At 45.0% G+C, this 144,179-nt stretch overlaps 1 protein-coding gene and 1 long non-coding RNA gene across 3 annotated transcripts; both read left to right on the top strand.

Annotated features, from left to right (window-relative positions):
* Positions 1–39,891: 39,891 nt before the first annotated feature.
* Positions 39,892–93,859, top strand: LOC120995338 (sacsin-like). 2 transcript variants are annotated; one of them, XM_040424479.1, is made up of 9 exons: positions 39,892–39,972; positions 51,862–51,900; positions 56,646–56,728; positions 60,385–60,496; positions 61,166–61,312; positions 63,601–65,008; positions 67,696–67,784; positions 81,044–90,843; positions 93,755–93,859. In XM_040424479.1, the coding sequence occupies exons 2-9, from the start codon at positions 51,897–51,899 to the stop codon at positions 93,842–93,844; spliced, it is 11,733 nt and encodes a 3,910-aa protein (XP_040280413.1). In that variant the 5' UTR covers positions 39,892–39,972; positions 51,862–51,896; the 3' UTR covers positions 93,845–93,859. The 2 variants fall into 2 exon arrangements, with proteins under 2 accessions (XP_040280413.1, XP_040280403.1); XM_040424469.1 differs by lacking the exon at positions 93,755–93,859 and having other exon boundaries at positions 81,044–92,084.
* Positions 93,860–116,724: 22,865 nt separating this feature from the next.
* Positions 116,725–141,977, top strand: LOC120995354. Its single transcript, XR_005777576.1, has 3 exons — positions 116,725–116,926; positions 127,767–127,773; positions 141,967–141,977. It is a non-coding gene; the product is annotated as an uncharacterized LOC120995354 (long non-coding RNA).
* The last annotated feature ends 2,202 nt before the right edge of the window (positions 141,978–144,179 follow it).

The raw sequence follows: 144,179 nt of genomic DNA, 5'->3' as shown, positions 1-144,179 counted from the left end.
CACAAGTACTTTTTGTGGGATAACCCTTTAAACCACAGCAAAATGCCCCAAAATAGGTATCATATTTTAATAAGAAAAAAAATAAAAATGGAGCATTTGCTGTTCTCCTCCCTTGAAGTCAAAGGCTCAGACCGGTGGGGTGTATTGAATAAGAGAGGAGGGGCTTTGAACGCGTACTATAGACGGCATCTGAATGTACAGGGGTCTGCGGCTCAGTCTGATAAACCTCTGCCTCCATGAGCTACAGGACATCACACGGCTCTCCTGTTTAGGTAAGTAGTATGACCACCTACGAGAGATAGATAGATAGATATAACATAGATAAATATGAGACAGACAGATATGCAATAGATATATATGAGATAGAGAGATAAATAATAGATAGATAGACAGATACTATAGATAGACGGATCGATAGATAGCTGTAGATACATGGATAGATAGATAGCTGTAGATACATGGATAGATAGATACCTGTAGATACATGGATAGATAGATAGCTGTAGATACATGGATAGATAGATACCTGTAGATACATGGATAGATAGATAGCTGTAGATACATGGATAGATAGATAGCTGTAGATACATGGATAGATAGATAGCTGTAGATACATGGATAGATAGATACCTGTAGATACATGGATAGATAGATACCTGTAGATACATGGATAGATAGATACCTGTAGATACATGGATAGATACCTGTAGATACATGGATAGATAGATAGCTGTAGATACATGGATAGATAGATACTTGTAGATACATGGATAGATAGATACCTGTAGATACATGGATAGATAGATACCTGTAGATACATGGATAGATACCTGTAGATACATGGATAGATAGATAGCTGTAGATACATGGATAGATAGATACTTGTAGATACATGGATAGATAGATACCTGTAGATACATGGATAGATAGATACTTGTAGATACATGGATGGATAGATACCTGTAGATACATGGATAGATAGATACTTGTAGATACATGGATGGATAGATACCTGTAGATACATGGATAGATAGATACTTGTAGATACATGGATGGATAGATAGATAGATAGATAGATACCTGTAGATACATGGATGGATAGATAGATAGATAGATAGATAGATAGCTGTGAGTTATATATGACATGTATAGATAAGAGAGAGCTGGCTAGACAGATATCCAAAGAATAATACAGCAGCACATAAAATACACAAAATAAACTCTAATCCAGGGTCACTTTTAGGCAATATTTTAATAATAATGTGGTAGCTCTCCAGAAAGTTCAGTGAAATATTCAGTGATTATTTAGACAATGTTCTGTGCAATGTTTCAGGCTCACCATGGGACTTTTTTTTTTTCATTTTCTATATCTATCTATCTAATGCATATGTATCACATATCTATATCTAATGTATGGTATATCTATCTATACTTACTATTAGACAAAGTAGAAGCTCTTAGCGCATATTATTGATCAAAATTATGTCGGGCCCATCTACCATCGACAAGGTGGCTTCTAACAGATGGGACCTACTCTAACACATGGTTGTATCCTACAAGATTCTAGGTCAAAGCAGCATCCAGCTACTGTGATATTCCTGCACCAGGCAGGTGGGCGGGAGTGCTAGGCTCTACTTTGTCTAATAGGAAGTATAGCCGTCATGCATTTCACTTTTTATATTGTTTACGTTTACTTGTGTCTTAGTGCATATAGTGGTGTGCTGCTACTTCTAGTTCTACACATATAATTGCCATGGTAGCTTGCACCTGCTATCCACCTGGAGGTGCTGGTTCATTCTTTGATTATATCTATCTATCTATCTATTATCTATCCATCTATCTATCTATCTCTTTGTCTATTATCTATCTATCTTATGTGCCATCTTTCAGTCACACCATGTAACTTTTTGAAACTCCCATGATGAGACTGAAACATTACATTGAAAATGATTAAATAAACAGTGAAGTCTTTATTGCATCTTCTGGAGCTCTGCAACATTTTCCAAAAGATAGATAGATAGATAATAGATAGATAATAGATAGATAGATAGATAATAGATAGATAATAGATAGATAATAGATAGATAATAGATAGATAATAGATAGATAGATAGATAAATAGATAATAGATAGATAGATAGATAATAGATAGATAGATAGATTAATAGATAGATAATAGATAGATAATAGATAGATAATAGATAGATAATAGATAGATAATAGATAGATAGATAAATAGATAATAGATAGATAATAGATAGATAGATAGATAGATAGATTAATAGATAGATAGATAATAGATAGATAATAGATAGATAATAGATAGATAGATAAATAGATAATAGATAGATAGATAGATAATAGATAGATAGATAGATTAATAGATAGATAATAGATAGATAATAGATAGATAATAGATAGATAATAGATAGATAATAGATAGATAGATAAATAGATAATAGATAGATAATAGATAGATAGATAGATTAATAGATAGATAGATAGATAGATAATAGATAGATAGATAGATTAATAGATAGATAGATAGATAGATATGAGATATTGTGTCCTGAGATCTCTATCCTATCATGTCTATATAAGCCACCTAGTGGTTGAGTTGTAAACTACAACCTCTCAGGGGTTTTGCTAATATATACAGTATATAATAGATAGATATTTTCTTATGATGGTCATTTACAATGAATGTATAACTATTTTATAGGTTTGGGATATAAAGCTGATACGACAATTATTAGTTTGAACAGGATACACTTACAAACACTTGTTCTCACTGACATCGACTACAAACTAATTGGGGCAGAATTATTTGTATGACTGAATTCTAAGGTGTTACTGCTTAAAGTCGCAGCCTAGTTCGGCACTTTAAGGGTTGTCTGATCTCGAGGATAATAAAGTGAGATGAGACTAAGCCCCGCATAGCAGTGCATGACTATGGAAACAGCATAGCCTGTTGTGCTAATATGCACGGCTTTGGGAGCTACTGAAACAGTGGCGTGCCAGTCCGCTCCGCTGGTTGCCGGCCATCTGGTGGTAATGGCTTAGCGCCAATTCACAGAACAGTAGTGGTTTGCGGGTCCACAAAACATGGATACCGGCCATGTGCGTTCTGCAATTTGCGAACCGCACATGGCCGCAACTATAATAAAAAATGCCTATTCTTGTCAGCGATTGTGGACAAGAATAGGACATGCTCTATCTTTTTTTTCGGGGCCTCGGAACAGAACCACGGATGCAGACAGCACACAGTACACAGTCTGCATCTTTTGTGGCCCCATTGAAATGAATGGGTCCGCACCCGTTCCGCAAAATTGTGGAACGGATGCGGACTCATTCATACGGCCGTCTGAATGAGCCCTTAGGGTCCATTCACACGTTCGCATGAATGGGTCCGGATCCGTTACACAACGTTGCGGAACGGATGTGGACCCATTCACTTTCAATGGGGCCAGAAAAGATGCGGACAGCACACAGTGTGCAGTCCGCATCTGCATTTCTGGTCCACGGCCCCAAACTTTCGGTCCGCGGCTCCGCAAAAAAATAGAGCATGTCCTATACTTGTCTGCAGCTGCAGACAAGAATAGAAATCCTCTATATAGTGCCGGCCATGTGTGGTGTCAGTGTTTTGCGGTCCGCCATTTGCGGATCGCAAAACAGTACGGACGTCTGTAGGGACCCTTGGTCCCCTCTTGCCTCAGTAATGGCGGACGTGGCCCTACAGTGCCTTGGGTAGCGTGAACTTCAAATATGGCCATGCTAGTCATCACTCATATCCTGCATAGCCACAGGTGCCTGAAGTACCATCTGAGCGGGTGCTTCTAATTCTAAATCGCCCTATCTCCTGGCTGGGTAGCAAGGTGTAACTAAATCCTAAGCCAGATATGAGTAGAGCACCCACCTTGAGAAGGGTGACCCCTGAGGCCTAGCAGGAACCTAACCTTGCCCTGACTAGATCATAGGGTTACGGCACCAATGCATTTCACTAGACCCCCAGGTTATCTCACCAGGAGGCATTCCGCATTTCTGGCAACATAAAGTATTGGCAGTGGTGGAGAACGCCGCTGCAAACAAGGCTTTATAAAAAGGGAACTCCACCTGTGGCTAGTGCCTCCCCCGTCCAACGAATACAAGGATGATCTTCATTGTGATCCGCATCTGGACAAGCTGCATTTTGGCATTTTTGTGGATCGGATGCGGACACCTAAATTTAGATGGATCCATATATCCGTTTTACGGCAATGGAAAAATAAATAAATAAATAAAAGAATAGAACGTTCTATTCTCATCGGTTTTGCAGACAAGAATAGGCATTTGAGCGGGAACTGCGGAAGGGGAAATGCGGGATGCACATGTCCAGTATCCGTGTTTTACGGATCAGTGATTTGCGGACCACTTGCGTGCTTGAGGCCTAATACGGAGATCCTTGCGCATCTCCTACAGCTTTGCTTCTTCCAAATAAAAATTCTAGAACCAGATAAGAAGAACTCCACGCGGAATATACTCAAGTTAAATAAGGTGTCAGGGCTAATAAAGCGATGCGCTAGTCTCGGCCAGTTAAATAGTGGCATCCAGGTTGCTTGTGTGAGAGTCATGTCTTATTGATATATAGGCTATAACAGCTGTCATGTACTCTGGATCATATATGAGACTGACGACAGATCCCTTATATAGAGTGGTGAGTCCTCAGTGCTTAAAAGGCTATCTACACGTATGGAGCAATTTTTTTATTTTTATTATAGCATTGTACTCATTTCGAGTTAAAAATCATTTTTCCAATTTTCCTTTATTTAAAAAAATATTGAACCCCTGTCTCTGTGCAGCCTAGAGTTTCTCTAGTAGCAGGCTCTGAAGTTTCACTCCACTCCTTACCTCTGACCTCTTATAAACACTCATCATAGCTCAGTTCTTATCTTAGTGATAGAAATGTGGCTTAAATAAGTGTTTCTGACCATTTAGTAGTTTATAAATAAGGGTTATTAGATGAATCGGCACAAAGTGAAAGTGATTGTACCAGTCACACAGCTAGACAAACAGTTAAAGGGGTTATCTGGGTTCAGAGCTGAACCCGGACATACCTCCATTTTCACCGAGGCAGCCCCCCTGACTTGAGCATCGGTGCAGTTCATGCTCCGATGCTCTCCTTTGCCCTGCGCTAAATCGCGCAGGGCAAAGGCATTTTTTGAAGATCCGGTGATGTACCGGGCTCTCCATGGGGCTGCCAGGAAGCCTGGTGACATCACTGGCCCTGATGGGCGGGATTTAGCGCTGCCCTAGCCAGTAAAACGGAGCCGGTGACGTCACCGAACACACTGCCGGGCGGAAGGAAGGATCTAGCGCAGGGCAAGGTAGCACATAGGAGCATGAGATGCTCCAATGCCAGCCTCAGGGGGGCTGCCTGGGTGAAAATAAGGGTATGTCCGGGTTCAGCTCTGAACCCGGACAACCCCTTTAACAGAACGGCCCAATATTTTTAATAAATATCAATTGAAAATAAATATTTTTAGCCCAAAGTGAATAAAATGCAATCAGAAAAAAATTGCCCTGATGGTGTGGATAGCCTGTAAAGTAACTGTGAACAGTAGTGTGTATTTGCAGTGCAGGTTCAACACGTAATCAGTAGATCATCTTTGCAGTGCGTGTGCAGTAAGCCGGATTGGGACTGATGCATACTGGTGCAATATTAATGGTTTTTAGTTCATGACGCCAATTGCAATGTGCGCAGGTTATAGTCTCAGGGCCCTTTAAGATGTAATAACTCACGTACCAGGTGAGGAATGCCAGAGGGGGATAATGTCTCTGTGTAATGTCAACGGTGTCTCCTACCTGGGTACGGCTGGACTCCTGCATCCTGGCTCACTTGCAATAAAATGAGTGTTGTTAATAGGAGCAACTGAGGAACTTGGGTAATAGTAAATGAGATCCAGACTGGTGATATAATCTAACTTGTCTTTACTGAATGGCAGCATAAATCCATATGAGTACAGCAATAGTCTTTAGGTCCCAGCAGGTATTGGCAATGTATGGCAGGGATTAATGCCTCTTCTGCTCCTATACTATGTGCCCGGAGAATCTGGCAGGTATTTATATTCTGCTCTGTCTGTCGTCTGCTTGGTGTGGGCCTAACTAGCTGAGGAGGAATTTGGCTTCTCCTGGTCTCTGGATATGTACTCACAGCTTGGCTCACAGGGAATGGTTTGTCCTGGAGATGGGTGCTTTTCTTGTCAACCAGCTGAGGCTGAAGGGCTCAGACTGGGAAGGTTCTCTGGTCTCAACCGAGACAAGGTCCTGGTTTGGGATCCCTATTTCTGGGAGCTCCTACTTGCACAGCCTTCCCCAAGAGGGGGGCTGGTGCACACTGGATCTAACTGGGTTCTTCCCTCCCTATGAGGCAGGATGTGGGAACATTCCACACCTCCTCAAACAGGGGGGAAGCTAGATTGGAATGAACTATTCCAAACTAGCAATACTAAACTGGCTAAGATCCTGTTACATACTGCTGCCACCTGCTGGTTGTCATGACCGGCGTGCCGATCACATACGTGACGCAAGGGGAGGGAAAAGGGAAGGCCCTGTCCAAGGGAGAGGGAAAGGTGGTGACCCCTAACTCACCTTGAGGCTGGCACCTGACTGCCCTGACGTCCCTAGACGGGTTCCTCACCCGTGCGGCGATCACGTGCCTAAACCCTGGCTTTCCCTAAGATGAGCCCTACGTAGTGAATAGGGCGGTGGGAACACTAGTCCGCACCACTAACACTAAAGGAAAACACCAAGGAGAGGACAGACAATACAGACAAAACATATAATCCCAGGTGGGCGACAACAGCAGACCACCAAGGCCCACAGGGATCCGGAGGGTAACGTTCTGGAACAACAACCAGGGAACACAGCTACACAGCTCCAGTGGGTCAGTATAGAAGTCCAGGCAGGAAGCTCTATATCTGGCAACCAGAGAAGTGGGGGAGGGGAATATAAGGAGGTTGGGAGTGCTGGACAAAAACAGCTGAGGAGAAGGAGCTACGGATCCCTGAGTGAGCCAAAAAGGGTTGCAAGGCAAACCCAGAAAGCTACCATTAAGAAACAGCACTATCTTTATACATAGAGCCACCCGCTGCAACTTTCTGACCCCGGGTATAACGGAGTCAGGCGTGGCTCTTGACACCCTCGTGACACTGGTGTACATGGAAAATTACAGCAATAATATGAAACAGGCATAGAAAATACATATAATGGAAAATGCAATGTTAGACTACACAAGATGACAATACATATGCACCTGACATGTTGTAGCAGGGAGAAAGAGTTTAGTGACATACTCCAGGATGTTACACGTGTACATGGATATTTGCAATAGTTATTATACTAAGGTTAATAATCTATTTACTCAGTAGCTCAGCCGTAGCTTGTCAGACGTGTGAGGACAGGCATATGATTTCAGGTGCTCCACTCATATCTGGCTTAGGATTTAGTTACACCTTGCTACCCAGCCAGGAGATAGGGTGATTTAGAATTAGAAGCACCCGCTCAGATGGTACTTTAGGCCCCTGTGGCGATGCAGGTTATGAGTGATGACCAGGAATCACAGGAACCTATGCAATATGAAAAATTTGCAAAAATGCAACCAGTGACGCCCTGAAGCATACCATATAGCAGTACAATCACTCCAATAACCCTTACTCCTGATGCCTGGCAACTATTTTATTCTCCTCCAACTTGTCTGTAATCACCTCTTTAACTCGTTCCGGACATAGGGCGTACCGGTACGCCCTGATTTCCCGATCCTTAAGGACACAGCACGTACCAGTACGTCCTGTGTATTTCCGATCCCTCCACTCGGCGGGCGTTGATCGGAACCCGGTGCTTGCTCAAATCATTGAGCAGGCACCTGGGGACAATGCGCCGGGGGGTCCTGTGACCCCCCGTGTATGCGATCGCAGCAAACCACAGGTCAATTCAGACCTGTGGTTTGCTGCGTTTCCGGGTTATTCGGGTCTCTGGGGACCCGATAACCCAGAACAGGATGGTGATCGGTGGTGTGATAATACACCACCAATCACCATCCTTAGATCCTGAGAGGTGATGGTGACATCACCTCTCAGGATCGCTCTCATTATTCGGTGGGCGGGCTGGCGGACATTTCAAATCATCGCAGCGCTCCTCTCCTCCTCCTTTTCAGTCCGGAGCCCGAGGAGAGAGGAGCGCTGCATTCATCATCAGAGCCAGCACCCCCCATCTGTTCAGAGCCCAGGATCCAGCCAGCACCCCATCTGTGCCCCATCTGTGCCCCAGCACCACCAGGTATTTAGGGAAAGGCTAGGGACAAGTTAGATTAGGCAGGGATATTTAGGGAAAGTTAGTTGAAGAAAAAAAAAAAATGTTTTGGTTGCATCACCCTAAATTGGGTGTCTGGGGTCATTTCTATTATGTAAGCCTCACAAGATTTACTTCTAAACTTCTAAGCCTTGTAACATCCCCAAAAAATAAAATATCATTCCCAAAACGATCCAAACATGAAGTAGACATATGGGGAATGTAAAGTAATAACTATTTTTGTAGGTAGTACTATGTATTATAGAAGTAGAGAAATTGAAACTTGGAAATTTACAATTTTTTCCAAATGTTTTGTAAATTTGGTATTTTTTATAAATAAAAATTAATTTTATTTTCTTCATCTTACCAGTGTCATGAAGTAAAATATGTGACGAAAAAACAATCTCAGAATGGTCTGGATAAGTAAAAGCGTTTTAAAGTTATCACCACTTAAAGTGACACTGGTCAGATTTGCAAAAAATGGCCTGGTCCTTAAAGAGGACCTTTCATCAGTATAATTTTAATAAACTAATAACCCTACCTAATAGTGCGGCTTCCACTGATGTTCCCCCCTTTTTTTTTTTTTTAAATCGACCACCGAATGTTGAAATAATAGCCCCGTTTGTTCTGTCACTCAAGCGCTTTTTTGTATGGGCCTTGGCTGAGAGCGCAGCCAATCAGAGCGCTCCTCTCTCAGCCAGGCAGAAGGAGCTAAAGTTCTCGCGAGAACTTTAGCTTCATAACATCCTGTTGCAGCGATGTCTAGGGGATGATTATGATACTTACCCTGCCGCTCGTACCGCTGCTTCCACACTCGTCGCGTCCCTCGGCCGGTCTATCTGATCTTTCGCTGATCTTTCTATCTGATCTGCCTGGCTGAGAGAGGAGCGCTCTGATTGGCTGCGCTCTCAGCCAAGGCCCATAGCAAAGAAAGAAGTTTAGCAACGCCCCATACAAAAAAGCGCTTGAGTGACAGGCGCTGCACCAGAACAAACGGGGCTATTATTTCAACATTCGGTGGTCGATTTAAAAAAAAAAAAAAAGGGGGAACATCAGTGGAAGCCGCACTATTAGGTAGGGTTATTAGTTTATTAAAATTATACTGATGAAAGGTCCTCTTTAAGGTGAAATAAGGCTGTGTCCTTAAGGAATTAAAGCCCATCTGTCAGCAGATTTGTACCTATGACACCGGCTGACCTGTTACATGTGCACTTGGCAGCTGAAGACATCTGTGTTGGTCCCATGTTCATATGTGTCCGCATTGCTGAGAGAAATTATGTTTTATAAAATGCAAATGAGCCTCTAGGACAGTGGTTCTCAACCTTTCTAAAGCCGTGACCCCTTAATACAGTTCCTCATGTTGTGGTGACCCCCAACCATTACATTTTTTTCCTTGCTACGTCATAACTAATTTTGCTACTGTTATGAATTGTAATGTAAATATCTGATATGCAGGATGTATTTTTATTGCTACAAATTGAACATAATTAAAGCAGAGTAATTAATCACAAAGACAAAATGTTATATATTGTCAAATATTTATTTCTAATTACAAATAAATGAAATTTTGTATTGAAGCATGGCGTATAAATCAGTGGTACTTCAAGTCCCCCCCCAAAAATAAATAAATCAGAAGTGCTCAGGGTCCCCCAAATAAATAAATCAGCGGTGCTTCAGGTCTCCCCCAAATAAATAAATCAGAAGTGCTCGGGGTCCCCCAAATAAATAAATCAGCGGTGCTTCAGGTCCCCCCCAAATAAATAAATCAATGGTGCTCAGGGTCCCCCAAATAAATAAATCAGCGGGGCTTCAGGTCTCCCCCAAATAAATAAATCAGCGGTGCTCAGGGTACCCCCAAATAAATAAATAAATCAGTGGTGCATCAGGTTTCCCCCAAATAAATAAATCAATGGTGCTCAGGGTCCCGCAAATAAATAAATCAGCGGTGCTCAGGGTCCCCCAAATAAATAAATCAGCAGGGCTTCAGGTCTCCCCCAAATAAATAAATCAGCGGTGCTCAGGGTACCCCCAAATAAATAAATAAATCAGTGGTGCATCAGGTTTCCCCCAAATAAATAAATCAATGGTGCTCAGGGTCCCGCAAATAAATAAATCAGCGGTGCTCAGGGTCCCCCAAATAAATAAATCAGCGGTGCTTCAGGTCCCCCCCCAAATAAATAAATCAATGGTGCTCACGGTCCCCCAAATAAATAAATCAGAAGTGCTCAGGGTCCCCCAAATAAATAAATCAGGGGTGCTTCATGTCCCCCCAAATAAATTAAGCCTTGCTCAGCCAAATAATTAAAATAAAATTAGCCAGGCTCAATTAAATCATTGGTGGCAGTGGTGCTCAGCGGCGCTGTCATTAACGAAAAAACTCGGACCTCAGCAGACAGGCGGCCCGACTTACCCGTCCAGACTTCAGGCTCCTACAAGCACAGGCAGTGATAGGAGATCACTTCCTGTGCGCGAGGATAAGGGGCCGCTGTCATTGTGCGGGCGACCCACAATAGGAAGCCTCAGGCGACCCCCCGGAAAGGGTCGATCGACCCCCAAAGGGGTCGCGACCCCTAGGTTGAGAACCGCTGCTCTAGGAGCAGCGGGGGCGTTACCATTACACCTAGAGGCTCTGCTCTCTCTGCATCTGTGGTGCCTTCTAAATTTTGATTGACTGGACCAGGGAGGCATGATCAGATATACACTGCCTGGTCCTGTCAATGAAAGTGGAGAGGACACGGCAGCCTTTATCATGAATAGCTCCACGCTGCATACTGTATATTGAAATAAAACTGGGGACAACAAAACAAGAGAAGGACTTGGGTATTCTTGTTACAAGTAAGCTAAGCAGCAGTACTCAATGTCAGGCAGTTTCTGCAAAAGCTAATAAGATGTTAGGGTAAATCTGCGACGCACGGCAACGGCCAGGGGTCCCTTAAAGTAAATGTTTTTCGTGACGCCAGTTGCAGTGAAGCAACAAGGGCACAGGGCCCCTTTTTAGTGATGTAGTAGATGGTACCCAGGTGTAGGAATGCCATAGTGGTGTAGGGTGGCCTAAACGTCCCTTAATGTTAGTGGACGTGTCACGGTGCTCCTACTTGGATACTCTGGACCCTAGGTGTTGACTCCGAAGCAATGAAAAGGGGGGTTGTTGATGAAGGGGATGGAGAAATAAATTGAGTCCAGACATTGTGATAAAGTTGGAAAACAGCTTTACTCTGCATAAACGTCTCTCCAAACAGTTTACAGACTTTATCTTGGTTCCCAGCAGGCGTTAGCATTAACGCTGGCAGGCAAACTCAACTTTTCTACATCTGTTGCTCTCTGGCTCTGCTGACAAGCTTTCTGTAGAACTTTGCCTCTTATTTTATGCTGCAACTTCTCTCTGTAGTCTGACTGTCACGGCGGACGTGCACAGTTAAACAGATAACACACCAACCAGGCTCTGGACGAGAGATGGGGGAAGGGTCACCTCCTAATTAATCCCTGACCTCTTTCCCTACAATGCTCAGCCCACAGATCAAATCTTGATGGTAGATTTGCTGTGTCCACCAGCCTATGCTAACAGAACCCTGAACTCCCTGAGATGGTGAAGTGGGGAGAAAGGAGCTGCCAGCTCGCACAGAACCTGGATGGGATAGATGACATAAACAACCAAAGACACTTATCTGCTGAGAGCAGGAACAAACAGCCAACCTTCCTTTCTAGCTTCCAAGACCACAATGAAGAGTATAATCCGCTCAGAGCACCTTAGCTGGAGACTATTTAAACTAATGACTCCACCCAGTGCACCTGATGCGAGGCGGATCCAGCACAGCATCAAAACAAATACTAGACTTGTGCTGCAATCCTGGCTGACCTCCGCACATCGTCAGAGTGGGGCATGACAGTACCCCCCCTTCTACGGGTGACCTCCGGACACCCTGGACCAACCTTATCCGGATGGGACCTATGAAAGGCCCTCACCAGACGGCTGGCGTTGACATCTGACGCCGAAACCCACATCCTCTCCTCAGGACCGTATCCCCTCCAGTGAACCAGGTACTGGAGGGAACCCCGCAGAACTCTTGAGTCGAGAATCCTGGAGATCTCGAACTCCAAGTTTCCCTCGACCAGAACAGGAGGAGGAGGCAATGGCGATGGTACCACCGGTTTAACATATTTTTTTAGTAAAGACTTGTGGAAGACATCGTGGATCCTCCAAGTCTGCGGCAGATCAAAGCAGAAATCTTATATGGACCAACAAATCTTGGACCCAGTTTCCAAGATGGCATTCTCAACTTGATATTCCTAGTGGACAACCACACCAAATCACCCACACACAGGTCCGGACCAGTCACACGTCTCCTGTCAGCCATTCGTTTATACCTCTCACCCATCCTCTCCAAATTCCCTTGAATCCCCCGCCAGATAGAGGATAAGGCAGAAGAGAATCTCTCCTCCTCTGGCATCTCGGAGGAACCAGACCCAGAAAAGGTACCAAACTGAGGATGGAAACCGTATGCGCCAAAAAATGGCGACTTACCCGTGGACTCCTGCCTACGGTTATTCAATGCAAATTCTGCTAAGGGCAAGAATGAGGACCAGTCCTCCTGATTCTCAGCCACAAAGCACCTCAAGTAGGTCTCCAGGTTTTGATTAGTACGCTCCGTCTGACCATTCGACTGTGGATGAAAAGCCGACGAGAAAGAAAGTTAAATGCCAAGTCGAGAGCAGAACGCCCTCCAAAACCTGGAGACAAACTGCGTGCCCCTATCAGAGACAATATCCGAAGGAATACCGTGCAATTTAACGATATTATCCACAAAAATCTGCGCAAGAGTCTTAGCGTTAGGCAGACTTGTTAGTGGTATAAAGTGAGCCATTTTACTGAAACGATCGACTACCACCAAAATCACTGTTCTCCCGGAGGAACTCGGTAGGTCCGTAATAAAGTCCATGGACAAATGTGTCCAAGGACGACATGGAATAGACAATGGAAGAAGTGAACCAGGCGGTCGAGTATGAGCAACCTTAGACCGAGCGCAGGTTTCACAAGCTGCCACGTAATTCTCAATACTCTTACGCAAACCTGGCCACCAGAACCTCCGGGACACCAGATCACAGGTGGACTTACCACCAGGATGTCCAGCGAGAACAGTATCATGATGTTCCTTGAACACCTTGTATCGTAGGCCCTCAGGAACAAACAACCTCCCTGGGGGACACGAACCAGGAGCCCCCTCCTGAGCTCCCAACACCTCCATCTCCAATTCAGGGTACAGAGCGGAGACCACCACTCCATCCGCCAAAATCGGCGCTGGATCTTCTGAATCACCTCCCCCAGGGAAGCTGCGAGACAAGGCATCTGCCTTGACATTCTTGACCCCTGGGCGAAAGGTAACCACGAAATTGAACCTGGTAAAAAACAATGACCATCTGGCCTGTCTAGGGTTCAGACGCTTGGCAGATTGCAGGTAAGCCAAATTCTTATGGTCTGTATACACAGTAACGGGGTGAGAAGCCCCCTCTAACCAGTGACGCCATTCTTCAAAGGCCAACTTGATTGCCAACAACTCCCTATCTCCAACATCATAATTCCTCTCAGCGACCGAGAGCTTCCTGGAGAAGAAGGCACACGGGACCCACTTGCCAGGAGAAGGACCCTGCGAAAGCACCGCCCCAACGCCCACCTCTGATGCATCAACCTCGACCACGAATGGCTGAGAAACATCCGGCTGCACCAGAATGGGAGCAGACGCAAAACGCTCCTTAATAGCCGAAAAGGCCTGCAATGCCTCATCCGACCAGACAGAGACATCAGCGCCCTTCTTGGTCATATCAGTAAGAGGTTTGACTAGCGTGGAATAATTCAAAATAAATTTTCTATAATAATTCGTAAACCCCAAAAATCGCATCAAAGCTTTCTGATTCTCCGGTCGGTCCCACTCCAGAACCGCCCGGACCTTTTCGGGGTCCATACGAAAACCACAATCAGAAAGCATGTATCCCAAAAATGGAAGCTCTTGCACCGCAAACAAACATTTCTCCAATTTGGCGTATAACTTATTCTCCCGCAGGATCGTCAAAACCTGTCTCACATGATCCTGATGGGTCTTCAGATCAGGAGAATAAATTAAAATGTCATCAAGGTAGACTACTACGAACCTCCCCACCAAATGATGAAAAATATCATTGACGAATCGCTGAAATACCGCTGGCGCATTCGTCAACCCAAAAGGCATTACCAGGTTCTCAAAATGACCCTCGTGCGTATTGAAGGCCGTTTTCCACTCATCCCCCTCCTTGATCCTGATCAGATTGTATGCTCCTCTCAAATCCAACTTGGAGAACACCTTGGCTCCAACAATCTGATCAAAAAGATCAGAGATCAAAGGCAGGGGATATGGATCCCGGACTGTAATACGATTCAGCTCCCGGAAATCCAAACACGGTCTCAGTGATCCATCTTTCTTCTTCACGAAGAACAAACCTACAGCCACTGGAGACTTAGATGGTCTAATATGACCCTTTGCCAAACTCTCGGCGACATACCTTCGCATGACCTCTCTCTCGGGTTGAGAGAGGTTGTAGAGCCGAGACTTAGGCAACTTAGCCCCCGGAATGAGATTCACAGGACAATCATAGTCACGATGAGGGGGCAATTCCTGAGCCCCACCCTCCGCAAACACGTCCGAAAAATCTGAGAGATACTGAGGCAAGGCCGTAACGGACACTTCAGAAATAGATGTGACAAGACAATTATCCGAACAAAACTTGCTCCAACCAATGATTTGTCTCGCCTGCCAGTCTATAGTTGGGTTATGTTTAGACAACCATGGCAACCCCAAAACTATTGGAGCTGGCAAATCCTTCATGACGAAACAGGAAATAATCTCAGTATGTGAATCACCCACCCTTAAATGAATATCATGAACAATGTGAGTAAGGCTCCCTTGAGAAAGAGGGGAAGAATCAATGGCAAAAACACGAATCTCGTTCTCTAACGTGCAAATACTTAGTCCCAAACTCTGAAGAAACAGAAAGTCAATTAAATTTACCCCAGCACCACAATCAAGAAAAACATCAACAAACACATTTCGAGACTCTAGCGCCACCATAGCTGAAAGGAGAAAACGGGAACTGCAGGGAACTTGCACACCAGTCTGCTCCACCACACCATTCATACCACCAAGTGTGAGGGAGGTTTTTTTTTCTTTTTCTTTTTTCTTTATCACTCTCCCCTGTGGTTCAACATACGGACAAGAAAAAACAAAATGACCCCTCTTTCCACAAAAGAAACATAAATTGTGCGCTTTACGAAAGTCTCTACTATCCGAATGGAAAGATATCTGACCTAACTGCATGGGTTCCTCTCCTAGGCCAGAATAACAAGCAATATCTCCCTGGGCAGCTGGTGGAACAAAACTACACGCGGGAGGAATCCCCTGCACAGAGGGACCCTTACCCCTCTCTCTGATACGTCTATCCAAACGTATCGCCAAAGACATTGCATTTTCCAAAGTATCTGGGTATTCATGAAAAGCCAGAGCATCCTTCAACCTTTCAGATAACCCCTGACAAAACTGGTCATAACGTAACGTGGGGTCGTTCCACCCCGACTCAGTAGCCCACCTCCTAAACTCTGTGCAGTAAACCTCAGCAGTATGTTTACCCTGTAGTAAGTTACGTAATTTTGACTCTGCCATTGAAACTCGATCTGGGTCATCGTAAATCAATCCCAGGGCTTTAAAAAATTCCTCCAGCGACCGGAGAGCCAGAGAACCGGGCGGCAGGGAAAAAGCCCAGGATTGCGCGTCCCCTTTCAGCAAAGACATGACGATACCCACCCTCTGATCCTCATTACCTGATGAAAATGGGCACAAACGAAAGTACAATTTACATGATTCCTTGAAACGGAAAAAATCATCAGTTCCCCCTGCAAATTTCTCCGGAAGAGCGAATTTAGGCTCCCCAACAATTTGACCTGTACCTGAAGCCAACACCCTCTGACACTGTGTGACCGTACTACGTAGATCCGCAACCTCCAGGGACAAACCCTGCATGCGGTCAACCAGTGCTTCAATTGACGCCATCCCATAAACACTGAGAAATGGCGGTCACAGTATGGCGGATTATAATGTCACGGCGGACGTGCACAGTTAAACAGATAACACACCAACCAGGCTCTGGACGAGAGACGGGGGAAGGGTCACCTCCTAATTAATCCCTGACCTCTTTCCCTACAATGCTCTGCCAACAGATCAAATCTTGATGGTAGATTTGCTGTGTCCACCAGCCTATGCTAACAGAACCCTGAACTCCCTGAGATGGTGAAGTGGGGAGAAAGGAGCTGCCAGCTCGCACAGAACCTGGATGGGATAGATGACATAAACAACCAAAGACACTTATCTGCTGAGAGCAGGAACAAACAGCCAACCTTCCTTTCTAGCTTCCAAGACCACAATGAAGAGTATAATCCGCTCAGAGCACCTTAGCTGGAGACTATTTAAACTAATGACTCCACCCAGTGCACCTGATGCGAGGCGGATCCAGCACAGCATCAAAACAAATACTAGACTTGTGCTGCAATCCTGGCTGACCTCCGCACATCGTCAGAGTGGGGCATGACACTGACTCTAGATCAGTACCAGGGATCTTTTCCTCCTGGCTTCAGAGGCTCCAAGCTGTGGCCTCAATATTCAGCAGAGCTGAAGGTGCTCTAGCTGGCGTAGGCAGGATACGTCCAGCAGGGACGTGGACCTGCTTCCTTCCCCTAGCAGGGGGTACTTTCCACTGACCTCTAACTAGAACCCTCCCCTCCTTAGAGGGAGAATTAGAATAGAAAGAACGTTCCATCCTCTGCAAATGTAGCTCTGCCATGCTTGCTGCCACCTTCTGGTGAACCAGGTACATTACATGAACATTAACAGTTCCATAGGAATAGCAATGCACATTGTAGTGGACTGAAATAAATGCATAAGATGACACTGTGTTAGCCCATAGGATACAGTAGCGGGGTGCGGAGTGGTAATGGCACTCTGGGTCATTACAAATCCACCACATAATCCTCCTTGTATCCAACAACACAAACTGTTGCGCTCTGCTGTGGTTTCTGCCATGGGATTCATTCGGACTTGCTCTAGGTTTAGCTCCATTGAATAGAGCTAAACTGCGAGCAGGCTCCCGAGGCAGCGATGCGAGGGGTCCGCAGGTTACCACCCCAAGAATGGACACGTACATTCTTGCTGCAGTCTTCAAAAAGCTGCGCAGCAAAAACCCTTGTCCGCATAAACTGCGGCATGGCCTCCCATTGAAAACAATGGGAGGTGGTTTCAGAGCAGATTCAGCCTGGTTTTCAACAACCAATCCGGGCTGAAACCGGCCCTGAAAAATACTCCGCCTCAACATACCCTAATATTACCCCTATAAATCCAGGATATTAATACAGGATTTGTTTTTGGACTCCACACTGTAAAACGGATACAGGAGAGCTAGAAAGGGTTCAGAGACGGAGGACCAGGTTATTACATGGAATGGAAAGTCTCCCTTATAATTAGAAGCTAGAGCAATAAGACTTATTCAGCCTCGAAAAAAGGGCACCGTAGAGGTGATCTCACTTACATGTACAAATACATGCGTGAATATCCCTTAGGTCTATGTTCCTTAAATTTATCTGGGCGGGCTCCTCTCCTAGGATAGGGATGAGATTTTTGGTGAGATCTAGATTAAGGGGGGGCGTGGGGGCCCCGGATTTACCAAATTACCATAAAGCGTCCATCCTCTCATATATACTGGATTGGTTTCACAATGGACATTCTAAGAGGTGGGTCCAGTTTGAGAAGCATGAGGTTGGGTTCTCAACCCATAGCCTGCTCTGGATCTCTAGATCTAAAAGGCCCCCTCGCCTCCCCCTCTTGACCTCGGGTGTTCTGAAGATTTGGGACACTATCGCAATACCACTGGGTCTCACACAATCACCGAGCCCCCTAATCCCCCTTTTTAATAATCCTGATTTCCCTATGGGTTTGAAGAGTAAGTCATTTTTGGGGTTGGAACTTGCAAGTAATCCTACTCTACTCTCAGTTATGGAGAAGGGATCTATACGGCCGCTGTCCTCCTTTACGGAGAGCATGTCGCCAGGGGCGTGGTTGCAGCACAATAGCATTAAGAACTACTTATCCTCTTTAGGGCCCAAGTCAGCTCTGGCTAGGGATCTCACCTCGTTTGAATCACTGTGCACTCAAACATCCCCTCCTACACATTTAGTGTCTCTGACCTACGGGCTACTCCAGGGGAGAGATGACACCATCTCCTCCTTACCCTTTGTAAGGGTGTGGGAGAGAGAATTGGGGAAGACTTTCTCTGCTGACCAGTGGGAGAAGGCATTTGAGCTTTCTTACAAGTCTTCTATCAGTTGCGGTCTCCAGGAGAAGAATTTTAAAGTGTTATCTAGATGGTATAGGACCCCGGCCGTGCTGCACTCTTTCTTTCCCACATGCCCCAACACTTGTTGGAGGTGTGGTAGTGAAGAGGGTAATATGTCCCACATTTGGTGGTTTTGCAATAGGATTACACCTTTCTGGGAGGCCATTAATGACCTCTATGATCTGGTTTGTGGTAGCTCTACTAGGTGGACGCCAGAGGGTGCCTTACTCTCCATGTTTCCCGGCTCTACTTCCACCCTGAGAAAAGGCCTGTTACGATTTTTTGTTCAGGCAGCCCGCCTGGTTATACCTAGATTCTGGAAATCCACCTCTCCCCCTCTCCTTAGGGACTGGCTTATTACCTTTGAGAAAATTTATAGAATGGAGGAACTTTGGGCGGAGGACTCAGGCAATTCCGCCAAATTCCTAAAGATCTGGACTCCCTGGATTTTGTTTAAGGGATCTAACGAATTTACCAACTGGCTGAATAGGGATGAGGCCAGTCCCTGAGGAGATGTTGGCCCCCTCTCTAGTCTCCATTACCCTATTCCCTTTTTCAGGCTACCATTCACACCTGAAATGGGTATAGGTTTACCGACTGGTTCGCTTCAATTGTATTTTATTATTCTGACTTTTGTTTCTCTACATCTATGGTCAGGATCTATCTCCCCCTTCCCCCCCCCCATGTTCTTTTGTGTATGTCCTGTCTATGTCATTTGTCTGTCTGCGATTGTATGCTACAGAGCGTTTACTTTACAGCGTCCGTCAACCAGACTGTGTTGCGCCACTTGACTGTAAAGAATGACCACTGGTTTGTACCCTTATATGCTCCCTGAAGTTCTCTGTATCTTTAAACATTGGAGTGTATATTTCTATTTGTTCACAGCTTCGACTTGTCATCGAGCTGTTAATGTTTCTTGATGTAATGTTCTTTCATAACTCTTTTGAATAAAAGAAATTGAACAACAAATACATGCGTGAATAATACAAAGAACTGGTGCAGTCTCCTGAAATCTAATGTTAGTTATTCCCGAAGTCGCGTGAAACTTCTTTGAATAACTTCGGTAATTTATTTTCAAAGCGGAAAACTGCTTTAAAACTTGAAATCGAACTCTGCTTCGATTCCGACCAGTATCTCTGGTTGTAGCAGTTAGAGAGTATTCCAAATTCCAAATTTATTAGGAGTCATGTGCCTTTTAATCAATTAGAGAGAGATACCCCCATGTTAGTAAACATGGGCCGTCGCCTGAAATGTCAATTGTAAAGCTGACGGTTGGAATTACCGTAAATGAAGAATACATCTGATTGAGTTATTTTCCATCTTTTCAGCTCCCTTCTCAAGCTGCCAGTCACGATGCACCACAGGACGGCACAACTCGCATTCAACCTTTACCCACGTCCAGAACTCGGGTACTACGAATGTGGTCGCGATCTCTTCACGTTTGTAACCGTGGCATCCAGCCATATTATGCGTACCCTACAAAAACCAAAAAAGAGCCGACCAACTAAAAGGAAAGTAAATCACCGACGTTTCTTGCAAAACCAAATCTACAGGTAAATATTATTAAATATTAAAGGAGATGACCGACCCTCATGATAGGTTATTAATATCAGATTAGCGGGGGTCCAACACCAGTGATCCCTTCCTATTAACTGTTTGAGTAAGCTACGGCCTCCTTGCAGGTTACCATGTACAGCGCCATCCATTGGATAGTGGTTGTGCTTGGTATTGCAGCTCAGCCTCATTCACTTAAATGCTTTAAAAATAATAAAATACATGGCGCTCCATAGTGTACACCATCCCAACAGTTGAATTGGCATTAGATAGGAATACACAGGGTCTAGACCGCTGTCCTCAAAGGTAATATACAGTCAGGTCCATAAATATTGGGACATCGACAGAATTCTAACATTTTTGGCTCTATACACCCCCACAATGGATTTGAAATTAAACGAACAAGATGTGCTTTAACTGCAGACTGTCAGCTTTAATTTGAGGGTATTTACATCCAAATCAGGTGAACGGTGTAGGAATTACAACAGTTTGCATATGTGCCTCCCACTTGTTAAGGGACCAAAAGTAATGGTACAATTGGCTTCTCAGCTGTTCCATGGCCAGGTGTGTGTTATTCCTTCATTATCCCAATTACAATGAGCAGATAAAAGGTCCAGAGTTCATTTCAAGTGTGCTATTTGCATTTGGAAACTGTTGCTGTCAACTCTCAAGATAAGATCCAAAGAGCTGTCACCATCAGTGAAGCAAGCCATCATTAGGATAAAAAAAAAAAAAAAAACCCATCAGAGAGATAGAAAAAACATTAGGCGTGGCCAGAACAACTGTTTGGAACATTCTTAAAAAGAAGGAACGCACCGGTGAGCTCAGCAACACCAAAAGACCCGGAAGACCACGTAAAACAACTGTGGTGGATGACCGAATAATTCTTTCCCTGGTGAAGAAAACACCCTTCACAACAGTTGGCCAGATCAAGAACACTCTCCAGGAGGTAGGTGTATGTGTGTCAAAGTCAACAATCAAGAGAAGACTTCACCAGAGTGAATACAGAGGGTTCACCACAAGATGTGAACCATTGCTGAGCCCCAAAAACAGGAAGGCCAGATTAGAGTTTGCCAAACGACATCTAAAAAAGCCTTCACAGTTCTGGAACAACATCCTATGGAGAGATGAGACCAAGATCAACTTGTACCAGAGTGATGGGAAGAGAAGAGTATAGAGAAGGAAAGGAACTGCTCGTGATCCTAAGCATACCACCTCATCAGTGAAGCATGGTGGTGGTAGTGTCATGGCGTGGGCATGTATGGCTGCCAATGGAACTGGTTCTCTTGTATTTATTGATGTGACTGCTGACAAAAGCAGCAGGATGAATTCTGAAGTGTTTCGGGCAATATTATCTGCTCATATTCAGCCAAATGCTTCAGAACTCATTGGACGGCGCTTCACAGTGCAGATGGACAATGACCCAAAGCATACTGCAAAAGCAACCAAAGAGTTTTTTAAGGGAAAGAAGTGGAATGTTATGCAATGGCCAAGTCAATCCCCTGACCTGAATCCGATTGAGCATGAATTTCACTTGCTGAAGACAAAACTGAAGGGAAAATGCCCCAAGAACAAGCAGGAACTGAAGACAGTTGCAGTAGAGGCCTGGCAGAGCATCACCAGGGATGAAACCCAGCGTCTGGTGATGTCTATGCGTTCCAGACTTCAGGCTGTAATTGACTGCAAAGGATTTGCAACCAAGTATTAAAAAGTGAAAGTTTGATTTATGATTATTATTCTGTCCCATTACTTTTGGTCCCTTAACAAGTGGGAGGCACATATGCAAACTGTTGTAATTCCTACACCGTTCACCTGATTTGGATGTAAATACCCTCAAATTAAAGCTGACAGCCTGCAGTTAAAGCACATCTTGTTAGAATTGTGTCGATGTCCCAATATTTATGGACCTGACTGTAAAATTATTAAAATATTAAAACCTTAAAATATACATGTATGATGCATTTCGGGGACAGTCAGCCCCCTTAATGAGATACCCGATGAGGTATCTGATGAAGGGTGTGGACCGACTCCGAAACACATCATACATGAATATTTTAACAAAATATTAAATTTGAGGACAGCGCTCTGGACCCGGCCTTCATTTCTCCCTTTAAACCCCATTCACTTCAATGGATCTGAGCTGTGTGTAGGCCACGTGACCAATAACTGTGACGTCACTGGCCTAGGAAGAGGCCACGGTGCTCACCGAAGCCCTGCAGCCTCTACAAACAGCTGTTCGGTGGAGGTTCCAGCATTTAGACCCCCCACTGATCGGATATTGATGACCTACCCTGAAGATAGGCCATCGATATCAAAATTTTGGACAATGCTTTTCATTTATAGTCTAGCACTAAGGGTGCGTTCACACATGACAGATTTGTTGCATTTGTATGCAACTGATAAATGAGAACCTTCGCAGACATAAGGTATTTGCATTGAGTTCGATGGGAGCTGTATAAATCTATTTAAAGCAAGCTTCCCCTAGTGGGGTTATCCCATGAATAATGTAAAAAAAAAAAAAAGAATCAGACATCATCTAGTACATGACAATCTATATCTAACAAAGCTAGAACCAGCCCTGTACCTCACATGGATGCAAAGTTTTCCCTATTCATTGCTCAGCTAGTTTTATTTATGGTTGGCAGTTGAGAAGGAGTCACCTTTCTGCTGCAGCTCTCTCCATATCATGGCTCCGGTGGTGTGTCCTTCCTTCTGCAGCTCTCTCCATATCACAGCTCCGGTGGTGTGTCCTTCCTTCTGCAGCTCTCTCCATATCACGGCTCCGGTGGTGTGTCCTTCCTTCTGCAGCTCTCTCCATATCACGGCTCCGGTGGTGTGTCCTTCCTTCTGCAGCTCTCTCCATATCATGGCTCCGGTGGTGTGTCCTTTCTTCTGCAGCTCTCTCCATATCACAGCTCTGGTGGTGTGTCCTTTCTTCTGCAGCTCTCTCCATATCACAGCTCCGGTGGTGTGTCCTTTCTTCTGCAGCTCTCTCCATATCAAGGCTCCGGTGGTGTGTCCTTCTTTCTGCAGCTCTCTCCATATTACGGCTCCGGTGGTGTGTCCTTCCTTCTGCAGCTCTCTCCAGATCACGGCTCCGGTGGTGTGTCCTTTCTTCTGCAGCTCTCTCCATATCACGGCTCCGGTGGTGTGTCCTTTCTTCTGCAGCTCTCTCCATATCACGGCTCCGGTGGTGTGTCCTTTCTTCTGCAGCTCTATCCCCATCACGCCTCAGGGGGCACGTCCTTCTTTTCCTGTCACAACTTCTAACAAAATATATAGCTCATGGCAGTTGAAGAATGGAACTGAGCATGTGAGTCCTCACTCAGCGAGGTGGACAGAGAAATAGGGGATAGAACAAACAGCAGGTGGCGCTATGCAAATACATTTTATCAAATAACTTAGCAGCTTTACTAGATCTTTAATTACAAGCAATTACAAAAGTATTCAGATCCAGATGCTGGTTTAATAAACTACCTATTATTTTATTTCTCGACAGAAAATACTCCGTTATAGAAGCAGCCACACAACAACTCGCCACTACAATTTTCTCACAGGAAGCCGTGGCAGAGAAACAAAATCCAGCTAATAAACCTCTTAATTATTCAGCCGTTAAGAACAGGAGTATACCACTGAAAGATATTCGGAAAGAAAAAATCACTCCCTTACAAAACGTCATTAACTTATCATCCAACCTCCCCATACTCCCAGATGGACATCTTGATAGCACCACCTTCCTTGGAGTGGCAGAAGCTTATCTTGTTCCAGATACCATTTCTAAACTCGGAATAAGCCTGGATACATTGGCTTGCGTCTCCGATGAGGTCGGCACTGTTGAAAGTCTATTTGATAACATCATAACAGAGGATGACATTTTCTCATCAACTTATGGGTTACTTCACCCCACAACCCACCATTTACATAAGAATCCAAGGACAGAGCACGACCAAGAAGCAACCCTACAGGCTGGACTCGTATTTTGTGACACTGGTAGACCCAGTTGGCTCCTTGAGAGTTTTGACAAATCTAGTTATCAATTACCTTCCCTCCAGATGACAACCGATTCAGCGGAGAACACAGGTAGTGCCTACTTCTCGAGTAATCCACAAAGTGATCCAGAGATCTTGCTACATGATGTCCTCACACCAGATGACGGGTACAATGCAAAAAGTTCTCCAAAAATGTCATCACCTGAAAAAGGCTACAATGAGATGCAAACTGATTATGAATGTGATCCAGATATTGACTCGGACGACGTAGGCTGCTCATTTGTTCATCTGACCAAAGGAATACCAGATACTCTACCTGATGTGTGTATAGGCAAGGAACTGGAGCTGCAGCCAGTCCACACCAAGGAAAATCTAGATTACGGTGTATTTTGGGCATCTGCCAAGGAACCCAATACCATAAACATCTACCGGACACTTTGTTTAAACACTGAGGACAATGACAATTTTTTGTGCAGCTCTTGGTGAAAAAAATCCACGGTAGTGTGTAAGGATCTACAAAAATGATAATGTTGTCCTATGCGCTATATGCTACTAAGGGCTTACGCACACAATGTTCTTGTGCATGAGCCCTAAAGAAGATCTGCCACCACCCTTGATGTGTTTTTAAACGCATTTAATGAATACATAGGCTTCTCTATAAAATATGTATGTCTGCCCTTTGTCTGGTTTGCCTTCCTATCCGTCTTTTCTAAATGAATAGGAAAACGCATATGTCTGCACTACTCCATCCAGCAAATAAAAAATACAAAAAAAAAAAATCACATGCAGCGCATTCCATTGCAATCCAACAAAAAATCAACTTAAAGATAGAGAAAGATTGCAGATAGCACACTGACCCATATGGAGTCACGCATGCGTCATTGTTTTTTGTGGATCCCTGCGGCCATTCCGCAAATTATAGAAAGGTCAAACAAGAGTAGCCCGTTCTATTAAGTGGAGTGAGAAAATTCAGAAGGCACACGGAAGATATCCAGATTTTGCAGATCCAAACTTAAAGGGGTTGTCTCATCTGAGACAATGGGGGCATATCGCTAGGATATGCCCCCATTGTCTGATAGGTTCGGGTCCCATTGCTGGGACCCGCACCTAAATTGAGAACAGGAGCGGAAAAGTTAGTGGATGCAGGACTCCGATCCGGCCACCATCAAGCGCTCTCCCCATAGAAGTGAATGAGAGCGCACTGCGCATGATCGACCACCACTCCTATTCACTTCTATGGGCCCAACGGAAATAGCAGAGCGCTGGCCCCATAGAAATGAATGGAGGGCGGCTGCTCATGCACAGTGCACCCACCACTTTTGGGGCTGCGTTTGGGAGATAGGAGCGAGTCCCAGTGGATCAGACAACGGGGGCATATCCTAGCGCTATGCCCCTATTGTCTCAGATGAGACAACCCCTTTAACAAAGTTGATAGTATGCGCCGCTTGCGAATTTCCAGCATGTGCCAGATCTGTGAGAAAACGGAGACTTGTGATTGAAGGCAAATAAGCCACATTTGTCCACTTTTGGGAACATTTACCGGTAAACAGCCATATTCAGGAACTTTTTGTTTTTCATAAGAATGATCTGAAAATATTGCTGTGTCAGCGCATTAGAAGGGTCTTCAATTGCCAAGAAATGGAATAGCAATTACGGCCGTGACATGAATATACACAGCACAATGTGTATATAGAAATGACTGTATTCTTTTATTACGTACTTTTATATTGTTCAGAGACTTCATGAATCCACCAAACCGGTCCAGCACATCTAATAGTGGTAAAACAAACAACATGTACAGTACAGACCAAAAGTTTGGACACACCTTCTAATTCAAAGAGTTTTCTTTATTTTCATGACTATGCAAATTGTAGATTCCCACTGAAGACATCAAAACTATGAATTAACACATGTGGAATTATATACATAACAAACAAGTGTGAAACAACTGAAAATATGTCATATTCTAGGTTCTTCAAAGTAGCCACCTTTTGCTTTGATTACTGCTTTGCACGCTCTTGGCATTCTCTTGATGAGCTTCAAGAGGTAGTCACCTGAAATGGTTTTCACTTCACAGGTGTGCCCTGTCAGGTTTAATAAGTGGGATTTCTTGCCTTATAAATGGGGTTGGGACCATCAGTTGCGTTGTGGAGAAGTCAGCTGATAGTCCTACTGAATAGACTGTTAGAATTTGTATTATGGCAAGAAAAAAGCAGCTAAGTAAAGAAAAACGAGTGGCCATCATTACTTTAACAAATGAAGGTCCTACTGAATAGACTGTTAGAATTTGTATTATGGCAAGAAAAAAGCAGCTAAGTAAAGAAAAACGAGTGGCCATCATTACTTTAACAAATGAAGGTAAGTCAGTCCGAAAAATTGGGAAAACTTTGAAAGTGTCCCCAAGTGCAGTCACAAAAACCATCAAGCACTACAAAGAAACTGGCTCACATGCGGACCGCCCCAGGAAAGGAAGACCAAGAGTCACCTCTGCTGCGGAGGATAAGTTCATTCGAGTCACCGGCCTCAGAAATCGCAGGTTAACAGCAGCTCAGATTAGAGACCAGGTCAATGCCACACAGAGTTCTAGCAGCAGACACATCTCTAGAACAACTGTTAAGAGGAGACTGTGTGAATCAGGTCTTCATGGTAGAATATCTGCTAGGAAACCACTGCTAAGGACAGGCAACAAGCAGAAGAGACTTGTTTGGGCTAAAGAACACAAGGAATGGACATTAGACCAGTGGAAATCTGTGCTTTGGTCTGATGAGTCCAAATTTGAGATCTTTGGTTCCAAACACCGTGTCTTTGTGCGACACAGAAAAGGTGAACGGATGGACTCTACATGCCTGGTTCCCACCGTGAAGCATGGAGGAGGAGGTGTGATGGTGTGGGGGTGCTTTGCTGGTGACACTGTTGGGGATTTATTCAAAATTGAAGGCATACTGAACCAGCATGGCTACCACAGCATCTTGCAGCGGCATGCTATTCCATCCGGTTTGCGTTTAGTTGGACCATCATTTATTTTTTAACAGGACAATGACCCCAAACACACCTCCAGGCTGTGTAAGGGCTATTTGACCATGAAGGAGAGTGATGGGGTGCTGCGCCAGATGACCTGGCCTCCACAGTCACCGGACCTGAACCCAATCGAGATGGTTTGGGGTGAGCTGGACCGCAGAGTGAAGGCAAAAGGGCCAACAAGTGCTAAGCATTTCTGGGAACTCCTTCAAGACTGTTGGAAGACCATTTCAGGTGACTACCTCTTGAAGCTCATCAAGAGAATGCCAAGAGTGTGCAAAGCAGTAATCAAAGCAAAAGGCGGCTACTTTGAAGAACCTAGAATATGACATATTTTCAGTTGTTTCACACTTGTTTGTTATGTATATAATTCCACATGTGTTAATTCATAGGTTTTGATGCCTTCAGTGTGAATCTACAATTTCATAGTCATGAAAATAAACAAAACTCTTTGAATGAGAAGGTGTGTCCAAACTTTTGGTCTGTACTGTATATATATATATATATATATATATATATATATAAAATGTGATATAATAGCACCCCCTAGTGGTGACTGGGTGTAATCCAGCTACCAGCCTGTTGTAGGGAATTTGCAGCTATTAGGGTACTTTCACACTTGCGGCAGAGGATTCCGGCAGGCAATTTCCCTGTAGGGTCTATAGCCAATCCGCCCCTGCATGTATGAGTACTTGAGTAATAACACCATGATAAATGATGAATTCTATAGCAGTTCTCCCCTTGGCAGCCTCCTTCTCTAACTGTCTGTTTCTGCAGACCTTGGCTCCAGAAGGGATGCGCAATGGCTGCTATGATGTCCGCTCTGGAGCTCACAGTCCTGCTAATAGACTAGCAAAGGGTCTTCATTAGTGTTGTTCGGGCACCAAAGTGCTTGGGTGCTCTGGTGCTCGAGTAGAACACTTTGGGATGCTCGGGTGCTCTGTAGAGCACCCGAGCGCAATGGAAGTCAATGGGAGAAACCGAGATTTAAACCAGGCACCCCCTGCTCTGAAGAGGGGAGGGTGCCGGGTCCCACTGAGGTCTATGCAGAAGATCACTGTACAGTGAGGGAATCCCCCAGTGTCAGTCCGGGCAGGGGCTTACATAGAAATCATGGGGCCCCATAGCAAAACTCATAATTGACCCCCCCCCCCATAAAACATACATGCAGATGTTGTCATTAGTAGTATGTGTGTATGTAAATATATATATATAATTATATACACACACATGATAATTATGGATGAGCGGACTTGTGTTTTCAAGTTCGGCGTACAAGGTCAGGTTATCTAAGAATTCTGTTATGGATTCCGCTACCACGGACCATAACTTAGCGGAATCCATAACGGAATTCTTAGATAACCCGAACCTTGTACGCCGAACTTCAAAACACAAGTCCGCTGAACACTAATAAGAATACATAGACATATACTTCAAATTCTGAGGGCAATCCAGTCCCTGCCTCTCATTGCCCTATTAGAAATAGTAATAAGGTAATGAGGGGCAGGGACTGAACCCCCCCCCCCCCCTCCCTTCAGAAGCATATGTCTATGGGAGGTTTGAAGTCTATGGGGAGCTACTGTGAGGTGAATAAGCTGTGAACAGGTCTGTGTGTATATATATATATATATACACTCACCTAAAGAATTATTAGGAACACCTGTTCTATTTCTCATTAATGCGATTATCTAGTCAACCAATCACATGGCAGTTGCTTCAATGCATTTAGGGGGGTGGTCCTGGTCAAGACAATCTCCTGAACTCCAAACTGAATGTCAGAATGGGAAAGAAAGGCGATTTAAGCCATTTTGAGCGTGGCATGGTTGTTGGTGCCAGACGGGCCGGTCTGAGTATTTCACAATCTGCTCAGTTACTGGGATTTTCACGCACAACCATTTCTAGGGTTTACAAAGAATGGTGTGAAAAGGGAAAAACATCCAGTATGCGGCAGTCCTGTGGGCAAAAATGCCTTGTGGATGCTAGAGGTCAGAGGAGAATGGCCGACTGATTCAAGCTGATAGAAGAGCAACGTTGACTGAAATAACCACTCGTTACAACCGAGGTATGCAGCAAAGCATTTGTGAAGCCACAACACGCACAACCTTGAGGCGGATGGGCTACAACAGCAGAAGACCCCACCGGGTACCACTCATCTCCACTACAAATAGGAAAAAGAGGCTACAATTTGCACGAGCTCACCAAAATTGGACTGTTGAAGACTGGAAAAATGTTGCCTGGTCTGATGAGTCTCGATTTCTGTTGAGACATTCAAATGGTAGAGTCCGAATTTGGCGTAAACAGAATGAGAACATGTATCCATCCTCTGATGGCTACTTCCAGCAGGATAATGCACCATGTCACAAAGCTCGAATCATTTCACATTGGTTTCTTGAACATGACAATGAGTTCACTGTACTAAAATGGCCCCACAGTCACCAGATCTCAACCCAATAGAGTATCTTTGGGATGTGGTGGAACGGGTGCTTCGTGCCCTGGATGTGCATCCCTCAAATCTCCATCAACTGCAAGATGCTATCCTATCAATATGGGCCAACATTTCTAAAGAATGCTATCAGCACCTTGTTGAATCAATGCCACGTAGAATTAAGGCAGTTCTAAAGGCAAAAGGGGGTCCAACACGTATTAGTATGGTGTTCCTAATAATTCTTTAGGTGAGTGTATATATACACAGTACATACTGTATACTGTATATACATACATACACCAGCACAACCACTAACTCCCTTCTACACCTACATAACACACATAGCTTTAACCAGCCGTCAGCACCCTAGTGTGTCCCCCTCGCCCTCTGAGTATGAGCAATTAGATAACGGTCATATAGAGTGTGCAGTCTGCTGATTGTGTTGCTGTGGGATATGGGAATCCCAACAGCTCATGGAGTTTGTATTACCTTGCAGGCCAGGGCTCTCCAGGTCGGAGGTCAGGAAGTTAGAGCCGTGAAGCGCTGCTAACCTTGCCGGGCCCTCTCTCTCTCTCACACACAGTTGCTCTGCTGCTGTATCGATACTAGGCAGTGGAAGCAGCAGATGAAAGGATTTGGTGGCTGGCTGCAGGGACAAGGAGGAAGGGAGATGTACTTCGATTGGAAAGGGGGCCAATCAGCCTGCCCAGGCCCTTCAAACTCCCGAGCCCCATAGAAACTGCATGGTCTGCCGCTATGGGCGGTACGCCAGTGATTCCAGGGCCTAGGAGTACCTGCTCTGACTCCATATATAGCTATGTCCATAAATGGAGTCAGTGCTTGGGGACACCCAGTGTATGTAAATTTAATTTAGCCTCTATTTCTGAAACGTTTCTGGCAGGATTTGAACTCACAACCTTCTACATTAGAGGCAAGGACCTTAACCACTCAGCCATAAAGCAGAATGATAAACCTCATAGTAGTTTGTCATGTAGTAAGTATTCCTATACAGCAGAAGTATCATTTCACATTTCACAACAGGTTAACGTGTAGCTGTATAGCATAGTGGTTAAGGTTCTTGGCTCTAATGTAGAAGGTTGTGAGTTCAAATCCCAGCAGAAACATTTCAGAAATAGAGATTAAATTAATATATATATATTTTTTGTAATTGTAAAAAATGTATGGCACAAAATAAATGTGTAATTACTAAAATATATATATATATATATATATATATATATATATATAAAATCATACTTCTGATATATATGAATGCATAATATGTGGGAAACTACTACTGATGTTTTTAGCCATAATATGTTTACATACATTATATATTCTAAATATATAATAATATATGTAAATATATTATGGCTAAAAACATATATATGTTTGTTTAAATTAAATTTTGCCTCAATTCCTCACAACCTTCTACATTAGAGCCAAGAATCTTAACCACTAGGCTATACAGCTACATGTAAACCTGCAGTTAAATATGAAATGACACTTCTGCTGTATATGAATACTTACTACATGACAAACTACTACCTAAAGAATTATTAGGAACACCTGTTCTATTTCTCATTAATGCGATTATCTAGTCAACCAATCACATGGCAGTTGCTTCAATGCATTTAGGGGGGTGGTCCTGGTCAAGACAATCTCCTGAACTCCAAACTGAATGTCAGAATGGGAAAGAAAGGTGATTTAAGCAATTTTGAGCGTGGCATGGTTGTTGGTGCCAGACGAGCCGGTCTGAGTATTTCACAATCTGCTCAGTTACTGGGATTTTCACGCACAACCATTTCTGGGGTTTACAAAGAATGGTGTGAAAAGGGAAAAACATCCAGTATGCGGCAGTCCTGTGGGCAAAAATGCCTTGTGGATGCTAGAGGTCAGAGGAGAATGGCCGACTGATTCAAGCTGATAGAAGAGCAACGTTGACTGAAATAACCACTCGTTACAACCGAGGTATGCAGCAAAGCATTTGTGAAGCCACAACACGCACAACCTTGAGGCGGATAGGCTACAACAGCAGAAGACCCCACCGGGTACCACTCATCTCCACTACAAATAGGAAAAAGAAGCTACAATTTGCACGAGCTCACCAAAATTGGACTGTTGAAGACTGGAAAAATGTTGCCTGGTCTGATGAGTCTCGATTTCTGTTGAGACATTCAAATGGTAGAGTCCGAATTTGGCGTAAACAGAATGAGAACATGTATCCATCCTCTGATGGCTACTTCCAGCAGGATAATGCACCATGTCACAGAGCTCGAATCATTTCAAATTGGTTTCTTGAACATGACAATGAGTTCACTGTACTAAAATGGCCCCCACAGTCACCAGATCTCAACCCAATAGAGCATCTTTGGGATGTGGTGGAACGGGAGCTTCGTGCCCTGGATGTGCATCCCTCAAATCTCCATCAACTGCAAGATGCTATCCTATCAATATAGGCCAACATTTCTAAAGAATGCTATCAGCACCTTGTTGAATCAATGCCAAGTAGAATTAAGGCAGTTCTGAAGGCAAATGGGGGTCCAACACCGTATTAGTATGGTGTTCCTAATAATTCTTTAGGTGAGTGTATATGAGTATTGCACTCACTGGTAATCCGGTTTCCTGGAAGTCTCCATGACAGCACATCCTGAGACTGACTTCCTCTGATAGGACAGGAAAAAACACAGAGAGGTTTAAAATCCCACCCCTACCCCTCGTCACCAGTGTATTTTAACGGATGCCAGGATAAAGGGTAGAACATGAAAAATAAAAAAAAGAATAGAATCAAATATGGTGGGAAATATGTGCTGTCATGGAGACTTCCAGGAAACCGGATTACCGGTGAGTGTAGTACTCATTTCCCCCATGTCCTCATTGGCAAATACGTCAAGCCTATAATGTTTAGTGAAGGCTTGTGCCCTCTTCCAAGTGGCCACTCTGCATATTTGTTCTAAGGAGGCAGAGGCCCTTTCAGCCCAGGAGGTAGACACGTCTCTCACTGAATGGGCTCTATGAGAAAAAGGAGGTTCTCTACCAGTCGCCTTATAGGCTTCGGCAGGGCCGTCTTTAATATTGATTAGACCCTGGGCAAGAATTTACTTGGGCCCCCTGGATCCCGCCTTCCCACACCCTAAAAAAATCTTATACTCACCTGTGTCCTTTCACTGGTGCTCACTAGCTGCTGGTACGGCGAGGGATGGTGCAACGCAGACGCGCACACCTCACCGCGTCCTGGCACAGGTGGGCGTGATGACATCATCACGCCTGCATGCGCTGGGATTTCACTACCAAATAGACCTCAGGCCTGTAGCCTATGACAAGTCTTGTCGCCATCTGCAAATTTTAAGGCGCATTGGCGACCATTTTGGTCGCCATCTGGAGCGCTGTATTGCATCAATGACATGAACACTCTCCACATATAATGTTATATTACATCAGTGACATCACTGCTCTCCACATATAAGTGATATTTTACATCAGTGACATCACCGCTCTCCCTGTGCGAGCTAACCTTGTGGTAGTGTTACCTGCAGTCCTATGTAAAAACACAGATAACACTAGTCCTGATAATGTGGTAGTGTTAACTGCAGTCCTATGTAAAACACAGATAACACTAGTCCTGATAATGTGGTAGTGTTACCTATGTCCTTAGTGTGCCTCCCTGTGTCTCTCTCACGGACTCCATGCTGGCGAAGCTGCCTCCTCCTCCATCTTCTTCTTCTTGCCCCGCACAGAACGTTCTGAAGCAGCTGCATCAAGACATAGGAACACTGTGGGCATGGTGATATACACAGGGAGAGACACCCACACAAAGGGACGGACAGTCACACACACACAGGGACGGACAGTCACACACACACAGGGACGGACAGACGCACCCACAGGGACGGACAGACGCGCACACACACAGGGACGGACAGACGCACACACACAGGGATGACAGTCGCACACACACAGGGACAGACAGTCGCACACACACAGGGACAGACAGTCGCACACACACAGGGACGGACAGTCGCACACACACAGGGACGGACAGTCGCACACACACAGGGACGGACAGTCGCACACACACAGGGACGGACAGTCGCACACACACAGGGACGGACAGTCGCACACACACAGGGACGGACAGTCGCACACACACAGGGACGGACAGTCGCACACACACAGGGACGGACAGTCGCACACACACACAGGGACGGACAGTCGCACAGACACAGGGACGGACAGTCGCACACACACACACACAGGGACGGACAGTCACACACACACAGCGACGGACAGTCACACACACACAGGGGACACACACACATACATACAATAAATATGATCACTACACGGCTCCTGCCTGTCTGCTTTGGTAAAGCAGGGCATAGCTGGGCTATGCCAGGCTTTAGCAGAGTGGGCACAGGACAGTGGACACAGGGCACGATATGTATGCGAGCACAGCTGAGCGAATGCAGGGCAAAGGCCCACATACACATCGCCCCTCCTGCCTGTCATACCACCCCCCTCACCAGGCATTTTGGGGGGCATTAGGGGTTGGATGATGCGGAGTGTGCACATAGTCACCAATCATATCCCCCCCCTCCTAAAGGTAACTGATGTGCTGGGGGGAGGGGAATATGATTGGTGGCACTGGCACACTCAACATCTGCAGCAAGGAGTTAAAGTCCAACCCTTAATGGCCCCCAAAATCCCTGGGGGGGAAGGGGGTTGATGTAGTAGCAGGAAAGCACACACTGTCCCCCTGTCCTCTATGAGCCCCCCCCCATGGCATATTTCTCCCACTCCATCATGGGCCAGTGGCAGATGGGATCCATCCAGTTGTTACTACCAAATACCTGTAAGTTGCTTGGCTGGCTCAGGCTGTGTCTGTTGTGGCTGGTGGCTGGCGCTCGGGCTCGCTCCGCCTCCTTCTTCTCTCTGCCTGTGCGGCAGCTGCGTCACGCTCCAGCAGCCACTGGTCTGCTCTGTTAGGGCTCTTTCACACTTGCGTTCTTGTCTTCCGGCATAGAGTTCCGTCGTCGGGGCTCTATGCCGGAAGAATCCTGATCAGGATTATCCTAATGCATTCTGAATGGAGAGAAATCCGTTCAGGATGCATCAGGATGTCTTCAGTTCCGGAACGGAACGTTTTTTGGCCGGAGAAAATACCGCAGCATGCTGCGCTTTTTGCTCCGGCCAAAAATCCGGAACACTTGCCGCAAGGCCGGATCCGGAATTAATGCCCATTGGAAGGCATTGATCCGGATCCGGCCTTAAGCTAAACGTCGTTTTGGCGCATTGCCGGAGCCGACATTTAGCTTTTTCAGAATGGTTACCATGGCTGCCGGGACGCTAAAGTCCTGGCAGCCATGGTAAAGTGTAGCGGGGAGCGGGGGAGCAGTATACTTACAGTCCGTGTGGCTCCCCGGGCGCTCCAGAGTGACGTCAGGGCGCCCCAAGCGCATGGATCACGTGATCACATGGATCACGTCATCCATGCGCATGGGGCGCTCTGACGTCATTCTGGAGCGCCCCGGGAGCCGCACGGACGGTAAGTATACTGCTCCCCCGCTCCCCGCTCCTACTATGGCAACCAGGACTTTAATAGCGTCCTGGCTGCCAGCCATAGTAACACTGAAAGCATTTGGAAGACGGTTCCGTCTTCAAATGCTTTCAGTACACTTGCGTTTTTCCGGATCCGGCGGGCACCTCCGGCAACGGAAGTGCACGCCGGATCCCAACAACGCAAGTGTGAAAGAGGCCTTAAAGAGACAGGCAGGCCAGGCAGCAGAGCGGAGCGCAGAGCGGCCGCGGGCCCCGCCCCCTCCTCACTCAGTCTCTTTCTATAGTCCGGACCGTGACTCAGTGCTGTTAGATGGCTGGCGGGTGGCGGCGGCAACAAAATATAGTAGTAAGCACAGCCCGCCCGCACACCCCAAAGGCCGGCCCTGTGCGCAGCGCACAGCTACCATGCCCCGCCGCAATATTCGGCAGCTAAAAGGCTAAAAAGTCTTGTTGGTCACCGAGTGCTGCTGGGCCCCCCAGAAGCAACTGGGCCCGGGGCAGCTGCCCCTTTTGCCCTGCGGTGAAGACGGCCCTGGGCTTCGGTAATGGCATTCCTTATCCAACGGGATATGGAGCTCTTTGCCGCTTTCCTACCCCTATTAGGACCACAAAAAACTATACAAACAAATTTTTGTCTACTCTCTATTCACTGGTAACTAAATACTGAAGAACGGCCCTTCTCACATCCAGATTATGAAATTTTGCTTCCTGTTAATTTCTGGGGTTGGTGCAGAACAAGGGAATGACAATATCTTGGGATCTGTGGAAGGTAGATACTATCTTTGGAAGGAAATTGGGGTCCAGTTTAAATATTAGTTTATCCTCGAAGACCCTTAAAAAGGGCTCTTGGATGGACAGAGCCTGTAACTCGCATACTCTCCTAGCCGAGGATTTTGCTACCAAAAAAATTGTCTTAAAGGGTTTCTGTCACCCCATTAAACCGTTTTTTTTTTTTTTTCTTTAATTATAATCCCTATAGTGCGATCTCATGATACATAAGCAAATTAATCCTTTTGGTTCAGTAGAATTTGCTAAAAATCGATTTTTAAAATATGCTAATTACCTTGCTACCAGCAAGTAGGGCGGCTACTTGCTGGTAGCAGCCGCATCCTCCGATTGTAATAACGCCCCCTCGGCATGCTGATTGACAGGGCCAGGGAAGGGAATCGTTCTCTGCTGGCGCTGTTAGAATTAGAAATCTCGCGCCTGCGCCGTTCCTGGCTTCAATCGGCGCAGGCGCACTGAGAGGCGGCCGCTCGCTCGACCGCTCCATCCTCAATGCGCCTGCGTCGATGACGTCATCGCATACACCCGGAAGAGAAGACGCCGGCATCGCTGGAATGAGGCGGAGAGCCGCCTCTCAGTGCGCCTGCGCCGATTGAAGCCAGGTACGGCGCAGGCGCGAGATTTCAAATTCTAACAGCGCCAGCAGAGAACGATTCCCTTCCCTGGCCCTGTCAATCAGCATGCCGAGGGGGCGTTATTACGATCGGAGGATGCGGCTGCTACCAGCAAGTAGCCGCCCTACTTGCTGGTAGCAAGGTAATTAGCATATTTTAAAAATCGATTTTTAGCAAATTCTACTGAACCAAAATGATTAATTTGCTTATGTATCATGAGATCGCACTATAGGGATTATTAGTAAAGAAAAAAAAAAAAACGGTTTAATGGGGTGACAGAAACCCTTTAAGGGTAAGCCACTTGACAGTCAGTGAATCTAGAGGTTCACAAAGGGAATCTGATAAGCCTAAAAGAACTGTATTCAGGTTCCACGGTGCTACCATATTTTTAATCCTAGGCTTCAGCCTATCTGCAGCTTTTAAGAACCTAGATATCCAGGGGACTTCGGAGAGACTGGTGTTATAGAGGGCACACAGAGCAGACACCTGAACCCTTAGTGTGTTTGGATTGAGACCCATATCCAATCCATCCTGAAGAAAATCAAGAATGAGAGGGATATTGTGAGAAGACTGGTTAAATCTGTTGCCACTCCAGGAAGTGAATTTCTTCCAAACATTAAGATATGCCTTAGAGGTGTTAGATTTCCTACTAAGCATTAGGGTACTCACAAACCTCTGAGATAGACACAGCCCTAAAAGGATGGGCTGCTCAGTAACCAGGCTGAGCTTGAGTAGCCTGGGGTTCGGATGACTGATTGGACCCTGCGTTAGAAGGTCCTCCTTCGGAAAGAACAGAATTGGATCCTCCCAGCTGAGGGATCTCAAAAGACCGAACCAGCCCCTTCTGGGCCAAAATGGGACCACCAGGATTAGGGTACATTTCTCGGTCTGGAACTTCTGCAGGACCTTCTGAATCATTGGGATTGGGGGAAAAGCATAAACCAAGTCCGACGTCCAACCCTGGGTGAAGGCGTCCACTTCCACGCAGTGATCCCTTGGGTTGAGGGAAAAGTAATGAGGAACCTTGTGGTTTCTCTTTGAGGCAAACAGATCCACACCCGGATTGCCCCAGCGTTCTTGGATCACCTGAAAGGCTGTTTGACATAGAGACCATTCGCCTGGATCTAGGTTTTGTCGACTCAGGAAGTCTGCCTTCAGATTGAGGGAGCCATTGAGGTGCACTGCTGAAAGAGACCCTAAATTCCTCTCTGCCCAAGTGAAAATCTGTCTTGAGAGGTCTTGAAGGTGTCCATGCCTTGTTCCTTCCTGATGCTGGATGAATGCCACCGCTGTGGAATTGTCCGAGTGGACTAGCACATGACGATTCCTCGACTGGGCTTGTGTTACTCTGAGACCTTCCCATATTGCCTGAAGTGGGGAATAGTGACCCCTTCCTATTTCCCTGCTGGGAACATATTCTACTGCTCCTAGGCATAATAGTTCTCTTATGCCGTCAGAGAGAAAATACATTTGGGATAAAGGAAGCTGGGTTAGGGTGAATTTCTGTGGGGGAAGAGATTCTAACTCTATTGCGTGACCTTCTCTTATAATACTTGTGATATAAGGATCTGCAATTACTTGCTCCCAGGTATGAAGGAGCTGAGTCTTCCCCCAACCCAGATGGCATCATTGTTTGGAGGTGGAGGAGGAAGGTTCCCCCCTATTGGGATTAAAAAGGAAATTCCTTCCTTTCCCCCCTTTTGCATAGCTCCACCTCCCATATTTTCCCGTATCTGCCTTAGTATCTTGATGCTGTTGTCTATTCCTAAAAAAAAACTGCCTCATGCCTTTTGATCTATCTTCAGGGAACCCTTTTTTACGATCAGTTGCATTTTCCAAGATCTTATCCAGGTCGGGACCAAAGACATATTGGCCATGGAATGGAAGAGAAATTAATTTGTTCTTAGATGTCATATCCCCCGACCATAGGACTCTTCTAATCGTATTAGATAGTACACCCGTATGAGCAGATAGCCTTACGGACTCAGTGGATGCGTCTGCCAGAAAGCTAGTGGCCATTTTTAACAGGGGAAGGCTGTCCAGGATCTTGGGGTCTTTTTAATCAAGTGAAGTTCCAATTGCTCCAACCAGACTCTTAAGGTATGAGCCACACATGTCGCAGCTACTCCGGACTTTAAAAGAGCTGCCGTGGCTTCCCATGTTTTCTTAAGGAGGCTCTCCGCCTTCCTGTCCATAGGGTCCTTTAACTGCGCAGCATCTTCAAAGGGAAGAACCGTGCGTTTTGCGATTTTGGCTACAGGAGCATCAACTCTAGGGATAGACTCCCAGTCTGTACAATCTACTTCATCAAAGGCATACTGTCTCTTTGCAGCGGGGTATGAAATAACCTTTTTCAGGTTTTTCCCACTTGGCTTTGATTAAAGGGGTTGTCTGGGTTCAGATCTGAACCCGGACATAGCCATATTTTCATCCAGGTAGCCCCTTTGATGTTAGCATCGGAGCATGTCATGCAGAGCAGGGATGGCTCGGTCTTACAGGACCAGCACAGCGCCCCCTTGTAGGTATTTACCAGGGGCAGTCACCATCCCTTCCTTATGTGATTATTCTTTTTTCTCTATCACCACAGGGACCCTGTTCCGGATCCAGCGGACATCACGTCGACGTCAGCGACACCCTGGATGAGGTAGGACCAGTTGGTTCTTCCATTTATGTACCGCCGTGTACCCTATGATAGATTTTATTAGGTGGAACTGGGTGAGTGTAGTTATGCCTTGGGTGGAGTTAGAGGAGTGGATTAGGGTAAAAAAATAAATAAATTACCCCCTCTTTATGTACAGTAAGTTTGAATTGCGGTGGGGGGTTGGGGAGGCGTCAAAACCTACAGAAAATGGAAAAAAAAAGTAATATAAAATGTATAAAAGTCCACACAAAAAAATCAATTTAACAGAAAATACATTGAATTACAGAAAAAACAAAACTACACTCAGCAGGTTATTGAGTGTAAATCATGAAATGTATAAAAACTATAAAAAAAACTATGACAAAAACCAAACAAACAATGCCGTCAAGAAATGCAATAAAACACACAGAAAACTTTCATGAAAAAAGATGTGGAAAAGTTACAGATACAGAAGTGTGGAAAAAAACAGCACCCACCAAGTTTCGTTTATCACAGAGTCAACAGGAAACATCAGGAGGATGAAATGAAACTTCTGGGTTCGGACCAGAAACGAAACCTAATTCAGATTCCGTTTTGCTCTGATAAGCTGATATAAAGGCTGAGTGCAGGGGCTGCAGCAGCTCAGACGAGAGGCCGACATCAGCTGCGCAGGGTCTGGTAAGTGCTCTCCTTCAGTCATCCTTGTAGCTCAGTCCCTGCTGAGACCTCTGATATCTGCTGCGGTCTGTAGTATCAGGCTGTCTGGTTTAACCCTTTATTACGTTGTACACAGGATGGAGCAGCCGTGAGCAGCTACAAGCAGGGGTGTAACTGGAGATCTGTGGCCCCAGGGCAAACTTTGGTTTGGGAATCCAGCCCCCCTGGTGGGCCCGGTCATACTCTTTGCCACTGCTCTAGTTACACCCCTGGTCTCTGGTGATATCCCCCAGTAATGTACCTATATCGCCCACAGTAATATCCTTATACTGCCCCCAGTAATGTGCCCCACTGCCCCTAGTAGTGTCCTCCTAATGTCCCCCAGTAATGTCCTTCCAATGCCTCCAGTAATGCCGCCCACTGCCCCCAGTAATGTCCTTCCACTGCCCCCAGTAATGCCCTTCCACTGCCCCCAGGAATGCCCTTGCACTGCCCCCAGTAATGCCCTTGCACTGCCCCCAGTAATGCCCTTGCACTGCCCCCAGTAATGCCCTTGCACTGCCCCCAGTAATGCCCTTGCACTGCCCCCAGTAATGCCCTTGCACTGCCCCCAGTAATGCCCTTGCACTGCCCCCAGTAATGCCCTTGCACTGCCCCCAGTAATGCCCCCCCGCTGCCCCCAGTAATGTCCTTCCACTGCCCCCAGTAATGCCCTTGTAATGCCCCCCAGTAATGCCCCCCCTGCTGCCCCCAGTAATGTCCCTCCATTGCCCCAGTAATGTCCTTCCACTGCCCCCAGTAATGCCCCCCACTGCCCCCAGTAATGCCCCCCCGCTTCCCCCAGTAATGCCCCCCCGCTGCCCCCAGTAATGCCCCCCCGCTGCCCCCAGTAATGCCCCCCGCTGCCCCCAGTAATGCCCCCGCTTCCCCCAGTAATGCCCCCCCGCTTCCCCCAGTAATGTGCTTACACTGCCTCCAGTATTGTCCTTACACTGCCTCCAGTATTGTCCTTACACTGCCTCCAGTATTGTCCGTACACTGCCTCCAGTATTGTCCGTACACTGCCTCCAGTATTGTCCTTACACTGCCTCCAGTATTGTCCTTACACTGCCTCCAGTATTGTCCTTACACTGCCTCCAGTATTGTCCTTACACTGCCTCCAGTATTGTCCTTACACTGCTCCAGTATTGTCCTTACACTGCCCCCAGTAATGCCCCCCCGCTGCCCCCAGTAATGCCCCCCCGCTGCCCCCAGTAATGCCCCCCCGCTGCCCCCAGTAATGCCCCCTGCTGCCCCAGTAATGCCCCCCCCACTGCCCCCAGTAATGCCCCTCCACTGCCCCCAGTAATGCCCCCAGTAATGCCCCTCCACTGCCCCCAGTAATGCCCCTCCACTGCCCCCAGTAATGCCCCCCCACTGCCCCCAGTAATGCCCCCCCACTGCCCCCAGTAATGCCCCCCCACTGCCCCCAGTAATGCCCCCCCACTGCCCCCAGTAATGCCCCCCCCACTGCCCCCAGTAATGCCCCCCACTGCCCCCAGTAATGCCCCCCCCGCTGCCCCCAGTAATGTCTCACACTGCCCTAGTAATGCCCCCCCACTGCCCTCAGTAATTGCCCCCTGCCCAGTAATGCCCCCCCGCTGCCCCCAGTAATGCCCCCCCCGCTGCCCCCAGTAATGCCCCCCCGCTGCCCCCAGTAATGCCCCCCCGCTGCCCCCAGTAATGCCCCCCCGCTGCCCCCAGTAATGCCCCCCCGCTTCCCCCAGTAATGCCCCCCGCTTCCCCCAGTAATGTGCTTACACTGCCCCCAGTATTGTCCTTCCACTGCTCCAGTATTGTCCTTCCACTGCTCCAGTAATGTCTTTCCACTGCCCCCAGTAATGTCTTTCCATTGTCCCCAGTTGTCTCCCACTGCCCCCAGTAATGCCCCCCCGCTGCCCCCAGTAATGCCCCCCCGCTGCCCCCAGTAATGCCCCCCCGCTGCCCCCAGTAATGCCCCCCCGCTGCCCCCAGTAATGCCCCCCCCGCTGCCCCCAGTAATGTTTCGATTGTGGATTAGGCTACTTTCACACTGGCGTTTTGGCTTTCCGCTCCTGAGATCCGTTCAGGGCTCTCACACACGGTCCAAAACGGATCAGTTTTGCCCTAATGCATTCTGAATGGAAAAGGATCCGCTCAGAATGCATCAGTTTGCCTCCGATCCGCTCTGGAGGCGGACACCAAAACGCTGCTTGCAGTGTTTTGTTGTCCGTCTGACGAAACTGAGCCAAACGGATCCGTCCTGGCACACAATGTAAGTCAATGGGGACGGATCCGTTTTCTATGACACAATCTGGCACAATAGAAAACGGATCCGTCCTCCGTTGACTTTCAATGGTGTTCAAGACGGATCCATCTTGGCCATGTTACAGATAATACAAACGGATCCGTTCTGAACAGATGCAGACGGTTGTATTATCTGAACGGATCCGTCTGTGCAGATCCATGACGGATCCGCACCAAACGTGAGTTTTTGTGCAAATATTTGTGACTTATGCCACTTCTGGCCCTTTTGAACAGTAAGGGCTCATGCACACGAACGTTTTTTTTTTTTGTTCCGTATACAGGCCGTATTTTGATTCTGTATACGGAACCATTCATTACATTATGAGGCATGTCCTATTGTCCGTTTTGCAGACAAATTGCGGAAGGCACACGGACGGCATCCAGTTTTTGCCGATCCGCAAATTTGCGGATCGCAAAAAAAGTCACGGTCGTGTACATGAGCCCTAAGTAGGAAAGTGGGCATGGTCAGCTGGTGTGTGCCAGATATAGCAAAAGTGAGTTTTTGAACAATTTCCAAAAAGTGGCGCAATCTAACTGCAGTAGGGGTACGGCGAAAAAACCCTGGAGTAAAATATCTAGACAAAAGTGCTATTTAGAATGCGCCAAATTTATCAAGTGAGATGCAATATGGCACAAATTATGGCAATGCAGATGCATTTTTGATGCCCATTGGCGCATTTTAAGTCACGCCCCTTTCATGCTAAGCCACACCCACTTTTCTGGCACAGGCCCCTTTCAGACGATCGAGTGTCTCGCTGTGGACTCCCAGCACTGCCGGGGTCACATAGCATTATACTGACTTATGATGCTATGTAACCCTTGCAGTTCTGGAATGTACTAGATGACACTGACCTAATGCTGTCAGCGTTATCCATGGGGGGAGTATGGGGGGGCCATTTCCAGCCTCGGATAACCCCTTTAACCCATAAGGTACCAGCGCCGTACAGGTACGGGCGGGTGCAGGAGCTGTGCCCGTCTGATCAGCGGTATGGATTTTCTTTCCGGACACCATCCGTCCAAAAGGGTTAAATGAGAACTGCAATGTCAATGTATTCCTTGGATGTATCTGTTGAAGATCCATGTATTAAATAGTTAAAAACAGATGTATTAGTACGAAAATCCATATATTGTCACTGCTGTCTATTAGCGCGGAGGTGACGGTGTCCTGATCAGAGTGAGGAATGAAGTAGGGCTATTTATTCATGTTGAGGAGCACACTGAGCGTGCCTGAAGAAGGGGAACGCCCCCGAAATGTCGTGGTAGCATAGTCTTGTGCCTCGTCTGCCTCCATAATTTGGACTTTGGTATGTGTTGATTACACTTTTTGAATAATGATGAAATAAAGAACATGTCAATTTAAGGCCTCATGCACACGAACGTATTTTCATTCCGTGTCCGTTCCGTATTTTTTCACGGTCGTGTGCATAAGGCCTAATACGGCGGGCTCTTTTACTGCTTGGACTGTGTGGGAAGTATACAAGAGAACTTCCTGAGCTACACTACCGCCTATACCAGCCGTATACTGTATGTGGGTTTCTTATTTAATACCCTTAGGGCTCTTTCATACGAGCGGATGCCGTGCGGGTAATCCGCCGCGTGAAAGAGAGCCAAGCCCCGTTCCGGACAGCAGAGACACGGAGCAGTAACATGATTGACGATGCTCCGTGCCTCTCTGTGACCTTTTTACTACAACATCGCAGTGAGATAAAGCTGTCGCTGTGATTTTGGAGTAAAAAGGTCACAGAGAGGCACGGAGCATTATCAAGCTGTCCGGAACGGGGCTTGGCTCTCTCTTTCGCGCAGTGGATTCCACGCACAGCATCCGCTCGTGTGAAAGAACCCGTAGGCTAAATGCACACGATCAGGATTGCGTGCGGATTTTCGCACCGTAGGTCATGTACATTGTAGTCTATGAGAATTTGAAATTCTCAATGCACACGATGCAGATTTTTTTTTTTTCCGCGTGGATTTTGACCTGCGGTGCGGATTTTAAAATCCGCAGCATGTCGATTTATTTTATTTTTCCTGATCGGATTTTTTTCATTCACTTAGTAAAATCCAAATGCAAATCCGCACTGATTGATGCGGACTGACCGCACAGATTTGCCTGCGAACATCTGCGGATTTCAGTGCGGATTCTCCGCACATGAATCCTGACCGTGTGCAGGTACCCTTATAGTGATTGCCTCTCCAGCTGTTTGTTATAGCACCACTTAGGCCACTTTCACACTGGCGGCAGCAGGGTCGGGGAACGGTCTACTGCAGGCACGCTCAACCTGCGGCCCTCCAGCTGTTGTAAAACTACAACTCCCAAAATGCCCTGCTGTAGGCTGATAGGTGTAAGCTGTTCGGGCATGCTGGGAGTTGTAGTTTTGCAACAGCTGGAGAGCCACAGGTTGAGCATGCCTAGCCTACCGGATCCGTGCTAGCTCCGACAGCAAACATGCCGAGAGGTGGCCGGACAAAAATTACAACATGCTGCGGTTTTTGTCTGGCCGCCTCTCAGCTTTTTTGCCGTGCTGCAGCCGGATGTCTGGCCCACCCCCACTGTAGTGAATGGGGGCTAGCGTTAGCACGGATCCGGCAGGCTGTTCCCCCACTGGAATAGCCTGCCGGACCCTGCTACCGCCAGTATGAAAGTAGCCTTACTTTTTCCAGCCTTTTGTTGCCCCGGCAGTAGAAGAGCTGAAGTTAGGCCTCATTCACACATCAGTGTTCGGTCAGTGATTTCCATCAGTGATTGTGAACCAAGACCAGGATTGGAGCCTCCACAGAGATCAGGTATAAGGGAAAGATCCGCACCTGTTCTGTGTTTACACCTGGTTTTGGCTCAAAATCACTGACTGAACACTGATGCCTCGTTCACATTTCCGTGTCAGTGTCGCCTTCATCCGTCTTTACCATCCGTAATTCACTGACGTGGCTCAGCTGAAAATCAATTGCCAAAGAATCTCCTATTAGTCTTCGGTGAAAAACAGACACAACACAGACGCCATCCGTGTTGAGTCGGCGATTTTCACGGACCCATAGACTTCAATGGGCGTGCTTGGTTCGCATCACAGATCAAAGTAGTGCATGTCTCCGTGATTTCTTTACTGACCTGGGGTCAGTTAAAAAGAAACGCTGAAGTGTGAACAGACCCATTTACCCATCAGAAAGAGTAAAAAAAAAGTTAATCAGTAAGTTATGTGCACCCCAAAATGGCGCCATTAAAAACTACAACTTGTCCCGCAAAAAACAAGACCTCATTTGACTACAGCGATGGAAAAGTTATAGCTCTTGGAAGGCGACGATGAAAAAATTAAAAATAAAAATATATAAAAATTCATGAAGGTTAATACACCATTGTGAGGTACCCCAGTATTAAAAAGGGAATTGGGCCCAAACCGCTAGGGAGTCTCACTCTCTAACCGCACGCTGTCCAATCGCTCGCTCTCTAATGGTTTGATGGCTCCGTGCTCGATCGACTCCTGGAGAAACCTACTGGGGGTCATTTACTAAGACTTTTCATGCCGGTCTTAGATTTCCCCCACTTTACGACTAAATATTGTCGCACCGCAGGTAAACAAGGGACTTGCGACTATTTTTATGAGGATACCAACGAGCAATAAAACACAAAACCGGAATACGGTTATACGGATAAACCCGAATAAAAGGAAAGTGTCAAAAATGAATAGCTCCTAGATGGGACAAACCCAGACACTCAGCATATACAAAAATAATATCCAAAAATATATCTTTATTGAAATCAATAAAGATATATTTTTGGATATTATATTTGTATTACATTTTCTTATATGCCGAGTGTCTGACTATTTTTATGATTAAAATAGTTGCAAGTCCATTAACCCCTTAGTGACCAGCCTGTTTTGGGCCTTACTGACCAAGCGTTTTCCTTCCTTTTTTCATCGTCGCGTTCCAAAAGCTTTAATTTTTTTTAATTTTTCTGTCTATATAGCTTTATGAGGGCTTGTTTTTTGCAGGACAAGTTGTAGTTTTTTATGGCGCCATTTTGGGGTACACATTACTTTCTGATGAACTTTGATTAACTCTTTCTGGGAGGGAGATGGGGAAAAACAGCAATACTGCCACTGCGTTTTTACGTTATAAATTTTATGGCGTTCATTTTTCGGTATAAATAACATAATATCTTTATTCTCTGGGTTGCTACGATTACAGTGATACCAAATATATACAGTTTTTTCCCCGTTTTACTACTTTTTTGCAATAAAACCCCTTTTTTTTTTTAAGAAAAAAATGTTTTCGCATTGCTGCTTTCCAAGACCCAGAACTTTTTTCTTTCTATGGAGTTGTGTGAGGGCTTGATTTTTGTAAGACGACTTGTATTTTTCATTGGTATAATTTTGGAGTAAATGGCGCTTTTTTATAGCTTGTTATTAAGTTTTTTTTCGATGGCAACTAAGAATAAATTAGCAATTATGTTTTTTTTTTGTTTTTTTTTACGGCGTTCACCGTAGGGGATAATTTATGTGATATTTATGTAGTCCGGGTCGTTATGGACTGCATTGCACACGAATGCATTGCATTTTAATATCAGTGCTATTCGGACATAGACCAGCAGGCTGCGGCAGAAAGGCTCAGCATGCTGGAAATTACTCAAGGCTGGCCTGGGGCCTACATGAGACCCCAGCCAGCCTTCACACACATTGGCACTCCGCGATCGCATTTGCAGGGTGCCGATGGGAGACAGAGGGATTCCGCTCCCTCTGTCAGCACTTTACATGCGGCAGGCACCATGTAAAGTGTTAGGGTACTTTCCCACTAGCGTTTTTATTTTCCGGTATTGAGTTCCATCACAGGGGGTCAATACCAGAAAAAAACTGATCAGTTTTATCCTACTGCATTCTGAATGGAGAGCAATCCGTTCAGTATACATCAAGATGTCTTCAGTTCAGTCCCTCTTACGTTTTTTGGCTGGAGAAAATACCGCAGCATGCTGAAGTTTTACTCTCCGGCCCAAAATCCTGAACACTTGCCGGAATGCCGGATTCGGCATTATTTTCCATGGAAATGTATTAATGCCGGATTCGGCCCCAAGTGTTCTAGAAAAACGCATGTGCATACCTTTAAAAGTGTGAAAAGAATAAATACTGGATCCGTTTTTCCAGATGACAGCCGGAAAGACGGATCCGGTATTGCAATGCATTTGTCAGACGGATCCACATCCGGATCTGTCTGACAAAATGCATCAGTTTGCGTCCGTATTGCCGGACCCGGCAGGCAGTTCCGGCGATAGAATTGTCTGCCGGAATCCTCTGCCGCAAGTGTGAAAATACCCTAAAACAGCCCGAATCGGCACTTCTGCCAGTCCGGGCTGTTAGAGCAGGGCCGCGGCTCTCATGTGAGAGCCGGGTCCCCGCTGTAGGCTGGGCCACCGCTTTTTTGGTCACCAAGGGGTTAATAATTGATCCCCACTTACTTTTTGGTCTTGTGCAAGTTTGCCTGCATAAACTTCAATGTAAGACACGTGCGATTCGTGATATGTCCATATTTATTTTTTATCTATGTCTAATGGATTTTGCAAACCCTAAGGCCCCATTTCACATGAGCGAGTATTCCGTGCGGGTGCAATGCGTGATCCGGACTCATTCATTTCAATGGGGCTGTGTATATGTGCAAACGGAAAATACAAATGTGATAGCACTCTGCATCCAGCATTCTGCCCTGCCTCCATGCTGGATGAGGCATTGGTGTACATTTTGGCCAAAGCGTAATAAGCCACTCACCACGTCAAGGTCGCCTCTATTGAGTGGTCCCTAACACTAGTTCCTACCTGTTTATGTGCCATGATAGCCACACAAAGTCCAGGGAGCGCAGGTACAGCATGCACGCCAAGCACACTCTGCTTTTAACCCCGTCCGGTGCCATTACAGCTTTCATCGGATCCAGGGATGCAAGTACCAACATGCACACTGAGCCCACCATATAATTCTCCTGGAGCCAAATGGCTACTGGTAGGTTCTATATAAGCAGGGGTTAAAAGCAGAGTGTGCTTGGCGTGCACGCTGACCTGCATTCCCTGGACTTTGTGTGGCTGTCCTGGCCCATAAACAGGTAGGAACTAGTGTTGGGGACCACTCAATAGAGGCGACCTTGACGTGGTGAGTGGCTCATTACGCTTTGGCCAAAATGTACACCAATGCCTCATCCAGCATGGAGGCAGGGCAGAATGCTGGATGTAGAGTGCTATCACATTTGTATTTTCCGTTTGTATATGTATTTTGCCATAGTGATGTGCACCTACATATAGGTTGTGCTGACTCAATCCCCCACATTTTTTCTTTGTAGTATATATTTGAGGCGTGGCGATCTCCTTGGAGTCATGAACACCTGACCAGTCAATCTGTCCTGAAGGCTGGTTTTAAAGTCAGTATAAAACTGAGTCTGCTTATATAGAACCTACCAGTAGCCATTTGGCTCCAGGAGAAGTATATGGTGGGCTCAGCGTGCATGTTGGTACTTGCATCCCTGGATCCGATGAAAGTTGTAATGGCACCGGACGGGGTTAAAAGCAGAGTGTGCTTGGCGTGCACGCTGACCTGCATTCCCTGGACTTTGTGTGGCTGTTATGGCCCATAAACAGGTAGGAACTAGTGTTAGGGACCACTCCATAGAGGCGACCTTGACGTGGTGAGTGGCTTATTACACTTTGGCCAAAATGTACACCAATGCCTCATCCAGCATGGAGGCAGGGCAGAATGCTGGATGTAGAGTGCTATCACATTTGTATTTTCCGTTTGTATATGTATTTCGCCATAGTGATGTGCACCTACATACAGGTTGTGCTGACTCAATCCCCCACATTTTTTCTGTGTATATGTGCGTTGGTTTTCATGCATCACTTGTGCGTTGCGTGAAAATTGTAGCATGTTCTATATTCTGCGGTTTTTTTCACGCAACGCTGGCCCCATAGAAGTGAAAGGGGCTGCGCGAAAATCGCATCGCATCCGCAAGCAAGTGCAGATGCGATGCGTTTTTCACGGATGGTTGTTAAGAGATGTTGTTTGTATACATTCAGTTTTTTATCAAGTGCGTGCAAAACGCATTGCACTCGCGCGATAAAAACTGAACAACTGAATGCAATCGCAGGCGAAACTGAATGACTTTGCCTGCAAAATCGCGCATTTTTCACTGAACGCATTCGCAACGCATCCGGACCTTATCCGGACACGCTCGTCTGCAAGGGGCATAAGGGTACGGCCATACATTCAGGTTTTTTTTAATGCAATTTTTGAAGACAAAATTAGGTGTGGATCCAGTGTCGGACTGGAGTGCCAAGGGCCCACCAGTAGAAGTAACTCTAGGGGCCCACCATATAGTTTCATACAAATATTGACACTTAAGGGGGTTTTCCTTTATATAGGAAGCTGTAGTGTAATGGTGCACATGACGGCTGCAGCTAATCACTGGCCTTGGTGCTGTACACCACGGAGATCTCTGATTAGTTACAGCCGTCAGGTGCGGTACGCAGGCATTTTACCGCGGCAGCCAAAACATTATGTCCCAGCTGAAGCCCGGCGGAGAGAACAGGGTGTTGGTGCTGGATCAAATAGTGATGGTGAGTTTAAGTGTTTTTTATTTTTTTTTATTTTAACAGCATCCCTGTAGTTTGGCTTCAAAAATTTGAACTCAGTACTTAGATACCATAACAATACCAAGCTCTGTACTTAGATAAGGTAGCAGAACCGAGCTGTGTGTATAGATACAGCAACAGAGCTCTGTTACACACATACTTCTACACATGCCGGCACCCTTTCATACACACACTGTCATACATGCAGGCACCCTTTCATACACACACTGTCATACATGCCGGCACCCTTTCATACACACACTGTCATACATGCCGGCAACCTTTCATACACACACTGTCATACATGCAGGCACTCCTACATACACACACTGTCATACATGCCGGCAACCTTTCATACACACACTGTCATACATGCAGGCACTCTTACATACACACACTGTCATACATGCAGGCACTCCTACATACAGTACACTGTCATACATGCAGGCACTCTTATATACACACACTGTCATGCATGCAGGCACTCTTACATACACACACTGTCATGCATGCAGGCACTCTTACATACACACACTGTCATGCATGCAGGCACTCTTACATACACACACTGTCATGCATGCAGGCACTATTACATACACACACTGTCATGCATGCAGGCACTCCTACATACACACACTGTCATACATGCCGGCAACCTTTCATACACACACTGTCATACATGCAGGCACTCTTACATACACACACTGTCATGCATGCAGGCACTATTACATACACACACTGTCATGCATGCAGGCACTATTACATACACACACTGTCATGCATGCAGGCACTCTTACATACACACACTGTCATGCATGCAGGCACTCTTATATATACACACACTGTCATACATGCAGGCACTTTTTTAAACCAATTACAATACATGTAGATTCCTTCCTCACCTCATGGCCCCCTGTGTTGCTAGTTGTGTCCCCAGGTCCTGAGCCAGTGTCCTCCCCCTCGCAGCAGCAGGGCTCGGCTCCAGACTGATCACACAGGCAGCAGTCCTTCTAGCAGAGCTGCCTCATTGGAGGAGAGGCTGTCAGTGCTATTGACTGACATCTTTTAGTCCAATCAGCACTCCTGGTCAGAGTAAGGCTGTTTCCACATGATCTAATTTACATAAAATCTTGGCAAAATGCCTAGTTTTTTTTGCCGCCATTTTATGAAAATCAGATCATGTGGAAAAAGCCTTACTCTGACCAGGAGTGCTGATTACACAAAACTTGTCAGTTCCCATGAATCAGCGCTGGTGTGGAGCCTTTCCTTCTCATTTAGGATGAATCGCAGGCAGCATGCATCCGACTGTGTACAGGGGGCGGAGCTTATTGCAGACAGCTTCTAAGCAGGGAAGCTCACTTGCTGGTTCGGGAGCCCACCAAGGATTTCCCCGGCTCCCCGGTGGGCCAGTCCGAGCCTGTGTGGATCATAAAAGCAGAGAAAATATTAAATATTGCATTTTTGTTTACAAACTTACACTGCTAGGCGAAGGCTTCTGCCTAGCAGTGTTCCCGATGACCTTACCGGGAATACTGGTAGGTGGAAGCCTCTGCCTAACAGAGACCTGGTATGTCACCAGATCTAATGAAAAAGCCCTTGCCCTGCGCTGTATTGGAGCATGAAATGCTCCGATGCTCATGTCAGAGGGGCTGCCTGGGTGAAGAAGGGGATATGTCTGGGTTCAGAGCTGAACCCGGACAACCCCTTTAAGGACAGATACTACTTCTCCTTTAAGGGCTATTCTGGTTGTAGCAAGTTATTAACTACCCACACGACGGGATAAGTTTGTATCTTGCCGCTGTAACCCTGTACACGTTGAGGCCCCCAAAATGAATGGAACAGAAGGTAGTGCAGCACACTGCGACTCCATTCATCTCTATGGGAGTTCCAGAAATTGCTGCACGCTGTCCTCGGCTACCTGAGACGCATCACATCCACTTATGTACACACATCTTGTCTATTGCATGATGGTTTCTTTTTTTCTGTTTCAGCTTTGAAGAAAGCCTAGCAGGATCCTGCAGTGAAAATGGGTAAGCTTTTACTTGTATCATATGAGCATTATAACATTACAGTATTTTGCAGAATTCCTGTCACCACAAAATGCAATGCGATCTGCAGGCAGCATGTTATAGAGCAGGATGAGCTGAGCAGATTGATATATAGTTTGTGGGAAAAGATTCAGTAAAACTTGTAATTTATACATTTAAATCTCTCCTCTTTCTGACCTGTACAGAATTGGTGTTATCAGTGATTAATAGCATTCTCTGTGTAAGTGTGTATACAGAGATGGCTGTCAGTCACTGATAGCTGTACACAACACTTCCTCTATCAGTGATTGATAGCATTATCTGTGTAATTATGTATATATAGCTGTCAGTCACTGGTAGCTGTACACAGGGGAGGTGGTATCAGTGATTGATGGCATTCTATGTGTAAGTGTGTATACAGAGATAGCTGTCAGTCACTGATATCCGTACAGAGGGGAGGTGTTATCAGTGATTGATAGCATTCTCAGTGTAAGTGTGTATACGGAGATAGCTGTCAGTCACTGATATCTGTACACAACACTTCCTCTATCAGTGATTGATAGCATGATCTGTGTAATTATGTATAAATAGCTGTCAGTCACTGGTAGCTGTACACAGGGGAGGTGTTATCAGTGATAGCATTCTCTGTGTAAGTGTGTATACAGAGATAGCTGTCAGTCACTGATATCTGTACTGACAGCTATCTAGCTGACAGTATAACATGTTGGGTTAAATAGGAAGGCTGCATTCACATATACAGTTTTTGATGCAATTTTTTAAAATTAGAAGTAGAGCTGCCATTATTGCCTCTTGGTTCTCTTCAAAATCTGTTCTGTGATTGGTTGCTATGGGCAACAAAGACAGTTTAACGGTCTTGAGGTGAAGTCGAATCCTGTATGTCCTCCAATTGTATGCAGGGATTTACTAATTGTAGACAGAGGCCATGTTTATGATCTATGTTTAGCGTGTGGGCCGGGAAAGCTCTAGGGTTACATTGGAGATGACCTAGTAAGAGCCTGGAGAGGCACTTACCGGGCCCAGTAGAGGGTGACTGAAGACAGTCTGGTCAGTAAGGCGGAGGTCACATCTTTGTCAGAGGATCTGTTGTAAAGAGAGAGGGCCACAGCTTTATTCAAAGTATGGAGACTTTGTCCAATCAACTTATACAAATAACGACGTCTCTGGAGATCACATAGCATGCCACGCCACAGCAGACGCGGTGGGCTTGTCCTAGATGTTTCGACAGATGACCTCCTCTTCTCGTATGATCATCAGGACAAGGTCTACCACACTGTCAGCTGTGACATCTACAACGAAACAAACCATTAGCGCCAGCAACAACGAAATGTGTAACAAACCATAAGTCACTAAAAATGGTCTGGAGATTCCTCCTTGGCTGTGAGCCGTAGTGTTGAGCAACGCGAGCTTCAGATCCTAGATCCAAAGTCACTTCAGTAAAAACTTTGTTTGAATGCTGTACGGAGATTTGTCTCCTGACAGTATTTAAACGTATGGGCTCTGGTGAGGTGAAATTCGTTATCTCCGAAGCAGGGGCGTTGCTAGGGACTCAAAAGATCTGGGGCCCAAGCCCCAATAAATATGGCCCAGTTCTCTAAATCGACCCTCCTCCCGCAAACTGCATTTTGCTCTACTTGCTATACAGTGGCACATACCTGTCACATCCAGTGCCTCCCAGGTGACGTCTCCTCTGATGTAGATCTTCTGCCATCATCTTCTCCATTTGGTCCGGACAACTTCTTTCAGATGCGCCTCGTCTCTGCAGAGTGTGACACACTGACATCTTAGCTTCTTCACATTTCTATTATCATCCCCAACCTGGAGCCCCCAGTGTTATCCTGCTGCTCGCTGTGCTCCCAAATACCCCCATAAACTATCCTGAAGAAAAATTTGTGCCCCCCATAGTAATACTGCCCAGTACAGTGCCCCAACATTGATAATGCTCCCAAGAGTGCCCCCATTAGTAGAAGAGCCCTCCAGTATTAATAATACCCTCACAGAGCTCCCAGTAGAAATAAGGCCCACATAGTGCTCTTAGTAGAAATAAGACGGATCTATAAGTCCCTCCTATAGAGCCCTCAGTAGTAATAAGACTCCTAATGCCCCCTGGATTTATAATACCCCTACAGTGCCCCCAGTATTTATATTGCCCCCTACTGTTAAAGTGCTCACCCTGAAGTGCCCCCAGTATTTATAATGCCCCCCCCCCCGCAGTGACCTCTGTAGTTATATTCCTCCCTCCACCACATAATGAATAACATCACACCATCTCTCCTGCCCCCTCCAAAATACAGTCCCATGTAAATAACATCCCTCTCTATCTACAGCCCCATCCAAAATACAGTCCCATGTAAATATCACTCCCTTCCCCAGCCACCTTCAACATACAGTCCCATGTAAATAACATCACTCCCTCCCGCAGCCGCCATCAACATTCAGTCCCATGTAAATAACATCACTGCCTCCCTCAGCCCTGTCCGACATACAGTCTCATGTAAATAACATAATCCCTTCCCACAGCCGCCTTCAACATACAGTCCCATGTAAATAACATCACCCTGCTCCAGCCCCCTCCTACATTCAGTCCCATGTAAATAACAACACTCCCTCCCACAGCCGCCACCAACATACAGTCTAATATAAATAACATAATCCCTTCCCACAGCCGCCTTCAACATACAGTTCCATGTAAATAACATCACCCTGCCCCAGGCCCCTCCTACATTCAGTTCCATGTAAAGAACAACTCTCTCTCCCACAGCCGCCATCAACATACAGTCCCATGTAAATAATATCACCCCCTCCACAGCCACCTCCAACACACAGATCCATTTAAATATCGTTTTTCCCTTTAGCCCTAACATACAGTCCAAGTTAAATAACCACAAGTCCCAGCATTCCTCTGCCTCTCCCTTCACTTACCTCTCCTCATGTAGCAGACCTCACCACATCTTCTTCCCCCCAGGATATCTCCTCTTCACTGCCCTCCTCTCCTGCACTGGTCACATGATAGTGACATCATCTCAGGTACTTTTCAACCACTGCCTGTTTTACTGGTCAAATGACCTGTGATGATGTCATCACAGGTCCTTCAGCTCTTCCAGTGCATTAGAATCAATTGTATTGCCGTCCTGAGGACAGTTGTATCTAGCTGGCAGGCAGGACATTCGGCGGCCTGGGACAAAACATCAGGGGCCTAGGCTCGCGAGATTTCGGTCAATAACTTCAGCATTCGATTGTTAAACTGAAAAACTATTTTAAAACGGGTATCCGAAGCTGACTTTGGATCCAAGTTTTAAAATGGCTCTCAAGTTGAAAGATCAAACCTGAAGTTATTAATTGAAGTCCCCCGAGACTTCGGTGATAACGAATTTGCCTCATCTGAGACCATACATTTTAATGCTTTACGGAGACGGATCTCCGTACAGCATTAAAACAATGTTTTTAGCGAAACGACTTCGGATATAGGCTCGCTTCGCTCATCCCCAGTGGTGGGGGCGGAGCACTTATTGTAAGGGTCCATTCACATGTCCTCAAGTGTTTTTTGCAGGCTGCAAATTGCGGCTCTGGAAAACACGGACACCGGTCATGTGCGGAACAGCAAATGGCCGGCCCTGTGATAGAAATGCCTATTTTGGTGCGTGGCTGCTCTATCTTTTTTGCGGGGCCGCGGAATGGAACTATGGATGCAGATAACACACGGTACACTGTCCGTATCTTGAAATGAATGGGTCCGCACCTATTCCGCAAAATTGAAGAACGGATGAGGACCCATTCATACAGAGTTGTGAATGGACCCTAAATCGGTGCCACGCAGCACCGTAACCCGCTCAGAGCCAATGAGGATCCCCCTCCCAGCTCACTGACTTTAACCCCTTTGCTTCCTTAGCCCTCCAGTCAAGAGCTCCCAGGCCTAACACAGCCTCGGAGCTCACAGCACAGCCACTATACAATGTACGCTCCGGTGAGTGTGGCGGCTCTCTGAAACAACTGACTCAGACCCCCACCAATGCGATAATAATGCCCTATATTGAGGATAACCCCTTTAAATTTTCAGATTTTTTATTTTTTATTAAAATGTTGATAGGTATCCATATGATAAATCCAGCTGATTTTTGGTTTTCTGCTCCTACGACTAAATGACTGGATTTTTATTTTTTTTTCTTCAGTATTTTTAGTTTATCATATTATTTTTAGTTGTATGTCTATGGTCAGAAATTCTACAGTTCTGTAGAGGGTAGCCAGGTCGTCTTCTATCTACAGAATAAGATTATCTACCATTAAGAGTATTCTGGGCTTAACTATTAGATCACTGGATAGGGGATAACTATTAGATCGGTTGGGATCCCCCATTGATCACAAGCGATCGGGCCCCCTGAAATGAATGGAGCTACAGCACTCTGCCGCTCCTGCCCATCCATTCATCCCTATGGGAGTTCTGGAGACAGTCCAGTACAGTGCCCGGCTGTTTACACAACTCCCATAGAGATGTATGGAGCCGCAGTGCGCATGCCCAACCTGCCGTATCATTGATTTCAGGGGGGACCTGAGTGTACAGGGTCTCTGTTCTTACGATCGTGGGGGTCCCAGCGGTAGGAACCCGAAGATAAAATAGTAATTCCCCTATCCTGTAGATAGGAGATAGCTTCTCACAACTGGAATATCCCATGCTGCGTACAATGGATTGTGACCATTGGTGATAACAATTTATATAATTTTATTTTTTTCAGATTTTTTTCAAAGAGCTCCTCCGTTCCTCATCCAGCTCCAGAATATTTTGAGAAAATATCCAGATGGAGGACAAATCCTTAAAGTATGATTTTTAAATAACCCCCCCCCCCCCCTTCCTTCCCTGAGAAACTTTCCCGCAACTCCCCTCCCATGGCTAGTTAAGACCGCCTACACTTGCCACCCCCTCAGTAGTTGTGCCTTCTTAGAGCCCCCACACAGTAGTTATACCCCTTTAGTCTATCCTCAGTTGTGCTCCCCCTAATATAAGTAAAGGCCCCCAATGGTTTAAATAAAATATCAGTAATACTCACCTAGCCCCGTCCTCCAGATGAACAACGCACATCCCGCTCTCCCCAGCAGGTGGGATGCAGTGAAGTAATTGTACCTGTTGGGATGAGCGGACAAGGACAGGAAGGGGATGATCCTCAGCCGCACGCATTATGACTGCATCACATCTGCTAGGGAGAGCATGGCCGGGGAATGAGGCCCGGGCCGTGATGACAGACATGGACACACACCCAGTGCTGATTATTACTGTGTGCTTACTGGCAGTAGGGTGGCCATTTTCATAACCCCAAAAAGGACATCACAACCGGGACACTAGGTGACGATGCTACAATACACAGAATGGAAACCATCATCTATAAAACAGCTTTTCTTTATTCACCAAACTTGGCCCCTCTTTATCGCCTTTTCTTGCTGCCTCTAAGAGATTGCTAATGGACATTACAGGGAGAAGGAATGAGAGGAGAGCACTACAACTCCCAGCATGTGCAATCTGGTATTATGTGATATCAGAGGACATTACAGGAGGAAATATGAGAGGAGAGAACTACAATTCCCAGCATGTCCAGACAGTTGGGCTCCATTTACACATCCGCAAATGGGTGCGCATCCGTTCCGCAATTTTGCAGAACGGGTGCGGACCCATTTGTTCTCTATGGGGCCAGAAGAGATGCGGAGAAAGCACTATGTGCTCTTCGCGTCCGCATTTCCGGAGTGTGCCCTCGATCTTCTGGTCCGCGGCTCCGGAATAAAATAGAACATGTCCTATTCTTGTCCGCAATTGTGGACAAGAATAGGCAGTTCTATGGGGGTACCGGCCGGGTGTATTGCGGATCCGCAATACACTACGGACGTGTGAATGGAGCCACATTACAGGAGGAGGAATGAGAGGAGAGAACTACAACTCCCAGTATATCCAGGCTGTTATTATGTGATATCAGACGACATTACAGGAGGAGGAATGAGAGGAGAGAACTACAACTCCCAGTATATCCAGGCTATTATTATGTGATATTAGAGGACATTACAGAAGGAGGAATAAGAGGAGAGAACTACAACTCCCAGTATATCCAGGCTATTATGTGATATCAGAGGACATTACATGGAGGAGGTATAAGAGATGAGAACTACAACTCCCAGTATATCCAGGCTGTTATGTGATATCAGAGGACATTACATGGAGGAGGTATAAGAGATGAGAACTACAACTCCCAGTATATCCAGGCTATTATGTGATATCAGAGGACATTACATGGAGGAGGTATAAGAGATGAGAACTACAACTCCCAGTATATCCAGGCTATTATGTGATATCAGAGGACATTACATGGAGGAGGTATAAGAGATGAGAACTACAACTCCCAGCATTTCCAGGCTGTTGTGTGATATCAGAGGACATTACAGGAAGGAGGTATAAGAGATGAGAACTACAACTCCTAGTATATCCAGGCTGTTATGTGATATCAGAGGACATTGCAGGAGGAGTCGTGTCACATGATGTCATCACAGATCCTTTACCACCTCTTCTCTCCACTGCTGAGCTCCGCCCATCCTGCAGCGATCACATCATAGTGATGTCATCACAGGTTCTAATGACTGTTATCAGGCAGGGGAGGGAGACCTGGGACTAAAGGCCTCTGCGGGCCTAATGCAGTCACTCCCTGTGCTCCCAGGGTAGTTCCGCCCCACTGTCTGGTGTACATGACTCCCCTAGTCACATCGCTGTGCCTTCTGGATGGATGCCCTTAGTTAGTGTTCAAGGAGAGGTGCCTTTGCACTGCAGCAGGGCACATGCACTTTGGCAGCAGGGAAGGCATCCTCCTCCTCCTTCTCCTTGTCTTCCCTTAAGGGCTCATTCAGACGGCTTTATGTTTTTTCCTTTCCGCAAATATGCGGATCGTTTTTTTTTGCGGACAGTTCAGCACATCCGCAAAAAAAACTGACTGGATCCGCAAAAATGCAGAATGCATAGACTTCAATGGGGCCACGTCCTGATTTTCACTGATAAATATAGGACGTATTTGTTTTGCGGGCCGTGGAATGGAAGAAAAGGTGCAGACAGCACACTACGTGCTGTCGGCATCTTTTGGGGGCCCCATAGAAGTGAATGGGTCCACATCTAATCCACAAAATTGCGGAAAGCAACACACGGCTGTCTAAATGAGCCCTAATTATAATGGAGGTGGCAATCAGGTAGAAAATTGCTCTAAACATATGAGATAATATAAACCTAGCATTTTATAGTGAGGCTGGGGTCACACCGCGTTCAGGCGTTAGGTAAGTATACACTTTTGTGTTTCCGTATATACCCCAGATGTAGCTCCTGTATTCCAATGCATTTAAATCAATCAACTGTTCAATTCTATAAAAGTATACAGTGCAGGATATGGTTTTTTATACTGTTATAATAAATGATGCTTTTCAAAGCACAGAGCTCCGGCCTCTTCTAATAGTTGATCGGCAGGGGGTCCGACACCAGGATAGGTCATCAATATTTATTACTGGATAACCCCTTTGAGCTCTATGTGGTTGTCGGAGATAGTGCTTGTACTCTCTCCAGCAGCCCCATAGAGTTTTGGCATGACCCCCACCGATCAGACACTTTTCCCCTATCATTGGACAACCCCTTTTAACCCCTTCGCTACCAGTGACGTACATGTACTGTACGGCGCTGGTGCGGTCTTTAAACATGACACCCACTCGCATGTGCAGCGGGCACCATAGCTGGCGGGGTCTCTGCTGTTTCAAACAGCAGAGGCCCGCGGCTAATGTCCGTGACTGGCAATAATGCCGATTGCAGACATTACAGCCTTTAGATGCCGTGGTCAAGTATGAAAATACGGCATCTAAAGGGTGAAAACCTCAGCAGCCCGTGCGGCGATCGGGGATGGTGGTAATTAATTCTAATAGGCTGGGTCTCTCTGAAGAGACCTAGCATACTAGAGCCAGCAGGTGGCATGCCAACATAGGAAATTAGCAATCTATGGTATTAACCACTAGTCCTTCTGGTATCAACTTTCAGGGAGCAGAAGTTGGTGCCGGGGTTAAGGATCCATTCACATGTCTGTGGTGTATTGCGGATCCGCAATACACCGGGCCGCACATGGCCGGCACTAAATAGAGAAGTCCTGCGGACAAGAATAGGACATGTGCTATTTTCTTTCGGAGCTGCGGACCGGAAGTTCGGGGCCGAGTTCTGGAAATGCGGATGCGGAGAGCACATAGTGTGCTGTCCGCATCCATTCTGTCCCCATAGAGAATGAATGGGTCCGCACAATTGCGGAACAGGTGCGGACCACACTTGCAGACGCGTGAATTGAGCCTAAGTATGGGACCTTTTTCACAGCGTTTTGTAGAGAGGGTCATTGTAGATTGTATGTCTCCCTGTCAGAATTTTTCCTCTTCAGAACTTTATCCAATAAATATTCTGTAAAATATTTCATCATTTTCCAGGAGTTGATACAGAATGCTGATGACGCTAAAGCCAGTGAAATCACCTTTATTTATGACGAAAGGGAAAATGGGACGGATACTCTGTATGCGAAGGACAAGCATGTCATCCAAGGTATCTTATTACACCAGTAGGACATCTTAAATATAGGAAAGCTGATTGTATTCCTGTGTAAATATATTTACATATCAATATATATTGCTCATTGAAGTCAATGGGGGTTTATAAGATTTGTACCTATGAAACTGGCTGATCTGTTGGCAGCTGAAGACCTCTGTGTTGGTCCCATGTTCATATGTGCCTACATTGCTGAGAAAAATTATGTTTTAATATATGCTAATGAGCCTCTAGGAGCAACGGGGGCGTTACCATTACACCTAGAGGCTGTGCTCTCTCTGTAACTGCCGCACCCTCTCCACTTTGACAGGACAGGCAGTGAAAACATAATCACATCTGGCCCTTTAAATCAAAGTGCAGAAGGCGCAGCAGTTGCAGACAGAGCGGAGCCTCTAGGTGTAATGGTAACGCCCCCGTTGCTCCTAGAGGCTCATTTGCATATATAAAAACATCCTTTTTCTCAGCGATGTGGACACATATGAAGATGGGACCAACACAGATGCCTTCAGCTGCCAAGCGCACATGTAACAGGTCAGCCAGTGTCATAGGGACAAAACTGCTGACAGATGGGCTTTAAAGGCTCTCAAAATCCTATCCAGCAAAAAAAAAAGTTTCTGACTAAGGTGATGTGAAAGTATTGAAGTATTGTATCTCTTCTTGTTATAGGTCCGTCTCTTCTGGTGTACAATAATGAGATGTTCAGTGACCGCGATTGGGAAGGAATCCAGAGACCCGGAAATAGTATCAAACGCAAAGACCCCGACACCGTTGGGAGATTTGGTCTGGGCTTCAACTCTGTATATCACATGACAGGTTAGTCTGAGATCTATTCCATGTGTTTTCTGATGGATAAAAATGTTAAAGGGGTTTTCCAGGACTTAGATAGTGATGGCCTGCCTTCAGGATAGGTCATCAGTATCAGCTTGGTGAGGGTCTGACTCTCTGCACCCCCACCATCAGCTACTTCAGCAGCCTCCCGCACAGCAAACTGTACAGTGGATGGAGCTGGAAGCAGAAGGCCTTGTCTATGTAGTGGCCATGGTAGGGTACAGCAACTCAGCTCCCTTTCATCCACTGTATAGTTCTGGCTTCGGTGGATACCTGATGTTGATATCGAAGTCCCAGGAGAAGTGTACGAGTACACCCACTGCTACCTTCCTGCAAAAACTTACCATCCATACAAATCAAGCTGTACAGTCAATATGAGGACCATATAATGGCTCCATACAACCTTTGACTTGTGCTGAGCAACAATATGACCTCCACAAAGCTGTGTTGGCACATATTGTATCTACCTATGATTTTTTTTATTATGCCTATAAAAAACATGTAAAAAATTCAACCATAAAAATATAATCTCACATAGCAATATTAATCCTCTCAAAAACCTGCCTCTCCCAAAGAAATCAAGACAAGAGAATGGGGGGAAAAACACATCAATGATGTCATGTACAGTAGGGAACAGTGCCGCTGTAAGCTCCATCGGCACCACTGTTCCTATGTACTTGGACAATCCACCTTAAATGACGGTCCCCAACTTGGCGACGGACCCTAACTTAACTAGGTGCAGGAGCCTAGACAAAATAGGGTAGACAGACTGACTGACAAAAACAGAACCAGAAGATAAAATGTCAAATAACAGGCAGGGTCTATATCAGGAGGTGACATGCAAAATATAATTGGCTGTCAAAGCCAAGGTTTAATTCAAAGCCGAAATCAAGATCCAGGAGAGTAAGGGAATGAAGACCAATCACAGGCACCTGTACCCATTACCTACTGAAAGGTGATGCTGGCCCATGGGCCAACCAACCCAACTGTCAGCGGGACTGGTTTACACAGTAACAGAACGACCCCAGCTTTGCCACAACAGAGAGGCCGGGTTTGATGAACGGGAACACAGACAGGTACGTACATGACAAATACATTTTTCTTGCCCTCCATCCCTAGATAGTGACCATAGTCAAGGATTCCATAAATCAAAAACCATTTCAAAATTCCCTTTTTGCCAAAAGCCCCCTCACCCCTTCGATAAATATCATGGTTTTCCATGTTGAGTCAGTGTGATAGTTTCTTGAGATCCACAATTACATTATCAACACTTCAGCAACAAAGCCTCCCCTGATTGTAGCTGGACTAACCAGTTTAGTGGTTTGTAAATAGGATTCAATACCCGGTAAAAATAACAGGGGGACAAAAGGAACCTCTGTCTGATACACGTCTGTTACCTCCCACCAGTATCGGTGACACTTAGGGAATTTCCAAAAGAGTTGCATCAGATCAGCAAAGGTGCAAATCCACTGGGGCCACCTATGTGACTTTCCCTTGTGACTCTTAAGGCCCTATTAGACAACCCGATTTTCAGGCCAATAATCTGGTATAAGTGTTCATACGAACGCTCGTTCCTGATAATTGGTTCGTATAATCGAGCAGCCAATCACCTGAAGAAAGAGCAAATGCTCGTTCATCGGCTGGTGGGTGTCTTTTACATCAGGATGAATGATGCCCGATTATCGGCAGCACATCCCTAGACGTGCTCCTGATGATGAATACCACTAAATGAGGGAATGACAAATTTCGCCTTCATTCACTTTGCATTGGCCTGTGTAATAACGAGCTCTGATGGTGCAGTTTGTAGTATTGTAATGCATTGGAACTGACTTTTATATGACAGTTGCCTATGAGACCCACTTCTGAGGGCTGGTCCTCATATGCCTCTGTAGCTGGCGGGCCTGCCACAGCAGCCATCGGGGGGAGCCGATGGTGTAAGAGAGGGAGCACCCTCTCTTTGTAAACCCCTTAGATGCAGCGGTTAACATTTACTGCAGCATCTAAGGGATTAAACCACTGACATCTGAGTTTTCAGCGATACAGCAGAGGCCTGGATGTCAGTAACAGCCAAGACACACATCTTCTGTGCCAGCCTGATCAGCACACCATACTATTACATCAGGGGTTGGGAAGTCACTTCCTGATGTGTCGTACATGTACTGCAAGGGTCAATAAGGGGTTTTCTGGAGTATTCATACTGATGTCTGTTTTTGTTACATAGGTAATCTGAAGATTTACATATATTCTGTGGCTTTATTGTTTTTATCGTACAGATTATCCAGCCATATTTAGTGGAAAACATATTGGAATTCTGGATCCACAAGAAAATATATTCCACAGAGGAGGTCGTTTATGGAACATTGCGAAAAAAGATCAGTTTGCAGAAGATTTGAAGAACCAATTTCAGCCATTGAAGAGTGTGTTGGAGACACTTGGTCTAGACAGTTGGAAGGAAATCCTTGATTCTGGCTGTTTAAACGGAACTCTCTTTTGCTTCCCTCTTCGACTTTGTCCATCTGAGATATCTGATAACATATATACCGGGGAAAGGGTTGAAGAACTCTTTGAGTCTTTCATGAAAGATTCTCATATTGCCCTTCTTTTTCTTCGTCATATTTCAAGCATTTCTTTGAAAAAAATTGGAAAGGATGGAGTAACGAAAACTCTTCTCAGCGTTACCGTATCTTCTGAAAAGTTACTAGAAGCAGAGCCGGCTGGAATTGCCATAGAAACACATTGTAAAGTTATTTCACTAAAGTACATGGATAACACAGAGGAAGAATGTAAATGGTTGGTGACCACCAGCAACGACCAAGGGAGTTTCTTTCCAGAACTGACTGAGCTGAGCAACAAACTAAGCAACAAGCCTGTCCTTGACCTGGCATACCCCTTATCTAAGCAGAATATGGATTTATTTGGAGGGCGTCTGAATTGCATTCTCCCACTTCCAGACAAGGAAGAAAACCAAACTGGACTTCCATGCCTTATCAATGGATGTTTCGATCTCACAGATGACAGGAGAAGCTTGAAGTGGCCTGAAACTGACCAACAGCATGATGATGGTGCTAAATGGAACCAGATCTTGGTAGAACAAGTCTTGCCTTTAATTTATACCCAGGCAGTAAAAAATGGCATTTCTTTAGTCAAGACGTCAAAAATTACAGTAGATATGACATACGGAATTTGGCCAGATCCTGAAAAAACTGCACACAAATCCAGATGGCATGGTATCGTAAAAAAGATTGCCCTCTACCTCGAAAATGAGAGAGTTCTGCAAACAACGGATAGAACGCAATGGATAACTGCAAGTGAAGCTGTTTTCCTGATGATGGATGATGTGGAAATGCATGCTTGTTTAGAGGAATTGCTTCTCCTTGTAAAAGTTCCTCTAGTTAAAGTTCCTGGTCATGTTTTTAAGATTCTTCAGATGGCTAAGAAGGCCACTTCAGATCTGAATATTATATCTCCACGCTTTGTGAGGAGCCTGTTACAGAAGAAGAATGCGTGGCTTCACTTTCCAACGGAGAAGAAATTGTTGCTTCTGAAATATGTAATCAGTGATGGACAACATGACGCTCTACTGAATCTGGAACTACTGCCATTATCTGATGGATCGTTCACATGCTTCCAAAATACAGCGTTCAATGGCATTGTATACATTGACAGCAAAAAGATTCCAAGGTGAGGGAATTTGTGCACATTTGATATTAGCATCTCTATAAATGAAACATCACTTTTGATTATAATTTAAATTGTCAGCCATAGTCCAACCAGCGGACCACTACAGCTGTCACTCAGAGGGGAGGGGATGTGGAGCAGCTCAATGCAGAGAACACTTCACTGTGAAGCTCCATATCCTGGGCACTTGCTGGAGAAGCACCTGGCAGAATAAAACTTCATATTCTGACTTCTCCTAATAATAAAAAGCCCAACAAAAAGGGTCATATATAGATCTTATAGGACCCCAGAGCAAAACTTAGTATGGACTCCCCCCTGAGTCAACAATTTCCCAGTACACGTGCTTCAAACACTGTCAGGCAATGGAGAATGCAAAGCACAATGCCCCAGATCTCTTAAAAATATTTTTTTTTTATTAAAGGGGTTGTCTCATCTGAGACAATGGGGACATATCGCTAGGATATGCCCCCATTGTCTGATAGGTGGGGTTTCCACCACTGGGACCTGCACCTATATCAAGAACGCAGCTGGCCAAGGTGGTGGCTGGATGATTCCGGTCTGGCCACCATCAAGCACTCTCTCCATTGAGCAGCCACCTCTCCTATTCACTTCTATGAGCCTGATGGTAATAGTCAAGCCAGCGCTCAGCTATTTTCGGCGGCCCCATAGAAATGCAGTGCACCCTCCAACACTTTCAGGGCTCCATTTAGGAGAGAGCTGCTAATTTCAATGGGGCTGTGTACATGAGCAATGTTTTTCCCATGTTATAATGGAAAATAATAAAATATACAGAACACCGAACCCAAACCCGAACTTCAGTGAAGAAGTCCGGGTTCGGGTTTGGGTACCACATTCAGTTTTTTATCACGCGCGTGCAAAACGCATTGCACTCACGCGGAAAAAACTGAACAAGGCAACGCAATCGCAGACAAAACTGACTGAAATTGCGTGCGCACTCGCGCGGGTTTCCCACAATGCACCCGCAACGCATCTGGCCTCAATCCGGGACACCCGTGTGAAAGAGGCCTAAACCTTCTCTCCAGGCTCAAAAAAACCTGCAGATACACAACACTTAGGCCCCTTTCACACGGGCGAGTATTCCGCGCGGATGCGATGTGTGAGGTGAACTCATTGCACCCGCACTGAATACCGACCCATTCATTTCTATGGGGCTGTTCACATGAGCGGTGATTTTCACGCATCACTTGTGCGTTGCGTGAAAATCGCAGCATGCTCTATATTCTGCGTTTTTCACGCAACGCAGGCCCCATAGAAGTGAATGGGGTTGCGTGAAAATCGCAAGCATCCGCAAGCAAGTGCGGATGCGGTGCGATTTTCACGCACGGTTGCTAGGAGACGATCGGGATGGAGACCCGATCATTATTATTTTCCCTTATAACATGGTTATAAGGGAAAAAAATTGCATTCTGAATACAGAATGCATAGTAAAAAAGCGCTGGAGGGGTTAAAAAAATAATAAAAATAAATTTAACTCACCTTAGTCCACTTGATCGCGGCCCGGCATCTCTTTCTGTCTCCTTTGTTGAATATGACCTGTGGTGAGCATTAATTACAGGACCTTTGATTACGTCACTCCGGTCATCACATGGTACGTCACCATGGTAAAAGATCATGTGACGTACCATGTGATGACCGGAGTGACGTCATCAAAGGTCCTGTAATTAATGCTCACCACAGGTCCTATTCAACAAAGGAGACAGAACGAGATGCCGGGCCACGATCAAGTGGACTAAGGTGAGTTAAATTATTATTATTATTTTTTTAACCCCTCCAGTGCTATTTTACTATGCATTCTGTATTCAGAATGCTATTATTTTCCCTTATAACTATGTTATAAGGGGAAATAATACAATCTTACAGAACACCGATCCCAAGCACGAACTTCTGTGAAGAAGTTCGGGTTTGGGTACCAAACATGCTTGATTTTTCTCACGCGAGTGGAAAACGCATTACAATGTTTTGCACTCGCGCGGAAAAATCGCGGGTGTTCCCGCAACGCACCTGCACATTTTCCCGCAACGCCCGTGTGAAAGAGGCCTTAGACATTGTGACAGGCGCTGCATGCTGGGTGAGTGCAGCTTTTCTCTGTGTTACAAACGTGCATAGAGTACATTCACACACATTTTAGTAAAAATTTTCTGCACTTTTGCATTTTTTGCAACTGTGCGTTTGGTATATAAACAAAAAAAACGCCAGCTCCAGATGTTTCCTAGCTGAAAGTCTGTGAGACAAGCATGCGTTTCTTTGCTGCTGCCATTTTTTTTTACCAATCTGGTGTCATTTTTTGGCTCTGCTTCGAAATGCTGTGTTTATTGAAAAAAAGAAAGATTTTTAGGCTTTTTTTTTTTTTAAAGGATTTTTTCAGGCATTTTTCCATCTCCTTTTTAGTAAGGGAAAAACACCATCCACACACTTGTTTTGAAAAAACACCATGAAAATCACATAAATGCTATCAAAAAAAATTGAAGGTTTTTATTTTAAACTGGTAAAAAAAAAAAACACAGAGAAAATGTGTGTGTGTGAAGGAGCCATAAAACCAGCAGGAGTGTGGAGTGTAACTATGGACAAGTTTTGATGGGGGTAAAAACACATTAAAACAACAAAAGTGTCAACGTAAACCTAATAAAGTAAACTGTTACACTTAATTCATTTTACCTAATTTTTGCCAGAACCTTATTACCCGGACTCGCAGACAGATTTATTCCAGAAGACCTACCTGATGATCTACATTTGTTCTTCGTGAATACTGGAAAGTCAAGTAAGTACTTCTTATGCAGTTTAAAACCAGCCTTTTTTTTAGGTGATGGCTGACACCCCGCACCCCTGGAAATCAGTAGCTCTGTTGCTGGAAATTAGCGTTGGAGCTACACAGAACCGTCAACATTGGTTGTGGATTGAGCTCGCTGCTACTGAAGTCAATAGGAGGAGCAGCGCTGTAGTAGCGAGCTTCCTCCAATACAAGGTTGATGGTGCTATGAATAGTAGGTCCAGTGGCGATATCTGGTGACGGAGCTACACATAACAGCTGATCGTGGGGGTGCAGGGTGTCGAGCCCCCACCGATCACCTACAGTTGGCTTATCCTACGCATAGTATGTAGACAGCGCTGCTTTTTCAAGAGATTGGCCGTCCTTTTCCACCGATGTTCCTGGAAACCACACAATGTCCTTCAGAACAACGCAGGTTCCAATATCCATCCACACTGCTCAGGGTTACCTATGACTATAGCTCCCACTCCGGATCTTCTGACCTTCACACTCAAAAAAAGGAAACCAGCAAAGATCCCAATAGTGAAACAAAGACAATTTATTGCACTCACCAAATATAAAAACACAAGGGGGTCATTTATTAAGACCGGTGTTTTAGGCCATGCCTTAAAAAAAGTTGGAAAACATCTTTAAAGTTGTCCAGGGCCAAAAACGTATTTTGTTAGTTGGCAAATAGGATTTTATAAAGTTACTAATTTAGTAAAATTATGAATGCTGCACCATTCTCCAGATAACGCAGAACCTCTACTTCCACATTTGTTTCCGCACTATATTACGTTATATTAGATCATCTTTGCTGACCAACAAAATTACTTTTGTCTTTGGACAACCCCTTTAAGGCTGAATTGACAGTTTTGCAGTTTTGATTAACTTTTAGGTTGCCCGTACACGTTCAGGTTTTCTGATGCTATGTTGAAGCTAAATCCAGGTATGGATCATGAAGGAAGATATGGCATTAAGGCCAGATACTGTACCATTTCTCCTCTGTTTTAAATCCACCTCTGGTTTTATTTTCAAAAAACGGCATTAGAAGACCTGATCAAAACCTGATTGTGCTTAGGCAGCCTCAGGGGCGGAACACAAGAGGATACAAAGGAAAAGCACATGCTACGTTTCCACAGTTGGAAATTGGCGAATTGGTTTGCTGGAGGTTGCTTGCCCCTGATCTAAAGCAGTAAGTGCAGTGACCCTGGAGCAGAGGATGGCAGGAGAGGCAGTGACTATGATGGTAGTAGTAGTATTCAGTTCATGGTGGCAGTCCTCAGGCTCTCCCTGGCCCTTCAGTGATAAGAGGGCGCACCCTTTTTCCCTTAGGGCACACACTGGTATTGGGGCTCCTGCTTGTTAGTAGTTGGGGTGCTGTTGATTGTTGGCAGGGTGGGAGGCAGAGGCAGGGGCCGGTGGACGGATGGTGTCAATAACTAGGTCTTTTTAGTTGCAATAAATAGTCTCTCTTTACTGAATAATAATAGAAGTAGTAGAACATATTGCAGCAAAGGCAGCGTTCCAGAGTATATCACAGTGCAGTCTTTCCCAGTAGCTGTGTATAGGCAGCGAAACAGTTTTCCAATCTTTCCAAGATAACCAGAGGCATTCAGTCCCGTTCTTGTTAAGCCCCTGGGCTGCTGGGTGTAGTTTCAAGATACACATTGCCATTCCATCTCAAAGTGTACAGGGAGTGCAGAATTATTAGGCAAGTTGTATTTTTGAGGATTAATTTTATTATTGAACAACAACCATGTTCTCAATGAACCCAAAAAACTCATTAATATCAAAGCTGAATATTTTTGGAAGTAGTTTTTAGTTTGTTTTTAGTTTTAGCTATTTTAGGGGGATATCTGTGTGTGCAGGTGACTATTACTGTGCATAATTATTAGGCAACTTAACAAAAAACAAATATATACCCATTTCAATTATTTATTTTTACCAGTGAAACCAATATAACATCTCAACATTCACAAATATACATTTCTGACATTCAAAAACAAAACAAAAACAAATCAGTGACCAATATAGCCACCTTTCTTTGCAAGGACACTCAAAAGCCTGCCATCCATGGATTCTGTCAGTGTTTTGATCTGTTCACCATCAACATTGCGTGCAGCAGCAACCACAGCCTCCCAGACACTGTTCAGAGAGGTGTACTGTTTTCTCTCCTTGTAAATCTCACATTTGATGATGGACCACAGGTTCTCAATGGGGTTCAGATCAGGTGAACAAGGAGGCCATGTCATTAGATTTTCTTCTTTTATACCCTTTCTTGCCAGCCACGCTGTGGAGTACTAGGACGCGTGTGATGGAGCATTGTCCTGCATGAAAATCATGTTTTTCTTGAAGGATGCAGACTTCTTCCTGTACCACTGCTTGAAGAAGGTGTCTTCCAGAAACTGGCAGTAGGACTGGGAGTTGAGCTTGACTCCATCCTCAACCCGAAAAGGCCCCACAAGCTCATCTTTGATGATACCAGCCCAAACCAGTACTCCACCTCCACCTTGCTGGCGTCTGAGTCGGACTGGAGCTCTCTGCCCTTTACCAATCCAGCCACGGGCCCATCCATCTGGCCCATCAAGACTCACTCTCATTTCATCAGTCCATAAAACCTTAGAAAAATCAGTCTTGAGATATTTCTTGGCCCAGTCTTGACGTTTCAGCTTGTGTGTCTTGTTCAGTGGTGGTCGTCTTTCAGCCTTTCTTACCTTGGCCATGTCTCTGAGTATTGCACACCTTGTGCTTTTGGGCACTCCAGTGATGTTGCAGCTCTGAAATATGGCCAAACTGGTGGCAAGTGGCATCTTGGCAGCTGCACGCTTGACTTTTCTCAGTTCATGGGCAGTTATTTTGCGCCTTGGTTTTTCCACACGCTTCTTGCGACCCTGTTGACTATTTTGAATGAAACGCTTGATTGTTCGATGATCACGCTTCAGAAGCTTTGCAATTTTAAGAGTGCTGCATCCCTCTGCAAGATATCTCACTATTTTTGACTTTTCTGAGCCTGTCAAGTCCTTCTTTTGACCCATTTTGCCAAAGGAAAGGAAGTTGCCTAATAATTATGCACACCTGATATAGGGTGTTGATGTCATTAGACCACACCCCTTCTCATTACAGAGATGCACATCACCTAATATGCTTAATTGGTAGTAGGCTTTCGAGCCTATACAGCTTGGAGTAAGACAACATGCATAAAGAGGATGATGTGGTCAAAATACTCATTTGCCTAATAATTCTGCACTCCCTGTAGTGGGCCTTAAGGCAATATACCCTTCCACAGCAGTAGAGTCTCAATGCCATATACGAGCAAATACCTTGTTGTCAGAGGTACTGTGGTAGCAAAGTTGCTTCTCTTGCAGCTTTCACATCACAGATAAAGGTTCTCTGGACTAGGGCCTAGTTCTCAGGAGCTTGCACATGAAGGTCTTCACCCTTGCTATGCTCAGACTAGACTCCTCTCTAATCAGGGGGTGGGCAAAGTCAATCACCCTGTTAACCTAACCTATTCTGCCAGTATCAACCATATATTGCCCATACCTTGATATTGGGTGTATGCAGATCACTGAATCACAACCCTCAGTAGCATTAAATTAACCTCTTTAGAAATAATTAACCTTTTGCAGTAGTCCTCTGGGGTACTGCATAAGGGTATTTTTAGCTATACAGTATTAAGGTATTATAATGCAGGGGATAGAAACCCAGTATGTTACCAGTCTTAACCGCTTTGCGCACCCTGAAGTACGTGTATGGAGTGTGTTCAGGCACTGAGCCTGCTACATACACTGCAGGTGCCAACTGTGTTACACAGCTGACACTTACCTGCTGTGACCAAGATCATAAATAACTGCCGACCCTTAACTGAGGTTCGGGGGCTGCCAAAAATAGATGATCGGTGGGGATGCCAGATTTTTGTCACCCCCCCCCCCCCTTCCTACTCCGATGTGATATTGATGACCTGATCCAGAAGATAGGTCATCAATATCCACAAGCTTGGAAACCCTTTTAAGGACACAGCGTAGTTCAGTATTTAACCACAAAATGCAGTACAATCTGCAGACAGCATAATATTGAGCAGGAGGAACTGAGCAGATTTATATATAGTTTTATGGGAAAAGATTTGGTAATTTATACATTTAAAGTGTAACTGCCATTTCACTACCAAAAATGAAATTCCTAACATATGTGATGCTGAAGGGAAGATATTCATGAAGCTGCATTTTTCAGCTAATTTTACCTTTCCGATGTCTGTATTCAGCCCTTAGTAACCATATTTCTCTGTGCCTCTATTTCAGCAACTTCCTAAGATGGCGTCTACTGCTCTTTCTGTGATGATTTTTGCCCTTCCTTTAGGCCATCCTGTATTTCCCTCACTTCCCATAAGCCCTTGCTCTCCTCACATGAACTAGCAGGACCAATCAGAACGCAGATAACTTCCCACAGTACCCAGAGCAGTGTGTATCCACACATACAGCTAACCAGAGACAAGCCCTGCAATTACATTAAATCAGTAAGCATTTATTTTAACCTCTTAACCACCTCAGCCCCCAGTGCTTAAACACCCTGAAAGACCAGGCCACTTTTTACACTTCTGACCTACACTACTTTCACCGTTTATTGCTCGGTCATGCAACTTACCACCCAAATGAATTTTACCTCCTTTTCTTCTCACTAATAGAGCTTTCATTTGGTGGTATTTCATTGCTGCTGACATTTTTACTTTTTTTGTTATTAATCGAAATTTAACGATTTTTTTTGCAAAAAAATGACATTTTTCACTTTCAGTTGTAAAATTTTGCAAAAAAAACGACATCCATATAGAAATTTTGCTCTAAATTTATAGTTCTACATGTCTTTGATTAAAAAAAAATGTTTGGGTAAAAAAAAAATGGTTTGGGTAAAAGTTATAGCGTTTACAAACTATGGTACAAAAATGTGAATTTCCGCTTTTTGAAGCAGCTCTGACTTTCTGAGCACCTGTCATGTTTCCTGAGGTTCTACAATGCCCAGACAGTACAAACACCCCACAAATGACCCCATTTCTGAAAGTACACACCCTAAGGTATTCGCTGATGGGCATAGTGAGTTCATAGAACTTTTTATTTTTTGTCACAAGTTAGCGGAAAATGATGATTTTTTTTTTTTTTTTCTTACAAAGTCTCATATTCCACTAACTTGTGACAAAAAATAAAAAGTTCTATGAACTCACTATGCCCATCAGCGAATACCTTGGGGTCTCTTCTTTCCAAAATGGGGTCACTTGTGGGGTAGTTATACTGCCCTGGCATTCTAGGGGCCCAAATGTGTGGTAAGGAGTTTGAAATCAAATTCAGTAAAAAATGACCTGTGAAATCCGAAAGGTGCTCTTTGGAATATGGACCCCTTTGCCCACCTAGGCTGCAAAAAAGTGTCACACATCTGGTATCCCCGTACTCAGGAGAAGTTGAGGAATGTGTTTTGGGGTGTCTTTTTACATATACCCATGCTGGGTGAGATAAATATCTTGGTCAAATGACAACTTTGTATAAAAAAATGGGAAAAGTTGTCTTTTGCCAAGATATTTCTCTCACCCAGCATGGGTATATATAAAATGACACCCCAAAACACATTCCCCACCTTCTCCTGAGTACGGAGATACCAGATGTGTGACACTTTTTTGCAGCCTAGGTGGGCAAAGGGGCCCATATTCCAAAGAGCACCTTTCGGATTTCACTCGTCATTTTTTACAGAATTTGATTTCAAACTCCTTACCACACATTTGGGCCCCTAGAATGCCAGGGCAGTATAACTACCCCACAAGTGACCCCATTTTGGAAAGAAGACACCCCAAGGTATTCCGTGAGGGGCATGGCGAGTTCCTAGAATTTTTTATTTTTTGTCACAAGTTAGTGGAAAATGATGATTTTTTTTTTTTTTTTTTTTTCATACAAAGTCTCATATTCCACTAACTTGTGACAAAAAATAAAAACTTCCATGAACTCACTATGCCCATCAGCGAATACCTTGGGGTCTCTTCTTTCCAAAATGGGGTCACTTGTGGGGTAGTTATACTGCCCTGGCATTCTAGGGGCCCAAATGTGTGGTAAGGAGTTTGAAATCAAATTCAGTAAAAAATGACCTGTGAAATCCGAAAGGTGCTCTTTGGAATATGGGCCCCTTTGCCCACCTAGGCTGCAAAAAAGTGTCACACATCTGGTATCCCCGTACTCAGGAGAAGTTGAGGAATGTGTTTTGGGGTGTCTTTTTACATATACCCATGCTGGGTGAGATAAATATCTTGGTCAAATGACAACTTTGTATAAAAAAATGGGAAAAGTTGTATTTTGCCAAGATATTTCTCTCACCCAGCATGGGTATATATAAAATGACACCCCAAAACACATTCCCCACCTTTTCCTGAGTACGGAGATACCAGATGTGTGACACTTTTTTGCAGCCTAGGTGGGCAAAGGGGCCCATATTCCAAAGAGCACCTTTCGGATTTCACAGGTCATTTTTTACAGAATTTGATTTCAAACTCCTTACCACACATTTGGGCCCCTAGAATGCCAGGGCAGTATAACTACCCCACAAGTGACCCCATTTTGGAAAGAAGAGACCCCAAGGTATTCGCTGATGGGCATAGTGAGTTCATGGAAATTTTTTTTTTTTGTCACAAGTTAGTGGAATAGGAGACTTTGTATGAAAAAAAAAAAAAAAAAAAATCATCATTTTCCACTAACTTGTGACAAAAAATAAAAAATTCTAGGAACTTGCCATGCCCCTCACGGAATACCTTGGGGTGTCTTCTTTCCAAAATGGGGTCACTTGTGGGGTAGTTATACTGCCCTGGCATTTTCCAGGGGCCCTAATGTCTGGTAAGTAGGTAAATGACCTGTGAAATCTGAAAGGTGCTCTTTGGAATGTGGGCCCCTTTGCCCACCTAGGCTGCAAAAAAGTGTCACACATCTGGTATCTCCGTACTCAGGAGAAGGTGGGGAATGTGTTTTGGGGTGTCATTTTACATATACCCATGCTGGGTGAGAGAAATATCTTGGCAAAAGACAACTTTTCCCATTTTTTTTATACAAAGTTGGCATTTGACCAAGATATTTATCTCACCCAGCATGGGTATATGTAAAATGACACCCCAAAACACATTCCCCAACTTCTGCTGAATACGGAGATACCACATGTGTGACACTTTTTTGCAGCCTAGGTGGGCAAAGGGGCCCAAATTCCTTTTAGGAGGGCATTTTTAGACATTTGGATACCAGACTTCTTCTCACGCTTTGGGGCCCCTAAAATGCCAGGGCAGTATAAATACCCCACATGTGACCCCATTTTGGAAAGAAGACACCCCAAGGTATTCAATGAGGGGCATGGCGAGTTCATTGAAAAAAAAATTTTTTGGCACAAGTTAGCGGAAATTGATTTTTTGGATTTTGTTCTCACAAAGTCTCCCTTTCCGCTAACTTGGGACAAAAATTTCAATCTTTCATAGACTCAATATGCCCCTCAGTGAATACCTTGGGGTGTCTTCTTTCCAAAATGGTGTTATTTGTGGGGTGTTTGTACTGCCCTGGCATTTGAGGGTCTCCGCAATCATTACATGTATGCCCAGCATTAGGAGTTTCTGCTATTCTCCTTATATTGAGCATACGGGTAATGAGATTTTTTTTTTTCCGTTCAGCCTCTGGGCTAAAAGAAAAAAATGAACGGCACAGATTTCTTCATTCGCATCGATCAATGTGGATGAAAAAATCTCTGCCAAAAAAAGAAAAAGGAGGGGAAAGGCGTCTGCCAGGACATAGGAGCTCCGCCCAACATCCATACCCACTTCAGCTCGTATGCCCTGGCAAACCAGATTTCTCCATTCACATCAATCGATGTGGATGAATAAATCATTGCCGGGATTTTTTTTTTTATATAGACAAAGTGTTTGCCAAAGTATATGAACACCGCCACCTCCTCAGCTCATATGCCTCGGCAAACATATCTTTTACTGCAGAGGAGAAATCTCGTCTTGCAGCGCCGCATACACCGACTTGCGTGTAATCTGACAGCAGCGCAATGCTTCTGTCCGAATGCACATCAGTGCTGCAGCTGGTCGATCGGTTGGTCCACCTGGAAGGTAAAAAAAACAAAACAAAAAAGAAAAAACCAGGCCGCAAAGCAATAACTTTATTAACTTTAGAACAGAACATATTAACTTTTTTAAACTTTTTTAACTTTTTTACTTACCGGTAATTTTTTTTTTGTTTAGTTTTTTTTACCTTTATAGAACAAACCTCTCCTTCCCCATGGGACAATGTGCAAAGCGCAAATCGCCCAAAGATGTGGCGAAGTACGTTATGCACTTTATCCCAGGTGAAAGGAGAGGTTTGCAGCAGCTGAGAGTAAAAGGGCCCTAATAGCCCTGTGTGCCTGTCCTGTGAGATGCAATCCCTATGCTAGGTGTACCTGTGTGTGGTACTTCCGGAAACACTCTCCATAGCATAGGGCAGGGTGGTCAGCACAGTCAGGACAGAAATAGCGGGTGTCACGCCTTATTCCACTCCTGCTACAGACACGACATCTTTTTCGGGGTGACGGTTGGGTTGAGGTACCAGGAACGACACTGGGGAAATGTCGCTCGTGTAGACGGCTAACTACACTGGGGGATGGGGCCACGGAACCTCCTGGGTAAAGGAGGTTCTCGATGATCTCTTCCTGGAATTTGAGGAAAGATCGTGTTCTCCCAGCCTTACTGTAGAGAACAAAACTATTGTACAGCGCCAATTGAATTAAATATACAGACACCTTCTTATACCAGCGTCTGGTTCTGCGGGAAACTAAATACGGAGACAACATCTGGTCATTGAAGTCCACCCCTCCCATGAGCGCATTATAGTCGTGGACACAGAGGGGCTTTTCAATGACACGGGTTGCTCGCTCAATTTGGATTGTCGTGTCTGCGTGAATGGAGGAGAGCATGTAAACGTCACGCTTGTCTCTCCATTTCACCGCGAGCAGTTCTTCGTTACACAAGGCAGCCCTCTCCCCCCTTGCAAGACGGGTGGTTACAAGCCGTTGGGGGAAGCCCACGCGACTAGTTCGCGCGGTGCCACAGGCGCAAATCCGTTCTAGAAACAAATGCCTAAAGAGGGCCACACTTGTGTAAAAATTGTCCACATAAAGATGGTACCCCTTGCCGAATAAGGGTGACACCAAGTCCCAGACTGTCTTCCCACTGCTCCCCAGGTAGTCAGGGCAACCGACCGGCTCCAGGGTCTGATCTTTTCCCTCATAGACACAAAATTTGTGGGTATAGCCTGTGGCCCTTTCACAGAGCTTATACAATTTGACCCCATACCGGGCACGCTTGCTTGGGATGTACTGTTTGAAGCCAAGGCGCCCGGTAAAATGTATTAGGGACTCGTCTACGCAGATGTTTTGCTCGGGGGTATACAAATCTGCAAATTTCTGGTTGAAATGGTCTATGAGGGGCCGAATTTTGTGGAGCCGGTCAAAAGCTGGGTGGCCTCTGGGACGGGAGGTGGTGTTGTCGCTAAAATGCAGGAAACGGAGGATGGCCTCAAATCGTGCCCTGGACATAGCAGCAGAGAACATGGGCATGTGATGAATTGGGTGCGTTGACCAATATGACCGCAATTCATGCTTTTTTGTCAGGCCCATGTTGAGGAGAAGGCCCAAAAAATTTTTAATTTCGGAAACTTGGACTGGTTTCCACCGGAAAGGCTGGGCATAAAAGCTTCCCGGGTTGGCGGATATAAATTGTGTGGCATACTGGTTGGTCTCTGCCACGACTAAGTCCAAGAGCTCCGCAGTCAAGAACAGCTCAAAAAATCCCAGGGCCGAACCGATTTGAGCCGTCTCAACCCGAACTCCAGACTGGGCGGTGAAAGGGGGAACTACAGGTGCGGCTGAAGTTGGTGACTGCCAATCAGGGTTTGCCAGCACCTCAGGGACTCTAGGGGGTCTACGGGCCTGTCTGTGCGGTGGCTGCGACGGGGTAACTAGTGCACGTGCCACCGTACCAGCTTCAACTGCCCTTCTGGTGCTCGCCACGTCACCATGTTGTACGGCAGTGCTGGTACTAGGTCCAGGGAGGGCTGCGCTGCTGGTGTATGCCTCACCACGTGATCCGGCAGCGACAGCCCCACTCTGCTGCTCTTGAAGCGGATCCTGCGTAACCTGTGGTCTAGCGACACGGGGCCTGGTACGCCTGGTGCTATCAGGGACCTCCACCTCCTCGTCCGAACTTTGGGTCAGAGAGCCACTGCTTTCTACAGGTTCATATTCTGACCCGCTAGATTCGTCAGATGAGGGTTCCCACTCCTCATCCGACTGGGTCAGAATCCTGTAGGCCTCTTCAGAAGAATACCCCCTGTTTGACATTTTGGACTACTAAATTTAGGGCTATTCCCTGAGACTACCCAAGAAAAAAAGCAAACCTGTCTTACAAAGGGGAGGCTAGCGAAGTACCGGAGGCCGCTGCGGTTGATAAAAAATATCAAAACTGATTTTTTTTATCGCCGCAGTGCGTGTAAAATGAATGTGCAGTGATCAAAAAAATATATATTTTTTGTCACTGCGGTGGGGCGGGCGTGGGTGAACGCACGTGTGGGCGACCGATCAGGCCTGATCGGGCAAACACTGCGTTTTGGGTGGAGGGTGAACTAAGGTGACACTAATACAATTATAGATCTGACCGTGATCAGTTTTGATCACTTACAGATACTATAAAAGTACAAATGCTGATTAGCGATACGCTAAACAGCGAATAAAAGGGACTGCGGTGCGGTGGGGTGGGCGCTAACTGACGCTAACTACCTAACCAAGGGGCCTAAACTATCCCTAAAACCTAACAGCCAATACCAGTGGAAAAAAAAAAGTGACAGTTTACACTGATCACTTTTTTTCCTTTCACTGGTGATTGACAGGGGTGATCAAAGGGTTAATTGGGGTGCAGGGGGGTGATCAGGGGCTACAGTGAAGTGTTTGGTGTACTCACAGTGATGTCTGCTTCTCTGCTGGATCCAACCGACGAAAAGGACCAGCAGAGGAGCAGAGAAGCCATATAACAGATCATATTTACTAATATGATCTGTTATATGGCTTGTGATTGGATTTTTTAAAAATCGCCAGCCTGCCAGCCAATGATCGTTGCTGGCAGGCTGGTGACGAACTTGTTCTTTAACTTTTGCCGGCCCGCGATGCGCATGCGCGGGCCGGCTTGGAGCGAAATCTCGCGTCTCGCGAGATGACGCGGATATGCGTGACTGTGCGCAGCGCTGCCACCTCCGGAACGCGAATCTGCGTTAGGCGGTCCGGAGGTGGTTAATAGCCAGCTGTGCTTCATTCTCTTCCAGACTGACAGGGAGGGGATGGGAGCTACTTTAGCTGCTTATATCTCTGGTTTGGTACCAGCTTTGTATTGTCCGAAAGCTGACATTCCAAGCTTTCAGACAATACCAGAATGACATAAATCTGTTCAGTACAGGGTAAGATATTAATGATCGAAATCGAGATGCTGTGAATGAAGCTGAAAGTGAAAGTAAAATCAGATTTTACACAGGATTATTCCCAACTCTATTTCTAACAGTGATTTATCTGTTGCTTGGACTAGAGCTGTCATTCTGGTCATGTATGAAAGCCTGGACTGTCAGCTTTCAAACAAGACCAGTTGCATATTTCTAGCTGCTACCATTGAGAAGATATCACCATCTAAAGCAGCCCTCCCCCCTCCACTTTCTGCCTCAGCCCAGCTCCAGGCTGTCAGGGCTGATCTTCTCCTCCCAGAGCTCGTCAGTCTCTTGGTATAATACTGAGAAGACGGACTGCACATGGCAAGGCTGTGAGATGAGAGCTGCTGAATAGGAAAGTAGCATGCATTTGTGGGAGTTATTAGCAGGTAAAACTGAAAATGATCAAGTTTTAAAGCACTTATACAGCAGGGTGTACTATACCATTAGGGAATAAAAAATGAAACGGCAGTTACACTTTAAATCTGTTGTTTTCTGAACTTAAGACCACTCTGTATAGCTAACAGTGTGATATATAGAATGCTATCGATCACTGATAACACCTCCCCTGTGTACAGCTATCAGTGACTGACAGCATTCTCTGTGTAAGTGTGTATACAGAGATAGCTATCAGTCACTGATAACACCTCCCATGTGTACAGATATCAGTGACTGACAGCTATCTCTGTATACACACTTACAGACACACAGAACACTATCAGTAATGGACAGCTATCTCTGTATACACACTTACACAGACACACAGAACACTATCGGTAATGGACAGCTATCTCTGTATACACACTTACACATAGAATGATATCAGTGACTGACAGCTATCTCTGTATACACACTTACACAGAGACACACAGAACACTATCAGTGATGGACGGCTATCTCTGTATACACACTTATACAGAGAATGCTATCAATCACTGATAACCTCTCCCTGTGTAAAGCTACCAGTGATTGACAGCTATCTCTGTATAAACACTTAGCATTGTCTGAGTATTAATGACTGATAACACCCCCCCTGTGTACAGCTATCAGTGACTGACAGCTATCTCTGTATACACACTTACACAGTCAATTCTATCAGATACCATTTCGCTGTGTACAATGGAAGTCAGAAAGAGGAGAGATTTAAATGTATAAATTGCATGTTTTACTGAATTTTTTCCTACAAAGCTATATATCAATCTGCTTAGCTCCTTCTGCCCTATAACATTGCAGGGTTCACAACAAACCGAAGAAGGGAGTTTTGATCACAGTACTGAATGGGGTGTAATGATAAAGATGTAACTTTTTCTTGACCCATGACAACAATTTTTTCCCTATCCACTCCACAGGATAGAATGGGGCCTGTGTCCCCCATTTCAATGGAGCAGCAGACAGGCATGTGTGTCTGACGCTATTCAACTCTATGGGGCTGCCAGAGATGGCCAAGAGCAAGCGCTCAGCTGTCTTTGGCAGTCCCATAGAGTTGAATAGAGTGGCAACTTGTATGCGTGCCTGACACTCCATTTAAACAGGGGAATACAGGCCCCCTTTCTAGCGATTGGACCTCTACCGATTGAAGTTGGACACATCCCATGGATAGGGGATAAGTTGTTGTCATGGGGCAACCTCTTTAATACTGTCTGCCTATTCACAGATGTACTTGCCCTTTCTTGTGTAAATAGCAATACTAGGTAGAGGCTAAACATCTTTTTTATTTGTACATTTAAATGATAGCCTTTTTTTTTTACTCTTTTCCAGGAACATATAAGAATCTTGTGTGCTTGACTAAAGAAATCATATGCAAGACATTACAAGAAGCCCTTCCACAGAAATGGCATAATTGTACTGACAAAGTTCATTGGTATCCAGCAGATTCGGATAACCCACCAGTGCAATGGCTTGCTACAGTGTGGACCTTCCTCCAGCAATACGATGACATTCTAGATTTCTTTGAGTATCAGCCAATTGTTCCATTAACGCTAATCAAAGACAATTCAAGCAGCATTCTACTAGCGAGGCTGAAAAGGAAAACCATTCTTTTTCAAGAAAGTGATGGCCACAGCATTGCCGAGGGCTTAACTGTAATACTGGAGAAAGCTGGTTGCATTATAATTCGAGACAAGAATGCTTGGATGTGCCACAAAAACCTGCACCTGTTCATATTGACTCCAACACCAAGTAATATTCTACAAGTGCTTTCCAACTTGAACCTTAACCACATTTTGACAGTCTTCAGGAGTGCTCCAAACAAAGATGTAAAGATGTTTTGTGACTTCTTGTCTCAAGCTTACCGCTTCACCCCATCCGAACTGGATACTTTATTGAAGTTACCAATCTTTTGCAGCGTCAAAACTATTGCATCCTCTCATTCCATGGTGGCGGTTGGCGGGTGCTTAATTGCATTGGACTGCAGCACTGTCCCAGCTGTACCTGACACTTTGGTGTTCCCAAATAGTGTGATAAAATGTAGAGATGAATCAGACAAGAGACTTCTACAGTTGATGAACATTCGATTACTAAATGCAGTAGATGTTGCTTTGCTGATGGTGAAAGCAATTCAAAATGGCTCCTACGTTAATCATCCAGATAAACAAAAAAAAATAATGTTCTGGATATTGAGAAACGGATATGCCCTGTTCACTCAGAATGACCAACTGAAAGCCATGTGCAGAAACCTTCAATTTATACCTTGCAATGGTCATCTGCAACCACCATCAGTTCTTTATGATCCTAAAATTGACACCTTGAGAGTTTTGTTTGAGTCAGATAAATTCCCTCCAGTGAATTATCATGAAGATTCAATACTGATGTCACTACGAATGTTAGGATTGCTAGACTCCATACATAAAATTACACCAGAGGACGTTTTACAAATTGCTCAGCAATTGAGTCAAGCTGGGAAGGTTCCTGCTGTCATAAAAAAAGCTGACGCTCTTATTAAGGTTTGCAACAACACTACAGTTTTAACAAAGTTTAGCTCTCACAACTTGAAGACACTTTGTAGCCTTTGTTGGGTACCTCTTACCTCTAAAGGTGCAACCACATTAAGTGAGCCAAAAAATATGAGAAGCAATGAGTACTGTAATATAGTTGAATTTTCGATGCCTCTAACCAACCGTTTCACTGAAAAAGCAAATCAAATTCTTGGCTTAAATGATCTCCCACCTCCTGAAAAAGTTGTTGAAAATCTTAAAGCACTCAGCCTCAACTACAAGTCCATGGACCAGTACTCCTTTTATAGGAAACTACATGACATTTACAAGTATATACAAGATCATATTCATAAATTTCATAGTGATCTTCTCAAAGATGTTGTGATTTGGAATGGTAATGGTTTCTCTTCCCCACACGAGACTGTCTTATGTTACCCAGAAGGCTTGGACCTTACCTCCTGGGTGAATAAGGTGACACCTGACTTTATACCTTACAAATCTCTCTTTACTAGATGCGGAGTAAAAACTACATTACCACACAATGAAGTCATTCAAATATTGTATACATTAAAAGATCACATAGACAATGAACGTTCCGATTCTGGATCTACCAAAGACCTGAAGCTTGTAATTTCTATCTTTGACTGGATGAAGGTTAATTCTGTAGGTGGAACAGATGAGCTTCCTATACCAGTGCAGTCTGACAAGAGGTGTTTTAGCCTGAAACCACTCTCTAAAACATTGTACTATGACATGGAGAAACATTATCTATCCAATACTTCTAGTACCAGTAATTACATGGACTATTATATTGTACATGAAGAAATTTCCATGGCCACAGCTAAATACCTAAATATTCAGTTACTGAGCACCAAGGTGTTAAAGCCAGAGTTTTTTGATGCATGGGGACAATCCGAACCAGTGACTCTAAGAATAAAAAATATTCTTCGAGAATATAGTGAACATGTGGAACTCTTTAAAGAAATGATACAGAATGCAGATGACGCAAATGCAACAGCCTGCCATTTTTTAGTAGATATGAGACAAAACTCTGAAATACGGAAAACACTTATAGATCCTGGAATGGCTAGTTGTCATGGTCCAGCCCTTTGGTCATACAACAACAGTAAATTTACAGATGCAGATTTTATTAATATTGTACGCATTGGAGCAGCCACTAAAGAAACCCAGGTGCAGAAAATTGGCAAATTTGGCTTGGGGTTTAACACTGTGTACCATATCACAGATGTGCCCTCCATAATGAGTGGATCAAAAGTGCTCATATTTGACCCAAATGCAAACCACTTGCAGAAGCACATCAAGAAGACAAATCCAGGCATGAAATTGGATCTCCAGATTAATTCTGAACTGCTCCATATATTTGCTGACCAATTCAAGCCGTACTCCAATGTGTTTGGTTGTAAACTTGCACAGCCCTTTTACTTTGATGGAACTCTTATTCGTCTACCGTTCCGAACAGAAGAAGAAGCTAGAGAGACAGAGATTTGTCGTCAAACATTTGGTGAAGGGCAGATAAACTTGTTCATGACAGATTTTGAGAACTCTTCAGAAACTCTTTTAATTTTCTTAAGAAATGTCAAAGAAGTAACTTTAAGTTATCTCTCCAATGTTCAAAGCCCTGGATTTCAGACTGAAAAAATACATCTTCAAAAAGAAACTGTCCAAAACATTCATGTTTCTCAAACTGAATTCTTACAACAGGAGCAGCTAAACGCATCTGAACAGTTATGTTTGCATATGGATGCCTTGGATATTAACTGCACAAGCATAGTCAAAATTTCTGCACAGAAAAATAATAAAACTGATATAGAATTCTACATTATGCAGTCCGGCCTTGGCATAAGCAAATCCATCAAGAATTTCATGCAAAAGGAAAACTTATTTTGTCTTCCAGTTGCTGGCGTTGCCCTTCCTCTGAAGAAAAATCTTAGTACTGGAAAATGGACCTCTGATTTGCAAGGTTTTAAAGGGATGGTGTTCTGTTTCCTTCCGCTTCCAGTTTCTACAGGCCTACCTTTTCATATAAATGGAACCTTTTCTGTCATGTCAAATAGAAAAACCTTATGGGAAACGACCGTGAAAGGTGAATGGAATAATCACTTACTCTGTGATGCTGTTCTAGTTGCTCTCATAACTGCATTACTGCAACTACAAATGTTGAATCAAAATGGAGATGTAGAGGACTACGACTATCACACATTTTGGCCTGACATTGCAAAAGTGAACACGCATTTTGCAGGAATGATTAAAAGCTTTTATTGTGCAGTGGCCTTTGGATTAGAGGGCTCTTTACCTCCTCTATTTAACAGTGGACAAGAATATTGCACCATAAAACATGCATGCTTTCTAGACCTAGAAATGTTCAGGGATGAAACCACTCAACTACTTGCCAAAAAAGTATTTTCCATGCATCTAAAAAAGCCATATTTGGCAGTTGACCTCCCAGATTGGGTAAAACATGGCTTCAATGTGAGTAACGGCTCCAGGGAGATACAGAAAAACTTCTACAACTGTGAAAGATTCTACAGGCAGATAGTATTTGAAAACCTGGACAGTTTAGATATAGAAGACCGAAATGCCTTAATAGTATATGCCATTGATATGAAAAATGAAGAACTGAACGGTTTATTGTTATCAAAACCTTGCATCCCATCATTTCATGGCAACCTACAATTCATAACAAACTTGGTGCACCCGAAAGGGAAAGTGTCTGTACTGTATGACCCTGATGAGGGATGTTTTCCTGATGGGGAAGAATTCCTTAACCAAGAGAGACTAGAGTCCCTACACACTCTGGGTTTACTTAAGGACAAACTACCTCTGAAAGAACTGATGGTAAGAGCGGGTAAAATACAACACATCTGGGGATACGATCGTAATAAAGCATTAAAACAAATAGTTTGCATACTGGATCTGTTAAATGATCTACTGAAAGAACATGGTTCAATTGATAACAGAGACTTCAAAGACATCGTCTTCCTTCCTGCAGTGCCTCCACAAAGCAATGCCACTGAGCTAAAAGATCTAACTTTAATGAAGGCGAAAGACATTTATCATTACAAACACAAGGCCCTTGTCTGCATGACTTGCCCAATCCTAAGCCAAAAACATTTGGAAAACCTTAAATTGCCTCAGAATTTGATGTCTTTTCTTGGCATTGATCGTCAACCATCTTTCCAGATTGTCATATCTCAACTACAGGAGGCTTACGACGGTACGAATTTGCTGAGCAGGGATCAGTCTTTTTCCATTGCAAAAGAGTGTTACAGTTATTTAAATAGACTCCTGCAAAAGGAACCACACCATGCTGACCTGATAAAGCAACAAGCCTCGGCTTTTCCTTTTGTCTACATAGATAATGAATTTGTTCCCGTGAATGTGGTCGCAAAGGAAAATCATTTTGATGCCTCCCCTTATTTATATAAACTACCAAAGCATTATGAAAGTTATGAAAATCTTTGGGATACTGTTGAGATTAGTAGAGAATTTTCAGTTTTCCATTATTTTTCCATCTTGGAAAAGATGGCTGTTGAACACCAAGGAACCCCACTTTCACAGCGCAAACTTATTTTGGCAATAGATTTGATCAATCATAGCCTTGACAAAATACCAGATGAAAATGTAAGTAATTCGTTTGACACAAGTCAAGCTTTTGTGCCAGATATGAAGTGTATATTACGCCGTGTGGATAAAATCTTTTACAATGACACTCCCTGGCTTCCCTATGACAAGGATCTAAACTTCTGCCATGAACAAATTCCTCGAGCTGTGGTGTCAAAGTTGAGAATCCAAACAAGAATCCATCATACGCTTCAAAAATTAAAAGTTTCAAATCTTTCCAAATGGGCTTCCCAGTTTGGTGCGAAGGAAAAAATCACTACGCGTATCAAAAATATTTTGAGGGAATATTCTTTAAAAAAAGATATACTTAAAGAGTTGCTTCAGAATGCAGATGATGCTGAGGCTACTGAAGTTCATTTTGTGCTGGATTGCAGAAAGCATGAAACAAAAAGAGTGTTTGGACATGAGTGGCATCCGCTACAAGGTCCAGCTCTTTGTGTATACAACAACAAAAAGTTTGAATCAAAGGATATTGATGGAATTCAACATCTGGGTATTGGTGGCAAGGAGAAGGATTTAGACAAAACTGGAAAGTTTGGACTTGGCTTTAATTCTGTATATCACATAACGGATTGCCCTTCTTTCGTAAGTGCTGATACCTTTATGTGTGTCTTTGATCCTAACCTTCTGTTTTTGGATTGTTCTGATGATACCAGTCCAGGTGGGATGTTTACAGTTAATAATGAGTTCAAGGAGACATTTCAGGATGTGTATAAAACCTTTTTACCATCCATGTTCAATCTACAAGAAGGAACAATTTTCCGATTACCACTGAGAACAGCAAGTACTGTGTCAAAGTCAGAAATAAGTGACCAGACTTCCTCACTTCAAGACATCAGAGATATGTGTGAAGGACTTGATAAAGATGCCGACATGATTTTGTTTTTAAATCATATTAGAAAAATCACTTTCTCTGAAATGTCAATCACTGGAACTTTTAAGGAAGTATTTTCTGTTGAAACTAAAATTGATGAGACGAATGCAAAGAAAATATGTTTGTTTCAGCAAAGACTAAGCAACTATGTTAAGAATGAGGGTTCCTTATCTGAGAGCTCAATGTTCAGGATTTCCTCAACTGCTGAAATAAAACGCAGCAGCTCAAGCACTACAACTCACTGGCTTATCGTTCGTCAACTGGGAATTGAAGACCTGAATGGTTTCAATACATTAGAGGAAATTTCAGCCAATTTAAAGCAAAACCGTATACCAAATGGATCCATAGCTGCCTGCCTTAATAACTCAATAAAAGGTAGGGCTTTCTGTACTTTGCCTCTTCCTCTAGAAACTGGTCTCCCGGTACACATAAATGCTAATTTTATTGTGGATGCAGCACGTAGAAACATCTGCAAGGAGGATGGTGATAGCCCAAAGACTGCATGGAATATGTTTCTCCTCTCAAATATTATAGCACCACTGTATTGCTACCTTCTCGAGTGTCTACGTGAAGAATTAACAAAGTATAGAGGAAAATCACTACATTTTCACAGTTTTGACTCTTGTAAGATATTCTTGGATGACTTCCTATCATTTTTCCCTATTAATACTGAACATGTGCCACCGGAGTGGCAAACTGTAGTTACAAGAGTCTATTTGACTGTCTATGAACAGAAACTGCTAGTAATTCCCATTTACAAAAAATGCCATACAAAAAAGAAATTTGAGGAGATAAAAAGCGTAGTTGTCAAGTGGTCAAACATTGGAAAATCCTGCATCACTGAGGAGCCATTCTTTTTAATTCCAGAGGAAAACAAGAATATTGAACTTGTACTTCACAACCTCAACATGCAGCTTTCTTATGGAAGCCTCATGTGTAAAGCTTTTAAAGAAGCTGGTGTAGATGTCCTTGAATTAAACCCACAATCTCTGTGCCATTTCTTGAGGGAAATCACTTTACTTACTAATGGAAATTCTCTACCTGCACCTGTTGGTACTTCTGTATTCAGAAATGAGGAAAACTGTAACTCTCTATTAACATATTGCTTAAAAGAGCGTGTCTCAAAAAAAATTGATCTGCAAGGAGTTCCTCTGTTAGTTACTGTGGATGGCATGCTTCATTACTTTGATCGAGATAAACCAAAATTTTCTCCAACATTCTCAAAGCTTTTTCCTGATGCAAGCAGTAGCTTTATAAAATACTGGGATACTTGCCTTTTGGAGACCTGTGGTTTTGTGAGACGTTTAGATATAAAGAGTTCTTTCACTTTAGTGAAAAATCACCTGGGTCCAGCATATGAAATTTCTCCAAAATCAAAAGCACCGCATCTTCCACTTTCAAATGATGTAGCTGAGTGGCTAAAAGATCTATGGTCTTTCTTTAGATGTGAAGTTTTGAGGCAGAAGTCTGATCAGGAAAATAAGAAAAAGTTTGATGAAATTCTTGCTATCTTTGATCAATGGGCAATTGTACCGGTGCGGTTTAAAATGGCATCTAGTAAACAATCTAACAAAATGATTCTTCCTCTTGCTGATCTCAAAAACATCTGCTTTCCAAGCTTCAATGATATGACTGAATGCCTTTTGAAACTTGGATTTCCTGAATTAGATTTGCTTGTATTTCATGAGTCTCTTTTTTCGTATCTTAAGCCCTACATGTTGAATACAGAAAATCTTGAACTGGTACTTGAACAACTAAGTTCTAGAAGAGACCTTCAGTGGACATTAACAGATTCAGAATGTGATAAGCTTCTGTATTATATCTTAAATAAATTGCCATCTGAACAAAACAAGGGCATTCTCCTAAATAAACTCAAGTCTCTACCCTTGTTTGAAACCATTGAAGGCAAAAGACATAATTTGGCTGCATTCAAAAAGATTTACCTGCTAGAGACAACATTTGACCTTAAACCTTTTCAGCTTTCTGCCCTTCATCCTTCAACAATTTACCTTAAAAATACTCATTGGAACAAGATGGTTAGTAAACATATGAACATTCCATTGATTAACGGGCTAGAATTACTTGCTAATCATCTTCTTATGGATCTTGCATCCCTCAATGAAAATCAGTTACTGCACATTTTACGTATGGTTTTATATCTGCAATCTAGCAATGATTTCCAAAGTAGGAAGGAACAGATTATCGAATCACTTAAGTTTGTAAAGCTGATTAGAGACAAATATGGAGTGCTTCAAAATGCATCCTACTTCTATGATGATGAAGTAGATCTGTTTTCTGTGCTAGACCTTCAGGAACACTTTATCCCCAATGATTTCTGGAAAATGTTTGAAAAGGGAAATAAGAGCAGATTACATGCACTTCTACTAAGTCTTGGAATGAAATGCTCACTTACAGAAAAAGATTTTATTAAATTTGCAACTAACATTGAGAGAACTGCAAAAGGCTCTTTGGACTCTTTGGGCTCACTTCATAATAAGTCTGAAGCATTGTATAAGTATTTGCTGTCCATGCATTTAGATAAAATTAGCCATACATTTGCTGCTGAAGTCAGGAACATTGCTTTCATCACTCCTTTGAAAATTAGCAAGAATTTAAAAGCACTGCATCCATCATTCACTGATCATGTTGCTACAGTTGCACTTAATGGTTCATTACTAAAGGGAAAAGGTTATGATTCATTGATTTGGACATCTATGCCATTACTTACCAACTCAAACCTAAACGGCAAAAAGATGAATGAATTCCTTAAAGAATGTGGAGCGCTGCATGAACCACCTATTGAAAAGGTCTTTGACAACATTAAAAATATTTGCAAAGCTCCATGTGATAGCAAAGACTTGCAGGGAACCAGAAGTGAAGTTCTGAAGCAAATATATGACTTCCTTCAACAAAAAGGTGAGACGATTGACATTACTCCTTTAAAGGATGTTCAATTCATTTTGGTAAATGATGAAAAGGATATTGCGTTACCAAGACAAGTAGTCTTCAATCTTCACGAGGAAAACCATTATAGGCCATACTTATATAAGCTGCCTCCATTTCTTGCATGTTATAGCAATCTCTTTCAAAAAGTTGGTGTGGAGGCTGAGTCTTCTGTACTCCATTTTGCCAATATACTTTCTACAATTTATGCAGAGACATTGGATAAGACGGGTTTGCATGGTAATCTAAAAATAACTGTCTTAGAAGCTACAAAACAACTTTTCAGTTTGCTAAAAGATAATAAAGAGAATCCACAAATCAATTCTCTACATCTTTTAGCTGAGGATGGTAAACTCTACGAGTCCTCTAGTCTGGTCTTAAATAATTGCAGATCTCCCACTGTAGCTAAAAAATTGAATTCTTTATTTAAGTTTGTTTTCACTCCACATATGACTTTGCCATATGACTTTCATCAACAAGAGAATCTTATGAAATTTTTGCCAAAGAAGCTTCGCCCTAAAATGCTTTCTGACATAACAACCGAGTCTCTCAATTTTGATGTAGAAGACCTTTGTTCGTATGGTGATCAATGCCCAATAAAATTAAAGTTTGAAAATCTCATTTGTTCTTCTATATTTCAAAATGGTTTGGTCTGTCTTCTTCAAAATCAGAACAAAGGAAAAATTAAGGAGGAAGAGTCTACCAAGAACTGGAACCTTATCTTTGGGATGTTGAAAATAATATGTTGCTCCAAGTTGCAAACTGTATTAACATACGAAGGTAAACCCTTGGATGGTACGCAATGTAAAAAAACTGTGTTTGCAACAAAACACAAGGAAAGCGGCTGTCAAATGTATTTCCAACATAGAGACTCAATGCGGCACTATGAGATGATTCAAGTGGTACAAGTTCTTGCAAATGAAATTAACAATCTGATAGAAAATGTATTAACATATCAGTCATTACAGGTTGTTACTCAAATGCTTTCCTGCTATGATCCCGAAGAAATCACTGAAGTGCTCAAAAAGAATGAACTCTGGAATAATTTTAGAACTCATTGTACCTTTTCTTTACCAAATCCGGGTGATAAAATTTCTAGTGAATGGCATGATTGTTTAGATATGAGCATTGTGAATACATTCAAAGTTGATGAATATGTGGGTTACATGATTCCGTCGCAAGAAGATTGTTACTTATACGCTGTGATTGTAGAGGAACTGGGTACAAAGATTCTCGGAAGCTGTGAAATTGAAATGTATCTCATAAACATTGGTCAAAATAACACCATTGAGGTCAGTGGTCTTGATTTATATCAGTTCAAGAGATCTGAAAGCCAAAGCACACAGTCTCTTATTTTGCTTGAGAACCCGCAGCCTCTCAAAAAAATGCCCTCAGACCGTCAAGTTTCCATTGAACACATCAAAAAAGAGATTGATCTTTATTTGAACAAAATATGGGGATTGCCTGAAACTGAACGCAGGCAGGCCATAAGACGACTATATCTGAAATACCATCCAGACAAAAACCTTGACCAAGTGGAACTTTACACAGAAGTTTGCAAATACATTCAACTCAGACTTAAAGAAATGGAATGTGGCAAAAGACTGAGCAATCGTGCCTCATCATCTTCACCATCATCAACTAACCGTTCTCGGAATACTGGCAGTTTTTCAAACTTTTGGGCAGAGTGGGATAGTCAAGCATCCAACCATAAACATAGCCGTCAATACTTTTCCAGAAGAAACAGATGTAATTATGATTTTTGGGGATACCATAGCACACCCACACATCCAAAACCCGAAGAAGCAGACAGATGGTTGAAGCAAGCAATATGTGATCTGAAAGCTGCAGAACATGATGTTGGTCATGGCCACACTGAATGGGTGTTTTACAAAGTACACCAGGCTGTAGAAAAAGCTTTATTTGCAGCACAGTACATTAAGGTAGGAAAACTAGACAGAGATTACACTATAGTCCTTTTAGCAAAAAAGGTGTCCACTTACTGTAGCGACCTTCAAAGCATCCACAAGGAGGTGTCACAACTGAAAGCTTGTGGAGTAGATAAAGAAAGGACACAATATCCCAATTTCCATACTCCACCTGGTATTCCCAATAATTCTTTTTCCCCAAATAAAGAAGAGAAGGTGATTGCTCTGGTGAAGCATGTTATAAAAAAGATAGAGAGATACGTACTCGGATGAGAGGGCCTAGTGCACAACATTGCTCACTTAATATACCATATTTTCAGATAATTCCTTACTTTTGTATTTTTCCAGTTATGTATCTTGTTAATGCTTATAAATTATAAAAAATTTCCTACAGATTGTTCATTCCATGTAAACATCTGTTTCTGTATAAATATGGTATGTGAATATTTCTTATTGCACTAAAACATGTTATACACATATTATCGTGTGGATGAGCGTGTTTCCTCAGACAAAAAAAGTAAGAAAAGAGAAAAAAGAAATACATGAAAACTGTGAAAGTATGCTCGGATTCAGTCACCATTTTCTGCGGCAGAATCCGCAATCAAAACGCCAACAACAGCTTGCTATTATTGACTTCAATGGGAAAAACACAACCCTGTGCACACAGCGGCGTCTTTTTTCAGATTTTCAAAAAGAATCGCAACTCTATTTTCATAAAAGCAGTTTTTGCCATTGCCTGTGAGTATAAGGACATGAGTAAGGTCACATGTCACTGTATGCATATACAGTGGAATATCTCACAGCCTTCTGTCTAAGTATACACCGGGAGATTCTTCCGATGTCTACCTCTAATGTAGGCTGTAAACGAGATGAGAGCATAGCCTAAATGCTTCCTGTTTGCAATTACCACTGCCTGTAATGTAAATTGGGACAAAATATGGCAGAGAAAGGAAAAACCTGAATCACTCAGATTGTTTAGATATTGGGCGAAGAACCTCCAAATTCATTCACTTTAGGTTTACAGGTTTTAAAGGGAGTCTGTAATCAAAGTTTCACCTTTCTAACCCTTCCCATAGCTTTCTAGCAGCCTTACAGTTAATAAAAACGTTACCTTTATGAGCAATCCTGGACTTATAAAACCGTCAAAAAACATCTTAGTAGCATATGCAAATGAGGGCTCGCAAGTGCCCAGGGGCGGCGTTACCCTCGTAGGTGCCCAGCTAGCTCAGCCTTATCGTCGCTTCCCCCCGCCCATCCTTTCCCTCTGACCGCCCATCTACTTACTTCTTGTTTCGCCGAGATCCCGCGCCTGCGCACTCAGTCGGCCGGCGCATGCGCACTGCGATGCCCATTCCTTGTACGGCATCACAGTAATTAATGCGCATGCGCCGGCTAACGGCGCGAAAACACCACAAAGGAGGCGGTCCATCTGCGCATGCGCATTAATTACTGTGATGCCGTACAAAGAATGGGCAGTGAGCATGCGCCGGCCGACGGACTGAGTGCGCAGGCGCGGGATCTCGGCGAAACAAGAAGTAAGTAGATGGGCGGGCAGAGGGAAAGGATGGGCGGGGGGAAGCGACGATAAGGCTGAGCTATCTGGGCACCTACGAGGGTAATGCTGCCCCATGGCACTTGCGAGCCCTCATTTGCATATGCTACTAAGATGATTTTTGCCGGTTTTATAAGTCCAGGATTGCTCATAAAGGTAACGTTTTTATTAACTGTAAGGCTGCTAGAAAGCTATGGGAAGGATTAAAAAGGTGAAACTTTGATGACAGACTCCCTTTAAACATTACTATGGCCACACGTATCATACTGTAAATGCTGTTGATTTTCCACGGCGGAATTGCGTGCAATGACCATAGCCGGAAAATGGATGAGATTTTTTTAAAAAAAATATAAAATCTCACCCGCATTCTGCAGAGACTGCCCATAGTGATGTCCACGCTTGAGATGTGGTCTGGATTTTAAATCCGTAGCATGTCAACTTATGTTGAGGATATCTGCTATGAATTTCACCCTTTGCAAAACAGAATTTTAAATCTGCAGCAAATAATCTGGTGTGAATTTTGCTGTTGCAGATTCTGACCAGATCCTCTGCTATTGAAAATTATTTCCAATAGCAGTTGATGAATATGTGGGTTACATGATTCCGTCACAAGAAGATTGTTACTTATACGCTGTGATTGTAGAGGAACTGGGTACAAAGATTCTTGGAAGCTGTGAAATCTCATAAACATTGGTCAAAATAACATCATTGAGGTCAGTGTTCTTGATTTATATCAGTTCAAGAGATCTCAAAGCCTATTATCAGTGGAGAAAGCTAAAGGACCTGTGATGGTGTTAGCACAGGCCCTGTGCATCCAGTAAAGGAACTGCACAAAGAATGGTGTACTGTAGTTCCCAGGTTAGAGAGAAACATCTGCCTGTGATGACATTATCATCATTACAGGTCCTGTCCATCTAGTAAAGAAGCTGCACAGAGCATAGTGTAGTTCCCAGGTTCGATAAGAGCATCTGCCAAGGCCTGTGATGACATCATCATCACAGGTTCTGTACATCTAGTATAGGAACTGCACAGAGCATCATCAAAGGTCCTTCAACCCCCAACATCATGGAGAAGAACTGCAGGATAAGCTCTGCACTCACACTAGAATGGAGTGTTAAGAAGAGGTACTCCTTCTTTCTCTTCATTTGCCCCCAGTTCCCGATTTGTTGATTTATTATGCTCATATCTCACTGATATACAGTACAGACCAAAAGTTTGGACACACCTTCTCATTCAAAGAGTTCTCTTTATTTTCATGACTATGAAGGCATCAAAACTATAAATTAACACATGTGGAATTATATACATAACAAACAAGTGTGAAACAACTGAAAATATGTCATATTCTAGGTTCTTCAAAGTAGCCACCTTTCGCTTTAATTACTGCTTTGCACACTCTTGGCATTCTCTTGATGAGCTTCAAGAGGTAGTCCCCTGAAATGGTCTTCCAACAGTCTTGAAGGAGTTCCCAGAGATGCTTAGCACTTAAAGTAATGATCGCCACTCATTTTTCTTTACTTAGCTGCTTTTTTCTTGCCATAATACAAATTCTAACAGTCTATTCAGTAGGACTATCAGCTGTGTATCCACCTCACTTCTTCTAACGCCACTGATGGTCCCAACCCCATTTATAAGGCAAGAAATCCCACTTATTAAACCTGACAGGGCACACCTGTGAAGTGAAAACCATTTCAGGGGTCTACCTCTTGAAGCTCATCAAGAGAATGCCAAGAGTGTGCAAAGCAGTAATCAAAGCAAAAGGTGGCTACTTTGAAGAACCTAGAATATGACATATTTTCAGTTGTTTCACACTTGTTTGTTATGTATATAATTCCACATGTGTTAATTCATAGTTTTGATGCCTTCAGTGTGAATCTACAATTTTCATAGTCATGAAAATAAAGAAAACTGTTTGAATGAGAAGGTGTGTCCAAACTTTTGGTCTGTTCTGTATATAGTACTGCAGATGCTCACAACCACTATAACCTCATGTACTTCACACAATAATCATAATATATAACTGATCACATATATCTGTACACACTGCACTGTTATACCTTGTACTTCTCACAGCAGTACTTCTCTCTCTCTCTCTATACAGCAGTGTACTGATATATGAGGTATAATAAATTAAATGGGTACAGGTATATAGAATATACAGCAGTGTATTGATATGTGAGGTATGCTGTATAATAGCTGCAGTCGTACAGATATATAGTATATACAGCAGTGTACTGATATGTGAGGTATAATAGATGCAGTGTGTTAACATATATAGAATACTAGCTGAAGGACCCGGCTTCACACTAGTATATTTTCATCTATGTCATTTAATGTTTCTGTGTGTCATTAAAAGATATCGACAGTATCCCCCATAACAGTGACCTCTACAGCACCCCGCCCCTTAACAGTGAACTCTACAGTGCCCTGCCTACTTAAAATGGTACCTCCACAGCAGCCCACCCCTTTAACTTTGACCTTTACAGCAGCCTGCCCCTTTAACAGTGACTGCCACAGTACCCCGCTCGCTTAACAGAGACCTCCTAGTACCTAGCTGCCCCTTAACAGTAATATCCACAGTGTCCGCCCCTTTATTAGTGACCTCCACATTACTCTGTCTCAACAGTGATTTCCATATTAACCCGCCCCATTAATAGTGACCTCCACAGCAGCTGCCCCTTTATTAGTGACTGTAACGGATCTCCTGGCACCCCGACCGGGTACCTCCGTCGATGGATGCTCCTAGCGCTTCCCGAGGACTCCAAGCACTCCACTTGACACCGTAAGCACTGCAGACTCCATGAACCGCCGAAGCTTGGTTGAGGTCTCACCGTCTCCTACCCACCCTGGACCTACGACAAGGCTCCAGGCTCCAGTGGGCGAACCTCTCCTAAATCCAGAGAGCAGGAACAGCTCTTACAAGAGCTAGTAGTTATAGCCAGGGGAGTATAGCAAATCTTCAGCGTATAGCAATCCCCAGTGTTGACAGCTACCCAAACACCAGCCTCAACATGATGAAGGGTAAAACAGGAACTCTTTATTGAACACACAAGCATTGACTTATATACACATTTTCCAACAAGGGTACCACCCCCGTGGACCTGGTTGGGAACTGAGGACATGACATAGCAGCCAATCCTTTACAGTTTAAACACAAAAACTATCTTAATCCCATCACTAACACAATCAGTGGGAGTCTCAGTGCAGAGTTAACCTTTTTGTGTTGCTGAATCCACACCATGCCTTTTTAATGGGCAATAGGAAATATATGGCATATAAATTACACACATAAATCAGGGTTCATAGTTCCTTGTAACCCCAAAAGGTCTTAGGGGGTCTCCATAGTTCTCGGTCCATAGTCTGTAGGAAGGAGGCTGGCCCTCAGGCTTCTCCAGCAGCCCCAGTGACTGTTCAGTCCGTCACAGTGACCTCCACAGTACCCTGTCTCAACAGTGATTTACACAATAACCCACCCCCTTAACAATGACCTCCACAGCAGCTGCCCCTTTAACAGTGACTTCCACAGCGGCCTGCCCTTTATTTGTGACCTCCACAGTACCTGTCTCGTTAACAGTGATTTCCATAATAACCCGTCCCCTTAGCAATGACCTCCATTGAGCCCTTAAAATGTGACCTTCATAACACCCCACCCTCTTAACAGTGACCTCTACAGCACTCCTCCCCTTAACACTGACCTCTATAGCAGACCGTCCCCTTAACTGTGATCTCCACCGTTCCCTGCCCCCTTAACAGAGACCTTCACAGCGCCCACCACTTTAACAGTGACTGCCACAGTACCTTGCTCCCTTAACAATGACCTCCACAGTACCCTTCTACCTTAAAAGTGACCCCAACAGAGGCTGCCCCTTTAATAGTGACCTCCACAGTCCCCTGCCCCCTTAACAGTAACCTCCACAGCGCCTGCCCCTTTAACAGTGACCTGCACAGTGGCCGCCTATTTATTAGTAACCTCCACAGTACTCAATCTCCTTAACAGTGATTTCCACAATAACCCGCCCTCTTAACAGTTAATTCTACAGCACTCTGCCCCTTAACACTGACCTCCAAAGCGGACCCTCCCCTTAACTGTGACCTCCACAGCAGCATGCCCCCTTAACTGTGACCTCCACAGCACTCCGCTCCCTTAACAGTGTCATCCACAGCACCCTGCCCCTTTTAAAGGTGACCTACAGCAGTGAAGAAAAATGACTGGGTTGTGATGGAAACCTCGTGTAAAACTGTGTGCATGTCAAAACTGAAGGACCTGCGAGCTTCTATTGGCTGATAAGGGTCATGTGACCATGTGTATGGCAGTAGGGATATGAGTGAAAAACCTGCAGGCTTCTATTGGCTAATGCAGGTCATGTGATGGTACCATATTTGCATTTTTTTGGGAATATCTCAGGAACGGTACGTCATAGAGAACTGAGACCCAGTCTAAAACCTTCCCGGACACCTGATGTACCTATGTGCCAAATTAGGTGCAGATCGGTCCAGTCGTTTGGTTGCGCATAAAGAACAGACAGAAACAAATTTTTATATATACCGTATTTTTCGCCCCATAAGACGCACTTTTTCCTCCCCAAAAATGGGAGGAAAATGCCCCTACGTCTTATGGGGCGAATGCTGGCAGTTTTAGGCTACTTTCACACTAGCGTTCGGAGCGGATCCGTCTGATGTTTCATCAGACGGATCCGCTCCTATAATGCAGATGTTCGCATCCGTTCCGAACGGAGCCGTCTGCATTATAAACTTAGAAAATTTTCTAAGTGCGAAAGTAGCCTGAGCGGATCCGTTCAGACTTTACATTGAAAGTCAATGGGGAACGGATCCGCTTGAAGATTGAGCCATATAGTGTCATCTTCAAGCAGATCCGTCCCCATTGACTTCCATTATAAGTCTGGACGGATCCGCTCGCCTCCACACGGCCAGGCGGACACCCGAACACTGCAAGCAGCGTTCAGGTGTCCGCTCACTGAGCGGAGCGGAGGCTGAGCGCTGGCAGGCGGATGCATTCTCAGTGGATCCGCCTCCACTGAGAATGCATTAGGGCCGTGCGGATGCGTTCGGGGCCGCTCGTGAGCCCCTTCAAACGGAGCGCACGAGCGGACACCCGAACGCTAGTGTGAAAGTAGCCTTACATCGCTGGATGCGATGTACGGAGCTGGGGCCGGGGGAGGGACTGGGAGGAGGAGCTGGGGGCCGGCAATAGCAGTGGGGCGGTGCGGTCACTGTACTATAGCCACACCGCTCCGGTATTGTAATATAAAATGTATTATTGAATTAAACGTTATTAAACATGCCCCCCTCACTCCTAATTGTACCGTATATCCTAATTGCTTGTGTATAATTCCGGCAGGCCGGGCGGGCGGCAGCGTAACTCCCTGATGTCACGTGCCTGCACTGCCTCCTTTAGGAATGAAGCAGGCGGCGCAGGCAAGTGACGTCAGTGAGTGACGCGCCGGCCGCCATTATACACAAGCAATTAGGATATACGGTACAATTAGGAGTGAGGGGGGCATGTTTAATAACTTTTAATTCAATAATACATTTTATATTTGTATACTGGGGGGGCACACGGAATCTGTGAATGGCACAGTTATGGGGTGGGGGGTCTGTGGATGGCACTGTTATGGGGTGGGGGGTCTGTGGATGGCACATATATAACACTGCCATCCACAGATCCCCCCCCCCCCTGTAACAGTGCCAGCCACAGATCCCCCCCCGTAACAGTGTCTGTCATCCACAGATCCCCCATAAGTGTCTGTCATCCACAGATCCCCCCCATAAGTGTCTGTCATCCACAGATCCCCCCATAAGTGTCTGTCATCCACAGATCCCCCCATAAGTGTCTGTCATCCACAGATCCCCCCCATAAGTGTCTGTCATCCACAGATCCCCCATAAGTGTCCGTCATCCACAGATCCCCCCATAAGTGTCCGTCATCCACAGATCCCCCCATAAGTGTCCGTCATCCACAGATCCCCCCATAAGTGTCCGTCATCCACAGATCCCCCATAAGTGTCCGTCATCCACAGATCCCCCCATAACAGTGTCCGTCATCCACAGATCCACCCATAACAGTGTCCGTCATCCACAGATCCCCCCCATAAGTGTCTGTCATCCACAGATCCCCCCATAAGTGTCCGTCATCCACAGATCCCCCCATAAGTGTCTGTCATCCACAGATCCCCCCATAAGTGTCCGTCATCCACAGATCCCCCATAACAGTGTCCGTCATCCACAGATCCCCCCATAACAGTGTCCGTCATCCACAGATCCACCCATAACAGTGTCCGTCATCCACAGATCCCCCCATAACAGTGTCCGTCATCCACAGATCCCCCCCATAACAGTGTCCGTCATCCACAGATCCCCCCCATAAGTGTCTGTCATCCACAGATCCCCCCATAAGTGTCCGTCATCCACAGATCCCCCCATAAGTGTCTGTCATCCACAGATCCCCCCATAAGTGTCCGTCATCCACAGATCCCCCCATAACAGTGTCCGTCATCCACAGATCCCTCCATAACAGTGTCCGTCATCTACAGATCCCTCCATAACAGTGTCCGTCATCCACAGATCCCCCCATAACAGTGTCCGTCATCCACAGATCCCCCCCATAACAGTGTCCGTCATCCACAGATCCCCATAACAGTGTCCGTCATCCACAGATCCCCCATAACAGTGTCCGTCATCCACAGATCCCCCCATAACAGTGTCCGTCATCCACAGATCCCCCATAACAGTGTCCGTCATCCACAGATCCCCCCATAACAGTGTCCGTCATCCACAGATCCCCCCATAACAGTGTCCGTCATCCACAGATCCCCCCATAACAGTGTCCGTCATCCACAGATCCCCCCATAACAGTGTCCGTCATCCACAGATCCCCCCATAAGTGTCCGTCATCCACAGATCCCCCCATAACAGTGTCCGTCATCCACAGATCCCCCATAACAGTGTCCGTCATCCACAGATCCCCCATAACAGTGTCCGTCATCCACAGATCCCCCATAACAGTGTCCGTCATCCACAGATCCCCCCATAACAGTGTCCGTCATCCACAGATCCCTCCATAACAGTGTCCGTCATCCACAGATCCCCCCCATAACAGTGTCCGTCATCCACAGATCCCCCCATAACAGTGTCCGTCATCCACAGATCCCCCCCATAACAGCGTCCGTCATCCACAGATCCCCCCATAACAGTGTCCGTCATCCACAGATCCCCCATAACAGTGTCCGTCATCCACAGATCCCCCCCCATAACAGTGTCCTTCATCCACAGATCCCCCCCATAACAGTGTCCTTCATCCACAGATCCCCCCCATAACAGTGTCTGTCATCCACAGACCACCATTAGTTCCAAACCCACCAAAAGCACACCTTTTGGTTAAAAAAATGTTTTTTCTTATTTTCCTCCCCAAAAACCTAGGTGCGTCTTATGGGCCGGTGCGTCTTATAGGGCGAAAAATACGGTATAAGAGATACAGCAGTCTACTGATATAATACAATTGAATCGGTAGCGGCTAAACTCCGTACAGGAAACGGACCTCCTGACGTCACTGGGTCACGTGACATTCTCTTGTCACTTGACTCTGAATCAGCAGCGCAGCGGCACTTTGAATAGAAAGGCTGGAAGCTGGAGAGCTCAGGCTGTTTGCAGAGCGGGTCAGGGATGGCTGCTCCTAACTCATAGAGGGGGGAGAGAGTGTCTGTCAGTGCTGGAGGTACATGTGTGTGCTGTGGACGTGCTGAGGGGAGGGGGGTCGACAACTGTATGCTGGGGGATTCTGTGTGAGACTGTATGCAGAGGTGGGGGCATTGTAATATTGTGCGGGGGGGCATTGTAATATTGTGCGGGGGGGCATTGTAATATTGTGCAGGGGGGCTGTGTAATATTGTATGCGGGGGGCATTGTAATATTGTGCAGAGGGGGGCGCGAGTAATATTGTATGCAGGGGGATGTTGTGTAATATCTTATGCCGGGGGGTCGTGTAATAGTGAATGCAGAGAGGTGGGAGGGTGCCGTGTAATATTGTATGCAGGAGTGGGGGTGCTGGGTAGTATTGTATGCAGGGGGGGTTGTCGTGTAATACTGTATGCAGACGGGGCCCATTTAATCTTGTATGGGGGGGGTGTTCCCGTTTAATATTGTATGCAGAGGGGGAGAGTCGTTTAATGTTGTATGCAGATGGGGGAGGGGGGTGGCTACATAATGTGTGCGGGGGGGGTCGTGTAATATTGTATGCAGAGGGAGGCGGTGCTGTGTAATTTAGTATGCAGGGGGTGCTGTGTAATTTTGTATACGGGGGGGTTGCTGTGTAATTTTGTATGCGGGGGTGCTGTGTAATTTTGTATGCGGGGGGGGTGCTGTCTGTAATTTTGTATGCGGGGTGCTGTGTAATTTTGTATGCGGAGGGTTGCTGTGTAATTTTGTATGCGGGGGTGCTGTGTAATTTTGTATGCGGGGGTGCTGTGTAATTTTGTATGCGGGGGGTGCTGTGTAATTTTGTATGCGGAGGGTTGCTGTGTAATTTTGTATGCGGAGGGTTGCTGTGTAATTTTGTATGCGGAGGGTTGCTGTGTAATTTTGTATGCGGGGTGCTATGTAATTTTGTATGCGGGGTGCTGTGTAATTTTGTATGCGGGGTGCTGTGTAATTTTGTATGCGGGGTGCTGTGTAATTTTGTATGCGGGGTGCTGTGTAATTTTGTATGCGGAGGGTTGCTGTGTAATTTTGTATGCGGGGGGTGCTGTGTAATTTTGTATGCGGGGGGTTGCTGTGTAATTTTGTATGCGGGGGGTGCTGTCTGTAATTTTGTATGCGGGGGGTTGCTGTGTAATTTTGTATGCGGGGGGTGCTGTGTAATTTTGTATGCGGGGGGGGTGCTGTCTGTAATTTTGTATGCGGAGGGGTGCTGTGTAATTTTGTATGCAGAGGGGGGGTGCTGTGTAATTTTGTATGCAGGGGGGGGGGTGCTGTGTAATTTTGTATGCAGAGGGGGGGTGCTGTGTAATTTTGTATGCAGAGGGGGGGTGCTGTGTAATTTTGTATGCAGAGGGGGGGGTGCTGTGTAATTTTGTATGCGGGCTGCTATATGGGGAGACTACATTGTATGTGACATGTTTTACTGAACAGGTTTTCAGTATGTTCTCCGCACCTGATATTTATTCATATATATTTTCTACTGTACAAGTCGGTGAAAGCTGCTGGGTTTACTTTTTTTAACAAAAACTTATTGTTGAACCAAAAAACATGTTTTCTTTATATTTTGGATTAATTCTCTATTTTTTGTTAATTATTATTATTTATTTTTTTATTAACTTTTGGCATTCTTCTCTATTCTAGGAGGTTGTAGCTGTGCATAGAGATAGGCGCAAACGTCTATAATGGCTAGTGTTGAGCGAAGAGAGCTTCATCCAAAGTTGCTTCATTCAAAACTTCGGAATAATACTGTACAGAGATTCGTCTCCATACAGTATTAGAATGTATGAGCACAGATTATTATTATTATTATTTATTATTAAAGCGCCATTCATTCCATAGCACTGTACATATGAGAAGAGGTATACATACATAATACAGACAATTGCACTAAGCATGAACAAGACGAGTTACAAACTGGTACAGAAGGAGAGAGGGCCCTGCCCGTGAGAGCTTAAAATCTACATGGTATGGGAGAAGGGCACAGTAGGTGCGGGTGAAGCTGGTCATGGCGGTATGGAGGCAGCAGGGTCACTGGTTGTAGGCTTGTCTGAAGAGGTGGGTTTTTAGGTTTCTTTTGAAGGATTCCACTGTAGCTGAGAGTCTGATATGTTGGGATAGCGAGTTCCAGAGTGTGGGGGATGCACGGGAGAAATCTTGGAGTCGATTGTGGGAAGAGGCGATAAGAGGAGAGGAGAGAAGGAGGTCTTGTGAGGATCGGAGAGTGCGTGTGGGGATGTATCGGGAAAGTAGCTCAGATGAGCCGAAGTCAGTTATTCACGAAGTTGCGCATGACTTCATTAAAAATCAACTACCTGAGTTAATCAAAGTGGAAAAACACTTTAAAACTTGAAAGAGGTACTAGACGGAAACTAAGCTGAGTTCGGTTTCAAGTTTTAAAGTAGTTTTCCACTTTAAAAATCAACTACCGAAGTTATTCAATGAAGTCACGCGCGACTTTGTGAAAAACTAACTTCGGCTCCTCGGAGCCCATACATTTTAATACTGTACGGAGACTAATCTCCGTACAGTATTATTCCGATGTTTTGAATGAAGCAACTTTAGATGAAGCTCGCTTCGCTCAACACCAGCCATTATAGACGTCTGTGCCTATCTTCTATGCACAGCTACAAGATCCTAGAATAGAGAAGAATGCCAAAAGTTAATAAAAAAAATTAATAATAATAATTAACAAAAAATAGAGAAATGAACAAAAATATATAGAAAACATTTTTTTCTACGGATCTCCGTACAGTATTATTCCGAAGTTTTGAACAAAGCAACTTCGGATGTAGCATCTGAAACTCGCTTCTCTCAACACCAACAATGGCCTAACAGACACGCACATTACACTGCCCTGCTGATCCGTGAGGATCAGCATTTACTGCTACAAGGGGAGTCCCTGCATCGTACAATGCTTTAACCCCTTTCTGACCACCCAATGTAAATATACCTTGGTGGGTGGGTATTTAAATATGGCGGCCGCTTGTGAGCACCATAGCTGCTGGGTGCTGTTTTAAACAGCAGACACCTGGGGCTAATGTATGTGATTGACGATAACGTTGATTGCACACATTTAATCCTCAGGTGCCTTGGTGAAATGTGACCATGCATCGGCTACCCCTACTGACCCTTGGTGACCCTGAATGATCCAAGGCTGCAACAGCTATCTTCCTATGAAGACCCTAACTGTGCATTGGAGACTATTGGGGGAACTATAAAAAAAAGTGTACAAAAAAATAAATATATATATATATATATATATATATATATATATATACACAGGGTGGGCCATTTATATGGATACACCTTAATAAAATGGGAATGGTTGGTGATATTAACTTCCTGTTTGTGGCACATTAGTATATGTGAGGGGGAAAACTTTTCAAGATGGGTGGTGACCATGGCGGCCATTTTGAAGTCGGCCATTTTGAATCCAACTTTTGTTTTTTCAATAGGAAGAGGGTCATGTGACACATCAAACTTATTGGGAATTTCACAAGAAAAACATGTAACGTAACTTTATTCTTTCATGAGTTATTTACAAGTTTCTGACCACTTATAAAATGTGTTCAATGTGCTGCCCATTGTGTTGGATTGTCAATGCAACCCTCTTCTCCCACTCTTCACACACTGATAGCAACACCGCAGGAGAAATGCTAGCACAGGCTTCCAGTATCCGTAGTTTCAGGTGCTACACATCTCGTATCTTCACAGCATAGACAATTGCCTTCAGATGACCCCAAAGTTAAAAGTCTAAGGGGGTCAGATCGGGAGACCTTGGGGGCCATTTAACTGGCCCACGACAACCAATTCACTTTCCAGGAAACTGTTCATCTAGGAATGCTCGGACCTGACACCCATAATGTGGTGGTGGGTGCATCATCTTGCTGGAAAAACTCAGGGAACGTGCCAGCTTCAGTGCATAAAGAGGGAAACACATCATCATGTAGCAATTTCGCATATCCAGTGACCCCCTTAGACTTTTATCTTTGGGGTCATCTGAAGGCAATTGTCTATGCTGTGAAGATACGAGATGTGCAGCACCTGAAACTACGGATACTGGAAGCCTGTGCTAGCATTTCTCCTGCGGTGTTGCTATCAGTGTGTGAAGAGTGGGAGAAAAGGGTTGCATTGACAATCCAACACAATGGGCAGCACATTGAACACATTTTATAAGTGGTCAGAAACTTGTAAATAACTCATGAAAGAATAAAGTTTTTTTTTTCTTGTGAAATTCCCAATAAGTTTGATGTGTCACATGACCCTCTTCCTATTGAAAAAACTAAAGTCGGATTCAAAATGGCCGACTTCAAAATGGCCGCCATGGTCACCACCCATCTTGAAAAGTTTCCCCCCTCACATATACTAATGTGCCACAAACAGGAAGTTAATATCACCAACCATTCCAATTTTATTAAGGTGTATCCATATAAATGGCCCACCCTGTATGTATGTATATATATATATATATATATATATATATATATATATATATATATACAGTACAGACCAAAAGTTTGGTCTCATTCAAAGAGTTTTCTTTATTTCCATGACTATGAAAATTGTAGATTCACACTGAAGGCATCAAAACTATGAATTAACACATGTGGAATTATATACATAACAAACAAGTGTGAAACAACTGAAAATATGTCATATTCTAGGTTCTTCAAAGTAGCCACCTTTTGCTTTGATTACTGCTTTGCACACTCTTGGCATTCTCTTGATGAGCTTCAAGAGGTAGTCCCCTGAAATGGTTTTCACTTCACAGGTGTGCCCTGTCAGGTTTAATAAGTGGGATTTCTTGCCTTATAAATGGGGTTGGGACCATCAGTTGCGTTGAGGAGAAGTCAGGTGGATACACAGCTGATAGTCCTACTGAATAGACTGTTAGAATTTGTATTATGGAAAGAAAAAAGCAGCTAAGTAAAGAAAAATGAGTGGCCATCATTACTTTAAGAAATGAAGGTCAGTCAGTCAGCCGAAAAATTTGGAAAACTTTGAAAGTAAGGGCTATTTGACCATGAAGGAGAGTGATGGGGTGCTGCGCCAGATGACCTGGCCTCCACAGTCACCGGACCTGAACCCAATCGAGATGGTTTGGGGTGAGCTGGACCGCAGAGTGAAGGCAAAAGGGCCAACAAGTGCTAAGCATCTCTGGGAACTCCTCCAAGACTGTTGGAAGACCATTTCAGGGCACTACCTCTTGAAGCTCATCAAGAGAATGCCAAGAGTGTGCAAAGCAGTAATCAAAGCAAAAGGTGGCTACTTTGAAGAACCTAGAATATGACATATTTTCAGTTGTTTCACACTTGTTTGTTATGTATATAATTCCACATGTGTTAATTCATAGTTTTGATGCCTTCATAGTCATGAAAATAAAGAAAACTCTTTGAATGAGAAGGTGTGTCCAAAATTTTGGTCTGTACTGTATATGTATAAAAACTATTCCAAGCTTGTGGATGGCACAGCGAATAAAGTAAAGGTTGGGTGCCAGCGGCTATTGGAGCAATCCGGAAAACAGAGAAGATAATCCACGGCAACTCCACGAGTAAAAACGATGTGACTTTATTCACCAAAGCAACGTTTCGGTCAACACACTGGAACCTTTCTCAAGCAGTGATGCAAACAGTGGGTGTAGAAGCATTGAGTGATCAATATAAATTCATAATTGACATGATTGTTATATAAAAGAACCAAAAACTCGTGTAAATTCATACAATATAAATCATACACATCATTGTGAAATTTCTGTGATAAATACTACCATTCCATATAATATAATTGCAAAATCAATGTGATAAAAACCATAACTACATAATATAACATCAGGTGTGCATTGTAATTGATAATTAGTGCACAGGTGATATTAAAAACATAATTAAAAAGTAATCCTATACCTACATGACATAAATGGAACCTCGGTTGCCATGAGGATCTCGGCATGGACTATGTAATCCTGCGCGATCTGTGTTTTATCACTTCCGCTTCAGAGTAATTTCGTGGAACGCACACATGATGACTCACCGCAGTCATCACAATGCGCGCAATGAGAATCTCCAGGCGCATGCGCACTCGCCAAGAAGCACGTCTCTGAAGCGCTCACATGATCCTTCCAGTCCAGTCATGTGATAAACAACTACATGTCACATAATAAGTCAACCGAGGACATCCTCAGTGTTCGTTTTCCCCATTCAAATAGAACTATTAGGAATATATCAGAATGATTGTTTTATTCTGTTTTGTCTATTTCCTTGCCCATGTGAAGTCCAAAAAAATATAAAGTATAAAAATTTAAATAAATCGTAGTTCGTTTCTGGGGAGCAGACTCCAATACCTAGGTGAAAAACTGAGTCATTAACACCTGTCCTGCTGACAAATTCAAATCACACTATCTTCCCAAAATTAAAATACATAATTAAAAAAATAAACATCATAACTATTACTACATGCAAAAACACATACTATTAAAATATAAAAATATTTATCCCATTTGGCGAAAAACATTAAAATCGCTTTTTGTCATCTCACCTTCCCAAAAGAACAGGTCAGTTTTATCTCATAGGGAACACCGTAAAAACAAAAGCAATAAAACTATATAAATGTGGTATCGCTGTAATCGTACTGACCCGGAGAATGAAGAGAACAGGTCAGTTTCATCTCATAGGGAACACCATAAAAACGAAACCTATAAAACTATATAAATGTGGTATCGCTGTAATCGTACTGACCCGGAGAATGAAGAGAACAGGTCAGTTTCATCTCATAGGGAACACCATAAAAACGAAACCTATAAAACTATATAAATGTGGTATCGCTGTAATCGTACTGACCCAGAGAATGAAGAGAACAAGTCAGTTTTATCTCATAGGGAACATTGTAAAAACAAACCCATAAAACTATATAAGGGCTCATGCACACGAACGTGATAACCCCTTTAATCATGTTTGATTGCAACATTGAATGCATTCACCTGGCGGCATCAGCGATACCCATAACAGTGCCATCTTGTGCGGAAGAAAAAAAGAGACCAGGTGGCATCATGTACAGTATGTCAAAGTATTAAAAATACTAATAATCTATAAAAAAAATACTAGAGATGAGTGAATCAAAGTTGATGAAGTGGAATTCGATCCGAATTTCAGGAAAAATGGCTGCTGCACGTGTGAGGACATGGAGCAAAGAACTCTGGGAAGTTGGGATCAGCCCAAATACCATGCATGCAGCCAATCAGCAGCCAGCCAGCCTGGGTAATAGGAACAATCCTATTACAACTTGCTGCACTGACTGGGGATCCAAATTGCCATTATAAAGCATTGTAATTCCAGAAAACCGTTCTTGGAATTAGGGGGCAAGTGGTGTTTAATACAGCCATTAACAGGGTTTATTATAAATAAATATTTCTATGTCTTATTTGCCCTTGTGCGGTGCAGTTATATGTTATCATTTTTTAGCTTGTATTAGTGGGAAAAAAGGGCTTATTAGCCATTGTGTGGTGAAGTGCAAAAATGACAGCCCTTTTTGGCATGTATTAGTGGCACAAAAAAAAAATTTATTTGCCGTTCAGCGGTGCAGTTATATGTTCTAAAGCCCTTTTTGTCGTGTATTAGTGGCAAAAGAAAAATATATTTGCCGTTCAGCGGTGCAGTTATATGTTCTAAAGCCCTTTTTGTGGAGTGTTTAAGTGGAAAAAAGAAAAATATATTTGCCATTCAGCAGTGCAGTTATATGTTCTAAAGCCATTTTTGTCGTGTATTAGTGACAAAGGAAAAATATATTTGCCGTTCAGCGGTGCAGTTATATGTTCTAAAGACTTTTGTAAAGTGTATAAGTGGGGAAAGAAAAATATATTTGCCGTTCAGCGATGCAGTTATATGTTCTAAATCCTTTAGTGGAGTGTATAAGTGGAAAAAAATAAGGGCCTATTTGCCATTCAGCCGGTGCAGTTATATGTTCTAAAGCCCTTTTTGTCGTGTATTAGTGGCAAAAGAAAAATTTATTTTCCATTCAGTGGTGCAGTTATATGTTCTAAAGCCTTTTGTGGAGTGTATAAGTGGAAAAAAAATAAGGGCCTATTTGGCGTTCAGCGGTGCAGTTATATGTTCTAAAGCCCTTTTTGTCGTGTATTACTGGCAAGAGAAAAATATATTTGCCGTTCAGCGGTGCAGTTATATGTTCTAAAGCCCTTTTTTGCATGTATTAGTGGCACAAAATAAGTATTTGCCGTTGTGTGGTGAAGTGAGAAAATTACAGCCCTTTATGGCGTGTATTAGTGGAAAAAAAAGGGCATATTTGCCGTGGTGTGGTGAAGTGAGAAAATTACAGACTTTTTGGGATGTTTTAATTTCCTTTTTATTTATCTGATCTAACAGTATGTCAGACAGAGAAGTGCCAGGCCCTGCACAGGGGAATGGCAGAGGCCTAAATGTTTGTGGCGCAGGCACTGGTCGAAGCAGAGTAAGGGGGTGTGGCAGCAGGAGTCACAGCGAGAGGCGTGAGCTCCCAGTCATCTAGCAGTCGTGTCTTGACCAGCAACCCAGCGTTTCTTGAATAGTTGACTCGGTCATCCACTTTGTCCCAAGTGACATCAGACACCCCCAGCCAAGAGTCTGTGGGTTCGTCAGACACAACCCTTAGTTGGCATGGCCCGGGAGCAGGCCCTGTGCCCTCACCTGTCCTCAACCTGCCTCTGTCCTTTTCTGTTCCCTCAGCCAGAGAAGTATTATATGCAGTGGGCTCAGCTCCACTATACAACGATGACGAGCTACTAGAGGACAGTCAGCAGTTACTGGCCAGCCAAGATGTGGAGGAGACATCCAGTAGGCGGGTAAGTAGTGATGAGGAGAGTGGCGTGGGAGCTGGTGTTTTGCGAACGGTCTGGCTTCTAACCCAGAGACCGTTGAGGAGGACATCAGTGACGTGCAGACAGTACTCAATGATGATGATGATGATGTAGCTGATCACACTTGGGAGCCGGTGAATTAGAGGCTTCATCATCATTGGGAGGAGAGGGTGGCAGCTTGCCCGTGAGGCAGTGGTGGAGCCAGCAAGTCACTAGCGTGGACGGGAGTCAGCAGCAGGGCCGGACTGGCCTGCCGGGATACCGGGAAATTTCCCGGTAGGCCGGCAAGCCTGAGTGCCGCAAGGCCGCGGCGCTGGTGACAAGTGGGGGCGGCCGCGGCCGGCGGCAGGGCAGAGCAGGAGATGAGCGCCTCCATTGTGGAAGCGCTCATCTCCATAGTCATCTGTATTGCAGTCCTCAGGACGGCAATACAGATGCCTGTGCTGCGGCAGAGGAGGGAGAGGTGTGTCCCCTCCTGTTCCTCTGATAGGCTGCCGGCCTAGTGCTGGCAGCCTATCAGAGGCCGGTGCAGGCGGCGCGATGACGTCATCGCGTCCCCTGAGCCGTATAGCGAGGGACACAGACGGAAGAGGCGGCCTGCATCGCATCACATTGCTGGAGGTAAGTATAAGTGTTTTCTTTTTCTTTTTTTTTATATAGGTACAATACTGGGCTGGCACATGATAATGGGGGGACTACTGGGCTGGGCTGGCACATGATAAGGGGGGCTACTGGGCTGGCACATAAGGGGGGACTACTGGGCTGGGCTGGCACATGATAAGGGGGGCTACTGGGCTGGCACATGATAAGGGGGACTACTGGGCTGGGCTGGCACATAAGGGGGGCTACTGGGCTGGCACATGATAAGGGGGGACTACTGGGCTGGCACATGATAAGGGGGGACTACTGGGCTGGCACATGATAAGGGGGGGACTACTGGGCTGGCACATGATAAGGGGGGACTACTGGGCTGGCACATGATAAGGGGGGACTACTGGGCTGGCACATGATAAGGGGGGACTACTGGGCTGGCACATGATAAGGGGGGACTACTGGGCTGGCACATGATAAGGGGGGACTACTGGGCTGGCACATGATAAGGGGGGACTACTGGGCTGGCACATGATAAGGGGGGACTACTGGGCTGGCACATGATAAGGGGGGCTACTGGCACATGATATGGGGGCACTCTGGCTACTGGCACATGATATGGGGGCACTCTGGCTACTGGCACATGATAATGGGGGGGCTGTGGCTACTGGCACATGATATGGGGGGGGCTCTGGCTACTGGCACATGATATGGGGGGCTATAGCTACTGGCACATGATATGGGGGGCTCTGGCTACTGGCACATGATGGTGGGGGGGCTCTGGCACATGATAAGGGGCGCTACTGGCACATGATAAGGGGGGCTACTGGCAGATAAGAGGGGCTACTGGCACATGATAAGGGGGGCTACTGGCCCATAAGGGGGGCTACTGGCACATAAGGGGGCTACTGGCACATAAGGGGGACTACTGGCACATAAGGGGGGCTATTGGCCCATAAGGGGGGCTACTGGCCCATAAGGGGGGCTATTGGCACATAAGGGGGGCTACTGGCACATGATATGGGGGGGCTACTGGCACATGATATGGGGGCACTCTGGCTACTGGCACATGATATGGGGGCACTCTGGCTACTGGCACATGATAATGGGGGGGCTCTGGCTACTGGCACATGATATGGGGGGGGGCTCTGGCTACTGGCACATGATATGGGGGGGCTCTGGCTAATGGCACATGATATGGGGGGGCTCTGGCTACTGGCACATGATATGGGGGGCTCTGGCTACTGGCACATGATGGTGGGGGGGCTCTGGCTACTGGCACATGATGGTGGGGGGGCTCTGGCTACTGGCACATGATTGGGGGCATCTATGGGGGCACATCTTACTGCAGATTATTGGGGGGCACTATAGGGGCATCTACTGAGGCTAAAAAGAAGATATTTTATATGGGGGCTCTGTATAGGGGCATTTTATACTGGGACACATTATGGTGGGTACTATGGGGAAGGGGGGGAGCACTATGGGGGTCATCTACGGGGGCACTGAGAAGGGGTATTTTATATTGGCACATTATGGGAACATTAGCTCAACTGGGGGCATTACAAAGGGGTATGTTTTGCATATTATAAGGAGAATTATTACTACTGAGGGGGGGCATTATGGTGGGCTTTATTACTCCCCCATGGTATGACCCCCTAGTAGCAGCACCAGCCTCTCTCTGCTCTGCTATCCCTCTGCCCTTTCTCCAAATCCTTATTATGAAATCTTTCTCATTAGGATAAAGCACAACATCAGCTCCGCCGGGCCCCCGGCCAAGTGTTGAAGTGGCGTCCGAGATCCCCAAGGGCCAAGTCAAGTAACTGTAAGTTTTTATGGGGGTTCTACAAAAGAGCTATCGTGGGGCAAAGTTCATATTCGTGTTTACACACGTGTTTTAAAATTAATGCTTTCTCCTATTATAAACAAGTAAATAATGACGCAATGCTGTGGGGCTGGTGTGCAACTTTTTCCAGGGCTGGTTTTTATCCCCAGTCCGGCCCTGGTCAGCAGGGTGGCAGCTGTGAGAGGTCGGGAGCCAAACGTGTCCGGGGTAGACCACCCGCTTCGCAGGAGCTTACCTGCCCGGAAAGTAGTGGTGCAGGGGTTCACAGAAGCAGCGGCGGTAGCAGTCAGTCAGTGCGGAGTGTTTGGGCCCTCCATCAACATATGCAGCGTCACCACAAAGTGGCCTGGGAGAACTGTGGCTCCGATTTGGTGGTCCAGCCTGCCGCAACAACCGCTGCGTCACTCAGTGGCACGCACCCAGTTTCAGGCAGTCAAGGCTCCACCACCTTTGCCGAAGGGAGCTGTCTGTCCTTCACATCATTTGCTGGTCCTGATGCTCCTGCTCCTCGTTAGTCATTCTATCAGCAATCGATCACAGAAGCGATTGCCAAGAGACAACAATATGCGTGCACTCATCCAATGGCGCAGAAGCTGAATGTGCTCCTGGCCAAGTTGCTGGTTCTGCAGTCCCTCCCTTGCCAAAAAGGCAGTACCAGCCCTGCACACGTATGTAGAACAGAAGGTGGGCCAGTCCTTGAGCCTGCCAGTGTCTGCCAAAGTGCATATCCTTTACGGCCCACAGGGTGAATGTGGTTCCTGCACAGCCACACTAGCAACTTGGCCAGGTGATGCAGTTTCTGCCTCTACGTTTTCACGCCATTGGTCCTGCGACAATGTCCGCCTCTGTCTCCTCATTCTCCACTGTGTCCTCAGCCTCCACTGCAGAGACAATTCACAGTGCCCCTCCAGCATACTACATGTGCAGGGCACAGCTGTGTCACGCTATTCTGCACCTCGTTTGCCTGGGCAAATGGAGTCACACAGGGGAGGAACTGCTCCGTGTCCTTCATCAAGAAATCGAATCCTGGCTTTCTCCCCGACAACTCAAAATCGGAAGCATGGTGACCGACAAAGGGAAGAACATGGTGTCGGCACTGCGTCAATGAGGGTTGAGACATGCGCCCTGCATGGTACATGTGTTCAATCTGGTTGTCAAGCGGTTCCTGAAGTCTTCCACCCATCTGCAAGACATCCTAAAAATGCCCAGGAAACTTTGCATGCACTTCAGCCACTCGTACACCGCAAAGCACACCCTCCTTGAGCTGCAGCGGCAGAACGGCGTCCACCAACATAGGCTGATATGAGACGTTTCCCCCTGTTGGAATTCCACCTTCCATATGTTGGACCGACTATACGAACAGAGAACGGCCATAAACGATTTCTTGATGATCCAAGTGGACTGTGTAACACCTGCCATTTGCTCAGGCCATTTGAGAAGGCCACGTTATTTATCAGTCGCCGAAACTACAGGATGAACAACGTCATTCCACTGCTTCCTGTCCTGGAACAGATGCTGGTAAATCTGGTCAGGGGACTGGAACCGTGGCGCCTAGATCTCATGGCCACATGAGCCCTGTGGGGGCTGAACTGGAGGAGGAGGAAGAGGACATTGGAGCACAAGCAATGTGTAGGGAAATGGGTGGTTTTTATACACAGATGACAGGAGAGGAGGAGCAGGAGCAGCACGAGGAGCTACAGGGCAATGAGGAAGATGAGGCAGAGGACCCAGACACACCGTGGCAGTATGCAGTGGAGATGGAGGCAGGGAGTCCCTCCGAGTCACTTGCACAAATGGCCCAAAGCATGCTCACTTGCTTGCGTAGTGACAGCCGAATTGTCACCATTCTGCAGAGGGATGACTTCTAGATCTCCACCTTGTTGGACCCTCACTACCGGTCCAAAATGGGGGCCTTATTTACACCCGCTGACACCCCACGTTCCTCTGCCATGACTGCTGTGGCAGGGTGGGGGGGTAGGAGCAGTTCCAGCTCCATCAGCAGCAACTTGAGTCTAGAGTCGCTGATGAAACATAGAAACATAGAAACATAGAATGTGTCAGCAGATAAGAACTATTTGGTCCATCTAGTCTGCCCAATATACTGAATACTATGGATAGCCCTTGGTCCTATCTTATATGAAGGATGGCCATTATGCCTATCCCATGCATGCTGAAACTCCTTCACTGTATTTGCAGCTACCACTTCTGCAGGAAGGCTATTCCATGCATCCACTACTCTCTCAGTAAAGTAATACTTCCTGATATTACTTTTAAACCTTTGCCCCTCTAATTTAAAACGATGTCCTCTTGTAGTAGTTTTTATTCTTTTAAATATTCTCTCCTCTTTTACCTTGTTGATTCCCTTTATGTATTTAAAAGTTTCTATCATATCCCCTCTGTCTCGTCTTTCTTCCAAGCTATACATGTTAAGGTCATTTAACCCCTTAGAGACCCATGACGTATCGGTACGGCATGGTTCCCGAGTCCTTAAGGACCCATGACGTACCGGTACGTCATGGGTTTAAACCGCGATTGCGGCGCGGCGGGGGTTAATCGGAACACGATGCCCGCTGAAATCATTCGCCGGGGGGGTCATGTGACTCCCCCGTATCGGCGATCGCCGCAAACCGCAGGTCAATTCAGACCTGCGGTTTGCGGCTTTTACCTATTGCGGTGGCGGCGTCATCGGGTCCCCATGCGGCTGTGGGGGGGACCAGATGGCATGGAAGGCAGCGCGATGTCTAAGAAAGGCATCCCGCTGCCTTCCGGTGAAGAGCCTGTGAGATCCAGCCCCCTGGATCTCACAGGCCCCGGGAGCTGTATGAGTAATACACACAGTATTACTCATACAGCCAATGCATTCCAATACAGAAGTATTGGAATGCATTGTAAAGGAATATACCCCCCAAAGTTCAAGTCCCAAAGTGGGACAAAAAATAAAGTGAAAAAAAAAGTTGAAAAAATAAAGTTTTCCCCCAAAAAATTAAAAGTTTCAAGTAAAAATAAACCAAAACGTAATTTTCCCTAAATAAAGTTAAAAAAAAATTGGTAAAAAATAGGGGAAAAAAAATTAAAATACATATTAGGTATCGCCGCGTCGGTATCGACCGGCTCTATAAACATATCACATGACCTAACCCCTCAGAGGAACCATTTTTATGTCACCTTACATCACAAAAAGTACAACAGCAAGCGATCAAAAAGGCGTTTGCCCACCAAAATAGCACCAATCTAACAGTCACCTCATCCCGCAAAAAATGAGCCCCTACCTGAGACAATCGCCCAAAAAATAAAAAACTATGGCTCAGAATATGGAGACACTAAAACATAATTTTTTTTGTTTGAAAAAAGCTGTTTTTGTGTAAAACTTACATAAATAAAAAAAGTATACATATTTGGTATCGCCGCGTTTGTATCGACAGGCTCTATAAAAATATCCCATGACCTAACCTCTCAGATGAACACCGTAAAAAATAAAAACTGTGCTAAATATACAATTTTTTGTCACCTTACATCACAAAAAGTGTAATAGCAAGCGATCAAAAAGTCATATGCACCCCAAAATAGTGCTAATCAAACTGTCATCTCATCCCGCAAAAAATGAGACCCTACCTAAGATAATCGCCCAAAAACTGAAAATACTATGGCTCTCAGACTATGGAGACACTAAAACATGATTTTATTTTTTGTTTCAAAAATTATATTACTGTGTAAAACTTACATAAATAAAAAAAAAGTATACATATTAGGTATCGCCGCGTCCGTATCGACCGGCTCTATAAAAATATCACATGACCTAACCCCTCAGATGAACACCGTAAAACATTTAAAATAAAAACTGTGCTAAATAAACCATTTTTTGTCACCTTACATCACAAAAAGTGTAATAGCAAGCGATCAAAAAGTCACACGTACCCCAAAATAGTGCCAATAAAACCGTCATCTCATCACGCAAAAATCATACCCTACACAAGGTAATCACCCAAAAACTGAAAAAATTATGGCTCTCAGACTATGGAAACATGATTTTTTTTGCTTCAAAAAGGAAATCATTGTGTAAAACTTACATAAATAAATAAAAAGTATACATATTAGGTATCGCTGCATCCGTGACAACCTGGTCTATAAAAATATCACATGATCTAACCTGTCAGATGAATGTTGTTGTAGCAAACTCACCTTTTTGCTAGAGTTTGCCATGAGCTTTTGGAGGGGGCTGCGTGCCCGCCTCTTGCCCTGGGATTATGGTCCCTTAAATTATTGGGTCTTAAGGCACTTGGGACTGAGCCCTCTGTCCCTGGATTGCATCATTTGCCTTACTTGCTTGGATTTTACTATTCCCATGGTGAGAACAATGGATGAAGCACATGGTGAGAACAATAGATAGCGGCCATTTTAACTCACAGACACTGTTCTGACTTTTCAACACGGTGCTATCTTGCCTGTATTTGGTGCACAGAGACATCATTCAGTAGTTTGAAACTACCAAACAGGGGACACATTTATTAGTGACTATTTTCTGTATAACTTGTATATTTTTGGTGTAACTGGCATAAAACTGCATCTTCCAAACTACTGAACGGATGTGGGTGAATTTTGGATATGCGGTTCACCCAGATCCCCCAGTTCCGAGGATATACTGGTTATGGGGTTATTGCATGTTTTGGGGTTCCTGTGATATGTTTTATAAAACTATATTTCTCTGCCTTTGATAATTATATTTGCCATTGTGTTCAGTAATCATCACCGGCAGAGGGGAGGATTTTGTGTGGGAGTGTCTGTGTGTATTGTACGGATTGATTGGTTGTATTTCAAAACCCTGTGGGCAGTACTATGTTTGTGGATTGTGAATAAAAGAGGCTGTATGCCCCAGGACAGTCAGTTCTGCTTAACCCTCAATTTGAAGTGTCGTCTTTTATTGGGGGGAATCTGCTACAAGGGATTGCTATGCTCTGCATATTCCCTTGCTGTAATCACTACTAAGCTCTTGTAAGAGCTTGTTCCTGCTCCACTCTGAAGGGAGATAGCCGCAGCCTGCGGTGGTTGTGGTGAAGGCTAGAGTGCTTGGAGTCCTCGGGAAGCGCTAGGAGCATCCTTCAACGGAGGTACCCAGTCGGGGTGCCAGGTGATCCGTTACAGTTGTAAATAACAAAAAATAAAAACGGTGCAAAAACGGCTATTTCTTGTTTTCTTGCCTCATAAAAAGTGTAATATAGAGCAACCAAAAATCATATGTACCCTAAACTAGTACCAACAATAGTGCCACCCTATCCCGTAGTTTCTAAAATGGGGCCACTTTTTTGGAGTTTCTACTCTAGGGGTGCATCAGGGGGGCTTCAAATGGGACATGGTGTCAAAAAAAAACAGTCCAGCAAAACCTGCCTTCCAAAAACCGTATGGCATTCCTTTCCTTCTGCGCCCTGCCGTGTGCCCGTACAGCTGTTTACGACCACATATGGGGTGTTTCTGTAAACTACAGAATCAGGGCCATAAATATTGAGTTTGGTTTGGCTGTTAACCCTTGCTTTGTAACTGGAAAAAAATTATTAAAATGGAAAATCTGCCAAAAAAGTGAAATTTTGAAATTGTATCTCTATTTTCCATTAATTCTTGTGGAACACCTAAAGCGTTAACAAAGTTTGTAAAATCAGTTTTGAATACCTTGAGGGGTGTAGTTTATAGAATGGGGTCATTTTTGGGTGGTTTCTATTATGTAAGCCTCGCAAAGTGACTTGAGACCTGAACTGGTCCCTAAAAATTGGGTTTTTGAAAATTTCTGAAAAATTTCAAGATTTGCTTCTAAACTTCTAAGCCTTGTAACATCCCCAAAAAATAAAATATCATTCCCAAAATGATCCAAACATCAAGTAGACATATGGGGAATGTAAAGTAATAACTATTTTTGGAGGTATTACTACCGTATGTATTATAGAAGTAGAGAAATTGAAACTTGGAAATTTGCAAATTTTTCCAAATTTTTGGTACATTTTGAATTTTTTTATGCAAAAAAAAAATTAACTTTTATGACCCAATTTTAGCAGTGTCATGAAGTACAATATGTTACGAAGAAACAATCTCAGAACGGCCTGGGTAAATAAAAGCGTTTTAAAGTTATCAGCACTTAAAGGGACACTGGTCAGATTTGAAAAAAATGGCCAAGTCCTTAAGGTGAAATAGGGCTGAGTCCTTAAGGGGTTAATCTTTCCTGGTAAGTTTTATCCTGCAATCCATGTACTAGTTTAGTAGCTCTTCTGTGAACTCTTTCCAAAGTATCAATATCCTTCTGGAGATATGGTCTCCAGTACTGCGCACAATACTCCAAATGAGGTCTCACTAGTGCTCTGTAGAGCGTCATGAGCACCTCCCTCTTTCTACTGGTAATGCCTCTCCCTATACACCCAAGCATTCTGCTAGCATTTCCTGCTGCTCTATGACATTGTCTGCCTACCTTTAAGTCTTCTGAAATAATGACCCCTAAATCCCTTTCCTCAGATACTGAGGTTAGGACTGTATCACTGATTTTATATTCTGCTCTTGGGTTTTTACGCCCCAGGTGCATTATCTTGCACTTATCAACATTACATTTTAGTTGCCAGATTTTTGACCATTCCTCTAGTTTTCCTAAATCCTTTTCCATTTGGTGTATCCCTCCAGGAACATCAACCCTGTTACAAATCTTTGTGTCATCAGCAAAAAGACACACCTTACCATCGAGGCCTTCTGCAATTTCGCTGATAAAGATATTAACCTCTTAAGGACATAGGGCGTACAGGTACGCCCTTGTGCCCTGGTACTTAAGGACACAGGGCGTACATGTATGCCCTGTGTATTTTCGATCACTGCCGTGCGGCTGGCAGTGATCGGAACCCGGTGCCTGCTCAAATCATTGAGCAGGCACCTAGGCTAAATGTGCGGGGGGGTCCCGTGACCCCCCCCCATGTTGGCGATCGCGGCAAACCGCAGGTCAATTCAGACCTGCGGTTTGCTGCGATTTCTGCAGTTTCTGGTCCGCGGGGATCAGAAACTTTATATGCCTAAAAAAACGTTTTATTCACCCCCCCCCTGCACCCCCGAATGATTTTATGGTGGCGGGAGGTGAAGGGGGAGGGTTGCGGGCGGTGCGGGAGGCGGGCGGGATCGCGATCCCCCGCCCGCCTCCCCTTGTATAATCGTTGGTTTCTAGTGGCCATACCAGGGTGCCAGCACATTGCTGGCACCCTGGTATAAACGGCTGACATCTGCGATGCAATGTCAGCCGTTTAACCCTTTCCATACAGCGGTCCCTGCCAGGCCTCCTGCTCTGCGGCTCCCTGTAAGTCCGTCCGGGGGGAAGGGGGGGCATTATTAGCATAGCATGTAGTGGAGCTGTGTGTGTACAGGGTGCATGTAGCAGAGCAGGAAGTCTGGGGTGACAGTCTCTGACTCATTCGATTCGTTTTAACTAATAAACTCTCAGACGATTCTCTGAGTCCCTGCAATAACTATAATTACATCACAGTCTGCTCCACTGCATTCACTGCAGCAGAGCTGTGTTTGCCAGGAGCGAGTCCCTCTAAAAGTGATAGTGTCTGTCTTCTATGGCCCTGGTCCTTCCCTTCCTGCCTGCAAGCTGCACATTGATCTCTAAAAGCAGCCATTAGGGCAAGAAGAAATATACATTACTGTATGATGGCCACAAGACTATTATACTGAGGAGGGGGGGCTTCAAAAATTGTTGTCCTGACTCCTTACAGTAGCGTCTCCTTGTGGCTGCCCCATACAGTGTAACGTCTCCTTGTGGCCCCCCCCCATACAGTGTAACGTCTCCTTGTGGCTGCCCCCATACAGTGTAACGTCTCCTTGTGGCTGCCCCATACAGTGTAACGTCTCCTTGTGGCTGCCCCATACAGTGTAACGTCTCCTTGTGGCTGCCCCATACAGTATAACGTCTCCTTGTAGCTGCCCCCCATACAGTGTAACGTCTCCTTGTGGCTGCCCCCATACAGTGTAACGTCTCCTTGTGGCTGCCCCATACAGTATAACGTCTCCTTGTGGCTTCCCCCCATACAGTATAACGTCTCCTTGTGGCTGCCCCCATACAGTGTAACGTCTCCTTGTGGCTGCCCCCATACAGTGTAACGTCTCCTTGTAGCTGCCCCCCATACAGTATAACGTCTCCTTGTAGCTGCCCCCCATACAGTATAACGTCTCCTTGTAGCTGCCCCCCATACAGTATAACGTCTCCTTGTGGCTGCCCCCCATACAGTGTAACGTCTCCTTGTGGCTGCCCCCCATACAGTGTAACGTCTCCTTGTGGCTTCCCCCATACAGTGTAACGTCTCCTTGTGGCTGCCCCCATACAGTGTAACGTCTCCTTGTGGCTGCCCCCATACAGTGTAACGTCTCCTTGTAGCTGCCCCCATACAGTGTAACGTCTCCTTGTGGCTGCCCCCATACAGTGTAACGTCTCCTTGTGGCTGCCCCCATACAGTATAACGTCTCCTTGTGGCTGCCCCCATACAGTATAACGTCTCCTTGTGGCTGCCCCCCATACAGTATAACGTCTCCTTGTGGCTGCCCCCATACAGTATAACGTCTCCTTGTAGCTGCCCCCATACAGTATAACGTCTCCTTGTAGCTGCCCCATACAGTATAACGTCTCCTTGTAGCTGCCCCATACAGTATAACGTCTCCTTGTGGCTGCCCCTATACAGTATAACGTCTCCTTGTAGCTGCCCCCATACAGTATAGTGTCTCCTTGTGGCAGCCCCCATACAGTATAGTGTCTCCTTGTGGCAGCCCCCATACAGTATAACGTCTCCTTGTGGCAGCCCCCATACAGTATAACGTCTCCTTGTGGCAGCCCCCATACAGTATAACGTCTCCTTGTGGCTGCCCCCATACAGTATAACGTCTCCTTGTGGCTGCCCCCATACAGTATAACGTCTCCTTGTAGCTGCCCCCATACAGTATAATGTCTCTTTGTGGCCCCCATACAGTATAATGTCTCCTTGGAATGTTATAGTTCTGTTTTTGGGCCTTTTGGTTGGTCAGTGGTCAGAAAATACATGTGTGTGTATTTTATTGTTAAAATTAGTATCGGTAATTGGTATCGGTGAGTACTTAAATAAAAGTATCGGTACTCGTACTCAGTCTTAAAAAAATGGTATCGGGACATCCCTAATTGATGTCAGGCTTACTGGCCTATAGTTGCCCGATTCCTCCCTATTACCTTTCTTGTGAATTGACACATTTGCTAATTTCCAATCTTTTGGGACGACTTCTGTTACCAGTGATTGGTTAAATAAATCTGTTAATGGTTTTGCTAGTACACCGCTAAACTCTTTTAATAGCTTTCAGTGTATCCCATCAGGCCCCTGTGACTTATTTGTATTAATTTTAGACAGCTGACTTAGAACCTCTTCCTCTGTAAAGACACATGCATGAAAATATTCATTAGTCTTCCTTCCTAACTGAGGTCCTTTTCCTTCATTTTCCTTTGCAAAAACTGTACAGAAGTATTCATTGAGGCAGTCAGCTAGTTCTTTATCTTCTTCCATATAGCTTCCTTCTTTTGTTTTCAATTTGGTAATTCCTTGTTTTAGTTTCCTTTTTTCATTTATGTATCTGAAGAATGTCTTATCGCCTTTTTTCACTGACTGAGCTAATTTCTCTTCTGCCTGTGCTTTAGAAGCTCTTATAACTTGCTTGGCCTCTCTCTGCCTAATCTTATAAATTTGCCTGTCATCCTCGTTTTTTTTTTATAATTATTAAATGCTATCTTTTTGTTTTTAATGATTTTGGCCACTTCTGCTGAGTACCACAGTGGTCTCTTCCTTTTTTTTGCTTTTACTGACAAGCCTAATGCAATTATCTGTTGCCTTCAATAGTGTCACTTTTAAGTAGTCCCATTTCTCCTGGACTCGATTGAAACTGTTCCAATCTGATAGGGACTCGTATACCACTAATCTAATTTTAGAAAAGTCAGTTTTTCTAAAATCTAAAACTTTTGTTCTTGTGTGGTGTGACTCAGTCACTGTACTTGTATTCAGGTCGGCTTATGAGTAGTATACCTTCCTACCTACCTACTTCTCCTAAAGCAGTAGGGGTATGCCGAGACTGCTGTACGGAGGGTAGGCTAAAGGGGCCAAAAACCACAAACATAGCTTAAGGCAATAGTGTTTATTGACAAGAATTACAAAACCAGATTCCTGAAAGCATTGAACATTTCACACTGCGGATTTGGTATATATCGTGCATAACAAGCCGACTTCCACCTGCCTAATTTCTTGATAACATGCACCGGGACGTTGTGTTTGGAGGCGGTGGAAGCCACACCAATGCGGAATGAATGCCCCGTGATGGAACTGGAGTTGATACCAACATTCCGCAATAATATGCAGATAAATTTGAGAAAGTTCTGACAACTCAAAGGCGCGGTACCCAGCCTTAGCAGAGGAGCATCCCCCGAGGTTGTTTCAATAAAGCGCATCCACTCCTGTAATGCCATGACTGGGCACCATTTATTACCAGTGGGGAAGTATCTAACCTCTGTCAGCTGACCTGCTCGGGCCGTCTTTGTAGATGTTAAGGTAAGAATGTAACATGACCCATCCCATGACAGCTGATTCTTCCTCAGGTAGTTTTTGCATGTTGTGGCGCAGGTGAACTCGCCTGGTCTGAGAAAGCCGTAGAAGGCTAGGTACATGGCTGTTTTGATCAATAAGCTAGTGTGCTTACCGAATGGGTTTTTCCGTAGTTTATCTGAAAGCAATCTGAACATTGACCCCGTAAATGGCTGACGCGTAGGGCGGGCCACAGCGGACCCCTTCTGGATACCTTTTAGTAACATTCTAATAGGATGGGCTGAAAACAAGGAGGGTTGATTAGGATGCCGTAGATACATATGGTGTTTAATCCCAGCCAGGTATAACTTAATGGTGCTAAATGACAGCTTCAGGTAAGAGTGGCAAAATGTGGCAAAGGCCAGTAGGTAAGAAATGTCTACTCCTGCTGAAGAATGGGTTATTTTAAAATTACAGAACGAGGTCCATGCCTTCTTATATGACCTCAGGGTGTTACAGGACAGGGCTTTAGTCATGAGAGACCTGGCGGTGGCGAGATGAGCCGCTAGTCCATTACTAACTGGTAGAGCCTGGAAACTGGTGACGGCACGTGGTCTGCCTGTGGAGAGACCTGAAAAAAGAGTGACAAGTTACCCATAGATAATGCATCTGCAGCTACATTAACTTGCCCCCTAATGTGTTCACACTTGATGTGAAAATTATATTGAAGCAAGATCCAAACCAGTCTCCTGACGAATGACATGATCTGTGTGGAGCCTGACCTACCCTTTGAGAGGATCTCGACTAATGCCTCATTGTCAGTTAGAAAAAGAACTGTCTGATTCCTCCATAGTGGTCCCCATACCCAAACGGCCCCCACGAGGGGGTAAATCTCGAATAATGGGGAACACCTGGAGAAACCCTCCAAGCACACAATCTCCGGTGGCCACTGGTCTGCAAACCAATGAGAGCCGAAGATAGCTGCAAAGCCCACTGAAGATGACGCATCCGTGTGAACTATTGGAGAGTTATTTGAAACTGCCGGGATAAATAACGAGATACCATTCCACTGTGACAGGAACTCATCCCACATGACCAAATCTGCCATAGCTTCCTGACCCATGAGTATTGGACTATCCTGATCGCGAGCATGTGGCAGCAATTTCAACAGTCTGGAAATGAACGACCTACCTTGGGGCATGATGCGCATAGCAAAGTTGAGCATACCAAGCAGGGACTGGAGATCTGATTTAGTAGTGACCCTAACTCAGGCTAGCTTGTGTACCGCCTCTCTGACCCTGAGCAGTTTGTCTTGAGGAAGGCTAGCTTCCATGCTGCCAGTGTCCAGACTAATACCAAGAAATGTAATGGCAGTACTGGGCCCTTCCACCTTGTGTGGGGCTACAGGCACCCTGAGGTCTGCAAACACCGACTGTAATAACTGTAGGTCCTGGGGTGTATGTTCTGGAAGTTCTATCAAGAGGAAGTCATCCAAGTAATGAATGACGTGAACAACACAAAATAAGTCTTGGAGGATCCAATGTAGGGAAACTGATCAAAAATCCATGGGCTGGATTTAGAGCCAAAGGTCAATTTATTGGCAAAGTAATATTTGTTTAACCACTTAAGCCCGTGCCATTGCCACAGCTCAGGTTGGATTGGGAGCAGCTTAAAAGCGTCTGTGATGCCTGCTTTAGACAACCAAGACCCCCGACCTAACCTCAGTATCACCCGAATGGCTTCATCGATAGAAGTGTATTTTATTGAGAATTCTTCTGACGGGATTAGAGAATTAAGTCTAGGTATAGGTAATGAATGTGGGGCTGACAGGTCGTATATCAATCTCTTTTTATTGCTGAATTTCCCAGTCACTACCCAAACAAGGTTAACCCTCCAACAATCAAAGGGGGGATATTTGAATGGCCCGATGAGGTACCCCTTGTCCAATTCAGTCTGAATGAACTGAGAAATGGCCACGGGGTCTCTCGAGGCTGACAACAGGTTCTTGCATTCGTCAGAGGTCTGTGGTAGAGCCAATAGACCTGTATGGAAATCGGCGGACAAACCATTGATGACAAACTGTACCCAGTCGGCATCTGGATGGGACCCTAAGAGAGTATGAAGGAGACCGACGTCCACCACGCTTAGTCATGCTGGATCCTGATTTTTTTTGTGGACAAGACACACGGGGGTGGGCTCTGAAACATATAGCACATAAATGCAGGAGTCTACACTGGCTGTAATGGCACGCCGAGTAATTAAAGTTGTTGCAAATTTGAGACTTCCCCAGACACTTGATGGGATGCACCAACTTGTCCACCCCCGGGATGCTTTTGCTGACTGATGGCCCAGGAACATTACTAGCCTGCGACTGTGCTGGATTGTTGACATATGAGCACCAATCTATCATGTGGGAATACAAATTGCACTTGGAACAGGCAGGAGCTTTGAGGCCCGCAAAGTGTCTACAGAACAGTTCTGTATCCATATTGGACCAATCCACCGTGTGTTGGAATTGAGCCAACGCCGCTGCAGCCTTCGCTGAGAAGGCAACGGTGATAGTCGTAAAAGGCGGACCCACCATATTTATAGGCTAGATCTACCACCTTGTACATATAAAGGTCTAACTCCCCCCTGCGCTGAGGGTTAATAGTACAGACAACATCCCTGTACAGACTAAAGGCTAGGACGAACTCTGATATGCTGAGTTTCCTGTTTTAACCTCACATCCTTAGATTTGAGGACAACCGAGACCTCCCCACAGACTATGGTCTTGTCTGGCGCCTCGTGGGCTGTTATGAGTAAGGATGCTAAGTTAACGTCCTTGCCATCAATTATATCCTGCCGTATGTTGGCTGGAATGAAGTGGGATGGTGCGATAGAGGGTGTAGAACCTGACCCACCAGCCACGCTAGCCTGGGAGCTAGAAGAACCTGCCGGACTCTGGCCCACCAAACGGGCAGCTGTATTGCCTCCTTCAACCGACTCTAGCCTGGCCTGAAAGTTCGACATCGATGAGTAAGCGACGTCTGAATAGTATCCATGGACACCACCTGCTGGTTTTGGACCACCGGAACTGAAGACAGAAGACTTGCAGAAGACTTCCTTGCAGAAGCTGGGAATGGAATGCCTCTCTTGGTTAACTCTGCCATCAATTTGGGCACAGTCCACGACCTTAATGATGGTGTGGAGTCTCTTGCGGAAAGAGACGCCACGCTACAACGGGATGATGATGTTTCGCCCATAAATTATTCTTGAGACATCCTACTAAAAACATAACATGATTAATGCAGAAGGTGAATACCCGACACCAGGCTTGTGCCACTCACCAGTGTCACACGGACCACCGATGTGCCAAGAACCGCCGTACCAGCACACGAGATACCGTCCAGCATGCGAGCACCCCTTCCCCGAAGTGACTGAATATGGGAAGATGTGTACACCACAGAATTTACTGTGACCTAAGTTGTCTTGAACCGCCCGAAAGTGGGGACTGAAACATGACAGTGAACAAGGCATGCAGTGTAGGATTGTGTCCTGTATTTGTGACAGGACTTACGTGTCTGTAGAGGTGACATACGTATCGAATTGCTGCCTGTAGTTGTGACAGGACTTAAACGTGTCTGTAGACGTGACAGACGTATCGAATTGCTGCCTGTAGTCGTGACAGGACTTAAACGTGTTTGTAGACGTGACAGATGTATCGAGATGTAGCCTGTAGTCGTGACAGGTTTGAGCATAGCTGAGGATATGACAGACACATCAGAGCCCTGCCAGTCGGACAGACTAGCCACTACCTGCCTTAAAAGTGTACGTTTTTATATATATATATATTTTTTTTTTTTACCACTACCTTGTATGTGGAATGTGAGTACGCAATCACGACGCTACTGTACCTGGCAACTGCTTGCTTGCTGATGCAGTGAATGAAACGTAGTGAACATGTGAAAACAGAGTATTAGCAACTGTTCAATACCACCTAACCTCAATAAACCCCTTCTGTGATGTATAGTAGCTTACTTGACCCTGATGCCAACGTGCTCACTATGTATGTAGCCGCGTCTGCTGGTAGGAACCCGTGCAGCTGGTAGATAGAAGGACCCACGATTCTATGGAAAGCATTCATAATAAAGATGTGGTTGTGGACTGCAGCCTAAGCACCCCTCAAGACCGGGGCATGACAGACCTATAGACAATTGACCCGGTAATTGGTAAGTAACGTATAGTTTGAGATGCCCCCCACTAGTTCATGAGAGACCGCCATAAAGTGAGGTGCCGTGACCAGGATAAAACAATGCAAAAGCAACGGCACCCCTGCAACCAGATATGACCCCTGTGGGACTGAGTATAAACCCGTGTATACCGCCCCGTCCTATGCTGTAGCATAAGACTGAATATACATATGACTCATACACTTTTTTCTTTTTTTATTCTGACACAAGATGGAAAAAACACTTCCCAAGCATAAGCAGAGTAGTAACGAAGATATAACAGGAAACTATGTGCTGTAATGACCCAGCCGACCAGCAGATGGCGTGCTGGGACAACTTGAGGCAGCAGAGCACGGCTCTGAACACGTGGAAGCCGGCTCTGCCGCCCGCCGAGATGAAGCAGGTAAGAAAACATGAGGCATGCCGATCCTCCCCCCACTGCCCTGGGATGAGGCCGCAAGGCCCCGATATTACCACTGCCTGATGCCAACGCTGATGCCGATGGGGAGCCAGAGCCTGTTACTCATGTGCGTACTGCTGCGCCTAGAGGTGACACAGAAACGAGCGGCCGGTCCAGAAACGAGCCGCCGGTAAGGTGAGGAGGAGGCTGCGGCTTATAAGCGGCATGCCCCGCCTCCCCTCACACAAATGTGGCAAATAGTCATTTGCCTATAACTTATAGTAAACCACACTGACTGGTGATCACTAGATCCCAAGCTTTTCCCTACAGTAATATCAGATACCAAATTCCCATTTGTGAATACTAAATCTAAAATGGCCTCCTTCTGGGTTGGCTCCTCCACTACTTGCTGTAGAGATAATCCCAGTAGGGAATTTAGAATATCTGTACTCCTGGCAGAACTAGCTATTTTGTTTTTCCAGTTTACATCAGGAAGATTAAAGTCTCCCATAATGATAACTTCCCTTTTCAATGTCATTTTAGCTATTTCCTCAACTAGTAGATCATCTAATTCTTTGACTTGGCTAGGTGGTCTATATATCACACCTACACGAGTTACCTCTAAATTGGTCTCGCTAACTTGTATTAAATTAGATTTTATGCTATCCTTCACATACAGGGCAACCCCTCCCCCTTTCTTGCCTTCTCTGTCTTTCCTATATAGAGAGAACCCTGGTATTGTTATATCCCAGTTATTACTCCCATTGAACCATGTCTCAGTAACAGCCACTAAATCTATATTCTCAGATGCCATTATAGACTCAAGTTCATTGATCTTATTCCCTAAACTGCAAGCATTTGTAGACAAGACTCTGAGCTTGTCATTTCTTAACCTATGTGTTACTGTCATCTTCTGGCATTGTGCCGGGGGGCAGTCGGACTGCTGGATTATCACTCTTTTTCCCCCCTTTCCTACTTTACATGCTCCTTAGCAAATACTTTGAACTGTTCACTGAGGACATTCGTTCCCTTGAGAGAAAGATGCAAACCATCTTTCTTGTACAGTTCTTTTCCATTCCAACGAGAGCGAACATGAGACACAAAGCCAAACCCTTGGTTCAGACACCATTCACCAAGCCATACATTGAATTATTTAATGCGCATCTTCCTATCATGCTGAAGGTTATGCACAGGCAAAACTGCAGAGAATGAAACAGCCGATGCAACCTCCCATATATCATTACCAAGTGTGTGCAAAGCTTCCTTCACCTCTGAAACCTCATTGCAAGCCAGATCATTTGTCCCAAGATGGACAATAACATCCCTTTCCTGCTTTGCTTGCATAACAATATTAAAGGGATTCTGTCACCAGGTTTCACCCCTGTCAGCTAAACATATGCTGATGTTCAGGGCCTCATCAGGATTCCTAATGTGGGCTTCTAAATGTGATCCGTAGCCTTATTTTGCTAAAAAACAGGTTTTACTAACCTGTCACTCAAAGAAATAAGGTGCCCAAGGGGATGTCAAGGGATGCAAGGTGCCGGCCGCACCCACCGTCGTTCGTGCCCAGCGCCGCCTTTCCAGACTTCTGCACCGCCTCCTAATCCTCTGTGCCGCCTCTCGCTCTCCCTCCCTCCTCCTCCTGCTGTAAGATATCGCGCGTGCGCACAGGGCTCTGAGAGGCTGGCGCCAGAGTGTAGGTCATACCTGGGTTGAGCGAAGTGCCAGCGCACTTCAAGAAGCCAAATCGAGAAGTCCGCACGGGCGCATCAGGCAGAGCCCTGTGCGCACGCGCGAGATCTTACAGCAGGAGGAGGGAGAGCGAGAGTCGGCACAGAGGATTAGGAGGCGGTGCAGAAGTCTGGAAAGGCGGCGCTGGGCACGAACGACGGTGGGTGCGGCCGGCACCTTGCATCCCTTGACATCCCCTTGGGCACCTTATTTCTTTGAGTGACAGGTTAGTAAAACCTGTTTTTTAGCAAAATAAGGCTACGGATCACATTTAGAAGCCCACATTAGGAATCCTGATGAGGCCCTGAACATCAGCATATGTTTAGCTGACAGGGGTGAAACCTGGTGACAGAATCCCTTTAAGGATATGTCGTCTGTCCCTGCTAGCGGTAGCACCAGGGAGACATCTCACAAAACCATTTTCCTCAAACTTCACACCTCTTATGATAGAATCGCCCACCAACAGCTGCTTACTATCAGTCCTCACCTTATCCTTTTTGTCTTTGGCTGCATACTTTAAGCATAGGAGATGATTGTTCCTCACCCACTGTGCTTGAGCCATCCTCCATGTTGCTCTTGCGCTCTGAAAGTGCTGCAAATGAATTATGGAGAGCCACAGACTGTGGGACATGTCTTCTGTCGACAACTTAGAACCTGCAGTAACCCATCTTCCATTTCTATGGGGCCTCTGTGGCAGTGGCATTGCAACATTCCCAGCCTGAGTTTGATTAACAGTTAATTTACAAATCTCAGATTTAAAAAATGCAATTTCCTACTGCATCATGGAGAGCTGTCTACAGATTAGACAGCATCCAAACCTCCGAAGAGTGGAACCTGAAATAAAAGCACAATTCCTGCACAGAACCAGGTCTGCCATTTTAAAGAGGGGAAAGATTTTAAACAAACAAATCTTACTTTTTAGATTGTATCCACCTCCAGATTACCTCTTGAGTTTCTCCTGAATATCTCAGATGCACTTAGTAATGCTGCAAGCTATAATTAGGCAAGCTAATACTATGTTGCTATATATACACACACTCCCACAAAAGCTCCTCCCCAACAACAAATTTAACACCTTAATCACCCTATGCTCATTTGCAATCAGACAATAGCAAAAACCTGTCTAACAAATTCCTTACCTGTTTAGAAGCACAGTGAGTAGCCACCAAAAACACAGCTGAAGTTCTGATGTTTTGAAGCACAGTGTCTGAGTAGCCACCAGAAACAGCTGAAGTTCTGCTACAGTGGAAAAACTCTAAGTTAGTCTCCTGAATATCTCAGATGCACTTAGTAATGCTGCATTTTGAGAATGCTGCAAGCTAATGAGCAGCTTTCTTCACCCGCCTAGTGAAGAAACTACTCACCAGCAGCAGCTGCAGCTAGACCTGGAGCAGGACCGGAATTAGCAGGTGGTGGCATACTTGGAGAGCACCCTGCCATGCCACATTAAAGATCCGCTGGACTATTTGGCAGCCAAACTGGATTTGTGGCCGCAACTGGCCGAGTTTGCCCTGGAAAAGCTGTCCTGCCCGGCCAGTAGTGTGGCATCAGAGCGGGTGTTTAGTGGCGTGGGGGCCATAATTACCCCAAGAAGAACTCGCCTGTCCACCTAAAATGTGGAAAGACTGACCTTTGTCAAGATGGATCAGGCATGGATCAGCCAGGATTTACACCCACCAATACCTGATGCATCAGACTAGATCATCCATGGTGCCACACCAACACTTTGACAAAAGAGACCAGTGTCTTCTGGCTACCTGCCTGAGTTACTATTCTGATGCTGCCACTCGCCTGATGCAACACATCTGATGCCAAGTGCTCCTTATTTCACTCACCATCTTCAGCTGGTACTGTTATTGCCACCCACCTCCCCACTCTGTCACCAGGTCACTTTGTGGTCTCCTGATGCTGCTGCCACCTCCACACTATGTCACCTTTTCACTATATGGTCTCTTGATGCTGCTGCCACCTCCACACTATGTGACCTTGCCACTCTGTGGTCTCCTGATGCTGCTTCCACCTCCACACTTTGTCACCTTGCCACTAGATTAGTTATTAGAAGTTACTAGATTAGACATTAGAAGACAGAATCTACTTTTACCTGTTCCATTCCACTTTCAGGGAGGCCTATTGGAACCATACCCTTCAGATCCTCAGAATACGAAATACAAAGCCTTTTTTTAAATTTCTTCAATACGTTGAGACTTACATTCCATCTTTTTATTAGGGCATATTGTACATCTTTGCTTTTTTATGTCGGTTGTAGACTGTATAATTGAGATGTCATTCCACTGTATGTTTATACTCACCAGATTTGCACGATTTTGGTTTTCTATGTTAGGCCCACTGACTGTTCCTGGACCTAATGCCACACAAGGGTATCCTTTGGTGCAGTTTTCTTTTTTTCTTTTCCTTTCCTTTTTTTCTTCCCCTCCCCTTCTTTTTCTTTTCTATAATTATTTTCTCTTCATCCTTTCACCCCCTTTTTTCTCTATTCTTTCTCTTCTTTTTCTCCTTCTGGTTCTTGCTTTCTCTTTCCTCCCTCTCCCCCCCCCCCTTTTTCTTCCTTCTCTCCCCCTTTTTTCTTTTTTTTCTCCCTTTTCTTTCCTCAGGTGCTTGTGCAATGGCCAGGATACGTGTTGTTAATGTTCTGTATTTGTCGTGACGCCAATTGCAGTGTGCACAGGGTACTACCCCAGGGCCCTTCTAAGGTGTTATAATGCATGTCCCATATTACGAATGCCAGAGTGGTGGAATGGCCTATAATGTCTCTATAGGGTGGTGATAATTGTGTCAACGGTGTCTCCTACCTAAATTTGAGTGTAGGGATAGTAGGAGTAATAGAGGAATTTTGCAGCAGAAATTATTTCCAGACCTTTAGATGAAGTTCAAATGTTTCTTTACTGAAGATAACTTGTATACAAGCAGTATACAGCTTTGGTCTCTTGGTACCAGCAGTATTTAGCAATGATTGGCAGGAAATTAATGCTTCTGCTTTAAATGTGAGTTTGCAGGATAAGTCGTCTGCTTAGTAGCTCTGTAATTGTGGCAGGAACTAATCTTCTGCACTTTTCTGTTACTTTTGCTTTGTGGGGACAGACTAGCTGGGGAGGAATGGCTTCTCCTAGGTCTCTGGACTTAACTCACAGATAGTTTCTCAGGGGATGCTTCCTTCCTGAAACTCTGGAGGTTGTCTGTAGTTTTCTGCTTCTTCATCCAGCTGAGGCTGAAGGAGCTCAGACTGGGAATGTGACTAAGTCTCAGCCGAGAGAAGATCCTTGCTGTCTTCCCTATTCAGGGGATCTCCTACACACACACCCTACCCCTAGCAGGGGGTGGGCTACACTGACTCTAACTTCCTCTTCCACCCATGTTGCAGGATGTGGGAACAGTCCACACCTCCACAGAGGGGGAGCTAAGCTGGAATAATCCATTCCAGCCTAGATACACTAAACTAGGACTTGTACCTGGCCAATGCATTGCTCTCACCTGCTGGTAAACCTGGAAAATTACAGAAACAATTGTGTTTAACATGGTTTTACATGCACATTTGTGAAGACATAATAAAAATTACATCTGGTGACAATATACAGGCTCTTAACAGATAGTAGAGGCGTGTAGTAACACAACTCTGGGGTGTTACATTCCCCCTTACTATGAGTCAAGCAGTCCTCAGCTTGTGCTTAGGATAAGAGGAATTAGCTCTGGGGTACCCAAGTAAATACAAAGTGCTGCATGAAGTACATATAAAGACAAAGACAAACATAAAACGGCTACCCTAAGGATCCTGCCAGCATGAGAAGGGTGTCTTAATTAACAGTTTACCTCTCGGTATACCCAGTGAACCAAAGGACTGCACTAAGCAATCATTACTGACTGACTTTGAAGTATATTGAATCCTAATACTAAAGAAAGCATGGGGGTGTCTTTACTCTGTAATCCCACCATTGTGTAATGAAATACTTGCAAATGGAAGGGTGGCTTTATCCTGTATTCTCTTCACTGCACCAAAGTCAAAATAGAAGGCTTATAACATGATCACTATGGTGACTATGGGTAGCAAAAAAGGCTCTAAGGCGGAGGCGCCATACCTTAGGCAAAGGCACAGAAGGGGGAGCTATCAGCTTCTCCATGCGCTTCTGGCAATGTCACAGGAGGGTATAATAATCCCATGAAACTCCTGGAAGACACACCAGGATGGGCGGTTTAGTAGTCCCATTACCAATACTGGCGCATATAACAAACAGGAAGGAGGGGTATATTATTCCCCTAGCCATTCCCGAAGCAGCGGGGTTACCCTTGTAGTTGCTGGACCTGCCTGGGACTTACCACTTATCTTATCTGGGTACCCGGGATATATGACACCAGATGTAGGCCATTAGTATTAAGCATCCGCAGAGGCAGTCCGTATAAAGAGAACAGAGCTGTATATCAAGGCACACAGAAACAAGGTGCTACTGATCTGGCTAAAGGCAAAAGTTAAGTGCAGTTTAAAAAAAGTGCATAAATTCACATTGCGGCATCTGTAAAAGAGTCCATACAATGGTCATAAGTACTTAAACGTTGCTACACCTGTAAACATTTAAGCAAAATGAGTGCAAGATTAGCACAGTATAAGTCACAAAGAGCTCAGGTACACGTTTGAGTCTTTTCTTTGGGTGCAAGCTTGTAACGTTGCATAACTTGTAACAAGTAGGAAAAACACAAAAATCATTTATAATCCAACATGAGGTATAGCCAGGGCCGGCACAACCATATAGGCGAACTAGGCGTTCGCCTAGGGCGCCGGCTTGCTGGGGGCGCCCTGGTGGGCTCCCCCTGACTGGGGCTGCAGCCCTGGGCGAGCGGCTCTTGAGCCGCCCCGAGCGCCGATACAGGGGGCCAGGAGGTGGAGGTTCTTCTTAAATATGGCAGAGCAGGCATCTGCTTACCCTGATGGCAGGTGCCTGCTATGCCAGTAAATTCCTGGAGGAGAGGAAGCGGGCGGCAAGGGAGGCTGTTCTAGCAGCTCCCCACTCCTCCCTCGTGCGCCCTCTGTGATGCCGGAGCCGGAATATGATGTCATTCCGGCCCCGGCATACTAAACGGCGCGCTGGAGGACTGAGGAGCTGCACCACACTGGACCCCAGGGAGGTGAGTGTCTGCCTGTGTATTTATGTCAGTGAGTGTGTGTGTGAGAGTGTGTGTATGTATGTCTGTCTTTCTGTCAGTAAATGCATGTGTGTCGGTCAGTAAGTGTCTGTGTGTTTGTCAGTGAGTATATGTGTGTGTTTGTCTGCCAGTGAGTCAGTGTCTGTCAGTGAGTTTCTATGTGTGTGTTTCAGTGGGTAGGTGTATGTCTGTCAGTGAGTGAGTGTGTGTCTGTTTGTCAGTGAGTGTATGTGTGTCTGTCAGTGAGTATGTCTGTCAGTGAGTTTCTGTGTACGTCATTCAGTGAGTGTCTGAGTGTGTGTCTGTCTGTCAGTGAGTGCTTGTGTCTGTCAGTGAGTGTATGTGTGTCTGTCAGTGTGTGTGTGTGTGGTTCTGTCAGTGAGTGAGTGACATGAGGGGGCGGCAAAATGGATCTTTGCCTAGGGCTGCAAAAATCCTTCCACCGGCCCTGGGTATAGCTTGGCTGATAGATGGAGTCCATGAAGTCCAGGCACAAAAAAGGATATAACAAAATAGCAAAGACAGGTGCACTCTGCGGTCTTACTAAACCCTCAAACTGATGTTAAAATTGAGAGATTAGCCAACATATCCTACAGTGTAGGACATGTCTGAGCCCGAGCACCGCGCCAAGATTTCTCAAGTAGCTCGGGAACCTAACACTCACCTACCTGCGCCGTATGGGCACTATCAGGAGCCAGTGGGCAAATTACAGGAGCATGAGGCCGACTCACAAACAACTCACCAGTTACCTCCAGCATGTAGCCATGCTAGCAATGGGAGGAGGGAGGAGTCTGCGACCGTAGGATATGTTGGCTAATCTCTAAATTTTAACATCAGTTTGAGGGTTTAGTAAGACCACAGAGTGCGCCTGTCTTTGCTATTTTGTTATATTGCTATATTGATTACTACATCCACATAATTGCTATCTTGTGTAGGATGTCTATTGTGGTACTTGTGGTTCGCTGCGGGCATCCTCCATTGTATGCATTTTTGCTGGGAATCATCATTAGCAACGGGCCACAAGTGCAGGATTTGCTCCCCTATATATATGCACAACCGCATGTGGGTTTGAGCATTTTCTGCTTGGTTAATGCCACGCCATTCTTTTCAGTTCATATTTATAGAGATGCCTGGAGGTGTATAAACTCCAATTTAAATGTGCCTGTTTTCCATCTACAGGCTACATTTAGGTGCACCTGTGAGGCCTGGGCCTTATCAGCCAGTCTTGAGTGGGACTCGCAGACTCCTCCCTCCTCCCATTGCTAGCATGGCTACATGCTGGAGGTAACTGGTGAGTTGTTTGTGAGTCTGCCTCATGCTCCTGTAATTTGCCCACTGGCTCCTGATAGTGCCCATATGGCGCAGGTAGGTGAGTGTTAGGTTCCCGAGCTACTTGAGAAACCTTGGCGCGGTACTCGGGCTCAGACATGTCCTACACCGTAGGATATGTTGGCTAATCTCTCAATTTTAACATCAGTTTGAGGGTTTAGTAAGACCGCAGAGTGCATCTGTCTTTTCTATTTTGTTATATTGCTATATTGATTACTACATCCACATAATTGCTATCTTGTGTAGGATGTCTATTGTGGTACTTGTGGTTCGCTGCGGGCATCCTCCATTGTATGCATTTTTGCTGGGGATCGTCATTAGCAACGGGCCACAAGTGCAGGATTTGCTCCCCTATATATATGCACAACTGCATGTGGGTTTGAGCATTTCCTGCTTGGTTAATGCCACGCCATTCTTTTCAGTTTATATTCACAAAAAAGGATAGATGAAAAAAGGCCAGAATGTCAACAATAGACAGTAGGCAAACTTTCTTACCAGTCAAAATGTGTCCATGGCTTGGCTCCCATTGTCTCTGTAGCTAAACACTGGTTTCAAAGAATTCCCGATAACGGGCAGGTGGTTTACCTTTATTGGTCCGTTGGGATCTCCGCAAGGGCAGTTCAGAGTCTCCAGGGGTAGAAGTAGAGTCCTGGACTCGTGCAGGAGGATCAGCTGTCTGACTTGGAGTAATCTCAGCAACTGACATTAGGACTCGAATTTGAGGCTGGAGTAACCACTGAAGGGGGTCAAGCATGGAAGGAAACTCTGTTGGAGTCTTACTTTCTGAAGACAATGGCAGCTCGGGTGATGTATCCTCTGCTCTTGGCTACTCTTGAACAAGTTCCTGTAGGCATTTCTTGAGCCTGTTGCGATGTACTCGCTGAGTACCTTTATCCTCTCTCTGGATTTTGTAGACCTCTGATGAGGGAATGGCCACTATTGTATATGGCTCACGCTCCCAGCGACTATCCAGCTTGCTTACTGGGTGATTGTTTTTTTAGCCAGACCTGGTCTCCAGGCTGTAAGGGCTCAGCATGTGCATTCGTATCAAAGTCCTGTTTTTGTTGGGCCTTCTCTATTTTAGAGTCCAGGAGCGTCCTCCAGGAGCTTCTGATGCTCTTTGACCCACTTAGATTGGGGAAGAAGTGGTTCAGAGTCTGGCACAGGGACATCGAGGGCAAGATCTTCAGGTAGACGGCCATGTCTTCCGAACATGAGGTAGTATGGAGTGTACCCAGTGGAGCAATGAGTTGTATTGTTGTACAGGTATACTAGTTCAGGGAGGAGTAACGACCATTTGGCCCTCTTGTGAGGCAGCATAGCCTTGAGCATGTTAATCAGTGTCTGGTTCATCTTTTTGCACAGCCCATTCCCCTGAGGGTGGTATGCGGTCGTCCTCAGTTTTTTGCAGTTGTACAAGGCACAAAGTTCATAGAATAACTGAGACTCGAATGCAGATCCCAGATCAGTAAGTATCTTGTCAGGACACCCATATGGCAGAATGAAGCTCTTCCACATGGCAGCAGCTGTAGTTTTTGCAGTTAAGTCCTTTACAGGTACAGCCACAACGAACTTGGTATAGTGATCTATGATTGTCATAGCATAGACATACGCGGATCTGCTGGGTTCCAGTTTCACGTGGTCGACTGCCACGATTTCAAGAGGACTCCTACTTACTATTGGATGAAGGGGGGCTCGCAGATCGTGTCTTTCTTCTTTAGCCACAGCACAGGTGAGACACTGCCAACACCAGGTTTCAATGTCACTTCTCATGCCAATCCAGTAGAAACGTCGTCTGATGGTGGCTTCCGTTTTTTGGGTTCCAAAGTGACCAGATCGGTTATGGTACATGTCCATTACCATCTTAGCATCTCTTTGAGGCACCACTATCTGGCGGAGGCGCTCACAGGTGACTGGATCAAGCGTTCTCCTGAGGAGCAGGTCTCTTTGTAGGAAGAGTAGTTTCCATTGTCGCCAAAGGTGAATTAGCTCTGAGTCAGCACTCCACTGCCGGATTCTCTCCGGTATGCGTCCACTGTAAAAATAATCCAACAGTTCTCCGATGGATCTGCTCTCTGCTTGTAGTTTTAGCCAGAGCTCTTTCTCAACTGGAGGTGAGGGTCATAGGTCTGCGGAAAACAAATGACTTTAGAGGTCGGACGCCTAATGTGTAGGGCCTCCTGCAGGGCAAATCGGGAGTAGAATATTGGCATTTCCACACCTTCCCACTGATCATCGGTAGAAATTGCTTCTTTCTGGGCAGGTAGCCTAGACAAAGCGTCGGCATTGTCATTAGATTTTCCAATCCGGTACTTAATGGTGAAGTTGAAGTTCGCCAGTCTAGAGGCCTATCTTTGTTCTAGAGCTCCCAGATATGCAGTGTTCAAGTGAGCCAGTGGATTATTGTCGGTGTAGACCGTGAAAGGTGTGGCAGCTAGGTAGTCCTTGAATTTCTCAGTTACAGCCCAGACTAAGGCTAGAAACTCCAGTTTGAACGAGCTGTAGTTATGGTCATTCCGCTCTGGCTCTCGTAAAGATCTGCTGGCATAGGCAATGACTCTTTCAGTTCCAGCTTGTGTCTGAGATAGTATAGCTCCCAAACCTTTCTTACTTGCATCAGTATAAAGGCAAAATGGTAGGCTGTAGTCAGGGTAACCCAGGACTGGAGGTTCTGTAAGTTTTTCTTTCAACAGTCGTAAAGCAGCTTCTCTCTCTTCATTCCACTCCACTGGTATTTTGGCATTCTGACAGCCTTTGGGGTGACCTTTCACAAGCTCCTGGATAGGCTCCGGAATCTGAGCGAAGTGCAGGATAAATCTCTGATAGTAACTTGCAAATCCGAGGAAGCTCTTGACCTCTTTGACTGTTTTGGGGTCCGGCCAGCTTTATACTGCAGCTATCTTGTCGGGGTCCAGTTTTACGCCGTCTGCACTCACAATACACTCGCCTAAAGAATTATTAGGAACACCTGTTCTATTTCTCATTAATGCAATTATCTAGTCAACCAATCACATGGCAGTTGCTTCAATGCATTTAGGGGGGTGGTCTTGGTCAAGACAATCTCCTGAACTCCAAACTGAATGTCAGAATGGGAAAGAAAGGTGATTTAAGCAATTTTGAGCGTGGCATGGTTGTTGGTGCCAGACGGGCCGGTCTGAGTATTTCACAATCTGCTCAGTTACTGGGATTTTCACGCACAACCATTTCTAGGGTTTACAAAGAATGGTGTGAAAAGGGTAAAACATCCAATATGCGGCAGTCCTGTGGGCAAAAATGCCTTGTGAATGCTAGAGGTCAGAGGAGAATGGGCCGACTGATTCAAGCTGATAGAAGAGCAACGTTGACTGAAATAACCACTCGTTACAACCGAGGTATGCAGCAAAGCATTTGTGAAGCCACAACACGCACAACCTTGAGGCGGATGGGCTACAACAGCAGAAGACCCCACCGGGTACCACTCATCTCCACTACAAATAGGAAAAAGAGGCTACAATTAGCACGAGCTCACCAAAATTGGACTGTTGAAGACTGGAAAAATGTTGCCTGGTCTGATGAGTCTCGATTTCTGTTGAGACATTCAAATGGTAGAGTCCGAATTTGGCGTAAACAGAATGAGAACATGTATCCATCCTCTGATGGCTACTTCCAGCAGGATAATGCACAATGTCACAAAGCTCGAATCATTTCAAATTGGTTTCTTGAACATGACAATGAGTTCACTGTACTAAAATGGCCCCCACAGTCACCAGATCTCAACCCAATAGAGCATTTTTGGGATGTGGTGGAATGGGGGCTTCGTGCCCTGGATGTGCATCCCTCAAATCTCCATCAACTGCAAGATGCTATCCTATCAATATGGGCCAACATTTCTAAAGAATGCTATCAGCACCTTGTTGAATCAATGCCACGTAGAATTAAGGCAGTTCTGAAGGCAAAAGGGGGTCCAACACCGTATTAGTATGGTGTTCCTAATAATTCTTTAGGTGAGTGTATGTCCCAGATATTTCACTTGGGTTTCACTTTCAGTCCATGTTGGGTCAAAGTCTGGAAGTCCGCCAAGTGCTGTAAATGCTCTTCGTAGGTCTTAGAGTAGACGATCATATCATCCAGGTACAGCAATACGGTCTCAAAGTTTATGTGTCCAAGACATCTTTCCATGAGTCTCTGAAATGTCCCAGGGGCGTTGCACAACTCGAAAGGCATGTAGTTGAACTCGAACAGACCCATTGGGGTGTCAAAAGCTGTTTTTTTTTTTATCTTCTGGTACCATGGGGACTTGCCAATAGGCACTGGTTAGATCCAGGGTTGAAAAGTAAGCAGCGGATCCCAGAGCTGCCAGGGACTCAATTCGTGGCAGGGGGTACGCATCCTTGTGCGTAATGTTGTTGATCTTACGATAGTCCACACAAAAACGGATGGTTCCATCCTTCTTCTTTACCAGGACTAAGGGGGCAGCCCAGGGGCTGTGACTATCCTGGATGACATTAGCTGTCTTCATATCCTGCACCATCTTCTTCACCTGCTGGTACATGGCAGGAGTGACTGGTCTGTATCTCTCTTTGATTGGAGGATGAGTGCCAGTTGGAATGGTGTGCTGTAATAAACAAGTCTGACCATAGTCCAGAGAATGTTTGCTGAAGACTTGATGGTGTTGTTTGACTAAGTCCAGCACATCGTTGATCTGTTTGGCAGAGGTTGTGGTATCCCCAATATGTAGTTCGATCCACCAGGGCTGTTCCGGCGGGTCTTTGGTTTCCTCTACTGTTTGGAGTGATTGTTGGGCCGCAGCAGTAGGGGAATCCAGGATATCCTGCTGACAGATGTGATATAGGCAGGCCACTGGGTAGTGCTTTTTTAATTTCACAGTTTAATCACCTAGATTGACTAAGCGTATGGGTACATTTCCTTGAGACACGGTGACCACGTTCCTAGCGGCTAGAACAAGGGGGTGATCCTGAAGATGTAGTGGTTCCACAAGGGCCTGATAATCCTGACCTTGGATACCAATGCAAGCCTTGCACCATATCCGAGTTTCTGCTCCAGGCTGGAGTTTGATAGGTTGAGCATCCTTTATGCGGACATAGCAGATTTTGCCCCGTTGATTGCTGAATTTTTGTTGGGCAGCTAGCACTTGAATGGTCTGGTTTATAACCCATTGAGTTGCACGGGGTGTAGTCAGTAGGGTTTTCTTTAAGGCTTTCAGCACTTCAGGGTAACAGTTGCCGAGTACATTCATCCCCAGGACCACAGGGCAATTGTCATCTTCTGGGAGTTCGGTATCTTCAATCTGTAAGGTAGGTTCCCAATAACCTAGTATAGGTGTTCTGGTTCTGGCCAAGCTGCCAGTTCGGTTGATGTACTGATCCAAATCAATTAGTGTACGTGCACGGAGAGATCAAACTGAGACAACCCACAGCGCGGGGTTAAACAGGATCTCTGCTTTATTTTCTGAAAACAGCATAATACATAGGTTTTACGACAGGGAGAGGTGGGAGGGGGGGTGAGTGAAAGATAAAGTATATCTTCCCTATTGGCTACAAACACTGTACTTTTTCTGTAACCTTCACAGCTCAGAGTAAATTCCTCCCCCCTCCCTCCTGGCTCGTGGGAGAAACCGTTACTTCTTTCTACTTTCTAACTGCTTGCTTGAGCTGAACGGAAACCTCTTTGTAACTGCTTGCTTGAGCTGAACGGAAACCACAAAGAAACACATGATAAAACACAAAGTAAGATTCTAGTTTATAGGTGTTGGCTGAATGCCTGGCCGCCATCTTAGCTAAACATAGTCCTCAACAAGCAAGTATCCATTTTGTATTAATAGTCCATAACAGTCCCCCCTTGGAAACTTGATTGTAGACTTTCCCTTCGCCTAGCGAATCCCCTGGGCATACCATTCGTATCCTCTTCACCCGCAGTGGCGACAACCTACCCCTTATAGGTAGGCTCCCGGTTGCTCGGACTTGTGGTAATACCCTGGGATTCATCTCACCCTATCTCAGCCAGGCATCATTGTGAGGAGGGGGAGCTGTGTTGAACGATGTTTCCTTCTGTCCTTCCTCATCGTAGAGGAGCATAATAGGTCGTTCATCAGTTTTCTTCATTCTTTTTGAAAAGCGGGTCACACAAATAAGAACGAGCTTAATCACTACATATATCACCAATATTATTAGGGCTACCTGTAATATTACTTGGACAATTCCCATGAGCCAACCCCCAATACCTTTTGACTGACTTTCGGTGTCGTTAGCTAATATACCTGTGATAAGGTCCTGTACAGTACGGTTGTTACAGGGCAGATCCTTTCCGTTCACAGCATCTACACCAATACACTGCACGTGGTTGTCTGTTTTTGAATCATTGCAACCTGAGTGTATGTGTGGACTAAATGTCATACCTTTGGTTTGTACTTGGAGACAATAACAGTGTGTCCAGCTAGGAAAACATGTGACATTAGCCCAGTGTCCCTCTTGCCAAGGAGTAGAGCTATGATCTACCGAGGGTCCTGATCTGTTTATCATGAGCCATGGGGCATCTGCCCACCCTGCGACAGGTAAGGCTACTTCCCTGTCCTTGTTTGTACTGGATTTAACTTGGTGTATACTAGTGAGAAAGATGGTAGAATTAGAATCAGTTCAGAAAGGTCCAGGGGTATTGCAAAATAAGGCATACTGGTTGAACTCACGGGACTGTGGGTACAGATCCAACAATCTCTCAGAGTTTCAGTCTCCTTCAACCCCTGGACTAAAATTTGATGGTGCCGTATCAGTGAATTGTCCCATTCATCACCCAGTGGCGTGAATACTGCAGATATGCCCACTGTCAAAGTCATGATCAGTATGTGAATCCTCATGGCTTATGGTTCCTGGGACGGTGGGACAGCCTTCACTCTTTTACAATGTGAAGCGTGGATCCAGGTGGGTCTCCCTTCGAGTTTCACAGAGGTTGGGGTGGTCAGCAACACCTGGTAAGGTCCCTCGTATCGTGGTTCGAGGGTGCTTCTGACGTGTTTCTTGACCACCACCCACTCTCCAGGTTTGAGAGTGTGGCTTCCCTCCAGGGAGTTAGGATCTGGAATGGAAGAGAAAACTTGTGCATGTATATTAGACAATTGCTTGCTCAAGGCTATCACATATTTTGCAACAGATTCATAATGCATTTGTAACTGTTGTGGGAAATACTGTCCCATTCTTGGCCCTGTTCCAAATAAGATCTCATATGGGGTTAGTTTGTGTGGGGGCCTTGGTGTATGCCTAACTGAAAAGAGGGTTATAGGCAAACACTGAACCCAATTAAGCCCTGTCTCCCTGGTCATCTTCAGCATTTTAGATTTTAACACCCCGTTCAATCTTTCGACTTTGCCGCTGCTTTGGGGCCTGTATGGGGTATGATACGCCAGGTGTGACCCTACCATCTTCCAGACCTCTTGGGTTAGACTAGCAGTGAATGCTGGGCCCTGATCACTCTCAATGACCTCAGGTACTCCGAACCTACAGACAAGCTCCTGCATCAGTTTTTTTGCAGTAGTGGTTGCTGTCTGGTTTCGGACGGGGTAGGCTTCTGGCCACCCAGAGAACAAGTCTATCACTACTAGCACATATTGAAACCCTTGGCACATTGGCATCTGGATATGATCGATTTGTATCCTCTGAAAGGGATATAAGGCTTTCGGGAGACATTTTCTGGGAGTGGGCTCGGTTCTGCCGGGGTTACACTCTGCACAGATGAGACACGCTTGAGTATGTCTCACCAGGACAGGGGTTATCCCTGGGGCCACCCATATTTTGTCAATTAGTTCTTTCATGATGGTTTTGGATTGGTGGGTGGGCCCATGGGCCACTGAGGCTATTAGGGGATAAAGAGCTCTGGGTAGGCAGACTCTCTTTCCTTGTGTCCAGAGTCCAGATTCTTCTTCGAGGGCTGATTCTTTCAGCCAGATTTCCTTTTCCCTGGGAGTGGCCTGTTTCTGCATTTGTTTCAGTAGGTTCCATGTGATTTCTTCTTGTTCCAGGTCCTCCTGTGTTATCATAATCTGGTCTGACTGGACTCTTTCCTCTTTCACTGCTGCTTCCTTGGCCGCTTGGTCAGCTAGGGCGTTTCCTCTGGCCTCAGGGGTGTCAGCTCGAGTATGGGCCTTTACTTTGATCACTGCCACTTGGTTGGGCAGGAGTACTGCTGCCATTAGGGCTGCTACTGCTGCAGCATTCTTAATCGGGGTTCCTGCAGCTGTGATGTAATCCCGGGCCTTCCATATTAGTCCAAAGTCATGAACCACTCCAAAGGCATATCTAGAATCTGTGTAGATATTGGCGGTAGAGTCTTTTGCCATGAGGCAGGCTTCAGTGAGGGCAATGAGTTCAGCTTCTTGTGCTGACTGGTCTGGGCACAATTGTCTTGCACACAGCACTTCATGTTCACTTGTGACCGCCATGCCTGTATGGAACTTCCCCTTGTCATCGGCGTACCTTGAGCCGTCCACAAAGAGAATCCAATGAGGGTTTGTCAGAGGAGTGTCTTGGACTGATGGTGGTGTCCCTACTTCAGCTTTCATCATTGTGATGCAATAATGTTCTTGTTCCTTGTAAAGAGAGTCGGTTGAGGCCCATAGTTCTTCTTCCTGAAGATCCTCTTCAGCATGTAGATCAATAAAATCTTCAGAATCTCCATTAT

This window comes from Bufo bufo, chromosome 1 (assembly GCF_905171765.1).
Source record: "Bufo bufo chromosome 1, aBufBuf1.1, whole genome shotgun sequence".
In the NCBI taxonomy this organism is placed as follows: domain Eukaryota; kingdom Metazoa; phylum Chordata; class Amphibia; order Anura; family Bufonidae; genus Bufo; species Bufo bufo.
This window is presented reverse-complemented; position numbering and strand designations above follow the sequence as displayed.

Bases quoted from the DNA above. Each gene is read 5' to 3' on its own strand.
- LOC120995338 (XM_040424469.1), top strand. The intron at 56,729-60,384 runs GTATGATTTTTA...ATCATTTTCCAG, and splicing joins ATGGAGGACAAATCCTTAAA to GAGTTGATACAGAATGCTGA. The intron at 67,785-81,043 runs GTAAGTACTTCT...ACTCTTTTCCAG, and splicing joins CGTGAATACTGGAAAGTCAA to GAACATATAAGAATCTTGTG.